General features: G+C 40.4%; 1 protein-coding gene across 2 annotated transcripts; it reads right to left on the reverse strand.

Moving 5' to 3' along the window:
- Positions 1-10,980: 10,980 nt before the first annotated feature.
- On the reverse strand, positions 10,981-88,944 carry LOC109634155 (protein shisa-6). Of its 2 annotated transcripts, XM_020094451.2 has the most exons (9): positions 88,689-88,944; positions 87,283-88,208; positions 82,144-82,301; positions 74,604-74,699; positions 74,130-74,198; positions 25,045-25,107; positions 24,066-24,086; positions 22,629-22,757; positions 10,982-17,287 (listed from the first exon to the last, which is right to left on the reverse strand). In XM_020094451.2, exons 2-9 carry the CDS (start codon positions 87,843-87,845, stop codon positions 16,656-16,658), a joined length of 1,731 nt encoding a protein of 576 aa, XP_019950010.1. In that variant the 5' UTR covers positions 87,846-88,208; positions 88,689-88,944; the 3' UTR covers positions 10,982-16,655. The 2 variants fall into 2 exon arrangements, with proteins under 2 accessions (XP_019950011.1, XP_019950010.1); XM_020094452.2 differs by lacking the exon at positions 24,066-24,086 and having other exon boundaries at positions 10,981-17,287.
- Between the last annotated feature and the right edge of the window lie 55,235 nt (positions 88,945-144,179).

Here is a 144,179-nt window from a genome sequence, read left to right on the forward strand (position 1 = left end):
TTACAGTGGCAATCAAATTAATTAAATGAACCGGTTCATTCACCTTCTCCATTCAAACAGAAAGACTAAAGAAAAAACTAATCAGTGTAAAGTATAGGTCGCACAGCTCACATAAGATGACACAACATACGAATGTCATACAAAATCCTTTAGTCTAATTACAATGTGAAACCAAAACTAACCAGATCAACTGTAAACAATGAGACTTTCAGGTGTGAAAACATCCTGAATGTGATAAGGTCCAGAGTGTTCAGGGACTTTAAAGTGCTGGAACGATGGAGGAGTCTGGTTTAGTTGGGTCCTGAGTATAAGAATTATACAATAGGTTATAATCACGTGACAGGCAGAATCCCAAAAAATCCCAGAGTCAAACAAGTCTGTGTTGCTACCGCAAAAGTCGTATGAAGATCTGGCAGAGAAGTGGAAGATGAGCTGGTCTTGCAGAGATTTGAGATGTAGAATGACTGATTCACCGCTGGCGTGGAGAGAAGTTGGAGTTGCAGGGAGCCAGGACGCCAGCAACACACCCATTCAAGCAGAGCACTCATAAAGGGGACAGAAAAGAACGCACACAAGCTGGCAATAACCAAAACGAGAATGATTTAAAATCATGTGGGTAAACAAAAATTATGTGGCTGCTTATACTGAAGTAAAATGAAAAAAAGGGAGCATATTTTCACATCAGTGCATTTGTGCTGCTATCAGGGGATTGTTGTAAAATTGTCTTCATTGGAGAATTCTTGATTCAGAGTGAGAGACCTGGGGTTTGACTGCTGTCTGAACAAACCAGTCAAGTTCTTCCACACCAAGCTGGAAAAGACATTTCTTTATGAATTCGTCTTTTGAGTGTGTATAGGCTTCAATAAAAACACAGCAGCAATTTGATCACAAATAAATTGCACACTTTTTCTCAGCTTCAGGTAGTTTCTGCGGTGCTGGGGGAAATTAACACTCTGTTTCGGCAAATCACAGGAGGGAAGCAAGGTAACTGGGGTAGCTGTTAGCCTGGTTTCCACATCCCTAGATTCAAATGCTGAACTTTTCATTTCGCAATTAATTGAGCCTGGTTGTGCTCTGAAATGATTTAAAGAGCCAGTGTGTAGGATTAACAAGGATCTATTGGCAGAATTGGAAAATAATGGTAATGTGCGTTTTCATCAATGTATATGTAACTGGTGGCTTCTAGCAATGTCTGCGTTGTGTAAGAAAAAGTGGAAACTCTGCAAAAGAGAGTTACGGTGGAAGGACACAGCAGCTGGCCCAGTGGTGGATGATTTTATTGAGTTGTACCTGGGTATTATCGATATTTTCATGTATTCATGTATTTTAATGTTTTTCTTTCTTGTGCCAGTGTCAGAGTGAGGTGTGCAGGTGAACCCAAAATGCAGAAGCAAAGTTCAAGTATTTTAACTAAACAAAGGTACTTACAGAAAGCAGGGTACAAAAAATGACTAAATACATTTTAATACCAGGTTGTCATGTTCTTTGCAGAGCTAGACCCAAATACAGGTATAACAGAACAAAACAGCAAGTGCTAGATGTTATTTAATCAAAAATCAACAGGCTTATCCATAGTATGTGATAGATTGATAGATAGTAGGTTGGCATGTAAAAGGCCTCGGATGATACAAAACTCAAGCTGAAAACAGAACGGGAAAAGGAGCAACTCAAACAAACCAGGAAGAAAAATGGCTGCGAGATGAGAGAAGAGACAGAGCACGTCTGAGCCTTCTCCCTCTGGCAATTCTACTCTATCAAAAATAGCTGAATTATTACTGTTTTTAAGTTTTTTAGTGTACGTCCTTAATATTACGGATGGCGTAGTTTGTTTCTTTTGGTCGACACAAGACAAATCTGTGAGTTGCGTCAGTAAAATCTAGAATAATAAGAGCAGAGCAGAGCATGACAACACAAACTGAGGCAAACAAGTTTATTTAAACATTTACACATCAGCCGATGTACTTGTACGCCATTATCCTGCAACGATGACGTAAGTACCCGCAGAGGAACCATAGGAAATGCAATTGATGGTGTTGTCCCAGTTTCAGAATCACACTTGTTTACTGTTGTCAGTATCAATAACTGTCCTCTGCTCCTCCCTCACCAGCCTCCACAGTAAAGTAGGCTGTTCCAGGTCACTCTGCTCACACACATGCTGCAGCTTTTCCTTTAGGCTCAGGGAAATAAATCAGAGCTCTGTAGGTTTCTCTCCTGTAGAAATCAAGGTCACACAGTGTCTTTGGAATCCAGGACAGTTCGTCTCATGTGACAAGCTGTTCATCGGCCTCATATTACCAGGGTGGCTCTCAGTGGAAGTTGGCGCTGCGCATTTGTGCACGTTTACTAAAACTGCCACCCCTCCAAAATATAAAATACATATATTTAAAATAATACGGTAAATTCAGATGTCTTTGTGATCCAGTGAAGGATCACAGGCTTCATGTTGAGACCCATCTCTGCTGTTGATTGGCGAGTTTGCGATGTGAACTTTTGACACAGCTGATCTGCCGGAGAGCTGTTTACTGCAGAGGAGCTGATGGACCATGGTGAGCATTTCTTTTCTTCTGTGCTTACTTTGTGCCCCTCCAGTAAACTCCTCTGAGAGACTTCAGCCTACTTGCCTAGATTGAGTATCCTCACCCTGCACACGGTCGGTTGGAGTTGTCATGCAACTTTTAGCGAAGCAGAGTGAGTTTCCCGAACTGCAAATAATTCCAAAAAACCTTCAGGCATTATATAAGTTTTTTTAAAACCACTCACTTACACAGTCTCACATCCAGGTCTCGAACATCAGGAAATAGTGTCTTAAATATCCCTGACACACTTTAAGAGACAAACGAGTGCAGGCGAACACGTGCGAGGGAAACTTCTGTGTAAACAAGTGCTGCTCTCTGCTGGGGGCTCTCTCTGTCAGATAGTCCTCAGCAGGATACAGTCAGCTCAGCAGCATCTTGTTGATGGCTTGTGAACATCCTCGTTTCATCGTGTACAAACAGTAGGAAGCCTCACACCTCACCTCAGCACTCCCCTCACACGAAGAGGAAACAGGAGGTCCCACATCAGGTTCCTGTGTCGCCGCCAGAAAACCAGACCAGCACGTGTATCACTGACGTCATGTATATGGCCTTAATAATGGCACCATCATACCTTAATGAGCACATAGTTCCATATCACCCCACTAGAGCACTGCGCTCCCAGAACTCAGGCTAACTTGTTGTCCCTAAAGTCTCTAAAAGTAGAGTAGGAGCCACAGCTGTCCACTATCAAGCTCCTCTCCTGTGGAATCGTCCCTCGTTTCAGTTTGGGAGGCAGACACCCTCTCCACATTTGAGACTTGGCTTAAAACCTTTTTTGTTACAGCTTAAAGAGTTGGTTCAGGTTTGTCCTGGACAGCTTGGTCTAGAATGTCTGTACTTCCCGGAGTCCTTGTGCATTATCGTTGGCAGCTGATCACGGAATATTAATAGAACCAGATTGCTCCCATCATCTCTGTCGGACATTTTCTGATGTATTAACACTGTTAATATCAATGTTGTAAATTGTATTGTTATTGTATTGATGTGCTGTGCGACTCATGACATCTAGTTTACTTCTGTCTGTCCTGGGAGAGTGATCACTCACCTGTTAATAGTTTTTTGGGGTAGAGGATGTCTCACCTTGTTAAGCCCTTTGAGACAAACTGGGATTTGTGATTATAAGTTATACAAATAAAGTTTGATAGATTGATTGTCACTGTGCTGTCTTAATTACCACAGAATTTCCATCAAAAAATAGTTTTCTGTTTTTATCTCATGAGGATTTCGTCTCAAAAAAGAGATGCCATAAGAACGAGACCTCCTGAAGTGCTGCAACATTAATCAAACCCGTCTTGAACTTCTGGCAATTGAAAGGTCGCCTGTGCCAGGGTGGTTGAACAAATATATGTCACTGCTCAACGGAGGAGGCCCCAAAGGCGTGGCCAATGACATTAGCGTTCAGCTGGCATTACCCTTACATCTGACTCCCTTGCCCCATCTGTGGGTGAGGGTGTGGCTCTCGCATCAGTCGCCACAGCCACATGAAGTGGCACCAGTGTCAACAGCGCTGACACTTTCTCTCCCCCAGAACGAGTGCCATCATTGTACACAATCAAGACATATGCATATGTGGCAACAGATGATGCCAACAAGGTCTCCCAACAACAGCCAGAGACAAACCAGTTGCTTCTCAGCATCTTTATTATCAAACCCACGAACAAACATACACTTCAAACGGTCCAACAGTTTCTGCTGGCGTGACAGCTCAGCTCAGCTCAGTCTCTTTCTTCGCATGTGTCTGTCAGTGTCTCTCCTCGTGTTCCTCGTGGTGTCTCTCCTTCTCCCTCTCTTCCTGTGGCAGTTCTGCTGCAGTCTGATGAATCCAGGGAGAGTTAATTGGCCAACTAATCTCTGCTGTGCTGATCAGCTCTCCCTGGTTCACATGGAGCTGCTCAGTGAGCCACCTCCACAGTATAGGTTACTGTCTCAGTGAGTTCACACAACTATTAACTAAAAATGCAATCGAGTGGTTTAAGATGTAATTAATAAGCTGTTAAAAGGAGGTAAATTGGATATAAAGTTTGTAAAGTGTATGCCCTTGAACTGGTGTTTGATTTAATTTCCAATTTCATTTTTATTTCAGTTGTCAAAACCTAAAACGTTTCCCAGTTATAGTCATAAAACATTAATCTTGTCATAACTACCTTTTTAAATAATTGTTGATAATATTTAAGAACAATTTGGAAGAAATCAATTTGATGATTTATATATAAAAGAATTTGCCCATTGAAAATGTTTTTCTTCCTTTTTTTCCATTTCTTTATTTTTGTGTGTGTTTTTTTTACACAGCATTAAAACAAGGGTCCAATATTTCTCATACACTGTCCCCAAACCTGTCATGTGCTGTCAACAAAACTATAGAGTAGTAAATTTAAATAACACTCCTCCTCAGTGGATACATTTAACAAGAAATATTTGTCATCTTAATATCATTAAATGTAAGCAAACAATTCACAGAAAAATACGGGGTCATTACTTATCAAGTAATTTTATTGTTCTAGTTTTAGCCACGTTTTGTTCAAAATAAGAAAATTGAACAAGTTAAGTGTCTGGTGCCAGTTTAAGAGACTCAACCAACAAGTCTGTTCAGCATGCAACGATAGAGCCCATGCTCTTTTAATTTTGAAGAAAATCCTCTCCATTTCGTCACAAGATGGTTTCTCATACATTATTCTTTTATGTTGGCATTTGATCAAAGTGACACATGAGCCAGCCTTAGATTCTGGAGAGCGAGTCTGATCTCCAGCTCCAGTGAGCTGTACACCTGAACCGTCTGAAGTCTCTGCTCGGCTTCATCCCTGAAGTTCACGTCTGGGGAAAAAGTGACTTTGACCAGAAGAGGAAACTAAATCTCAAGGTGATGAGAGGAAGAGAATGAAAAGAAAGAGTGAGAAATGAGTGTGTGGACACAAAGCCTTGTTATCCTGGTAGCAGATGGAGACTGAACTGTGTGTATGTTTTGTGATTAATGAAGGTGCTTGTCAATAAGACAATGCAGGTGGGATATTAATTCGTCAATCTGGCAGGAGGCTCTGACTATAATTGAAAAATGTTCTCTCTGAATGTGGAGCACATAGAAAATGGACTTTCTTGTTTTGCTCAATGTCATAAAGCCAAATGTTGATGTTCGGTATGCATTGATGTTGACACGTTTTTGATTTCTGATCACTACATCAAGCATCAACACGTCTATCTGTAGCTTGATTCCCCAGTAAAACTTGAAGGCCAATATGTTTTGTTGTCATGTCCAGATTGCAGCATGCTACAAAGCTAAAGTAAGATGGTAAACGTTGAATTTAATAAACCAGTTAATCGTCAGCATATCAACTTTCAGTGAGTTAGAATGGTGATGTTAGCATTTCTTCCAAAGCACTGATGCAGTCCCTAGTAAACTAGAATCATCACAATAGGGTTATGTGCCTCCACCAACCAGTGCAGTCTCTGTGGCCATACTTCTACATACTTTTTCTCCAGATTCATATAAAGGTCAGTGTGACCTCAATCTTTGACAACTGAAACATAATCACTTTTTCTTCCAAGTGACCACTGATCAAAGGTTGAAGAAATTCCCTTGACACTAAAAAGGATTTAGTGAATTTCCCTACGGGCAGTCCTTATCCCAGTAACATGATGTCACTGTGACCTTGACCTTTGACCTCTAGGCACCAAAATCGAATCGGTTCATCTCGAGTCCAAGTGAAAGTTTGTACCAAACCTGAAGGCATTCCCTCAAGCTGATCTCAATACACCATGTTCAAGAAAAACATAACCATACTTTGTGAGGCCACCGTGACCTTGCTGCACTGAGCTCACTGAGCTGGTGCATTGACCCAGGGACCCCAGAGAGCTCCACTGCCAGGGCAAGAACAGCTCGGCCACAAGGCCAACAAGCTGACACCCAGGACACTATGCACAGCTCCACTTAGTCTGCCTACAGTGTGATTAATTTCTTTTTATAAATGTTTGAACAGTAAAAAGCAAATTTAATTTTTTTTTTTTTTACCAGCTCTGTCAGTAGACAATACAAAGAGAAAAAGAAGAAGAAGAATTTAAAAAATCAAAGCATCACAAACTGACACGACCAAATATGCCAATTGTTTAAAACAAACAAAATTGCGGCTGCTCGAAGTTATGGGACAAATCGATGGTGAAGGAACCGGTCTGCAAGTTAAAGCTTTAACACTAAGATCTGAAGTCTGTGCCTGCCTCTTGAAAAAAAGTCAAACAAATGAGGACACTTCTTATAATGGCTTTGTTAATTATGAGATGCTCTGAATTATGTCATTATAATGGCTTAGTATTTCATAATAATGAGAAAATTACTTTCATTATGACTTAAGTTAAATAATCATTTAATAATGATTGAATATTGTAATAGTTACTGTTTTAAAACTGGATTTAATGTCAGAGTCAGTGCCATGACCAAGTAATTTGCCCAGGAGGAATGTCCAGACTCTGGAAGGCACTGGTGAGCTGTTGTACCACTATTTATACCCCCATATAACTAGTGACTAATCATGCATAACCAATGTGAGGTTGCATATATATACTGTATGTATGTGTTTATGTATGTATAATAGTGGGAGATATAATACTGAGGCATGAAACTCCCGGGCTAAAGAATTGTCCCACTCTGGCCCTGGCTCCCTGGGTGTCTGCCCAGGGGTTGCTGGCGCTGTGTTTGTGTTGTTCTCACTCTGACCCGGGCAGTCAAGCTGTCCAGGGGTCCTTGGCTGGATCTCTGGGTCCCTGGGTCCATTCTGATGGCTCGGTAGTGTTGAGGAATTTTCGTATATCCTCACACATTACTGTATATGCCACTATATACCGTATTATATGTATATAACATTAGATCTTTACACCATTAAGAGACGAGTGCCTGACTAATTCCACAGATATTCTCTTCTCTCTCTAAGCAGTACCCAAGGTCAAGTTATAGATAAAGGATCAACCAACAGAACATTGTAGTGTCTACACTTAGAGACTTTCATATCTAACTCAGAGGCTCCAGACAGAGAGGCACCAACTTCAACTGTCACCAACTTAAACTCTTTTGCGTATTACACCAGTATCCAATAAGATGCAAACACCTACATGTTGCATAGAGAGTGACAGCATTTCTAGCCATTCATTGATGTGCTGTTAGAATGGGTGACGCAAGTAGAGGAAGATACACGGGGATGTGGGGGAGACATCTTGGGACTTGGGGGTGACAATTGCTCATGTTACTTTGTTGGCGTTAGTATATTGTTGCACCGTCTGGTCTCTTTGATGCATCAAGTCTACATTAATATCTTCTGCTTCAGCTGCTGCCTGAGTTCTCCTTTCACCAGAAAACTTCCATAACAAGTAGCACCCCCACCTAATTTTCGGCTTGGAAAATCCCTGGATACAGAGTGAGAGTGAGGTGAATGTAATGTGATTATTTAATATTTTATTTATTTATCTTTTCATAAATGATTGTGTCGACCCATTTTACCGGCCCTTCAGGCCGAAATAAAGGTGCAAGTGCAATGTCTGAATTATTCAGACAAATCTTGTGTTTTCCCTTTGCCTTCGACAGAGAACAAAGACTTCAAATAACTTTTGTGGCCATAAATACACCCATAATGTTTGTGGATTTTCCTCTTTAAGCTGAAATCACACCATTTTCCCTCAATTTTGGAAAAAACAAAACAATCTTTTCTTTCCTTCTCACACTATCCATTCCACTGCAGAAACACTTGGGGCCATCTCAGAGGCAGCTCTGCTATTGACTGTTCTCTTTTAAGCAGTGGTGAAGCAGTATGTCAGGGAAGGATCGATATCAGCCGCCTACGAGAACTACATGTGTTTGTGTTTGCCTGTGTCTTTGTGTGTGTGTGTGTGTGTGTGTGTGTATGTGTATGTGTGTGTGTGCTTGTGTGTGTGTTGAGAAATGCCTCAGCCTATTAGTTGCATTCATCATTACAATCCCATGGTGGTATGGTCACCGGTAGATGGCTTGGTGTTTACACACTCAGGCTCCTTAAGCACCCTGCTCTATTAACTCCCTGCATTTACATGATGCCCACATCCATTCGTGTTTCCCTTGAGGTGAAGGAGCTGTGGCTGTGAACCATAAATAACACAAATTGTCCAATTTCTGCTCAGGTTGGATGTTGTTGGCATAATTGCAGTTCAGATAATGACTCCTATTTCTGCTTGGGTGGTTGGTCAGCACTGGAGAGTAACTAAGAATATGATGTGAGTTTTTCCTCTTCAGAGGGATTCCAAAGGGAAATAAATATTCCACTTTTCAGATCACTGTAAACAAACACATCATTTATATTATTGTTATAAGTACTAAGCAGGCATGGTATTTGAGAAGTAATTAATGGGAAAAATTGATAAAAATCTTCAAATATATCTTGCAAAATTTCCTAAAGACATGCGGAAACTGAATATAAATGTGAGATAATTGAAAAAAATCAGAACAGGAGGTACTACTGTGAAAATATATACAACAATATATAGTGTGAGTAACACAATTTAATTCATAAGAATACTGAATAAAATGTGAGAAAATTAAAGACATATCCATTATAAAATCATATCATTCATATTTTAAAATACAAAGTCTGTGAAAAGTGAATCAAAGTTTGAGATGAAATTCTTAAATTCAACATGAATTACATTTTGAGTACATTAAGTGGAACCCCACCGTATGGATTGAAACCAAGATGTTTAATTAGACAGTGATATGTCTTTGTCCAATATTAACTCACTTTTATCTCTGTATTTGGTCTCCACCCACTCCTAAGAGTAATATCTGTCTCTTCAGCTGCTGTGTTTGCGAGCTAGTTGCTAACTTTGACTTTCCATCACGTTGGTGCCACTAACAGAGAGCTTGTAAAGCGGGTTTGAGAGTGAACATAAACCAAAAAGTTTGCAAAACCAAAACTGTTTTCTGAAACATTTGCAGTGCTACATAAAGGTAATTGGAAGCTCCATCGTCGGGTGATGGATCTGGCACAACAAAATCACATGACAGCTTTAAACAATTTCCCTAGCCGGCCTCCTCTTGTCCTTCTCTTCTTTGTTTGAGACATCAGTCATTCAAAGCAAAACTTGTCCCTCACGGTGCTGTGGCTTCTGATCGCATCTTGTCGGCAGTGATACATAAGGTCAACTGTAGACTTCTGAAAACCTTCACTCTACTCAAAATCTCAAGTATAATAAAAGGCGTAAAGTTCAGGCTTGTTCCCAGAGGTCTTCATGTATTTTTCTTAAAGGTCATCCCAATGGAAAAACACATCTCGGAGCTTGACAGCAAGAATGCACAATAGGTGAATAGAAAGATTTATGGAAAAACGTGGATATTTTAGCACACCGTCGGCAGGTGATTTAGGTTTGAATAAAGAAAGTTTCTTTTCCTGGAGACACAGATGGACCCCTCTGATGGTTAGATCACTAATGAGAGTGCTTCTAACAATACATACAATATCACATTTAAAGATGGGGAATCGATGCCCATTAAATGATCAGGATCATTCAAGCAACACTAAATTCACCTGATAAGATGAATTGTTTGATGGTCAAACATTTGACCATTGTTCCTCCATTGGGCCACAGTTTTCTAAATAACCTTGTTCCCTTTTCCATCTAAATGCAAATGGACAAATGCTGAAGGAAGTGGAAACCACAGCCATTTGCATTTGTGTGTGCACTATTGTAACCACAAGGTTTTGTTTAGGTATTGTATGAAATACGTTGCCCTCTCACTCTATGAATTTCAAGAGGGTTTCAGATGGCCCGGGATGTGATGGAACAGCAGATATTAATACATGTGTAGCTAAAGTAATCGGAGTCTCTATGTGTTTTTTGTTTATGGTGTCAGTGACCAGAAATGCAAAGCTTTAGCATGTGCGGCAAAAGGAGGTTGGCGGTTCATAAACAACCCACAAATGTATTGATTTGTATTTTTACGAGAGGTGGGAAGTAACAAAGTCCAAATACTTTGTTACAGTACTTAAGTGTTTTTTTCAGGTGTCTGTACTTCAATTGAGTATTTATTTTTCTGACAACCTTTTTCTTTTACTCCCTACATTTAAACACAAATATATTTACTATTTACTCGTTACATTTTTCAAAAAAGGCTTGCTACGTTTGTTTGAATGCATGAATTATAATGTAACGGTAATTATCTGTTATTTTTTTATAAAAAGGCGCCGCCTTTCTAATATCAAGATTTCAACCTAAATGGACAATTACAGAAGATACTATCATCTTGTTCTGTATTTATCAGATACTCGAGCACAGAGAAGAGTCACTGTGCATATGTTCGTGACAAGAAGAAGCTACATGGAAGAAAGAAGAAATGGACATCATCACTAATAACGATGAGAAGAACATTTATTATTCAAATTAAGAATACTTCATTCAATGCATTGTACACATTTCATCCTGGACAGTTTTTCATGCTCACAAACATGTTTTTGCTTTAACCATCTTTCAGTAAATTCTTTTTTATTTTATTTGAAGTACGACGAGTTTAACAGTACTATATTAATGTGACCTAGGTCTCAGTTTCTTCACACAGATACAGCTGGAAGAAAACAATTTACTTTAATACTTTGAGTGCATTTCAGAAGCTGTACTTTTCAGAAGCTGTAATTTTTTATTTGAGTGAAGACCAAATGGTTTACAAAAATAGAGTTGTCCTCTAACTGCATCTTCACCTATGAAAAGATGAACTGGATTAGTATTGAAACATTATTGTAGCAAAACTATTGACAAATGTGCGTCGCAATCTGTCCGTGTATAATGAGATTTGTGAATGTGTACATGGATGCAAACAATCTTCAAATCCGTATTTCAAATCTGTGTATATGTGTGTAATTGGATTTGCAAATATGTACATAAAGAATCAGCAAATACATTTCAGAATTTGTGTGTAATTGGATTTGAAAATGTGTAAAGAAAATATCTTCAAATATTCAAAGGTCAAGGTGACGGTGGCCCCAAAACACATGTTTCTGGTCTCTTGAAAGTGATATTTCACAATCTTGAGGGGACTTCTTCAACTTTGAATCAGTTGTCACTTGGAATCAAAGATGAAGTAATGTGTTTTCTGTGGTCAAAGGTCACAGTGACGTGGATCTTTGAGTGTTGGGCAACATTTGACTTGGTTTCAGACTACAGCTTTGAATTGACCTCATCATCATCGAAGTTTTATCAAGTTCGACTGTAAAATCAGCAGAATCTCCCATTTTTGGACAGTTCCATTTGGAGGTCAGCAATGAAACCTCTCCCACTTGTCAGTGAATTCAAGAGCTCCACATTTTCATTTTCCAGATTCTCTTTCTTGTTAAATTCTATTTCCTGCTCAATTGCCATCAGAGCTACAGCATCAGCCATCTGTCTATTTTCTCTCTCTTTTTCCAGTTCCTCCTCTCTCACTATTTGTATTAATTAGCTTCTTGTATTAGTGTGATAGCTTTTGAGTTCTGTGTTGCCAACTTGCACCACTCTTCTGTCAGTTTTTGTTTCATCCTCTCCAGTTCTTCACTTAGCTCCTGATGTTTATTTTCCAGATTCCTGATCTGTTTGAGTTCTGCCACTGAGGCTTTAGTATTAAACTGTGTGCACTGCTCTTCTGTCAGTTTGAACTTTTCTTTTATTGTCCCCAGTTCTACACACCACACTCATTCACCCTCAGTTTTGTTTTGGCGTTTGAGTCTCTTTCTTTCCTCTCTCTGTCCTTCAGCAGCTTAGTGTGTTGAAGGCTTGTCTGTGGTTTAGTTGTTCAGGTGGTTGCACTGAATAGGTTAAGCTGAGCAAATAATTTCTTTAATTTCACAGTGTCAGTGGAATGAATCAAACAAGTATTCACATTTTAGAAGTACTTTTATATCTGTCAATGTGTAGACACATCTGTAAATGCATACAAGGTGACTAATGGCTTTTGCTACACCGTGGCAGAACCCTCATTGTGGTATGAAGGCTGCAGCTCCTGAAAACACAGATAAATCTCTACACATATCAGCAGATCGCTGCATTCATTTGCGGATCTGCCACGACAGAAGTGTAGCAAAAGTCCCATGTAGAAAAACAGCCAATTGAGAGGCCACCTGACCAGTATTTTCAGCTCTTGAAGCAAAATACTTTTCATCCATTAATCTCCATGTGTGGTTTACAGATTTGTGTTAGCGAACATAAGGAGTAAAAGCTCCAGCTCTACATACATTTACTAAGTTTACAAAGTCTGTTGATTTTTACTCAGACTGAGTTTATACACGTGTCCGATCACACTGTGTATATGTGTGTGTGAGAGAGAGAGAGGAAGAGAGAGAGAGAGGAAAAGAGCGAGTCTGACGGCTGATGAATGCTCGCGCTGCTCAGAATAAAGATTTAACTCATTAATAAAAGTATTGACCATTATGTGATGATCAGTGTTGATATTGTGGTGACAAACAAATCTACTTGTAAACTGCAGCGAGTCATGATACTTCAGCTGAGAGAGGTTCTGGGATCATTAATAAGCTTCACAATTCTTTTAAATAATCAACCGCTCATAATGAAGAATTTAACTCGGGACAAACGTGATCACTAGAAGTTTCCACAGTAGAGTTTCGTTGGAGGAGGCGGAGTGAGATTTGACACTTCCATACACCAGTGTGTGTAAGTGTTTAAGTGCCAGTTCTAGAACTACACTTTTGTACAGCGTGGCTGTGGCTGACAACAGTCAAAAAGAAATAATTTTCTCACAAGGAATAAACCTTCCTCTTCCGTGAAATGTCTGTTGCTAAATAGGTTAGGCCTTCATAATAGTAGTACTTGGTGATGTATTTTCTAATGTGGTACATGGTGTAAAAAGTTTGAGAACCACTGATGTATACAATACATTCATGATGTGCTTCAGTAGTTTGAAAACAAACAGAAAACTGCACAAGAAGTCACAATTGGTTGTTTCGAAGCCTTTAAATTAGTATTCAGTTATTTGTGCAATTACACTGACACCCGTTTTCATTCATACCACATTTAGCTGTATTATAAAAAAAAATATGAAGGACAATACAGTCCTAAACAACAATGACAACAAAGCCTTTATGACAGCAAATGGACCTCACAACATTTTAAAAAGTGGCTATAGAGTTATACTGCATAAACAGGAAATATTGCACATCGAGAAAAAGGCTCTTGGGATGACATCATTATTAATGAAGTGAAAAGAAAGAGCAGAAAGTGTGATCAGCTGAGCCAAGTGAATTGGCACAGACAGTTGTATTTGTAGTCTACTAAACCATTAACACCCTTCTTTTACCAAAAGCTATCGAATGCAATTCATTACCTAACAAGCACTCTCCAAGAAAATAAACTATGTACAATGACAACAATTTTGGGGAAAAGATTATCGCTAATTGACATCATTTAATATGAATTAAAGCAGAACATTGAGAAAGGATTTTTTTTAATTCAAGATCAGTTTGGCCGACTTTTCAGATTCTTCACTGTCAAAAAATGACAATTAATAAACAAAAACATGCGTACAGGAGCGTATTTCAACAAAACCATAGAATGATGTGTTATGAGACACAGCTTGGCTGCCATTGTAATAAAACAGTCCTGATCACAGATAAACGTTTGTATTCAGCTTTTTATGTACAGTATCCATCTAATTAAATATCTGAACAAATAGCAATGTTCAATTGTTTACAATCAATGATACTTGAACCACATTGACTATCATTGGGAGATTTGGAATGGACAGTTCGAGTCCACAGACTTTACGAACTAGAGTTGTTCTCAGGTCCAAAACCTTGGAAACAATTGAAGCTCCATACCTTGTTTGTCGTCTTGATTTAGTATTTTACCCAGGACGAAAGGTGTTTTGACTTGAGTCTTGACTTGAGACTTGGTTGGCTTGACTAATAAATTGACTCAGATTAATTTATCTTAACTTGAGACTTCATATGGGACTTAATTATCTTGACTTGGGACTGAATTAATTTGACTCAAGATTTGACTAGGGACTGAAGTATTTTCACTTGGAATTTGGAACTTCGGTTTTGTTATCCTGATTGGGGACTGCACAGTTCTGAATTTCTTGACTTGGGACCTGACCTGGGATCTAATTATCTTGACTTAATTGCATTGACTTGCTAGGACCTGATTTAGATTTGACTTGGAACTACTCGGTACTGATTTGCCTTGACTTAGAACTGAAACGTCTCACCTTGGGACTGCTCAGTTCTCAATTGCCTTGAGTTTGGTCTGAATTGTCTTGATAGGTTATCTGACCAAATCGTGAGTTGGGACGTTATGAAACTTGCCTCAGATCTTCAAATAATGGGGTTGCCTTGCAGCATATCATAATAATCCATCTATAAAGGTACAGTTACTTTGTACTTTAGAGTTGACTCTGACTTTAAAAATGCATTTCTCCCTGACAATGATGATGAAATATTTTGGCCCTGTAGCTGATAGGGAATCCATCTAGACCCTCTCAGGTATTAGACATGATGACACACACCAAAGACGTGTGGCAATACAAAGAGATTCTACCCAACCTGAATACACTGACTAATATTCAGACCCTTTGGATTGGCCTTGATTTCAAGGAACTAAGCAAAACCATGAAGACATCTACTTCCCTGGTCTTCTGACTGATACAAAGAACACAAAAGCACTGAATACAAGCCAGTAAACCCCCCCTAAAAAAGCAAATTCATGTACTGAGAGTAGTTCAGCAAATTTCCAATATGTACCTATCGATTGTTTTACTTTTAAGAGTTTTAGACTTCTTCAATTTAATTTGGTCTTTTTCAGGTAAACTGTATATACCATATCATCTATCACTGAACAGGCTTTTACTGCTGGTTCTGCTGGTTAATTACAATCAGGAATATTGCACAAAAAGCTAAGACAAGGAGACTAAACAAAAGCATGATTGTAGCAATTAAGAGCATATGGGATTCATTACAATAAGGCATTGCTTTAATGAAAACATTTGGACAAACAGTTCACAGTTTTAATTAATGCTTGATTGACTAGCGGTTATGATGTCCTCTTTAGTATTGATTGTTTCAGTCAACACATCGACACAAAACTACCACTGGACCTATATGTCCCTTAGTTTCGACACACAGAGTACCTGATGTGTAGAGATGGAAGCAGCTGGCCAATCACAAAACAAGCAGGGTGGGCTGGGGAGAGTCATCACATGGATGACAAAGCAAGGAAATATAATCATGGAAATTAAGTAAATTCAACCCATCTGTGGATCAACATCTGCAGACTGAAACTGCCAAACGACAGGAGTGAGAGGTTACTTCATACACAATCGTTCTATGCTACAAGCACAGTTAGGAAAGAAAACAAAAATTCCCCATATACATATTAGAGCCACATATTTCTCTGATATTGGTGGACATAATATTTATTTGGGATCTTTGACTTATCTAGAATTAAAATAATTAATTGTGAATCCATTATAGATTCCAAGTGGGAGAAGAAAAAATTAAATAATAACGCCAAAGGACCAGCTTTTTTCTTTTAATGCTGCTAATATAGCCTATTTACAATCATCTATTGTATGCAACAGAAATAACATCTGTTTTCACTAATGAGCTGATATGTTCTGGCCATTTTTAAATCAAAGAAGAGTAAAACTAAACAAACAAAAGTGAATTCATAAATTGTGCTTTTTAACCCACAAATCCACTTCATCATTGAAATGGGATAATTTTAGAGGCACTATTTGAAGTGCTTACATGAGTCAATAAGAATCTCTAAAGCTATAACAAGGACTGAAAATACAAAGAGTAAATATATTGATATATTTATAAAGTTGATACAATTCCCTTCCAGTCCGAGGTCCAGTTTAAAAAATATTTTCTTCACACTGTCACTTGTCTGACATGAAGGATCCTTCTGTGTCAACACTCAAAGCCCTTATGATGCTCTAAGAGAGAAAAGTCTTTGCTAGGGTTGATTCTAGTTACCCAAAATATGGATGACAGGAAGCTTGTGCTAAAAAGCAGGACGTGTTTAATGCAGGAGGTTGTTATAACAAGATAACTGTCCGTTGTGTGTCACAGGAATCCTTCTGCTCAGTGGTTAAACAGTTACCTCGTTCTTACTGGCAGTGCGGTATGTGTGGTGGTGGCCGGGAATGTACTGTAGGTGGTCCACTGTGTGTGTTCGTCGGGAGGCAAACGCCTGCCTCTTAGACGTGGTCGCTTGGTGGTTGACTGTCAGCGTGTTGTAGGAGTCATTAGAGGCACTCGGTTGAGAGTGCATCTTCGCCATCTTATGGCGGTCCATGACAGGTGTGGTTGGCAGCAGCATGTCGGCGTGAGACATTGCACGTGCCATTGCCTTCTCCCGGAACTTGTCACGCCTCATTGCCGGGGACAGCAAGGGATCCTGGGAATGGAGGCGGTCGGCTGACAGTAGCTGCTCCTCTGAGAGGTGTCTGCTGCTTCCATATGCAGCTGCTGCCATGACGCCATATGAAGACAAGCCATAGTCTCCACGTCGCGGTGTCCTGGGAGGAGACAGGACGTGGTCTTGGGACATAGCCCTCTGGACTCTGCGGGGCCGCTGCCGCTGCTGGTGTTGCTGGTGCTGCTGGTGCTGCTGGTGCTGCACAGGATCGGCATTCAGCTTTACCATGTGGGTCGGACCCCGGCCGCCGAAGTCAGGATGATGATGCTTCCTTGTGTAGTACTCATCAACATCCTGATCAACTAAGGAGTGAGGAAAAGGATGTGATGAGAGAGGGCATCAAGAAAACTGGCTTGCTTTAAAGGTACAGTGTGTAGAATTTAGTGATATCTAGTGTTGAAGTGTCATGTTGCAGCTGAACACCCCTCACCTCACCCTCTCCTTCCAAACATGAAAAAGAACCTGTGGTAGCTTCAGTTGTCATAAAAACTCAAAAGGTGTTTAGTTCGTCCAGTCTGGACTAATGTAAAAAACATGGCAGCTTCTATGTTAAAATAAAGTATTTAAATATAAAGGGCCTTTTCTGTGGTAAAGAAAACTACAATTCAGACAATTTAGACTAGTGAAAACATTATGAGAATTATTCTACACTAAATTTCTGCCTTTTACCTAAATCTTACACACTGGACCTTTAAATAAATAAATAAATACATTCTTAGATTTTTTAAGAATATGAATTACAGATTGCTGTAATTCATATTCTAAAAAAATGAGGTCATCTTTTGTATTCGAGCAATACAATGATCAATTGTAAAATCTATCTGAAAGTGCATTCTTGTCTCATTCATGATTCCTATGTTTCCTAGTAAACATTCTATACCGCTCAATAACAATCAACAACACTGGTGTTTCATGTCAACAAATTTGCTACATGCAAGTTGCAATTTGCAGCATGATATCATTTCTTTTCTCATTAATTTTGAAACATTTCATTAAACAAAGCATGTAAGAGGCCTGTAGGACTTCAATATTGCCAAAGTATCTGCAATATTCAAGCACCAATCCTTTGTGAAACATGATAAATGGTAAATGGTTGTATTTATATTGTGCTTTTCTAGTCTGGATGACCACTCAAAGTACTTTAAACTATAGTTTGCCATTCACACATACATTCATACAGTGAGCAGCTATGAGCAGCAATTCTTTTGTTCTATGGGGCAATTCAGGGTTCAGCATCTTGCCCAGGGACACTTTGGTATGCAGATGGGAAGACTGGGGACTGAACTTCTGACCTTCTGGTTGGAGGATGACCGCTCTACCCCTCAGCCACAGCCACCCAAGAAACTTGAAAATCACTTTTGTGCCTTTGGACTATAAGATTGTTTTTTATGTTTTGTGCCATTTCTTCCACCATAGAGGACATAAGGCCCCAAAATATTCCCTAATTTGTAGAAATTGTCCCAAAAGTGAACAGAGGCCATTGGCCAACCTCAGGATTGAAGCCCAGCTGGGCCAAAGCCCTTCATTGGACACAGCTGATGGTTTCTCCTTGTTTTAACTAGAGCTTTGTGAATTCCCTCAGTGGAAACTCTCATTATATAGATGGTTCACTACCTGGTCGATTGGTGACACCAACCCATCACAGGGATTGTCCCTGTGGACAGAGGGTTCGGCTCAAAAGAGCTTCAGAGAACCTCTACCTGTGCTGTATATTCTCTTGTGAAATTAATAGGTGCCAAAATATTATTATTTATATAGGTGATGGTGTCCTCAACAGTTCATGTTGTTTAATTCCTCTGTGTTGTGTCTGTCCTAATGTAAAGTCATTACGGCTACACTTACCACAGGCAGAAATCACCTCTCTGCAGAGTTCTGGCTACCATTCATTTATTTATTTATTTTTGGCAACTTTGGTACTCAAGGGGATGCAACCACTGAGGATCTGTGATTGACTGCTGCGGCTGAGGGGTCATTACCTCTGCAGTCGTTAATTATTTAGGAACACAGAGGTCGGGTAGCCGTTTTATGTCCGCATCATACTTCACCAAATCGCAGAGACAATGGGAATCATTTGTCTGTATGCTCAGGGAGAGATGTTATGCCTGGATACAGAAGGTCACCTTATTGTCTCTACATTAGGGGTTTCACGTCCACTGCTCTGTGCATTCCTAATGAAGGTGGCCTGACTCCGGCCTGGGGCTGTGTGCTCCAGTTTCCCCCATAGAATTGGTTTAGATGTGACATTATGGCAGAAAATGTCAACCAAACTCAACCAGAGGCTACAAATATGCAGACAATTGACACGCCATGGGCCATAGCTCCATTAATAGGTTAAACTCAAGGATCCAGTCACTGTGACAGATCTGCAGTGATTATACACTCAAATGTTCATCCAGTCCAATTTTTAAAATAAGAGGATCCAAGCCTAAACCTCACAAAATCGTCAGGGTTGTAGCTGACATGGAGAGTGAATAGTGTTGACATTTACCCCAGGTTAGGCACAGCATTAAAAAAAAGGGGAGATTGCTTTCTTGTGTGGATGCGTCTGTTCCTTATGTCTTTTTGACTCAAACCTTCCTTTTTTTGGTGCTTGAAGAATTGTTTATTGCATTTTGGCTTCAAATTAAAAGCGTATTAATCATTTATGGCAACTTTACAGCATTTGAAAATAAATAAACTGCAACTGGGATTAAATCTAATAATTACAGAAATCTTTGTTTGTCGAAAACTGTTCATTTTATTGACTTCACACTTTACATGTATATTCTAGAGGATCCAAGGAAGTGCATTGTGAAATTTGATGCAATTTATGTTCAATAAATTAGCGACCTGCGCTTTGTAGCCGCAACTGCTGTGTATCAATGCAATTTATGTTGTTGATCATGACCACAGCTTGTTCACAACAATGGCCACGACAAGTGATTCTCCAGTTCGGGGTTGTGAGTGGAGCATCGCCAAACTTTGAATAAACAGATGAACTGCTCTTTATGCAGCAGTTGTGCAGCTTCAGGGTTCCTCAGACTCCTGCAGGGTCCCGCAGCTGGTCTTTACTGTGGTCTTTACTGCAGTTCAATTACTGCCTGTCACGTTCACAGTTTCAGGAGGAAAGCTGCAACCAGCATCACCACAGGCCAAAAAACAGCCCATTCCAAACTTAAATTAAATTTAGAGCGGGCACTGCACTAGTTTCTATTGAGGTCACATTAGCAGCAATCAGTATGAACAGCAAATCCAAAAAAAGTTTCAGTTCAGCACAAGATGAAAGGTTAATATCATTATCTTGTCCAAAATAAAATACATTTTAAAATCAGAGGAAGTTGCCTCAAAATGTGTCAGCTACAAATCCACTGTTGCCCCTTGATTTATGCGTTTTATGTATATACACACAAGTGTTACGCTGTATACGCTGAATTGAACGAAATGATTTACAAGGGCTGATGCATATTGCTTGATCTCATCTGTGGGACGCTGATAAAACGCAGCACTTTAAAATTAACATGATTGTGAGAGGCTAAAAGGTCCCGAGCGAGGATCGGTGCTGCATACACAGGAAATTGCGAACAGCGGCTAATTAAGCCCCAGCTCCCACTCTGCAAGATTAGATTCAATATAGCCAGTATATTTATGTGTCAGCCATTGATCGCAGAAGAATGTAATTGTATAATGCATTAACACTTGTGGAACTGGTGGAACATCAATTATAAAGTGATCTTTAGAGATGTTTGGAACATGAATGGAGGAAAGCAGCAATAATTCTATTTTCTTTTCTTTTTGTGAAGATTAAGACATGGCAGGTGTTCTGAAAGGTGAGGCGGGAGCTGAGCGGGATATTTTAGAGCAGTGTCCTTGATCTTTGCTTTCCTATCATCACAAAGGGATAGGTGGAATGGAAGAGGAGTCACACACACACACACACACACAATTCCTTTATCATTTAAAATTTGCAAATAAACTATACTAATTTATTAAAGTCACCATCTTCTCTGAAGATGGTTTAATTTAATTTAATTAAAACAAGCTATTAAATTACTTTAAGGCTCATTTCCGAAGACCTCAAGTCTTTTTTTCAAGGGACAATTTTGCCTGCTCATTTGACAAATTCTTCTGGTCCTCTGTTTCTAATGTGAAAAGACTCTCTGTACCTCAATGAGATTCATCTTTGAGATTTGAAATGTGTTTACAAGGCTCCAGCTATAAGAGCATAGCCTCGAGTTGATCAGAGAGAGAAAAGGCAAACGTATAAAGGAGTGTTGAATGCACTGAGAGGAGATTGCATGGATCGCAAAATTGGACCATTAGAAAGGGACTGATAGCAGATTTAAATAGCTTCCTCCCATGTGCAACTCCTGTTCAGATTCAAGGACACTGTGTGCATTCACAGGGAACTGTGCATTCACATGTGCTCAGTACAATTGCATCGCACTTTGACAAATCTGCCACACATCGAAGTTCTTCCTGCGAATGCTGCATTGTGCTTTGTCGAAATAAAAAAAAACATGACACAAAAGGTCTCAGTCAAGGCCTCTGTAATGTTTCCACTGACATCTGAAACTCAGAAAAGCTTCTGGAGGCTAAAGGAAAGAGTTTTTGAAAATAATGTTTTACCATAAAGAAATCTGTTAAATGCGATAACAACATAATACACAAGCAAACATACAGCATGTTCACACTTTAGTGCTTGATTCAGTCAGGGACATGTAGCAGCACATATTCAGTGTCTGTTTACGTGAGCGCATGAAAAGAAATATAAAGATTAAAACTTGTTAGGAAAGAATGCACCATTGTCTCCTAACTCCACAATACTCCAATGAAAAAAAAATACTGTTGTTTATGTATTAATCATCTTTTTCTTCCATGAGTTTCGTCACATTTCAAAATAAGCTAAAATGTCCATTCATTTATCCTTAGAATGCTCAAATGCTAAAATCACATAGTGCCACTAAAATTGTCTGTCCAAAGAGTCTGTTCTGAGCTGCGTCAGGAATCATTTTCATGATATACTTTGTTTTTATCCCTCACTGCTCCACGCTGGCGTCTAAAGGCTTCACGCTTAAATAAAAACTTGAACGGCAGGCATGTGCTCGTCATGAGGTTGAAATTGGCAGCATCAACATCATCGAGCTGAAAATGTCACGGTAATGATAATGAACTGTAGCATCGCTGAGACATTAAAGCTCCATCCTCACAGCGTATAGGAGCAAGTCAGCTGAGAAAAAAAATGTCTCTTAATATGTCATTAAGAGACATTAACAACATGACATGGGCCGCAGATGGAGCCAAATTACATCCCAATTAGATGTCAGTCGATGGGCCAATAAGTGAGTTTATGGGAATGAGTATGGAGGCGCCAGCAAGTTGTCAGGCATTTTAAGAAGCCATAAAAAGGTGAAAAGAGAAAACTATATGCATGATCAGGTGCGAAACATCTGGAGATACTTAACATGTTGCATGTCTCTGTAATGGACATTCAGACATTTCATCAGGCCAGACACGGTGAATGCAACGACCCTTTAATGTGCCGGGCATGAGTTTGACGTCATTCCCCGTCTTTTTCTTTTTTCAACTGCATCGGGCAAAACACGGCGATGGAGGATGAACTGACGGACCACCTACTTAATCTGTGCAGAGAGGAGGAGTATTTACTTAAGTCAGGCTTGAGGGCTAGCTCGTAGGAGGGCGGCAGATGGCTGAGGTTCTGGAAGGATCTGGAGAGAGACACGTCGTAGGGCTCTGTGGCTGAGGTCAGGATGTTGTTCATCCGCTGGGGTCTTTCTACAGACGACAGAGGAGGAAGCGGTGCAGTGCAGTCAGTAGACAGTCAGGCAGAAAGGCGGGGCAGAGTGGCAGCTTGAAGGTGACCTGAACTTTCACACCAGCTGATGAGGAACTGGAGGTCAGTTTTTATGAATCTGACTGAGAAGGCCTGGCTGCATTTCTGTAACAAAACCTCTGTAACAATGTTACAGGGGTTTTGTTTGGACCAAAATGAATATTAGTGTGCTTGGATATAAAAACTATGACAACCTGTAGGGAGCTATTTTAAATTGTCTGCATTTACTCCTAGAGGTCTGTTTAGAACAAATATGAAAAATAACTATTGCCCCCACCCCCATTAGTTTGTATCCAATAATATGGATATTTTATTTTTTATGATCATTAATTCTTCCAGACAAGCAAATCATTTCACTATGACCGTTTTTTCTCACTTTGCATAACTTGCACCAACCTTCATCGTTTGTCTTTATTTGCAACTGTATTGCTTCTTGAAGCCAAAATATTGTTTGTCACATGTTGAAACAACAGCCATCTTGTTTGTTCCCAACAGTTGGTGTATACACACTGGTCTCTCTGCGACCTGTCGCTACATTCTGGACATTTCTTTGTGCACATCCATGTGTGTGTTCACAAAGGTTAAACATGGACTGATGACTAAATCTAAAAATCCAAACGACTACGTGCTGTACTTTGCTGAACTGATGAATTCCTCAAATCATTTTGTCTGATTGAAACTGTAGCAACACTACAGGGAAGGTCTTTATGGGTTTATTTTGAGATGTCACTAATATGTGTGGCACCATTGAGGCTCCCTGCACTGCGTGGTGCTCCCATGGCTTCAGTATTTGGGACGCCCAGTCATGGGTCGTGAGGCACAGCAGGTGGGGAGGGCTGGGATACGGGCAGGGACTCTGGGTTTAAAAATAGGTCTGGGCGACTACCGCAGCAAGGAGGGCAGGGACACACAACACCAAGGAACATAAGGTGCAGAGGGGAAACGTCTAATGTCTGAAGAAGTGTGGGGTGGAGGGGGGGGTTGAGGAGAAGATAAAGCCGGTAAGAAGAGCGAAGGAGGTAAAAAAAAAATGAATGTGCAAAGAAAAGATTTTGAGATCAGAGTAAAGGTCATGGATTATAATGCAGAGGCGTGAAGTTTTTAGACTGCAAAAAATACACAAGGAGAAAGGAGAATAAAAAATGACCTCCAGTGTGCAGGTAAAGAATTTGGATCTCTACATGATATGTGCGGTAGAAAAGATGAGGAAGAAAATACACATAAACACCATGTGCATGTGTATCACTTACCGTATCTCATTTGTCTGTGGGCTAACGAATCCAAGTGAGAAAAAAAGGATCAATCACAATCAATTTGCACAGTATGTTTCAAACAAGCCTCTCATAGTGGAGGTCGGCCTTATTCAAAGCCAATGTTGCAAACAGAATGCTGTCAAGGGTTGATGCAAAGTCCAAACCAGCAACTCTTCAATTATACATCCCAGCTACGATCCTCGTCAGAGGCTAAATAGACTTCAAAAGCAAAAGCCTGAAGAGTTTTATTTGCCACTGAAAGCACTTTGTGAAACCCATTTTCACAGAGCAAAGACGCAGCGTTCCATTAATGGTGGGAAACTTCGTACAATGACTCAGTGAGGGTCTCTCAGCTTTAACCTGAGAGACACTGACACCAAACATCTGCTGCTGCAGATTTTAAAGAGCACAGAGGGGATTTTTTTTAACAAATAATGCCCGATTCCCTCTTTAATTACACTCTGTTTCATCTCATTGCCGTGTAGTTGCAGCACCATTCAGTTATTCCACAGTGAACGCTGCTCCCCTTTCACGGAAAATCACATTCAGAGAAATACATTGGACGCCGTAGCAGTAATTTGGTTTTCAATAACTTCAGCAAACTGCTCAGATGATCCTTTGATTACCTTGCACTTTTTGCTTTTCATTTTCTCTCCAGACTCCTTTATCGTTCTCTCAGATTTTAATTTCCCTGAGAGAGATATACCTTTGTCCTTGAAAATGGAAATAGTCTGCTGCAAGATCTGTTTGGCTTTCTTTCATTTAGAGACAGATAACAATGCATATCATTTTAAAAAGTCAAGTCAGGTCGATCGCCACCATCAGGTCTTTCCTAAACGGGCACAGAACTTGAAGAGATGGAAAGATTTGTCTGGCTACTTTGCTTCCAAGCTTGAAAAATGCATTGTGAAGTTTTGCTGCACATGTAATGTCACATCCTAAGTTTAGGACAATGCAACCTGACGGTGATTCTTACCTAGTTTAGGTGTGAGCGCTGTCAGATCCAGGTGGCTGTGCTGATAGTCGTGGTGGTGGTTTCCTATTGTGAGAAGAACAGAGAGTTACCACTAGATTTCAACACAGTGTGTCAACACACAGGAAGAACATCATATGGTAAGTTCCTCTCCTTAAAGGGTCACTTCAATCAAACCTTTTTAAAAAGATAGATTTTCCCTTTTGACCTTTTTGTTATCAAGTGGTCAGTTTAAATTGTATTTGAGATATTTCTCCACAAACCCCAAAACAATCAGTTTTGAGTTTAAGATAGCATAGCATAACGCAATCTACTTTTCAGGTGCAGAAGGTTTCATCCGATTACTTTTCCTGCAAAAACTGGAAGTTCATAGTCAAGCGGCAATTCCCAGATTGAGCATCAAGTGCAGTAGTTTGCCTGAAAGTTGCAACTGAATACCCAACACAAATGACTCAGACCACGGCTGCAGAAATGGCTGCATGCGAGTCAGACTTTAGAGAAGACATATTCTGTTCATATTCAGTTTGATCATTTTAATTTGTGTTATTACTTAAAAATATTTACTTGCTCTAATGTTCAGGAAACACATCGCTTTCCTCATATTGTCCATTGCTGCAGCTCCTCTTTTCAGCCTGTGTCTGAAACTCCTGTCTCCTTTTTAGCTCCTGTCTCTAAAGGCCCCCTTCCAGATGAAGCCCAGTTTGCTCTGATTGGTCAGCTGGCCCACTGTGTTATGAGTGGTCAACTGCTTCTAGCACATAGGAAATATCGGCTAACCTGGGTTTGCTAGCGGGTGTGTCAAACTAGCCGCTGGGTGGGCCCTATGCAAATATATGGAATCTTGTGAGACACAAAAATCTGTATAACTCCCAATTGTGTTATATAAATACTCTTTGCCTTGCCTTGCCTTAAAAATAGTAAAAAACTCTGTGAGGTCAGCACAATAAGCTCTGCAGCAAAATGTCTCTATCATTGATCAGGTGGCGTTTCCATCAACAGCAGTCAGTGTTGGCTGCATCGCCAGATATGAAGCTTTGATTTGTTCTGTGTGTCTCCAGTGAACAGTAAACTGTCACTGCTCAGTTCAGGCTCCGTGAGAGCTTCTTCAATCTGACGGAATCTAGTGAAACTCTGCTTTGCCAAAATGATTGATTACAGCCTCTTTATGAAGAAAAGATCAGGGAACATGGCTCCACCTCATGGTGATCCATCTTCGCTGTAAGTGACTCATTTGATGTTGCACTAACATCGTTGTGTGTTGTTTGAACGGTCAAAGAACAAACCAGATTCCATCACTGAGCAGCAACAGGAGTTCAAATAATTTCAGAGAGGGAAAATATTGCATTTATACAATTAGATCTGCTTTTTCTGAACAGCAGAGCCCAGAAAGCTTGGATATATGATGGTTGCACCTTATTTGCATTTAAATATGTTCATCTATCATCCTGTTAGAGCGCTAAAGACAATAAAAACCAAGCTCTCATAGCTTCAAACAATGTGTATGAGCTATTTAGCTTTGGACTGACAACAAGGGGGGTTGTGCTCTGCTTTTGATAAAGATCAGTGATTGTATTTCAATGATGTTGCTTCCTCAGTGGATGGATCTGACATCTCTGCCTTTTGCTACATTACTCTGCTATGAAGTTGAAATAAAAGTGGTTTGGCACTTAATAAATAACCTTTCACTATCAGTGAATTTTAATGCATTTCATACATTAAAATATAGCAGATGGTTCAAAAGTTCATCGCCAAGCAAGGACAGTTTTTCTTTTGCTGCCCATTCTGGCCTTACATGTTTGCGATGCAATTTTATGATACATTTCAATGTTATTGCTCTTGTGCGGCATCTCAGGAAGGAAAAAAAAAAAGTAATAATATGTAATTTGTTTACGAGGAGTGTGCATTTCAAAGAAAAGTCTGGTCCCGGCACACAATGATGCAGCCAGGCACGATTCAGCCCCGGGACAGTGAGCAATCACACAGCACAAAGCCGTCAGAGGAAAACATTCACAACACAAATACACTTATTTCTGAGGCTGGAGTGTTTACTCGAGTGGAAACGAAATGCTGCAGCGAGAAGCCTGAAAATGTGACGTTCCCTCGTTGAGCAAACTGCAGCAATCTGACAACAACTTAAGGACGCGCACAACACGGCCTCGAGGAGTGTTTGGTCAGAAAGCAATCTGACGCACATTCACTGCTCTGTCTTCTCATACACATCAAGGAAGGAACACTACACCAATGAACAGAGACTGGATCAACATGCAAAGCTGAAATCGCAGATCTTTTGTTTGACATATTTTACTATTACTACCAAAACAACAAGAGCAGGAAGAGAAGTGCTGTTGCAATATAACGCCATCTTTGCAAAAACCATTGATAGATGGTGTTCTTTTGATTTCTGGCACTCGTCTTTTGTTTTTGCTATTTCACCTGCTCAAAAATCTGCTAAGTGCAGAACATGTAACATTATATGCTCAACACATAAATGTATGAGGACACCTGAACATGCGCTTTTGCATTATACCGTTCACTTTGATTATTCTGCTGCTATAACAGCCTCCATTCCCGTGATCTTAGTATTTCAAGATGTTGGAAATTGGTTGCAAGGATTTGTTCCTAATCAGCCACAAGAGCATTAGTGATGTTCAACCAATGACTAAACATAAAGATGGATGAAGCATCTCCACCTCCCCCCACTGCACAATGATGAAATATCATGGATGCTGCCATTTTGTCCTGGTGACATCATTTGGAGCCTTTGGAGTCTTTGCAGTTGTGATTGTGGGGTGGAGCTGTTGTTTTGAGCTCCTGCCAATACACACACATCTGACCAATAATGAGACAGGCTCAGCTGTCAATCATGCCTCTTCCAAATGTTTTTATATCATCAAATAACTAATCCTTACCAAACTGATGAGAAAAATGAACACTTCAATATTAAATCAGTGTTAAAAGAACTACTACTATTATTTTGATTTTTTAAGTTTGTGCCATGTCCCATCTGCTAACATGGGGGAGGCATGGTTTACACCACCAGATGTTGTCGAGCTTTACAAACAGTCATGAGGTCCAAATAAGAGCAAAAGTCACAGTTTGTGACACAGTTAATCACAAAGGTTTTTGGATGGGGTTGGGATCAAGGAAGTGGGAAAACCACTTCTTTACTTGGCACGATGATGGAACAAAGGATGGAGGCTGTTATTACGAGGGATGGAAGACAGAAAACTAGAATACAGTGTCATAACAAAGGTGTTCAAGGGTTTTCACCAACATCTGGACACATGGTGTCTTCACATAACATTACAAACTTTCAAAACATTGTTCTAATAACTAACAGCAAAAAATACTTAAGCTCAAATGAAAGAATAAATGAAACAAAATAAATATACAAAAGGTTTACATTAAAGTTCTGATTAAAATGTTAATTACTGAGTCGTTGCAGTATACTGCAGTATATTTTTTATCTGACATTTTACTTTTAGTGTCTGTTTCTCGTAAATCCGACTTAGTGTGCAAGTAAATATTGAAACCATTGACCAAAGCATCACGATCAGTCAATCACTGAATGTAAATACACATGGATGTGTCTCCACTTCTTTCCACTGTTGTGAAATGAAACCAAAATATTCTGGATACGAACACTGCCATCTTGCACGAAGTCTGAGTGACATTGATGAGCGACAGAGCCGTGGCAACTTGTCAGAAACATGAACACTTGGAAGGACATCAATGTGATAAGAGCTACTTAAATGACATAAACCATCTTTGAGAAAAACTATTTAATGGATTTTGGCACCTTGACGTTTTAGTTTGGTCCATGTCCCATCTGCTAACATGGATGAGGTGGAGTTTATGACTTGATGACTTGGCTTCAACTTTTGGTGTCATGTCATCCATCTTTATTTACAGTCTATGGTAAAAACTTGATTGTAGAAGTGGACACAGGTTTGTACATCACAGGGGCTGACATGAGAGGGCATTAGGGGATTTCCTCCTCTTCGTCTATAAATCAGTTTCATCTTTCACACACTGAAGCGATGACATCCTGAATCCCTCTGACACGGAGCTCACACCATGTGAAGTATGTGGAGGAGAACATACCTGCTAAGTGTTAATACATAATGCAGCAGCTCTCGCTGACAGCAAAGCGTGTCTTGCCGACTGGTGACTCTGTCACAAATAAATCAAATGCTTCCAGGTTCCAGTGGGTGGACAGAGGGGATCCCACTGTGACCCAGATCCATTTAAAATGCCTCGCTCCAGGGAAGCTGATGCACGGACGCCGGCTATGGAGAGAGCCCGTGCTATGTCATTAGCCTGGCAGAGTGTGAAGTACCTGGTGGGAGGGATCACCCTCTTTTGTCCTTGTGCATATGAAAGTGTGATGAGAGTGACACAGAAAGAGGGAGCATGCAGCCATTTTGCTTCAACACCTTCGAGTTTAATCTGTAATGGATCTGTAACAAGCAGGAAACCTGAGTGGAGAAATGTACAACTGGAATGTTTGTAGAATAAGAGACATTTCCAAAGGGATTATCAGAAGAAATCCCATCGATATCCATCCAAATATCCTGAGCAGCTGGCAACAGCTGCAATTCATCGTCATACATACTGTAGAAGTGTGGCTTCACCCAAATCCTTTTTCAATCAGTATCAAATAGGCCTATTTGAACAAATAGTCTCTAAAATGGTTTGTGCTCCAGGGACTAAAAGATCATTATGTGCTCAGGGAATTAAAGTTGCTTTGAAGAATTTATTTTTGAACTCCCATGGTTCTCCAGTACAGTGAGGATAACACACATTAGACATTAGGTTATGTAGATCTGAAGATGTAACTCCCATAGTCCCATATGTTTCAATTGCAGCAATTATAATAGGTTGATATAAAGAAATCCATGAGGATGTCAGCTCCTTGTACATCAAACCTCATGTTCTGATTCCTGAACTTTTATATCAGTCTTTCTTTCATATATGTTCACCTCTTTTTTTTTTTAACTTTGAATAACTTTCAAGAACAAAAAGTCTATCTAACTTCAGCTCCTGCTCAGCAACAGCAATAAGGGTGTAATGAGCTGGGGACTTCCATCACTGAAAACCTCAGTAGATCAAACCGTCTCATTTCGGTTTGGCCCTCACTGTCTACGCAGCCCACGAAGGAGACGGTCATCGTGGGCCACGTAGACTGTTTCCTCCAAAGTATGCAGCTCCTGAATTGAGACACAGCTTCAGGATACATTGTGGAAATGTGTGGTGATACAATATAATACAACTTTATTAATCCGAACACATGATTGATTGGTTGATTTAGGGCAAGAAAAAGAAGACAAAAAAGATACAGACACACAACCACAAAAATAGTAACACAACAAAATACAATAAAAGAGCTGTTAAGCTCGTGTTGAGCTAAAAGTGGGATTTCTTTAGAATAATTAATACATATGAATACATTATGTTGTCACATGACAACACAATGATACAGAAATATCGGTCCGATGTCTGATGAGGTGTCTCGGGAACTTCGGTATTTTCTGTGGGGAAGAGGAGCTCTCTTTACCGCAGACTTTATGCTTTTTAACTTTGCAGAACTGTTACATTATTTCTCCTCAAGTGTGATGTACCGGATTTTGAACTCTGAAAATGCATCATTTGTCTCCTTTATTATCGGCTGGTTTATCTTTGATGACTTGTGTTTTGTCTCAGAGTTCTCTCCTGTCCTCTCTTCAATGAAACACAGCCGAGCCTTTTCAGTCTTCCTACCCTGGAATTAAAAAATAAAACTGCACATCCCCTGTAGCATTTTCCACTTTGTGCACTCAAGTCAATTATAGTGTTTGTCTCTGCACATGAATAAATCTTAATTCTGTTAACAAGTGAACCACATCCTGTAAATCAGTTCATTTCCCATTTCAAAAGCAGCAGCTGTGAAACAAACAGTCTATCCTGCTTATTTCATTGCTGTTGGAAAAAAAGTTTCATCAGCACAGTGTCAGGTGTGTACAGCAGAGAGCACTCATCCACTCTTTCAGCCGTACCCATGCGGTGTCATGAGTCTGACCGACAGCGTCTCGGGGAGCGCAGCTTCTCGGAGTCTGTGAATTACTAACAAGGATAAGCACAGATTTATCTGATGTCTTCCTCGACATGTCAGAAGTAACATCACACAAAGCTGCCGTTATCCTTGCTGTGGAATAAAGGACTCCATGAATCAAGAGGATGAAAACCGATGCAGGGGCTGGGTCTTCAGAGTAAACTGCTGCTGCAACACAATGTTTTACAACAGCCTTGGATGGTTGATACGACTTTTTTGCTTCTGCTGTAAAGATCCTGAATTAGCCAATATGTAGGAACATAAACTAAATACTGCACATAAATGTATAAGGACACTGCTCCCATGTGTAATACTTAACATGTCATTCATAGGGATTAATGGTAAACATGGCATTTATATAGCACTTTTCTGGTTTTAATGACCACTCAAAGCAAAGAGTTTACATAAGGGGGCAATTTAGGATTCAGAGTCTTGCCCAAGGACACATGTGGATTGGACGTGCCAGGAATCAAACTCCGACCCTCCAATTAATAGATAACCCGCTCTACCTCCTGAGCCCGATTTTCTCATATTACAGCCTCAGCATTGGTGAGATCCAGGACTGTTGTAGGATCCGTGTGAAAGGATGAAATACGTCCTGAAACCTGCACCGATTTAAAAACATTACACAAAGTGACACAAACAGTACCGCTCCATTAAGAAGAATCATAATGCTACATGTACTGTGCCATTGTGTTTGTCCCCGTATTATCCCAACAATATTGCCATGCAAAAAACCGGTTTGATGAATAATAGTTTTCTTAGTGAGAATGTGACAGCACAGAACTCCGACCTCAGCCTCAGACAGAAGGATGGACTGGGAAAATAAGACAAAACCACAGCTTAGCACACATTTTGACTGAAAACTGCACTGCATGAAAAACATCTGCAAGAGACTACATTAACGTGGATGTGGTGAGTTAAGTACCTGTGCAGTAAAACAATGCACTCCTTTGTATTTTGTAGGCTGCCAAAACCCATAAGAGCGATTTACAATATTAGGTTGAAAGATAATATTTATCTTATTTATTATCACAATGACAACAGTTTCATTCTCACTCTCTAAAACTCACAAGTAAACAGAATCAGGCAGCCAGTGATCGTGGATCAGGTTAAATGTGAGTACAGAGACCGAGCAGCATAGTTTCTGACCTTGTCACTTCTCATGAGTGAACACCAACCTCATGACAGCTCACCTCCCCAGGGGAAGGTATAGACTCAGAGGTGGATGCTGGGATGGAGGTGGCACGAAAAAAAAAATAAAGTGACAGGTGATGTTTGCAGAGAGGAGCGGGGCAGCAGACTCGCGTTGACTTCCTGAACTCGCAGATTTCACCTCATTAATGCAACAAGAAATATCTGCATGCACGTATATCCAGATGTCGTGCCGACAGTTTCAATGTCAACTTTTTGTTTTGACAGAGCTTTGCATTGATGCACCTGCTTCATCGAGAACAATATCGTTCTTATGCCTGGGCCACACTGGGTGCATGTGCATGAAGGCTGCGTCTCACGGGAGTGTGCTACGTGAGGTTTCTGGTATGACTATTGTATGTCCTTGAATAAAAGTAACCTATGTATCAGATGCCGGGACTACACCGTATGAAGCAGTGCATCTTCTGGTCCGACAAATACTTTACAATAAAAGCCTTGTTAATACAAATTAATGGATTCATTCAATAGAAATGCTGCAGTTTATTTTGCTGTGAACTGCAGAGATGTAGAGAAAGGAGACAAGACCCAGACTCTCTCTAAGATCAACGAGGCTCACACAGACTGTGGCCACTCTAACCAAAGCAAGATGTTCCACGTTCCAAGATGCACCACCAACGCATCCAATGAGGATCACATTCAAGGCGGCTTTCATGTCGAGTGGACCAGTGAGAAAAACCGTTGATGTCAGCCTCCAACTCACAAACATTGTCACTTTCTGACAGTGATATCTAAAAAACTACACATGCCAACAAACAGTTTGACAAATGGCTGCAAATGCACCACCACTGATACTTTTTACAAAAACATAAAACCCAATATTTACATTAATACAAACAATTCGGCTGTCAGAGTTTGCCTCTGCTTCATGATGTACTACGAATACCTTTATCTGTGACTGCAAGCTTAGCACTAGAACTAACCCCTTTGGGATGGATGGATGGGTTGGACTAATCCTTGAGAGGAAATATATTAGTTTTTTATAAAACACAAAACAAAACAGAAGACAAAGCAAAAAAAACTGTGCATTTAATATTTCTTTGACTCCCTAAAACAAAGCACATAAAATATTATCAACCATATTTATCCTTCTAAAGAAATTAATGACTACATTGATAATGTTGACTTCGGGAAAACGAAGTTGAAACTGCAGAACATAATATTTCTTAGGAGTCTGTATTTAGTCCGGTAAATACCTTCATGTCCAGCTATCTTTAAGCACAATATAATATTTGGGATTATGTTGCAAAACCAGGTAGGGGTTCGGAACCTGTTTAATACCCCTTGTCCATGAAATAATATCTAATAACAAGCTGGTGAAGACTTATCAATAACAAGAAATAATGATTAAGAAAGTGTAAACACATGAGCTATATCAGCTGACACTGACAGCAGATCCCTGCAGCCACGTTCCACAATGTGGTGGAAAGCCAAGAGCAGCAGCCATGGAGGCTGTTACAGCAGCAGCTTCATGCTCCGTGGTTCTGAAATTACACGAGTGCCCAAATACTTACAGACATATAGCGAGCTAATTAAAGAAAACTTTTCTTTTATTGTTGAACTTTTTTGGCAACCAAAGAGTGTCAGTGTCTCCCTGTTTGCACTTAGATAACATCTATAGAAAAGAGGTCTGTACTGGAAGTAGTTTAATGATGAAACTTTGATGGTTCAAAGCTTAAGCAGCCTTTATCACTCACTGCTCAAAAAAAACAAAACAATATGTGGTGGAAGTAACACACAGCATTTTAAGACCATCTTTGGTGTGAAGGGAAGAAGACTATTCCAAAAGTAAATTATCCAGTGAGTTATTTTCCATAATTGTGCTCCATGTTTTCCTGTAATTACGTTGGTAGTTTGGCACAAAGCAACTGTTGATAAGCAGGCTGATGAAATGATTAAAGGAAGGAGAGGAGGCAGGCTTTGTGAAGATGGCACAAACTGGAAAATTACAACCGAAATCGTTTAATGACTTTGCAATTATGAAGCGAGCTTGGCTGCTACCTAGCATTTAATGACGAGCGCGTGCAGAATGCTAAATCTGTTTAGTGTTCAAATCCTTTCGTTTCAGTTTTGAGGAAGCGTCTCCGGGTGAGACTCGGCTAATTTGGGTTCACACTTTGATCAGACACAACTATGGGCTCGTGTAGAATTCATAGCGGACTGGAAATTCAGCTCTTTGTTAAGCTTCTGTCCTGCAGAGACACCTCAGAGACGGAGGAATGAAGTGGCTATGTACAGACCAGGTCATCCCTGCATTGTGTATTCGTAACTCTCTCTTCCCTTATTTTAGTCCCATCTATATTTCTGTGTGGTTCAGACACCGTTCCCTCTCTCCTCCCTCCAGAGACAAAACAGGGACGGGAGAACCGAGGTGACCGGCTCAGCATGACACATGACGACTTCCCATGAGGGGCCCCTGAAGCCGAGGATCTTTGTTTCTCCAGTATTGATTAGGGATTGTGTGTCACAGCTCCTGGGCGCGTCATGCACTACCGGCACACTTTTTCCAGTCAAGAGAAGGCACCGCCTGTTGTCTTCCCCGCTCCCTCAGGCTGACCTTGTGACTTCTTGACAGAAATAAGAAATATCAGACAAAGTCCAGAGCTCTCCGGAGCGTGCAGAGTGATGGATGATCATTGAGGGACAAGGAATGAAAACAAAGATGGGCTTTTGAAATACACTCTGTGTCAAGTCTCCCTCTCATCCAGGGCTATAGTTATCATTGAAGACGTCAAGGTCACGTCGTCAACCTGGAGGGAGTTTAGGACGTCCAATTAAAAACCTAGTGAACATTTCGGGTTATATGAGGTGATTCTAGTGTTTTCTTTTCACTGAGTAATGATATAATCATATAATATTGTATAGAATGAATCTTTTTACTCCTGGCTGTTCGGAGAAGAGATATTTCCCTACTATATACTGTGTTTTTGAATATAGAAAAACATGAAGTATACATAGTGGACAGAAATTCAATTAACACAAGCATTAGTAAGGGTATTAGTATTATTATGTCACTGCTTCAAACACAAAGCTTTTCATAAAAGATTGTTGTTTGGCCAAAAGTTTGTGATAACTACAAGAACAATGTTGTACTATTATCTGTGAAAGTAATATGATCAGTGTGTAAGTAAACAGTTGTACTTTAATAATGATCACATGGAGTTTACTGTCTGTGTGTCCATCTGGTGAATGTAAGGGCAACAATCACTTTTGGTCTCCACTAACTTTTTGTTAAAGTCAGTTTTGTTTGGGGCGGAGTAGGCCGTGAACAGTGGGTCTATTAAAGCTGAAAACAGGTTAGTAGAGCAGTGAAGGTGTGCACTAAAAACAGAAACGATACAGCTTATAAAACTAAAAAACTGCAAGACTCAGTGAAGCTGAAGAGGTGAGACGGGCTGCAGAACTTTATCTCCATGAGCAACACTTAACACAGTGAATGGATTTATTGTTTAAATAAAACAAACGACTGATTAGTTCAGTTCAGCTGTTTCATCTTCAGCAGTTCCATCTCCCTAGTCTATATCACAGACTTTAAATAAAGATGGACGGCGTGTCGCCACTTCCTCGCACTATCCTGAAAAGAAACCAGGGTATGTAGGATATGAAAGCTGCCATTTTGTGCTGATGTTATTTGGAGCCAGTCTGGGTAGTAGTGATTGCAGAGGGAAGCCACGGTGTCAAGGTCCCCCCATTACATGCGTTCAACCAAGTCAGTCTTAGCTGTCAATCATGATGTTACAGCTTGTTTATAAATCATCAAACAGTAAAGCCAAACTTATCAGAAACATGAATACTTGGACACACATCAGTGTGATAAGAACTAGCTAAAATGCCAACAATCTTTTAGAATAAATGATTACTTTTTTTTTTTTCCCCATTCAAGAAATGTAAATGTATGCTCAATATTAGATGCTCATGCAGAAACGGAGGGAGCCTTCTGTCGCTACTCTGTTCATTTCATCCCTACCTCCTCTGAAAGCTTAGAGATAAGGACGAAATAGATGGAATGGAGCAGTACCACTGAAAATCAAGGAGGGGGGGCAGTGTAGCCACTTGATCAAGACTTTGCGAGTCGTTAAATTACAGAAATCTCTACATGTTTCTTTGCACGATCACTAGTATACTACTTGTGCTGTTGTCCGAAACTCTGTGCTGATGTCTAATGGGTGTATTGCTTAACATCCATGCCAACATAAATGACTCATGGAAGTATGTGGGTGGTGACGGTTACATCATTCAAAATGGACGTATCTCTTTTCATACATAAACGCAGCATAAATTGCCACCAGGGGGCAATCAAAACATTTTGGTTTTATGTTTGGGGAGCCCATCTTCATATACAGTCTACGAGATGGTCAACAGTAAACGCTGTGGACTTTTTATTTGAATATATTAAGTAATTAAAGATATAATGTCTGGATAAGTGAAAAAGTGTAAATTACTGACAAAGACTTTATTTACAAAGAGAAAACTTCTAAATCCAAGATTTTGTTTCAGTAATGGTGACGTACTCACACCTATCATCATGAAGTGCTTCGAGCGACTGGTCCTGGCGCACCTGAAGGACTCCCTCCCTCCCACACTGGATCCACATCAGTTTGCTTACCGTAGCAACAGGAGCATAGACGATGCAGTCTCCACAGCACTGCACTCTGTGCTCTCACATCTGGACAATAACCACACCTATGCACGTTTGCTGTTCATTGACTTCAGCTCAGCATTCAACACGGTCATCCCCTCCAAGTTAATCACCAAACTTGGAGCCCTGGGCACCAACACCGCCCTCTGCAACTGGATCATGGACTTTCTGACCAACAGACCACAACACGTGAGGTCAGGCCACATCTGCTCCACCACTGTCACACTCAACACCGGTGTGCCACAAGGCTGTGTGCTGAGCCCCTTCCTGTACTCCCTCTTCACCCACGACTGCAGACCTGTGCATGGATCCAACTCCATCATCAAGTTTGCAGACGACACCACCGTGATTGGTCTCATCACTAACAACGACGAGACAGCCTACAGAGAGGAGGTACAGCACCTGACCACATGGTGCGCCGACAATAACCTGCTCCTTAACACCAGCAAGACCAAGGAGCTCATTGTGGACTTCAGGAAGGAGAGAAGAAGCACGCATGACTCCATTCACATGAACGGAATGGCCGTCGAACGCGTCTCCAGCTTCAAGTTCCTGGGGACCCACATCTCAGAGGACCTGTCCTGGACCACCAACACCTCCAGCCTGGTCAAGAAAGCTCACCAGCGCCTCTTCTTCTTGAGGACTCTGAAGAAGAACCATCTGTCTTCAGCCATCCTGGTGAACTTCTACCACTGCGTGATCGAGAGCATCCTAACAAACTGTGTCACAGTCTGGTACGGAAGCTGCTCTGCTGCGGAGCGCAAACACCTGCAGCGCGTAGTGAAAACTGCCCAGCGCATCACAGGAACTCCACTCCCTGCCATTGAGGACGTCCAGAAGAAGCGCTGTCTGCGTCGTGCCCGAAGCATTCTGAAGGACCCCTCCCACCCGGCACATGGACTATTTTCCCTCCTGCCCTCTGGCAGGCGTTTCAGAAGCCTCCGGACAAGGACCAGCAGACTGAGGAACAGCTTTTTCCCCAGAGCTGTGACCTTACTGAACTCTGACCCCCGCTGACACACCAATTCACAGTCACTCAGTCACTGACCAAAGACTTTTACACCATCACACTGCACTATTGGACTACTCTGCACATGCTCACTTTCACTTATACAATCTGTTTGCACAGTACTATGTACCGAACATTGCACTAGTCTAGTAACTTAGCCACTGCTATTATTTATTTTTGCACTATAAGTTGCTCATGTCATCTGTCTTTGTATCGCCTAATTTATCATCTGCCATCTCCTCTATTGTAAATTATGTTATGCTAGTTCCTGTTTATAGTCTTCTCCCACTTAACGAACAATCCATCTGTATAATATGTTCATAGTACCTCCCTCAATCATTATGTATATCTTGCTCACTTTAACCTGTATATATGGTCTCACCTGTACATAGCTTCTGATCTGTAAATATTGTCCATACACTGTAAAAACAACATGTAACATACTTTTTATATACCACAATATTTATGCCACATGCACTTTACTGCCTATTGCACTTCTGGTTGGATGCTAAACTGCATTTCGTTGCCCTGTACATGTACATGTGTAATGACAATAAAGTTGAATCGAATCGAATCGAATCGTATTAAAAGCTAACTGTCGATAGCAGAAGTATATTTTTTTCCCCTCTGCAGATGATTAGCTCCCTGTCCTTTCCTGCAGCAGCTGACCTGAGTCGGTACTCCAGGAGGAAAAACAAAAGGAACGGCATCAGTGTCTCGCCGTTTACCGAGTCCTCTGAGAAACTTCTATCAGGAAGCGTTTCAGTAAGTGGGTGTTATTTTACAGCCGCTTCCATCAGAGGAGCAATTCTTGGCTTGTTGCTGCGTGTCTTTGAGTGGCTTTGTCTCCTTCACACTTCTGCCACTTTCACAGTATTCGAGCAGCAAACGCCCCTTTTCTCCCCTCCCTGTTCTCAAGAGTGTGATGATTAGAACAGATAATTACATCTATTTACATATAAATGTGATTGATACTTGCTTATGCTCCTTCCTTAAGCCGCTGCAGGAGCCATCTGCTGCTGGTCTTGTTATGATCAATCCACAATATTTGGATCCTCCATCTGAAGTTACCTAATTAAATGATCATTCTCGACTAGTAAACAATTGTGGATGATGATGCTAATTAACGATGGCTGAACACTGAGGCGGTTCGCATTGAGAGACGCCACGGTTGCATTCGTCTAATGGTGTTTATTAAGAGACTTAATGATTAATGCGGCTTCATAAAGAGTCGGAGAAAGATCCGTTTTTTTTCCTACGGAAGCAGAGACAAAGCGACTGCAGCGCTGCAAACCCTCAGACAGATCTAATTGATGAGGTGCTGTCATCCCAGTATTGAACGCCCTCATAACAATCTCAAATGAACACTTGAGTGATAATGCCACAACTCGTTAACATTTCAGCGCGGTGGTACTTTTTAAAATGTCAAGATGAACCCAAATGGTTTTAAAACAGCAGGACCTTTATTTAAATAGATGCCACAAATCCCATTTTCATAACAACTAGCAGCAATTTCTTGATAGTGTGTTCATAAAGTGATCCTTCTCCCTGCTGAGCCGTGTGAAATCGACCCTGCCTGAGGCCCATGCACGAAGGTATTCAGAACATTTTCTCACCCTGTGCAGCCTTGTGTCAAACATGCCCTCTAGTCAGGCTGCGCTTCAACAGGTGCACAGTCAGACTCCTTATTAAAACTTTGGCTTCAAGCCCCATGAGCCTCAGGGTTCTTCTGCTCTGCCAACATGCCTCCAGCTTGACAATGAGCTGCAGGTGTAGTGTTTGCCAAAGGTGTGTGGCTGCAGGTTTGACCCCCGTATCAGAATGGTCCTGTAATATTCCTGGAATTGAGGGGACCGTTACTCATACTGCATGTTGGTGAGTATCCTGGCTCAGCATGGCCGATATAACTTTATATATTTACCTGTTATTGATCGAAAATCTGAGGACAAATGTGCATTACAGGATAATCAGCACATGGGGAATTTTGCTTTTGTTGACGGCGAAAATTATATCACTGAAAATTTCATTGTATAAACTTTCAAAAGCACAACAGTTTTTCAGTGGGTATCTAATCTTTCTATTAAGGATGTGACATGTGAGTATACAGAGTCTGTAGGTGAGGGACAAGGTTTTGAGGAAGAACCCTTCTGGTGTCCGTTTGACCAAAGGGAAACAGGTGAGCAAAGGAGGTGGAATACATTGACAGAAATGCATCGGCTATCAGCTTTTAAATGTATCTGCATGCACAGAGCTGTTACTAGAGATTAGCCACAAGTCATATGAACTAGTGGCTTCAACAGAAGTCTATCTTGGATGGTTACAATATCATGGCTGATAATCAAAATACCTAGATCAGAAAATAAGTGGGATTTGTATTACCAGAACCACACTGTTGAGCTCTATTTCCACTGTATAATGTCTCTCCACATGTTCGGTGTTTGTGCACCAGCAGCACTGTGCTGGTAAATGACCATACAGCCATAACGACAGGAAACCACGCTGCAGTACTTTTAGGAAGCGAGATAATTGACTTGTTTCTCAGGGAGGTCTTTTTGTACTCGCTATGTGTCCACAGTTGTTCTTAGTCAACCTGCTGCTCAAAGCACCCCCCCACGGTCCTGACTGCAGGAGTGACTGCTAATTATACAACAGCAGGGAAGCTCGCTGCAGAAAAATAACATACTTGTGTATAACTTGGAGAATGGTTTCTTTCTGTTGCCTTATTTTGTACATGGTCTCCTGCTCGAAATACGATATGCAGTGTTATTTCATGTAGTTCACGAGGAAGAGAACTGAGGTGAAACCTGATCATCACAAGAGAAGTGATTTATTTTAATGGGTACGAGATGAAAGCGAGGACTGAAAGAGAATGAATGTGTGTAAAAACAGAGGAGTGATTTTAAGGCTTTGCATCAGGGCTTTTGAAGAGGTTTCTGGTCGGTACAAAAGGAGAGGTCAGCAAGCATATGGGGGCACTCTGTTATACGTACAGGTGAAGAAATCCAACACTGCCAATCAAAGAGAATGAGAAACACAGTTGGGAGCGGAGGGTGGAGGCAAACCTCCGAGGGATGCGAGACATTTTCTGACCTAGGCAGCATCAAAGAGAGGGATGGTGAAGTGCAGAGACTGAAACATGCTCTCCTGTAAGAGTAGGGTCGACGCATCTACTGCACTGACATGAAGATATTTCATCTAAAGCACTGTCTTACTGACTGGATGTCTTACCTACTGGATGTCTTACCTACTGGATGAGGCTACGTTGACACTGTAAAGGATAATTCATGCATTTAACATTTAACATTAGCATATAGAGAAACTGACAAAGCCTTCTGTCCGCACTCTGTGTTAATCTCATACAAATGTTTCTGAGAGCTTACAGACGAAATGGAACCATACCACCAGCAATCGTAGGGGGCAGTGTAGGCAGTAGTTCAAGTGCCACGACCATCACACACAAGTAGGAAATGTCAACAATGGCTAAACCTTTTAACATTATCCCCCCCCCTCAACTATTGTCATGTTTGTTGCTGTCAGAAACTCAACTCTGTGCTGCGAGGTGGTTTCATATTCCAGCAGAATTAAAGCTCTTATACACTGAGTGACTATTGTCTCAGGTGGCATTTGGTCACAATAAGAGGAGGGGAGGGAGTATGGATTTCTCATACCTGTATACATTTATTCAGTACTCAATAGTTATGTTAAATCAGTTCTAATATTGTTAGAATAATGTCTTTATTGATGATTGGGTTCATGAGTCGCTCTCTCATTTTGCATTTGGAGCAGAGAAAGACGGAGGTCTGAGAAGAGGATGTAAACTGATGCAGTCCTTGTTCATGTTAAATTAGCAGTAAAAACAATCCAAAGAGAGCCGCATCTGTATACCAGTGTTTTCTTGGTGTGTGTCCTGAACTCGCTACATGTCTCTTTTTTTTTTTTACCACCGAGCCAAAATTCTAATAATGTACAATACAAACTTGGATCCATGTGTTTTACATCTATAGAAGACAACTATTGTTTGTGTTGTTGTTGATTTCTTTGAGATGACTCACATATGATGATTTTCCCCAAATAGGATAATTTTAATAATAATTTTTTTGTTCCATCAATTGAATCAAGAATTGACATTTTGCTCTTTGGTTATTCTGCAGCATAGTTGAGTAAATGGTTTATACAGATAAGGTTAATAAATCATGAATCAAAACTAGTATCCACAATATTTCCAGTGCTTTCAACTCAGTCCCAGTCTTCATTAGCAAGTGAAGCTGCTGAGACACAGGAGGAGGTTGATTGAGTGATCCAAAGCTGCAGATAAAACTAATATATGCAGAGTTTTCATCAAACTGCTATTTCAAGGATCTAGAATTATAAAACATTCTGATTAATACATTATATGGATTTGTTTGAAAATAATGGACAACAATCAATAATTTCTAATAATTTTTAAATTGTCATATAAAATGGCAGAAATATGAAGAAATATCTGCAACACATTTTTCCTATCATCAGTTCAAAAGCTACAAATAAATAATATACACTTATAACATCATATGTAAAATAAAATTGTGAGTATGTGTATTTATCCTCGATAAATTTAAAAATAGTGTTGCATTGCTCGGTAACTTGGGAAGCCCATGTGTTTAACCTTAACCTCAGATAGATGCATTACTTCACACTTCTTTGTGTACTTTGTTTACCAAAGAAATACAACACAAATTTAAATGGATCCTTTTAACCTTTTTATAGCTGCGGTGTCACTGTGCAATCGATCAAACACCAAATCTGTCGGAAGGCTTGTTTTCACAGAGCAGTGGTGGAATCAAAAGCATTTACGCCTCCTGCTGTAATGACATTTGTCACAGGGAGTCCTGCTACAAAAACAGCTACTCTCTATCTTTAATTTAAATAAATGCAGTTCAGAGTCAATGGTGGATTGAAACTGATCTCAAAACACTGTGCCACTGCTGCACAGGCTCAGACATCCTGCAGGAGTCATAGAGTCACAAAAAATCCTTTTTAATGAAAGATGCAGAAAGAAAATACTGAATCGAATCGGCTCCATGTGATTTGCATTCCTGTGTTGGTGGAGGATGTACTCTCATTTACAGTAAGAAATGAAGAGGATGACTCAGTTTGTGAGTCTGATTTGTTTGGAGCTGCACGTTCCAAGTGTCTCACATGGCAGAGTAAACGAAGTACCTGCTTCCGCTCATCTTCCATCTGAAGCCTCCCGCTGTCAGCAAGCCTCCGACACTCACATTTTGATCTTTGCTTTCATGTCTCTCACTCTCAATCGAACCAAACACATGAGGCCTATTAATTAGACCCAGGAAGAGGCTGCTTCATTTTTTATATTTATGTTTTTTTCCCCTTCTTTTTCTTTCACTTGAACCTAAAATACATTGTTCGGTCTGGAAGAGAGATTGCATTAACTGAGCGATGAATTCTCTGTGTTTACTGCAAATATGGGCGTCAGGCTAACACACTGTGACAATCACACAGACAGCACTTTATATACAAAAAAAAGAGAAAAAAGAAAATTGCACTTCGAGGACCTGATAGATGAAAGCTAAATACAAACTGAACCTAGCCTAAAGTGACAGATGAAAAGGCAGAAAGAATCGGGGTGCAGCGGACTTAAAAAACACACCTCTGCTACTATGGGGAAAGGTTGTGTGGGGCGGGCGGGGGGGGGGGGGCAGCATCCAGGCTCTTCTCACAAGACAAAGTGATGCCCTAACAAGCCCTCAGAGTGGCTCGTTTTTCCACCTCTCGCTTTTTCTGTTCATTCCAGGTGCCAGACACATTTATCTGTGGGGTTGCTGGGGTTATGACTGCTTGGAGATGGAATCCTAGTGGGCACCGCATGGCTGGAGTCCACAAAATGATTCAGGCTGCTCTCTGTCAGCGGTTTGCTCCTGACAAGGAAAACAGACGCTTTCAGGGACTAACAAGAGGAGCTAGTTTTTGCTTTATTTCTTGGGAATAAAACAACCTGCTGTAGTACAGAATACTGTTTATAGACCACAAATCTGAGGTTAGATGGGATTAATTGGTTTATGCTGATGCATCCCTGCAAACATTCTCCTCTTTCAAAGCGTGTTTCCACATATTTGTGTGCACTTCTAGTCTGGGGCTCTTTCATGTCATATAACCTATATCACCTCGGCAGATTTAAAGCACAAACATTTCAAATGCATTAGACATTTCCAGTGTGTGAGAGGTTGACGAATGACATGATCGTGTGACCGAAGCCTGTCTGCGGAGGGAGCCAACATCATCACATCAGGTCATAGAGAGAAGCACAAAATAACACATCCCAGCGGGATGAAGATGATTTGAAATAATATCCAGCTAATTAAATTCATCCAGAAGTCAAGAGAAAGCCATTAAAATGATTTCACTGCTGTTTAAATGGAGCGTTATTGAAATTACATTCATCTGAAGCACATCCAAAGATTAGAATGGTGATAAGTGAAAAAAACATTAACTGAGCAACTGCTGGGTCACATCATTTAATCAGTGTTGCACTGCTCTGCACCACACAACCGAATGTATTATATCATTTATACACAGTGTGCTTTAAAAGCTGTTGTGTAAATAGGTGAATTCTAATTATAGTATTCAAACTTAATAATGTGTTTAACCACAACTTACAAACTTTTTGGTCAATGATAACGATCAAACCAGACATGTAAGTGTGGTTACGATCAACTGTCATGAGTGTTGCACAAGTTATTCCACTATAATACAAATGAACATATTTTGTATTATGTGTAAACCCTCCATGACGTCAGCCATTGGTTTGTGAGCTGTGGTTTTGAAGCCTCAGGTTTGGCATTTTGTCCAACGCCATCTTGGTTTTTTTGAAACATGAAGTAACCATATTTGCTCAGGGGTGGAGCCTGACTTGAGACGCTGAGGACACCACACGACCACCTTTTCCTGCGACCTGCACCCGTTGAATGGCACTAGCCTTCAATGCACGAAAAAGAGATCTGTCGATTTCAGCCGATGTTACTGTCAGTGCCTATACGTTTCCGTGCGTTGTTGTTTAACAATGCATCCACTAGAGGGCAGCGCAGGGTGGAGAGTTTCTGATAGCAGCACACATGTCGAGAGTGGAGGAGGTGGCAAAAGTGGTTTTCTTATAGACTTCTACACAAACTGACTTCTTTTAAAACTAGTGTCCCTCTGTTGGTCAGTCAAGAGAATACAAGTTCCAGGCACCTCCTTGTTGGCTTCACTTTCTGTACATTCATTTTAAGTGCAGTCACATTACATTACATCCTAAGCTATGGAACAAGCGACCTGTAGATATGGGGCAGGGCAGCTCGCTAGATATTTTAAAGTAAATATTTGCCCTGACTTTCCTGAACCAGACTTTTAATGTGATGTATTGAAATTTTATTCAGTCTATGCATTATACATTTTTATTTCTATTTAATTTAATTAGAATCCTTATTATTATTTAATTTTAATAAGGATGCAGGAATGCAGTTTGATGCTGAGCTCAATACGTTTTTGCTGATTGGAAAGTTGAAAAGTGGTTATGCTAATGTTGGCTGTGTAGGAATATCACAAATGTACTGTACATCTAGAACCCTCAACAATGTCGTAGTTTCTTAAACTCAAGATAGTGGAGGCAGATCACAAAGTTTTCAGATGGATCTTTATGAATTTTGCGGTTGCAGATTGCAGATTGGGATCAGGTTGATCCGAGAGTCGAAATTGAAGATGTGAATGTGAGGGTGAATGATTGTCTGCTCTGTATGTTGGCCCTGTGACTCACTGACAACCTGTAAAGGGTGTACACCCCTTCTCGCCCAATCGCCCTTCCCATCCCTCAAAGTATATATAAGCTATAGCTATAGATGGGTGGATGGATGTAATGAGACAATGAACCAAACACGTGCAGTCTTTGGTCTGACACTAAGATGCTTCAGAAGGAAAAAAGACTGAACTTGAGAAGGAGACGAGGGCAAATGAAGCCGTGTGGGAAGTCTTAAAATACACCTTTAACTAGGACAGCACACGCAGCTCAGGGTGTAGCACGCTGCATGGCAAACCTGTCCACGCTGGCGGGACATGACTTACATAAACCAACACAGGATACTGCAGGATCCATTTGACTGCAGGTTTGTTTAATAAACCAGGCGTGATGAGGCCGTGCAAGTTATCAGGAGCGAAATGTCATCATCTCTCCTGCTGCACAGCGACCCAGCTGAATGAGCAGGGAGCGAACACAGCTGAGGATTAACTCCAGAGCTTCTACCTTGAATTTTAGAAGCGCCAGCAAAGCAACTTCTCCCAACTGGGGTGTTTTAAAACAAGCGAACGGAGCGGTGGTGGTTAAAGATTCATGGGCTTCATATTCACAGCCGTCCGTTTCACTGATGAGGTCTATAGCGAGGGATTAGGGGAGCCTTGCATATTGTTAAAAGTAAATTGGGGCCTTTCAATTCTCGCAGCATTACCCAGTCTGTCCTGCACATATAATGAATTCCAGTAATGAACTGGGCTTATACAGGAGAGCACAATAAAACCTGCAAAGTTTTGTACAATGCAGGCCACATTTGTCACCATTATGGTCAATATTTGGTGACTGGCATAAGATGAATGTGCCCCTGGGGAACAATGAAGGAACCCTGGTCTAATATAATGTGAGTCATGATCGTCTCTGTGGCTCCTGCTCGCTCTGGTAATGGTTTGCATTATACCACGAAACACCAGCAATTCTCTGTTCACTTTACCTTGATCCTCTACTGGATGAATCACAGTGAAAAAAAAAATCATTAATTAGTTTGAGAAGAATAACATTTGCGAGGATTAAAGCAATAATCCAACGTAAAGATGCTTTTATGTTGAGTTCAAACGAACAAATGCTGGAGCGGAACAGATACTGTGGGTTTATTTTCTGAGCAGAGGCAGGACTGCCCCAAATATGAGAGACGAATCACCTCCTTTTCTAATTTGTGCTGGTTGTCTCTGGTGACTGAGCTTAACATGGAATCAATTCCCCTAATTTAAGACTTTAAATGGAATTGCTCTCAGCCAGTTGAATTGTTGCCAAAACCGCGGCCTTCATGAGACAATGGAACACAAATGATAGTTTAATGTCTATTAGCTCAGTCTTCAATTATGTTCTTAACACTAAAATACAATAAATTGACTTTTTGAAGAGGGAAACATTCAGTTGCACTGTCACCTCAGTTTTAAGTGGAGAAAACCATCCCTCCTGCTCTGCTGCAATCAAACCACTGAAAACCCTGTGGCCATGCAGACTGAAATGTCTTACAGCAACACTAGACAACTTTTTTTACCTTACGATAGCAGTTTCAAAAAAAGTTGGACTGTGCACTGACAATAGGGAGAATGTTTCCTCTTTCCTTCCCACTGACCCTGATCGTCTGTTCTTGCTCTGTGTAACCTGGTGATTTGGAACAATCTCCTGGGAGAAGAGTGGACCTGACCGATAGTTGCAGCTTCAATTGTTAAAATGAGGTCCAGCAAGTTCAAGAGTAATGCTTGACTGTGGATCCGTTAAAAACCAGCGTTTATCTGCAAAATTCAGAGAGGAAACTGAAACTATGAATTCTAAACAGACTTTGGTGTATTGGTTACAGCTGCAGCTCTCCTGGTTCAGGAAGTTGGGGATCATGGGTAATATCCCACGTTCGGTGAGTGGGACTGTGCAGTCAGAGCTCCACTCAACACATTAATAGACTTTTTTTTCTCTGCATAAAAAACGCTTTATCGCTTGGACTCAGAGCCCAACAGCATTAATCACCATGTGTGGCTGCAGGGGGCGCTGTTGCTCAGTAAAAGTTGCATAGTCACAAATATTTTCGCTATGTCTCCTGCTTCTATTAAAACTGCAGGAAGGAATTCAAGGATTAATTGAATGCATGTCCTGTGGTCTTTCCTTTTCGTATTAAATTAAAATCAGCTTATTAAAAAACAAATGTCATAAATGTTTTCAGAGTTTATGTTTATATTTGAACCAAACAGGAAAGAGCACCAGAGTAGGAAGGTGAAATCTACAGTTCTGATATGACAGAGCAGAGATGGTGATTAAGATGCTTTAAAACCCTTATCACCTGATTGCTGCAATTTGCTGCTGCAGATGATGGACACACGACTTCCTCAGTGATATCTGTACATGCATTCATTGATACACCGCAGACAGGAACTGCTGATAGCTAATCCAGTTTACTCTAAATGATGCTGATTTGCCTGAGTGCAGCCCACTGTTGCTGCCCAACGTGTAACTCGCTGAATCCATGGCAATGAGGGTTGTCATTGGAGGCTACGGTTGTCTCAGTTTTGTCACAGACTGTTCGAACTGTTACGACATTAGATGATATTTACACTCAATGTCCTCAAGGGCCGCACCATTCCATCAGATAGAAACATTCTAGATGCCTCATGCATCACTTTGAAAACCGTTTCCCTGATATTCACTCTGACATATCTGAAGCCTGATGAAAACCCCGAGAGCTCCAGTTGACATCTAAAGAAAGTTTGTTGAGTTTGAAAAATGACCAAGGGGGTCTACTTGAGTTTCATAAGTTCCATAAGTACAACTTTGTGTTCATTGCTTTAGCAAGTATTGAAACTTGTGCCTTCTGAAATGGACGCTCAAGTCTGATATTTTAGTTTTGCTGACAGATCATTTTCGTGTTTAGGCAGTCAGTTAAGTTAGCCCAATTACGGCATGTAAGGACCAATTGTCATCTATGCCACACGTAGCTTTATCACTGGGGGTCCCAGACATTTTCTTTTCTTTGCTCCAATTAGCAGCAGCTGGACTTTTTGGTCATTTATCACAAGTGTGGAGATAAAGTGCTGGAGTTTGGATTGTATTGGATCAAATGTACTTGGAGACTTCAAAAGTCAAGACCTTTTTATTTCCCTTTAACACAGAGGTAATGAGAATGTTTTTCACAAACTAAATCCTTTCAGCCGGCCAGACTCCCCTCAGAGGAGAGCTTGCTCAGCGATTCACACTATACGCTTTGACCCCCCCCCTCCCATGACCAAATAAATCCAGCCACTAACAACCTAAATCTATCTGACTGTAAAGCATTTATTTTTCCTAGCAGTGTTAAAGATGGTGTCCTCACCTCTCCACCTTATTTATTTATTTACTCTTGAACCTTTCAGCCTCATCGGGATCTGACAGCCACTCCTGACAACAGGCAGCGGCAGAGTGCCGCAGGGCGGCTCAGCATCAGCACGCGCACAGTGTACGAGGCTCACGTCCATATCCCACCATGCAGGTTCATCATCCCCTCGGCTCTTTACATGGGAGACATAAAGGTGCGTTGCCGTGGTTACAACATACAGACCAGCAAGGCAACAATTCACATGAACTGAAAAGCATTTAAATCCTTTTGTGGGCTTAAATTATGATGTTGCATGTATGCATGCAAAAACACACAAACAGACTCACACAGAAGATACTCTAAAGATACAGTAGATGAAATGAATATGTGTAATGGGCATAGGGCGGCTCATGTCTTCAACCCTGAGATTTACCACCCAACTCTGCAGCCTCCCTCGGCTCTATTGAACTTTTTTTTGTCTTTGAGTTCATTATTTTGGTTTTCAGCCTTTCCACTCTTCACTGTATTAACTAATGAGCAAACAAAAGAAGCATATAGTGAAAACTGGGGAGTAGCTAGAGAGCTCAATGACACCTTCAGCAGATCTGTTTTGTACGGAACTTTCAGTTTAGTCGACTTTCAGGTGTGAAAACAACCTTAGACATAATATGTCATACACTGTACGTGCCTAAGGATTTAGTGAGGAACAAAACAGAGCTAAAGGGAGAGTAAATGTTTGTGAACAATTCTGGTTTTCTGAAAAACCTTAATTAATGGTGTTTTAAACTGAAAACTTCACACCACTCAGTTTTATTTACTGGCTCATGTACAGATAATTCTATCAGAGATTCACACTTGTAGCTTATCTTTTAACAAACACAGCAAACATTTGATTAACATTCAAAGCTGTAGAAGCAGAGGAATCAGTGTGTTGAATCTCAACAAGGCCAAGGCTCAATTAGACACTGAGGAAAGCAGGGAAGAATCCCCGGGGCCCCAGGTGTCACTGGGTTTTCATAGATTTTACTGTTTATTTCACCACTGATGTACAACATCAACATAGGCTGGTCCTGCATTAGTAACTATTCATGCTGCCAATATCTTGATTTACTGATGTCTATGGAATAACAAGTCCCTGGAGTTGTTACTACCTTTGGAAATAATCCTAAAAAATTATATAATTCTGAGAAAATATTATCTGAGTGTCAGGGAATAGTGATTTAAAGATGTTATTAATTCCAGGTCTGATCTTGACAGTGTGGATATCGCAGCAGAAAGTCATGAATACCAAAAGGTCATTCTGAAATGAACAGCAGAGACACACCTCTCTGCTCACTCTTCATAAGGGGGTCAAGTGGTGAAGACGCCGCCTCTCAGAGTGAATTTCATTTCCTCTCGCTTTCTGTCTGATTTGCATCGCACCGCCTTCTTCTCTGTGACATTTTAATTGGCAAAATGGCTGCAGAGTAAAACATATTGCCGGCGTAACATGGTTTAGCAGTTCATCACAAGTCAATTTAATCACGACACTATACAAAGCCACAGATAAACAAATTATGAGTGATAACATGATGATAGACAGTGGAGTGAAATAGAGAGGAAAATTAAAAGATACACGCAGGATGATTTTGCTTCAGACAACGGCACACGAGTGAGTCCTGAATGCAAAACAAAGTGGTTGACTGATCCTGTAAAATCCTGCAGGAGCATCTGTTAACCTTCTCTAATCCCTCTTCAAATATATTTTACTCGCTCTGTGCCAGTTTTGTTTTGTTAAGCTGCATGTACATCTCTTGTTTGCCAAAGGGGTTCCTCCGCAGTCGCACCGTGCTCCTTTGAAATCTAATGAACTCATCAAAAGAACGAAAAAAGAAAAGGAAGGAACATGAGTTTTCATTTGAGATCCCTGCTGACTGCTTGGCTAATTGCATTTCCCTCCATGAAGAAAACATCTCTTACAAAAGGACGGGTGTAAATGTTTTGGAGAGTAGGTGTTGAATAAATCTCTGGCAAATCCTGTTTCTTTTTCAAGAATGACTCAAACCCTGTACAGTTTAAATAAAACCTTGTTGAGATAAATTTACACAGATATTATTCAGAGAGGCCGGAGCGAAGCAGTGAGAATAACATCTGCTCTCACTCTTTAACGATTTAATTTTTACAGTGTACAAATCGACATTTTCTACCATTGTTGATTAGCAATGATGACAAACAATATAGCAATTAAGAGAGCATGTCGCCTGAACTTTGCCTTTCCACCACAGAAGTTAATAAGGATCCATAGAGTTCACTCACATCCAGTCAGTCCGGCTGCAGCAGGACAGAGCAGATGGAACTTGTATTTTTCACCACCACACAAACAAACCTGTTTTTCAAGCCAACAAGGATCCCTGATGGTGTCACAGAGAGGAAACACCATCTGTGCACAGCAGTGGAGCCGGTCAGGTCTGCTGCAGTGATCATCAGACCAGGATCACGTTCACATTATTTCACTGCACGGTGGAGGAACAATCTGATTATCATTCCAATGAGAATGGTCCAGCAGTGTGGAGGACACTGACGTGACTGCAGGATAAGACTTCACTTTCAAAGAGATGTTTAAAACACCCCTCTGTTTGCTGGCAGGGTGCACTTGAACAATTTCCCCCATGATTTAGCAATATTTTTTCAAGTGGTAAATCTGCAGTATTTTGCTCATGCTGATGACATGTTTATCGTTGTTGCAGGAAGTCACCAAAGGATCCTGCAGCAGATTTCTCATAGAGCTTTAGTTGCGGCATTTAAAAGAAAAGCATGAAATAGCTTCCAACTCAGTTTAGGTATTACCAAATGCAGTTTATGTTATGGATTAAATCCTAAAACTTCTTCAGGTTTGAAGATTTATCAAATATTATTGACCAAATCTGTCAATAATAACGATCATTGTATTTTTTGTTATTACTTTGTTTTTCATTTTCTCTAAAACAGTTTCCACAGTTTAATGACTCTTCCACTCCGGACGTTTACTAATTTTGAGTCCAATGATAATACCTCCTTGAATTTTTAACTCCCTCAACATGACTACAGATTCTTCCACTAGGGAGCGACAAGTGACGAAACCGATGCCCTCCCACTTATCGTCTGAAACGAGTTGGTAACCCAGACAACAGAAAGCATGTTGAGCTGCTTGTTTCTATGAACTCTGGAACAAGTGCATGATGAAAAGTCAGTGCTCCTGGCAGCTGCTAACACCAAACAATATTTGCATCAATTCCCTCCACAGTTTCTTATTTTTATCAACTCATATAAATATACTGAATCGAGTAACAAATGCCCAGATCTGGAACCAGGATGAAGTGACTGAGGGGGCTGTGAACATCAGGGGGCGGCCGCTTGCAGCTGTCAATTAAACAGACGGGGCGAAACTTAAGTCCCTTTTCAACTGGTCAAAAAATCCCCAACAACAATCTGGCTTTTGTCTGTAATGGGAATGGGAATACAATTCCCTCCCGTAGACACAGGTTTTAATCAGCTCCGGCTTCCGATCAGCACTAATGGAAACCTGACACCTTCAATTGTCATTTAGCTGTAAAAAAGAAAAACAGAAAGGCACCTCCTCTTCATTGACTTTTTTTGTGAGTTCCCTGGCATTTAGAAAAACCTGCATAAACCTACTCATTTTGGTAGAAAAAAGGTTTAAGAGCCCTCATGAGGCTGAGTTCAGCTCTGACATCCATTCTTCGGTTCTTTAACATGAGTTTTGACTTGATTGTTGGGGATGAAAATATTAAAAACATTACGCTACCGCTCCAGGTAAAAAAAAAATTATTAGCTTCAACTAAAAGTTTGAAGTCAGACTTTCTTTTGAGTGAGCCTCTGTGGCCGGCTCAACAAAATTAAATTCCGTGACCGCCGAGCACGCTGTCCCCTCACGTCCCAGCACCAGCATTTAATAGAGTTGTCAAACCCAGTAAACAAAGATGACTGTGGTTAAAAGTGTCCTGTCAGAATTTGGGCCAAACTTCTGCTGGAGTCAATGTCCTGTTAATGACGGAGCAGAGGTGAAGAACCTCTGAGGAAGAATTGTTGCTGCTGTGTGGAGTGGCAGCTCGCTAATGTTCTCAGTGGGAAAACATGACCATCTTTTAAAAGAAAGCCGTTAACGTGTCAACTGCTGTGACCTGCGGAAAAAATACTTCCTGATTATTGAGAGTCGCTGGTTCTTGAAATAAATGCGGTTGTTCTCTGCAGACCAAATGAACGAAGGAGTTTCTGACGTCATGACGAGGTTCATTCAATCGGTCACATCAAGGTGGTAACAGCCCTTTAACTCTCATTCCACTGCCTCGCAACTTAAAACACAGACACAAAGGAGGCACCAAATCAATACGTTTATTATTATCCTGTCTGCGTCGTGACTGTACAAACAGTCCACAGGGACGTGTCACTCACAATCATCGCAGTGCATAAAGACTGTTAACTTCAATGTTCAGTTTCAGCTTTTCAGAAAACTCCTTTTCCACAGTTTTAAGTTGGTAAAGTTGCTTGTTGCTCTGATCTTGCACATTAATCCCATATTTTCAAAATTGCAGTTTTTTTAAAATGCAGAAAAACATTACACTCAGCATAATTGTTGTTACTTGTGTTCTTTGATACATTTACAGCACCCTGTACTTCTTTGCTGTGTATTTCTGTTTTGCTGCATTGTAGTTCTCCCTCTTGTTCCTGTTTTTACTCTGCTCACCCTCCAGTCTTGGGAGGTGGATCTCTCCCATGTTGCCCTAACTCTAATTAACCTCATAGTTTTTTTTTGTTCTGGTAACATTTGAGAGACGTTTGACCCGAGAGTCAAAGGACAGCGGGTGTTATTTGTCACGCAGATGGCGAAACCCTCTGGGAGCTGAGAGCTTTGGGTCGTATAAATACACTCGCTCCCCGACCGAGGCGTTCACAGATTTATCTCAAACACCTGTGTTGGTCCTCATTAGAGCGAGTAGCTGCACACGGTGCTGCTCGGGGAAACTGTAGCAGATCACATCAGTTGTTGGAATCAATGCAAAACCCAAAATATTAAGTGATGGACCAATGTAATCAGCACGTTATATTAACTAGCAAACCTAAGGAGAAAAAAAGATTCAGCACATTTACACCCTGTGAATTTAAGTGAAAAGCTTAAGGTCGAAGAATCCCATTTTAATCTCTTGCTTCAATAATCTTGCTTCATCATGTAAAAACTGATTAGAGTGAATATGTTGCAGTTGTTTAATGTGAATTATTTTTCACATGCGATCAGTACTAACATTTTGTCTGATATCATCCAACATCAAACTGAAAAGAATCCACTTGACATCATTGTCCTGTCAAAATACACAGTATGAAAAATCTGAACTCCAGTTCATGTGGTGTGTGTGTTTAATTTTTCCAAAGTAAGTAGTAGCCACCACACCACCTTCTCTCACTGTATGAAAATGAAGCCAAGAAGTCTATCTAATGATAATGTATGATGCAGGTGCCCCCATCTTGTGGATTTGATGTCATTGACATTCACTCTTCTGTAAGATATTATTCATTTATTCATTTATGAGAATTAGATACAATTTATGGTGAAAACAGCTTTGTGGGTGTTGTACATTGTTCTTCAATAATAATCCACACGTGTCCACTGTCAGGCAGCATTCATCTGAATTAATTAATGCTCCTTTAGGAAATCAGAACATTCAACATGATTGTTAAATCTCTGATTTTTTAAAACACAAATGTCTTCCTCTGGTTTTAGGGGACATAAATAGAGAACTAAATCTTCTCTCAAATATTAGGACATGGGACAGGATGGAAGAAAAACAAGGGTGTGAAAAGCAGTGAGAACACAGTGGACAGAGGAGAAACAGCATGAAAACAAAAAGCACGGATTTGATTATCTGCAAGTGATCTTTGAGGCATTCTATTAAATGATACACTGAGCTAGTTATTCATTTCATACACACATTTGTCTAAATTATTGTGCATAATTCTGAATATATTTTTCTAAAAAAGAGTCTAAAGAAACAAGTTGAAAAGGAACAAGTCCAAGGCCTGTTCTCTTTTGAAGAGGTAATTTTTTCTCTTTCCTTTTGGCAGCTGGCTTTGTCAAAAGCCTTCAGATGACATGTTTTATATGTAGAGGGAGGACGTGTCATTGAAAAAGGGACTTTTCTTTTATACACCCTGCTGTCGACCAGGAGCCAATAACACAGATGCCATATATGGATGGATGTGTGTTCATGCCTTGAATGACTCAGACCGGTTTCAATTTCGTGTCTGGTTTTTCTGTCGCAGCCTCCCAGCCGCCTCTCACCATTTGTTTCTGTTCCTGCTCTGCCTTCCGGAGGATAATTTACAGATGATAAAAGTGTATTTTGCATCCAATCTCCCTGACACAATGCAGACGCCTCCAGTGATGAGGTCATTATTATGCATATCACAGATATCAAAAGGAATGAGCTTAAAAGCTTACACGTTTAATTGATTAAGGCGAGCAGGCAGCCATGGCGCTTGGTAACAAAGGTGAGTGTTTCCTTGAAGGTCGTGACATTTGAACGACATATTCAAAGAGTTCTAATTAAATATCACCATACTCTGGCTTCTATAAATAAGTGACTGTCATGCTGAGGCTTTTTTTTTTTTTGCTATCAGAGTTGAGAAGAAATTAAATCACAGCTTTTTGTTAAATAGTCAAAACAATTTCTGGACACTTGGTGTTCAATAAATGCAGCAGCTGTATTTGGATTTCCAATCACTTTCATATTATTTCTGCTGGAGACTTTGCGTTTTCACATAATCGCCCAATAACTTAAAGAACGATTCATCTCCTTATTCTTTATGCCATAAAGATTATGTTCTTTACTATGAATACTAAACATTTTCCACCTTTTGTTGGTTACATGAGACTTGATTTCCTAAAGCCTGGAGACTGTCAAGTGTTAACCAGTTGAAACAACAATACATAACAAACATAAGACAAAAACAACAGATCGTCCGAGTCCCAGAAATGCATGTTCAAATATTAAGTCTTATGCATTAAAGGGACTTAGTTGCAGATGAAAAGAATATGAGGACAGAAAGATGACATGTTTGCTTGATTCATGATTTAACTATAGACATATGACTCAACTGTCTTATGGAGGTGAGGTGACTTGGAATTCACACTTGACTAGCACTTGGTTGGACAGGGCTCTGGACTCGCCCTAAATGACTTGAGACATGATCGATTTTAGAACTTTACTCACTGAAACTCCTTTCAGATAAACAAACAGTGTGAACACACGTCACCACCACAGTGCCGTAAATCCAGAAACACAGTAGCCACACCTTCTTTTTACATAGTCTGTGGGAAACACACAGGATGGAACGTCTATGCTAACAATGCTAAATAGCCAAAGCATACATTTACCAACCCAAAGCTTCTCACTCAGATGCTCAGGCTCTGACAGAGCATCAACCCCACGGATGAGACACAACAGATCCATGATACCAGTCTGGACAGCAGCTAGCTGGACTGGTTTGTTGTGTGCTCTCCTAATCGCAGGGTAACTTTACTCAGTCATGCTATAGGGGCCACTTTGATTGGGCTTTGCGACACACACAGGCTGTGAAGACAACAATTTCCTTAGAACAGGAAGACAGGGGGAGGTGTAACCGATGTGGCATTTGTTTTGGTCTGAGATGCAGGTGCTAGTGTCACGAGATCTGGTGGCACTGAATATTTGTCTTTAAAGTCAACATGTTTACCAGTATTTAAGACTATAATTAGACAAGCTGCCTTTAACCTGAGACTTGGTTGGATGAAGTTTGGCTCACACTTGGTCTTATGTCTTGACTGGAGTTACCCTGGTTGGGCAAAAGCTAAGACATTATTGAAAACGGACTTCATCTTGGTTGGACGTGACTCAATTTGGACCTTTTGGTATTTCCCCTGCATTACTGAGGATGGGACTTCATCATATCAGAGGTGAACATCATGACAGACTTGTATCTCATTTTTAACAATCTATTTGGATCCGTCGTACAATTTGATTGACCTGGATCAGTCTGACAAACAGACTCTTTGTCACGTACGCAGTGTTTCCTCCACCTGAGCAGCTGCTGCAGAGTCTTGGAAGCCCTGCTGGACTCTGCGGTGCAATGTGACCTGGATGGGAGCTGGAGGATACTTATCTAATGTGGGGCAGCGCAGATTGCATTGTATCCACGGGGTCGGGGACCGCAGAGCCAGGAAACTTCAGGGACACAAAGTGCTTAAAGCAGAACGCTGATAGAGATGGCCTACTCTCTTCACTTCAGCTCTATCTCTGGTGCGAGGCCAAAAGGAAAAATTAGGGAAATGCATGACAGCTTCATTTACCGCACACTGATTCAATTTCATCAGGCTCATAGACGACACCAGTTTGAAACATGATGGCAGATGTTACCCTGAATCTGCATGTCTTTCATGTTCCTATTGATTTTCATGTTTCCCTCCAGGGACGATCGCTTTTGGGAGCAAATTAAATCAAACTTTAATGGTTGAACCAGACTTAAAGGTGTCTGTTACTGTTAATTTTAAGAGTGGCTCATGGAAAAAAAAAAACATCATACATTTATATTTACCACTTTTTGACTCTAGTGTCTTGAACTAAGTGAAACAAGATTAATTTTAAGCACCAGTTGGTCGTAGCAGAACAAATCACAGTAAGCCTCTCATATGGTAGAACTAGAGGAGGAATAAGAAAAAATAAATCTCATTATAAATAGCACTTAGACAAAAGAGGCAAACATATTGCAAGACTGAGCTCCTGTGAAGAAATGAACTCATATGAAGATGCTTCCTCTGCCAGTAAACTTGTCTTACTGCTGCTCTTCATTTAACAGTCCAAAGCTGACACTGACGGCATTAATCCCAAATCTGCTTTCTCGGAGCAGGTGGACTATACCTGGTGTGTCTTTGATAGAACCGACACGCGTTGAATCATAGAATTATAAGAGGGAGCTTGTGAAGGAGGATCAAACTCAACCTCCTTTCACACCTCAGCACACCTGGACACTTGCAGTGGCCATAATGGACAGATTTGTCTGTTTTGGATAGTTAAATAAAATAAACATTTTAAAAAACATTTCCCCAGAGCTACATCGAAATTCTTTTTCTTCTTTCCACCTGCAGTTAAAAGATCCAGTAGAACTCGCAGATTTAGGAATAAACCAAAGTGTGAGTATAGTCTACAACGATTTCAATGTTTCACCTGAATCACATCTTGAGTCAGAGTTTTTCCAGATGATCTAAAACACGATTTTGCAGGTAAAAATGTAGGGAAGCATGCCTGCATTTCCTAGATAATTAAAGAGAGATTAATATTTACAACACATTTGGGTCATGGTTTCCCTTTAACCTTTCTTTTTAATGTTAGTTTGTATAATCTCAGGCTTTGCTTACAACCTGTCAGATACCTCCTGTCTCTCACATTTCTTTTCATTGATGTCACAACGCTCCTTGATTCTTTAATTAGGTTTCGAGGAGCCATCTTATCATTAGAGTTGGATATTATGTTCAAAACAGAAAAATAGGGATTAAACAGTAATTAGGTAGATTATCCTAAGGATTTTGGATTTTAACTGGACATAATCTCCAGCAAGGAAACGTGTCCTGCGAACAGAACTATGATCTGCAGACTCGTCATCAGGTTGACCCTATGGATCAGTGAATAAATCTGATTCCCCACTAAAATAATGCCTCTAAACAAGAGCCAACAGCACGTCTCACACACTCCGCTCCAATGTCACACAAGTCAAGTGAAGCTCAGGCATGTCCGCAGACATCTTGTCGAGTAAACTGACCAAGGATCCGGTCACTGCCTCTGGGCTTGGCTGTTCCCTTGTCACGGGCTAATGTAAGCGTGGATGCACACTCGTCTCCTCGGGCCGGATGCTGGTCTCAACCCTCGGATCACAAGTTCAATTAATTTCACAGTTGGCGGCACCCACAGTCATTTCACCGGGGCCTGTTGTCTGGAACTGGAGAGAAATGGGAAGAATATGATGCACCCCGAGCCGCAGCCGCTCAGCCCCTCCTCCCCCTCGCCTATATCCCTTCCACCCATGAAGGCGCCACTCGCCCGGAGCCACATCTGATCTGATAGGGCCACGGCTCTGCAGCATATTAAAGCTCACATCACGGCGATAAGCGGTGATGAGACAGCCACATGCATCATTACGGCTCCATAAAGACATCTCCTTTCCATCTCATTTCGACAGAAAAGTCTTAGATTTATCGGAAAATGCAGCTCATTAGAGAATTTAAGCCTATTGGCAGTCGTCAGATCAATTTCCGCAGCTGAATGTGGCTTCAAATGCAAATAAAGAGCTTTTCAGACATGACCTTCACACCATGTTTGTCTTCCTGCCTTCAACTTCAGAATGACTTTGATTTTCAAGTGTGACCTGGAACCTGGACCTGTTTTACAAACCATTAGTGTTGGTTAAAAAACTAAAACACTTCCCAGAGTTCCTTCATCTGTTTTCTACACTTGAAGTCTTAGCATTAAGAGACTCAGACTCATTAGCACTGTTGGTGGAACTGGATCAACGCAGTCCAGAACCATTCTACTGTGAGGTAACAGAGCTGCTGTGGGCTGCATATCAAACTGAGAGGCACGCACTCACAATAATTCTGACAGTGCTGCGGAAACCACATTATCTTGGATGATGAATGAGAGCAAAATGGGTAAATATTATAATGAGCCATCATGTATTCCTGCAGGCACTCAGCTTGTGTCGACTCCAAATGTGCGCTGAGGAGAAGTGGCCGCACAGCTTGTTGACACATCTCTGATACATGTGTCACATCAGGTGCAAAAAAGGCCCCTCTTACAATAACCAAACCTCAGATGTGTCCCGTTTTCTTTCCTTCCTTATTCTGTCTTTGCTACTTTGTCATGCAGGGCACCGTGTTCTGCTGGATTTTTCCAGGACAACACACGAGGGATGGTTGTTAATCACAGGCCAAACACTTCTACTCACTCTCAGCTCTTAACACCACTGTCTTACTCCACAGATTTGCTCAGTAGTACGCCAGCAATCCCTGATCTTAGCGTCACAGCATGCTGTTGTACGGGCATTGAATTTTTCATTTTTGCTTTTAAAGTACCAGATTTATGAATGAAACCTGGTGTGTAGGATGTATTAAAATGCAGGCCTGCCCTGAAGGGTCCTGAAACTGGTGGGCGGCTCTTCTTCTCCCATTCACACAAACATTCAGAGGAAGCAATAAAAGGCGGACCGCGGCGGTCTTGGAAAAAACCTGCAGACGAGTTCCAATTGTTATTTCTGATGCCATTTTGCATATAACTACCAGCCGTTTGTGTGCCGGGAGTGATAGCTCGCTGCCGCCTGTAATTTGACACTTGAGCAGTTGCGCCAGCGCCGTGTGGAGAGGAGTGGGAGAGAGTGGGAGGTTTGATGTGGATCAAAAATCATCCAACTCGGCTCTGATTTGTTTGTACAGTGGTTTTCTCTGTCTCTGATGAGCTCATTGTGCCCTCACCAAGTCTTTTATTTGCTGTGTATGATTGAGCTCTCATTGTCGACGAGTGAAGACTCCAGATTAGATCATTGTGCTTGTAAATAGATGTCAAATAAAGCAGGATTTTGCTACTGTAAAAGACATTTATCTGAAAAATGCATCTTTTCACGCATAATGCACCCCGACCATAATGCACACCTCACTTTTCCCTCCCTGTTCTCAGCGAGGTGTTGCGATGCCCAGTGACAACGACTCCTAAACCCCCAACAAGAAGCACAAGTGAATAAAGTTGCCCTTTACTGCACTGCCAATCTCTGAGCCCTTTCACTGTCATGCAATGATGAATTAGCCTTTGGGAGTAACAGCCAATATTTTGGTGCCTCCTTTGTACACAGCGGTTATCTGGGCCAAGACTCTGTCTTCCTGTCCCTGTTAACTGTTTGCAGTCCAAAACAAACAATGTCGGCTAATCAGAAGTTACCTAACCTGTAACCCGAGCCCAAAATCCTGTCCCTCCCTGACATATTCAGCATATTCACATAGCAATCTGTTTTAAAGGGATTACTACAGTGCTGACGGTAAACCAACTAGTGCCGGACCAGCTGCCAGAACAAAGAAGGTCAGGTAATGACAAACAGCAGGAGTGTTACGTCATTCTCTTCTCAGGACATCACTTTTGCACTCTATCCTTATAAATCAAAAACCTGTTGCTTCTATATTAATGTTCAAAATGTTGAATGTTGTTTAAAAAGTAACTCTAATGCAAATTTGTGAACCTGTAACCCAACATCAAATCTTCTGAAAACAGCTCCAAATATTTTATAACCTGCACTTTTTATGTTTTATCTTTTAATGTTTAGCCTAAAATCAGTAAAATGTTAAATGTGTATTGGGATCGTTTGTTTGTGCATTTAAGCGAGTGCGAGTATTCTTAAAATGAGTTCTATTCATTTTCCAAATAAGGACATTGTGCTTCATGACTCTCTTTAACTCTCTCACCCTCTTTCACCTTTTTAAATCCTCGATCATCTACTTTTTTTTCCTTAATTATTCTATTTCTTTAATATTTCTTTTATTCTGCAGCTTTCCGGTGTGAATGCAACCCCTTCTCAGCGTAAAGGAAGATTACTTCCAGCATGATAAAAATGACGCCGCCTGGGGCTGGCCTTCCTTCTGTATCATAACTAATTCTTTGCATACCAATACAAGCTGTCCTCTTTTTAGTATTGGTGCTGGGTTGCGGCCACTGTGCTGACAGAAGCATTTCCATGTCCAGCTCTGCCCCGTCCTTGCCCTCCACTCATAATAGATATTGACAGGTGCAGCGGAGATAACGCTAATCTGCATCCTAACAGGATTTCACGTGTCATATTGTGCTTTCTCACCGCTGCCGCTTTAATTCGCAACTTTGTTATGCCGCTAATAGTATTTCACGGTGGCACAGCCAGTGGCCTTCAGAGGGAAGGTGGAAAGTGGAGACTCGTTCAGGTTTAAATGTCTGAGCAGGTGAACTAACATTGTCCTATTAATATGTGATCCTAAAAATATGCAACAGTGATAGATTTATTCATTGAAATGTCTTTAACAGGCACGCTGCAGATTTTAAAACAAGATGCTTTTATAAGCCACAACGAAATACAAAAATACATCTAAAAATGAGTTATGACAATATATATGATAATTATTATTTCAAATTTTTATCTTTCAGAAGAGGTGCATTCCTTAGTCAGCAAAGACAATATTGTATTGAATTGTATTTTTGCACATCGTATTTTGGAGCTTTACCCATACAAATGGACAAAACATTTCTAGTTAACCTCGCAAACTGCCTTTTACCTCCTGTCCACTGTCCCCATCATTGACTTTATGTAAAGATGGACAACATGACAGCCCCAAACCATGAAATCAAAGCATCTTGATCGTCCCCTGGTCCCCATAAATCCCACCTCCTCCATGTTAGTGGTTGAGACATGGAGCAAAACAAAAAGTCAAATAAGTTTTTCTTGAAGATGATTTCTGTCATTTTAGACAGTTCTGCTGTATGGTTAGGTGAAACGTTTGTTTAATTAGATGATATATAAATGGGGTGAAATGTCTTGACTGACAGCTGAGACTGACTCACGATTGGTCAGGTGTATCCGCGGAGCCTCGCTACTGTGACTCCATCCTCCAATCTCTACTTTGCAGACTCCAACTCCAAATGACATTATCATACCCAGGATATTTTAGCTTCGTTTCTGGATAGCGGGAGGAGGTGGAGACGCATCGTCCATCTTTATTTTGAGTCTATGATCCCAAACCTCCCATGTGACCTGACATTTACATCCACATATTCAACATAAAGATGCTGTAGATTTGGGTAATTTATGCTATACTTCACACAAACGCCTACATTGAACCAATATACTCCTACATAACAAATCAGTGGGATAACTTTTACATAGAGATAAAAAAAAAAGACTGACACAAAAATATACCAACCAATATGAGAGTCATGATGTGAAAAAGGAAAACGGACATTTATATATTTTCCAATTTGAGATAAAGAACACTTGGAAAAGGTGAGTTGGGCTCTAATGTGTTATAGTGCAGGTTGACCTTCCACTTCCAGTTAGCTCTTCAGATGTGATTTCAGTGTACAAACACACACTACATAATGCATGAGGAGCATGGGTAATAGGCTGTGTCGTGTGTGTCTGTGTGTGTGTGTGACAGGGTTGTATGAATCACAGTATTCACTCTTGGCCGTCTTGAGGGATTGTGAGTGAGTTTCATCTCACCGACCAAAGCAGCTTCATTAGCCTCCTATTTAATGGACAGACGAGATAAGGAGAAGAATGGGAGTTTGATGGTTGTAGAACTGTGCACGGAAAGAAAACCGCCTCCTTGCTGCTCTGAATCACGCTCATTGAGAAAGAAGCAGAATTCACCACTTTGAAGAACGCTGCATTGACTTAATATGACCTCATGAAAGACCAATCACAGCCTCAATGGTGCCTGACATCTGCCCAGCGACAGAATGGGGGTCTGAAGTTTACAAAGATGAAACCAGGTTGTGTCTGGAGGATGTAGAGCCTCTGATTTATGTGAATATAAATATTCTTCAGGTTCAATATCAATATAATCCTGCACAAAAATTACATTCCTCAAACTATTGAGTTCAGGAAAAAAGAAGTATTTCCATTTCATTTCCTGTTCAAACCCATTAGAGTGTGTTTAGTGTTTAATGTCTTGTCTCTTGATCTCACGTCTGTCTCCTCCAAGCATTTTCTTTTTCTCTCAGTGTAGAACACAACAGGAGAAAACAGAGACGGATGAATCAGGATCAACTTTCAACACAGCGGTGAAATATCCGTATCCTTTTCTCATTTTACAAGATTTTGTTTTACAAATTTATGATTTACAGTCAATAGTCTCCAAATAGAGGCCTTAAATCTTGCAAACTTTTACTCAGGTGTATTATACGGTTTCTCACATTGATTTTTTTTGGTTTTCACTTCGGATATCAACACCAAAAGCAGCCTCGAACGTCGGAGCTCACTTTTGTTCAGCTTTGATCGTGCAGATGCACACGATGAGCTGCTGGAAATAATATGAGGCAGCATCACCCTGTTACCTACAATAACACACGATTAGACTTCAAACTGCAGCATTTCTGTTTAAATGTCCCTGCACAATGTTTATTTACCACCCATGGTCTCGCATCCCTTGTTGCTTTGCGCCTGTCAGAGCTGTAGAGCGTGAACATTTATCATTCTTATTTGTTTAAAGTGTTGGATGACCACCTCCAGAAATACCTGCAATGCTTGTGTGCATGGCATATTTAAGCAGAGTAATTTTTTTTATTGCAATGTTGTTTTCAGCAATATCACGAAACCCCACATCGATGTGACCCTCTGAATCTTTTATTGTTCTTGATACAGATTTGTTCTCTGCAACAACACTATTTAATCTTCTGTACCCAACTCCTGAAAGTAGCAGATAAATGCATTTATTCATTAAGTTTGGGTTGTTGTTTTTTAAACAAAATTCACAATATAAAGCTGTTTGTAGTAAAATGAAAGTGATGCAGATTTAGACAAATGCTTTTTAATAGTGGATGATTTATTTTAAAACTGGATTTAAATGTTAGTTGCTTGGGGAACTTTATGCAAATACACCAATTACTGTTGTATACACACACAAATCTGCTAATTTAACCTCGTTATCACCTGCTTCTCTCATCTCAAACAAACCTCACTAATACCTCCTCTGCTGCACGACCCCGATCAGTAGATATATATTTCAGTCTCAGAAAAAATAACTTGTCCTTACACCAAAAGACGTGCGATGTTTGGTTAAACTGTTCAACTTTCTGGGTTCATATCTGACCCTGCAAGTTTCCACTGTCACACAAATCACCGGGATGTGAAGTTCACAGCTCTGTGACAGGAAGCTGTCGGCGCAGCCTCACTCTATATCTGATGTCTCGTCTTTGAGTCCCAGCCCTCTGAACACTCTGATCAGCACAAGACTTGAAGCTGAAATTTCGTCTCGGGGTCCACGTCTCGATGCGGAGAGGAGAGTCCGGCTGAGTTATCGGTTGGCAGATAAAAATGAGCCTTTCACAGGCAGATATGAAAACTTATTTCACAGAACAAACATTGCAGAGAGGATGAACATTTATACATTTCTATTTGTGACCTCTCTTCACCCCTGTTAATTGATTTCTCAGAGAATATTTCTTGGATCTTGATGAAAATCAGATAAGCATAATTTTCCATCAATGATTTTACTTTACAAAGCACAACCATTTATCTAATTTAATTTAAAATCAGTGATTTTTTTGTGTGTAAGAAAGATTACACAAAAACATCTGAATAGATTACCATTAAACTTAATAAACTTGATGGAGGGATATTTAATTTTTGTCACATTCTTTATTATAGCAAGAGTAATATTTTGGGTGTGTGCAGATCCAAATGAAACTCTGGATCTAGTGAATTAAATCTGGTTTCATAAGAGGACAGCTGGGCATTGGCAGAGGTATGAACTCTACTGACACGTTCTAGTTCCTTTCTAAAAGGTTTTCTGAAATATTCATTAATTTCATAAATTCTCTTCAAGGACCGCAACACAATATCTGAACAATTAATGCAATCAGCACCAAAGAGCTGCGTAAACTCAGATTAAACTTCACAAGCTTAAATCACAAACAGGGGCTGCAAAAGAGATTAGCCTCCAGTTGAGTGAGCATCCGATCCAGGAAGAGCTTGACTCACAGTTCGATCTCTATAAATCAATATTGAGCATCATGGGCAAGTTGGTAAACATGAGTGTGCAGTGTGCTGATGATGTCACGGCACAGGATTTATCGATCGATGATCCTCAAGTTCAAGGTTTTCAGTTACCGTCTACTTGAATTCAGAGCCACCAACACCAGCTCTGAAGAGAGAGACGCATAAGGACTCGGTAATGGAGGCGAACTGGGCAAGTGATACCTACTTGGCACACTTTAACTCCCCTCCATTTGCACTCAGGCTCAGCCACAAAGCCCGTACTCATGCCCATGCACAGATACTGCAGGTCTGGAGGGATTAGAGCGCAGGGAGGTGGGGGTACTGCAACAGTGCGTCCCAATAAGACAAGGTCACCTTAAGTGGATTGGGGATGAGGAGGGAAAAGCTATTCCCTCCGGACGAAAACAGGGAGCAATTCATGAAAAAGTAATTAACCAGGATGCACATCAGTGGATGCCACTGGCGGAGAAGACAAGGAGAGGAATGAAAAAGCCCTGAGGACGAGGGGAATATTTGTACACAACATATCTGGGAGAGGCTAGAGATTGCTAAATGTGATTGTTTAACCTTGTTCAATTTAGGGGTGCGATCGGTTGGTTTTGTGAAATGCTGCAAATAATGAGTCTAAGTTCTTTTATATATCATATATGATGAAATCAAAGTCATATTTCAAGCCAAAAAGTTTCACGTTCTTAGACGTTCTTCTTCTTAAAAAAACGTTTGCTGTTTTTCCCAGTTGTTTCATTGTAAATCAATAATAACAGCAGATTATGAAGCTAGCTTATGTAGCTAACAGGTGGGTTGTATGCCTTGTCTACACTACTGCTGATTTTTTTTTCTTCTTTTGAACATGAACAACTTTGTTCTACAAAAAATCTCCATCCTGAAAAGAGCACAAAACTAAAAATACAATCCCTCAAACAAGCATGCTGCACCAGTAGGTGGCGATCTGTCAAATATCAGAGAAGAAAGCTGTGGTCCAAGTAATATTGGGCGAGAGAAATGTCCGTAATGTGGTGCAGCGATGTTCAACATAGCTGCAAACCTGTAATGAGACACATTAGTGCTAACCACTCTCAGTTTTCAGACTGGTGCATGGGATGGAGAACAGACCAATGTCCGAGGAACGTAGGGTCTGGGAGGAGATGTAGGGGTGGAGGAGGTCAGACATGTGCGGGTGGGTCAGGGTATGGAGCAGTTTATATTAAAGGATGCAGGACCAGAGCCAGTAAAGATGCAAAAGAGTGGAGAGCGATGTGCAGCTTGGGCTCAGTAGTTTTTAATCCTATGAACACACTCATTTAAATTCAGGCTGTTTACATGAAGTTGCAATTCCATCAAAGTTAGGCAAGTTCTTACTCAGTGAAGCATTTCAAAATAAACTGTTTTGTATTGTTTAATTATGATTTGATGACAATGTCACATTGGGCTTCATTTGGCTGAACAGCAAACAGGATAACGTGTCAAAGTGACCAAAATACTCCTTCTAAAACCATTATTATTAAGGGGTTTTGTTCAGTTTTGTAACTTTTAAATACTTGGAGTGACATTTACTGTAACCACCAACCCGACCTACTCAGTGAAGCACAAACTCATCTGCACAAGATGATTCAGCCTTGACAGAAAACCACCCTGATCTTCTTTACCATTCCTTCTTCGTATCTGACAGTCACACAAAAGTCTCTTCGCGATGTCTGCTTCAGATAATGTTTTTAATAAGTGACATATTTTTTGCCATTTGACAGAAAAAGTTGGTTATTGATGGATTTAGAACATAAATGATCGAAAGAGGAAGCAAACCACACGGATCAGTTTGGCTGTAGATTCAGAAATCAAAGTTTAGAGAGAATACTACAGTAATTTGCTTGCTTACTAGTTTCAAATGAACATGGGCACTGTTTATGTCTGGGTCAGTGAAAATATTCCACAGTCTGAATCTTATTACACACTAAATGTTATTCCACTACTGAAAAACAGCCTCATATCAAACCACTATTTGCTCCTGTTTGACTGTAATCATATTAACGAATATAAATATAACTACAGTTCACATTTGTGTTGAAAATTCCTGTATACGAAGGCAAATGTTAACAAGCTGTTTCAAATGATTTAAGTTTTTAGAACGAACCAGCGGAGCGGCAGCAGAGTGCCAAAAATAGGAAAGAGAAGTCAGACAGCATTGTTGTTGTTGGTTTCAGTATTAGAGGATTTGTTGATGCAAAGAAAAAAACTGTTATAACAGCAGCCCGATCCTGCAGAAGACCAAACTCTGTCTAACACAGATATGGATCTCTCAACTCTCTCAGCTTCTCATTCAGGTTTAGGAATCTTATTCTACTCAGACATCTACCGTGGCAGCTGTTTGGCTTCCGTCAAAATAAACCCGCTCGGGTCTGGGGATTTTAAACGGCTGCTTCGCCACAGACAATCCATCACTTTGAATAGAGACGGACAGACGGGGGCCAGCGAACACAGCCATTCTCTCCCAGCACTCACTGATATCAGACATAAATCCATCTCTCGTAGCCTCGGCGGTGGCCTCACACAGTCACTTTAGTGCGTGAGCCGAACACTGGAGCAGCGTCTCTGTGGATTCACACAAAGCTCAACAGTGCTGTGTCGTATCACGGAGGCATGAATATTAATGACAACATTACTTGGAGCTTTGTTTAGCAGCTTGTTAGCCTGTGACGTACATTCAAATTTGTACTGTTTGAACTGTTCCTTTCACTCCGACGCTCTTGCACAAACAATAAAATGTTACACACAGATACACACAGTTGAGTTTGAGGTCATGGCAGTTTGTACCCAGACGTGGTTTATCTTAGAAAACAATGGATTTACAGGGAGTGGATGTGAATGTAAATGTATTCATCTGAGGTGCACGGTGTTACAGCAAATAAAAGCAGGACGCAGTGAAAATAAATAGTTTTCAATGTACGCTAATATGAAATGACCCAAATACAATCTAATCTCATACATGGATTGTAATGAACTGTTATTATGTGCTCTTGAAATAATCAAATTTAAACATTTAATTAATAGTCTATACCATGTTTTTTTCACAATGAATGTTTCACAGATTGAAAAAAGGAAAGAGGAAAGAGAATAAGGAAGGACAGAAAGGAGGGATAAGAGGGATAGGGAGTGAAGAGAGGGAAGGATGGAAACAATGAAAAGTGGACAGAATAAAAATGGTGTAAAGAACCAAAAAAGGATGTACAAGTTGTAGAAGAGAGAAGGACAGAGGACTAAAGGTAGGTAGGGAAAGGAAGGAAGCAGAGAAAGACATGTGAAAATGGAAATACATGCGGAAGAAGGAAACCAAGAACACATTTAGGAAATGTGTAAAATATGAATCAAAGTTATTGGTGATAACATTCACCTGATACATCTATTGTGAGTGAGCAGTGCAATGTCTGAGGCATGAAGGAGTGAGATAAAAAAGGAAAAGGAAAGAAGTAGGGGAACAAGAGATATGAGGGAGGAAAGAAAATAGATTATGCAGTATTTTATGAGTTTAAAGTGACTAGAGCCAGTGAATATTTTCTTATAATAAACTGTTTTCTTGTCCTGTGTCGATGCTCCAGAGCTACTTCAGAATGATTCCTTGTCATTAGTGAGTCCTCCTCAAACAGTGCTGCAATATACTGTCACTTTGTTAGTGGTTGTGTGCAGAGCTTTTTATAAACAGTCTATGGTTCAAAGTGAGGTTAGAAAACTTTGTGCTCATCCTACTTGGTTTATCTACAATGAAGCTATTGTGCACCAATGATCAACTGGCTTCTGTTTTTTACAGTCAATGTTTTTGATAAAATAAAATAAACTTATAACTGTTCAAAATCATCTGGTGGGCCACCATATTATTGCCATTATCACCCGGACCAAAGCTGCACTTCACTATTTTTCCAGTCCTCCACTCCACTCATATAGAAGCAGAATGAGCCCAGCAGGAGGGTGAGTCAGATGACCTGTGCGGACACATTCACTGTTGATATGATCTGCTCTCTGCAGAAATAAGATGGGCGATGTTTGTACAGCAGCGCTGGAGTGAGGGTGGGACGTAGTGAGCATTGACATTCTGCACATCTGTCAGTCTGCTTCCTCCTGACAGGCGGTGAGTGAGTGTGTGTGTGTGTGTGCGTGTGCGTGTGTGTGCAGGAATCCTGCAGACAGCCAGCTGTTAAACTCAGACGTACGATGGAGCCTGACAGGACCTCCACTTTGAAGTGACAGCTAATGCCATCAGGCCGCTAAAACCTGTCACCTAATAGGTGCAGTAAGAGGGCGACAGGTACAGTTGGGAGAGAGATGCTGCCTCTGACAACATCTCAAATATCAATCTTTGTTGGAAAGGATTCATTCTGCAGTTCATGACAAACCTGTTGTTCGATACCCTTATAAGGTTTTGGAAAGTGTGTATTGGAAATTTGCCTTTTGTGTATAAATAATTGCATGAGCTGACGTGTATGTGGAGGACTGACCAAATAGTTTATCTAAAAGGGCAACTTTAGGTTTAAGATTATTGCTTAGAAAACATTATGGCCTCTTGAGGCCTCAGATTTATGGCATCTCTTGATATAATGTTGGGATCTCACATCTGGGGTCTCACTCTAGGGGGTCGTCCACAAACATGTAAACACGTAAAGACAGGACATCTCCTCCATTGACTGAGATTGCAGAAAGGTAATAAACACCTTTGCACACCCAATGGGAGGAGGCTGTGAGGTATAAGTACACAGATTCTCCTCTGTTCTTGAATCATTTGTGATTGTACTGTGAGTCCGTCTCCAGATGCTGAATTAAACTTACAGAAAGAAGTGTTTGACTTTCTGCTTGTTTCATTGCCACCACAAGTGTCACCAAGAATAAATGTGTCATTTCTTTATAGTAGGTGAGTTAAAGGTTCAGTGTGTAAGATTTAGGTGAAAAGGATCTATTGGCAGAAATTGAATATAAAATAATCTTAGTGATGTTTTCACTAGTGTGTTTTATCTGCATCAAACAAATTGTTGTTTTCTTTACCCTAGAATGGACCCTTTATATTTAAATACTTTACATCGAAGTACTCTCTACGGAGGCCGCCATGTTTTTTTTTTACAGTAGTCCAGACTGGACAATACCTTTTGAGTTTTTATGACGACTGAAGGCTACCACAGGTTCTCTGCCATGTTTGGAAGGAGAGGGAGAGGTGAGGGGTATTCAGCTGCAACTTCACCATGTAACTAAATTCTACACACTGAACCTTTAAATGTCTATAATAGTTAGTAAGTAGAACCACGCTATAAAATTATATTATTTTTTACATTTAAATGAGAAGCCTACATGTATTTTGGCCTGCAGATAAAAAAAATGAATATTTTCTTAATTTCCCTATTACTTCTGCCAAAGAGGTTGTGTTTTCATCAGAAACTGTTTGTTTGTTCGTTGGCAGCATTCCAAAAAGACAACAGGATGGATAACCACCTGGTGGAAGGATGCAGAAGATGGATGCAAAACAGTGTTGGTGTGAATCTTGTTCAGGGGGGCAGATGCAAGAAATTCCTTTAAAATTGTGCAATAGGGTGTTTTTCAACATTTGTATTGATTTCTCAGAGAATAATGTATGGTTCTTGATGAGAATTCAGGCATGTTCAGATGACTGATGTCTATAGATGTGTACGATTCGACTGAATTTAAAGGCACCATTGCGCCTTGGCAGAGGTATGGAGATAGCACATGAGCTGTAACTGGTCAGGTCTTGCTTTTTCTACTCAACGTTTTCAGTAACATTGTATTTTGTGTGATCAAGAGTTTTCATTGCAAAACCTGTGCTGACTGAGATCCATACCTCATATCACACAGACTGTAAATAAAATAAACTATTCAGGCTCTGCTGAATAGTGTTTTTGTGGCCATGAAGTTTCAGTGAGAATTTCCAGTGAATATTAAGGCACAAGTTTCCTTTGTGAAAACTGTTATCAACTCTTTTTGTGTGGGTGCTTGCCAGTATCAAAACTATAGACTGTAAATAAAGATGACAACGTCTCACAAAAGTGAAGCGTCCTGATTGTCTCCTGGTGGCTGGCTGCAGTCAAATCAAAATACATGTCAAATAAATATTTTTCAAAGAAAGTTTCTGTCATTTTAGTTTGTTCTTATCACACTGATGCTTGTTCAAGTCGTCAACTTTCTCAACAGTTTTCTTTTTGCAGGGATGGATCATCCATTTTTATATACAGCTATAGTTGTAAGATTGTCGTGTCTTCCCGTGGCACTGTCCCTCTGTCGCTGGTGTTAGATGAGACACATGACACAAAAAATCACCACGATTCGAAATGTCCAGAAATGAAATCAAGCTTTGAGACTTTTGAGTCAACCTTACAGGGTGAAAGAGAGGAAGTAAGGAAGGAATAAAAATGGGAAAAGGAGAAAAGAGTATGTACAATTTACAGATGTAGAACGGAGAGTAACAAATAAAGAGAAGTAAGAAAAGGAGGAAATCAGAGATAATGGAAGTAAGAATGGAAGGAAGGAAGCAAGGAAATGTGGTAAAGAAGGGCCAGAAGCAAGTGGAAGGGTATCTTCCCATTCTCTGAAGTTAAGTAAATCAATTTAGTAAAATATACCTCATGCCAAAACAGTTTCCTAAAGAGAAACATCTTTTTTGGCTCCAGGCACTTTTCCTGTCACCTGAAGCAGAACCTGATGTGAATCCAAAGCTACAGCAGGAAAGAAAAAAAAGTGCTCATCTTCTCCCAGATGGTGCACTGCTTAGACAAGCTGGAGCACAACCTCATCAACAAGAGAGACCTTTGTGAACTGATAGCTGAGAGCGTGGGAACTTACGACAGGCTTCCATCGATCGCTTTAGCAAGCTGGATAAACTCCCAGATACTAACACGTATAATTAAATTTTCCGAAAATGGAACCCAGGGGAAGTTGAAACAAGTCAGAAAAACTATTTGAATATTTCTATCTTCAGTCACAAGTAAATGTGACAGTTTATTTGATTTGTAGTCTAGCAAGGCCTGCATGGAAATTAATATTCTGCAAATACTATTGATGCATCTGTTATAAACTTCCAGTTAAATATTCATTTATTCAAGAATTTAAGACAATCAGTGTAATAGTTTAGGAAGAGGACATCTCTTATTTGGCAGTCGTGGGATGTAACAAAGTACATTTACTCTATTACTCTACTTATATTTCATATCTGTACTAGTAGATTTATTTTAGATACTACATATTCAATAATAATTATCTCCACAGTTTTTTTTCAATGCATTATATTTCAAGCTCACTTTGTTTATATAAAGGTCATCGGTAACCAGAGAGGAATTGGTTCATTTTTACAATCTGGATGGGGACATAACATTAGACCCCGCCTCCTGCAAGCAATTACTTTACTAAAAATAGTTTTACTTTAATAACAATTTACTCAATTTATTTGTACTCTTACATGGGTAAAGTGTATTCTCCCTCCACCACTGGTGTATGGATGAGGAGTATATGTGGACACAATAAGGGATTCAAAAGAATCAGGATTTACAGAGTGGATTAAAACATTTGATTCAGATTTGATGAAACACATTTAAACCTCAGCCATGCTGGAGACTTCGACAACAAATAGATGCACTGGGTAGTCAGTGTGAGCAGCTCTGTCACCGGAGCGGAACAGAAAGCCAAACATCATTAAGGAGGAAGCTGTCACCATCAAACTCAAACTGTGACGGATATCTGCAAACTGCAGCGCAAAGCCACAATAACTGAATAAACAAATACAATTATACCAGATTTTCGCTCTCATTCAGAACAGACGCTATGAAGTTGAGAGTCTGAAACTTACTACTTACCTTGCAAACTTAAAATGTGTTTATCACTTTCCTAGACTCAAACTGTTAATCATCATGGCAGCCCTGTTGTGTATCTGACGCCCTCGCGTCCGCAGAAGTCATCTAAATAAAACTTAACTGCAGGCTGCCTGCATTCATTCAAACCTGCTGTCGGGCAAGCACCAGTGGAAATATGTTGGCTCACAAAACCACCTATTGTAAGAAATAAATAAAATATTATGACTCTGGCACCCTGCAACCAATGACTGTGCTGCCATTATTGGCCAAGGGCACTCAAATTGGTTTGTGTGTGTGTGTGTGTGTGTGGTGTGGGAGACTTTTCTTATCAGGTGCGAGCAGAAAGCAGGTTGTGGGGCTTTTCTCTCCGGCAGGAAAGCGGAACATTTGAATAACATAACAAACGTACCGTAGGAGATGGGGATGTCCAGATCGCCCTGCCAGGACATCTGCCCCGATTCGTCTATGGAGTGCTGCGCTGTAAAAACACAACAACAAGCCTCTTGTTTACCGCTCATTCTCACTCCAGCACTGCTTCTGATTTATTACATCCCCAAAGGAAGGCAATAGGATGGAAATCAACGGCTGTGCCCGGCTGACTTCACACTGGCTGCTTATCAAGTACAGAAGTGTGACTTTGTCATTGGAAGTGTGGATTTAACCATAGATGATAAATGCGTGCGTGGACTTTGCAAGATGTCACTTCAAGCCATGATGTATCATAATGTTCAACTTCCACTGAGTTGAAACAAAAGTCACATTATTTGATTATTAGAGTGCACACTCATTTTGCAGAAACAGGATGACACAGAAGCTTTGACAGTAAAGTTGTTATCATTCTCTTGGCACTATGAAGTACAGATAATGAAGATAAGCCCCGTACCTTTTAAGTGGCCGCGTCCAAGCGTCACAAACCCAGAGGAGATGAAGTTGTGCATGTCTTGGCCTCCACTGCGAAGATTCTCTTTCCCATAGTGGCCTGGTAAGACAAAAACAAAATGGTGGAGAATTTCAGCAAAATATTCAAAAGCTAGAAATGCACGGTGGTCACAAGAGTCACACGAGAAAATGATTCACAAGATGAACATTCAAAACTCCACAGCACTGTGTCATCTCTGGAAAATGGTCCGGCCCAATCCTTTATCATCATCATCATATCAGGGGAAAGAATGATTTCTTAAACCCAGCATGAAATGACACAACCCCTGCAGAATATTGTTGGGCTAAGACAAGGTTAAACATTTGCAGATGAAACATTTTAAATTGGTGACTCCTTGCAAAGAAAAGGAAAGAAAAAAAAAACGGTAAAAGTAGTTCTTCGTTGATCTGGGTGCTCGCAAAAACATCAAATCTGCCGTCGGTTCACTTCCTGTCAACACTAGACTAACGTTGCTTTTGCTTCCAACCTGATCACCACCAGTGCTCAAATAATGTCTTCACTTTCACAGTTACCTTTGTATATAATGTTAATCATATTGTCAGGTTGTTTTTCGTTGGACATGTAGAGTTGGTTTCTAGGAACTTGATGATTTTTGTAATCATAGCAGAGTCTTACATCGTTTCTCTGCCACTTCATGTACGACTGAGCTGGCTAGCTTGGTTTTCAAGATTTGACACCCCATGCTTGGAAGAGTCGCCAAAATCAAGGTGACTGATGTACAGCGACTTGTGTAACCTACCACTAAGGTGCCAACCTCAATGCTGGACAAAGGGTTGAAACTGGGTTTTAGCAAAAATGCTCAAAAAGAAATCTGTTACTGTGTAAATAACTATTAACAATGTATGCAACGAAAAGAACCATAGTGCAGAAAGCAGAAGTGCCACCAACACAGATTCAATTTAACCTGATTTAGTTTGTTCCACCATTTTAAAAGCTGGTGTGACTGTGCTTTATACTGAGAAGTATCTTTACTCATTCTTTACTTTATTCATTTTGTAAAAAAAAGAGCAGCCACGAATGACAAGAATACTAAACAGAGCTATAATGGTATGACTGACTAAAGTGACTCTCAGGCGGGATCATCAGCTCATCAATATATTGCTTAAGGATGCAAGAGATGCATCCGCAGGTTTCAGCTCCTGTTTATCAAACATTCCTCTTTCATCATAGTAAAGCAGATTCAGATTAATTAGAAGGTGAAATTGCGGTGCTTTCAGCCCACCAAGGGGAAAGATAATTGGCTTTGTTACACTTGATTTCAGAATCGATTTAACCCCCTTTAAAGTCTTTGGGGAGTTACGTGTAAGAACGCAATGCAGTATATCTCAGGTATACACACTTTTGGATTTCCTTGGTGTTGATGCAATTTGTACCACATCACTGTTAATTCTCCCCCGTTCACTGCTGTAATTGAGAGTAAAGCATGAACACAAGGAGCAAGACAAGGTGCCTGACAACATTCAATTGTCCTGCCAATCACAGACAAGTCTTCAAAGAAATTAAAGAACATAGTGTTGATGAACGGAGGAACAAAAAGATCCAGAATCTGTTGAGCCGCTTCATCAGACCACATCTCCTCCTTTCATTCGACATTTATGCAAACAGTTAAATGCCTCTTTCTCCAAGGAACCACTTCAAAGTCAATAACATCAGTCAGACCTCTGGGCCTCAAGGAGCCAAGATCGAACAGCATTTCAAATTATCATAATGAGAAGAACCATGTGGGACCACTGGGCCTTGTCTTCATCACAACAAAGTTTGGCACTAAAGGCTCAGCTCCACAGCTTTTTTTCTTATTATCAAACCCTGAGGATGACTATAACCTGATTACTGACACACCCTGACCACTTAATCATTTGGGACCATCGAAGAAATCAATAAATACCCAAAGAAAATAATGAATATGTTTTCCTGTGTCCAGCGATGGTTTTAACAGCACAGTGTTGTATCTATGAGGATAATACAGTATATATCGGTGTGATGTCTCCAAGAGTGAAATGCTGATAATTCATAACCTCTGCATTGCTCCAAGGACGCCACTTTGAAGCTGAAGTCAGGAGATGCTGACTGTGATATCAATTGCTCCCATGTGCCAGTGTAGACCTAAAGCCCCTTATCTCGAGAAATGTTCATCAAAATTGCTTTATCTACACTCGCGATGAAAAAAAATCAAACCCTCCTTTTAAAGAATAACCACTTTTCATCTAACTTTCATGAATGACGGGAAAAACGTTTTGTTTCCGAGATCATAACTCAAATATCATGATTTAAAGTCAAGTAGGGTAGTTAATCATTACCTCAACCACATCACATGGTACTTTCATAGTACTGCCATACAAGCCAGTAGCCAGTCAGGTTATATAGCCTCAGCGTACCCTCAGGTTCGGCTTGCAATGTTTTATTGACAGTAGATTATTATTTTCATTCAACCAGTCTGATAAGTCTCTTCTCTCCCCTCTTTTTCATTTTTCTCTGCTCACCTGAACCGGGTGAGGCACATGGGTCTAGTTCTGCCAGGTTTCTTTCTTAATATGTTATGACTTGGTGCTTCAAATGGAATTGAAATGTTTTTTTTAATTGTTTTTATTGCACTTTGTAACCTTGTTCAGATAAGTGCTATACAAATAGTTATCTTTTAATCTTAAGAGGGGAAGGTTGTATAAAACTGTACATGTGTATTTTTATGTACATTGATGTGGCTGTTTTTCTATATAAGATGTTTATTAATTCCAGTGAAGGGAAGTCCTGAATAAATACTTTAAAAGGACGATGTCACTCTCTGTACGGTAAATATGAACAAAAAGACATTAGGGGGAAGTACAGAAGCTGGCTCGGTCCAACAGAACACAAAATTGACCTGCCAGTACCTGTAAGGGTTTGTTTATGGTCTCCCAGAACTAGTTCTGACGTACTGTCGGATCAGGTTGTAACTCAAATGTGTTTAAAGTCATACTGAACGGCCCTCACTGGAAGGTGGAGTGAAAACCTGGTCGTGAAAGAGTAGGGGTTTGTAGGACACATTTAAAATGTTGCCACAAAGCTGGGGAGAGACGTAAAATATCTGTCTCCTGTCCCACTTTCACAAAGCGGAGTAATCATGGCATGCGGTGCTGGAAAATTACAGAAATGGTCGAGCTCAGACATTACCTGTTTGGCGTCAGAAAGGTGTTGGGTACGTGGGTTCCTAAAACTATGCATCCATCCATCATGTTGTTTAAAAGTATAGATGATTTAGAAGTGGTTCTTTTAACTACTGTCACAGTTTTCTTTGTCTTTCAGGGTAAATTAATCAAACCAACAGAGCCCAGGATACTGGACAAATACTGCTCATTACTTCAGCAACATCTGAATTGTTAATCCATGAAACCCAAATGTACAGAGGAAAATGTATGGTTTTACAGGGGTTATGTGTGGGATTATTTCTTGGACAGAAGCAGCAATATTCTCATCTGGTCGTCTGGCAACTACTCATGATGGGCCAGGCGCCGAGATGTGACTGGCACAAGAATCCAGGAAACAATCTCACACATCTGAGCAGAGGAAACAAATGAGATGCAACATTTTGTTAACACTGGACAGAGCCAGACGTTTTCTCTTGTTTCTCATCTTTATGTTACAATAATCATCATATCTACCACATAGATATAAAAAGGCTAAAAAAAAACTACTACTCTGTCCAGTACACGTTCCTGTGCAGAGTCCTGAACTGAACCACATCTGTCACCTGTGGTATGATCGGGGACATCTGAGAGTCTGATCTGCCATCTGAAAACCCAAAAACCAGAAGACTGGCAGCAGATTAACACCTATGCTTTCTGAAAGAAATCCACACCTTTGGCCATTTGTTATAGATACAAAATGTCTCTAATTGCTACTATACAAATAGATCGAAACCTCCAGACTCATCTCTATAACATGACGCCACCTCTAAAAACTTTATCCCAAAGTTGGTCTCATATAACTTCATTGTCGACTTCTGAAGGCTTTTAAAAGTCAAAATGAATCCAGGTGCTGTGAGAGTCCAACAGAGATAATTGCTCTCTCTGCCTGCAAAGTGTGGAGGACATTTGTCACCCATTTTCACAGCGACAGAAAAACTTTAGAGCACAAAATGAGAGAACAGAACAGAGCACTGGGATATTGAAGAGATCATGCTCACTTGGACAGTTCAGGAGCCATCCACACCACAAGACGCACACTATCAGTGCTTCATCTTGGTATAATATCTCTTCGGGACAGCAAGTGGGATGAGTTCTCATCACACACTGCTGCACCGAAAAATCGAGAAACCAACCATTCCCATTACTGCGTTTCTTAAAAAGAGAAGTGATCAGCAGGTTGTGGCCTCAGATAGCACCTGTGTCTTTCATATTCTTTGATGCTCAGTATCCTTAATTCATCTATTATAATCTATCATTGTAAGTAATTACTGAAAGTTTGAAACCTTTAAAAACCTAAAAAAAATTGTATTTTAATTGCTAAATTTTCTAGCTTTGATGTATGAAAATAAATTCAATTTTTTTTCGATGAACTGTAATATGGTAGAAGAGCATCCTTAAAATAAGTTCCTGAATGTGCACATATAAACAGCATACAGCTTTGACCTTTAACGTATATCCAGTCAAGTGCCCTGTCACATTCACAGTAACGTCATCTACATATATTTTAAATTTCTACATCAGTTCTTCATGTAGGAGGGTGCATCAATCCTTTAGCACTGAGTAAACCTTTTCCTTTGTTTCAAACTAACCTTAATGTGAATCATATAAATATTCCAAACTTATAAACAAAGTTGTAACCTTCTGAAGAAGCAAAGATAATGCAAGCTGTTCAAAATGTCCTCATTTTCATTGTGTAAAACTCAATGTATGTGTAGCATACATGGCCAATAAAGCTGATAATGAATACTACACATTAATACAGAGGTAATACTGAAAACAACACTCAAATCTATAGTTATAGAAGCTCAACAACAGCCTCAGACAAGTGGAATTCAGGATTTGCCATATAAAATTGTTTAGCCTCACGAGTGCTTGTTGCTGAGCGGTCGTCCCTCAACCAGAAAGTTGGTGGTACGATCCCTGTACCCTAAACGGCCTGTCATAGAAAAAAGTGCTGCCCATAGATTCACTGTATGATTGGTGTGTGTGAATGGGTGAATGGCAAACTGTAAAGTACTGTATAGACCATTTATAAAAAAAATGTAAATGTTCAGAAATTTGCCATAAAATCTGAGTCATGTCTTCCCTGGAGTGCCTCCATCCCTGCTTGGACACCCCCCTCTCTAATGACTTTTCCACTAAAAGTCCTTGCTACTGTTCACACATCAAACAATAGCGGGCTGATATGACACAGGCTGGACAATTCAGACATCTTTTCTGTGGGTGTTTCACATTATGAGCAAAACACTGCTGCATGGCTTTGTGATTCACACAAAAGGATTAAACCTTATTCCATGTTGAGTCTTAAGAAAAAGGAACTGTAGGGTAACATAAGCACAACATCGACTTTAAAAAAAACGAGCACACAGCAAATTACAGCACTTCAGCAAAATTGTTATAAATCATTTGTCAGGAGGGAATCTTCTTCTGTGCATTAAACTGTTTTTATGCACTAAGTGAACTGGGTTTCATAAAAGCTTTTCATTTGAGTGGTTTTGAGAGATGGATTTTAAAACATGCTGCAATTTATTTGGTTTTGTTGCTGTGCGGTCTTCGCCTTGCTGATCCTGCAGCTTTTTCAAGAGATAAGATGTTGGACCGCTGGGCCATTATGGGGCCATTTTCTTTCTTGTGTTTTCCATGGATGAAGTGTAAGTCCCTTTAGGTTTCGGGTCAGTTTAATACAGTGGACATCAGGTTGTGCGATTCCATTAAGTCCATATTTCTCCAGCAAGTAATGTGGGATTTTTCAGTAAACTGTTCACATTTCATAGATGCAAAATAAGGTATTTGTATTCTGGACCCGTCTTGTCCTTAATAACAAGTAATAATGCAAGTGCTGCTGATCAGCCACTGCTGATCATTTTAATTAATAATGTTTGTAGTGCACACAGAATCAAACAAATTTGAGGTAAATTAAATTACAGCTAGCTTATACTGTAGCGCCAGGGGGCCTAAGTTGATTATTCAGTCTTAGTGGCACTAATATCTCATATAGTTTGCTCAGACTTTCTGGTTTTCACCTTCTCTGTATTCTGCATCTGCTTATTGCAAACAAACATTTCTGTATTTGTTTGGAACCATCTAGGACCCTATAAGAACTGCATATGTCTGTATGTATGTGAAAACTGTTCAACTTTCCTGCTTTAAACTCGGGGAGTGTATTCTTAGTGGTCCTGGAAAGTATGTGGTCAAATCTGGTGCAATTTGGACACGCAATATGTTCAATATTTATAATTTAATGAAAAACAGTGACTATCACACATTGATTGCAGATAAACCAGGTGGGATGAACACAAAGTTTTCTGACCTCACTTCACTGACTCACCAATACAATGAATAATTCGGAAGAAGCTCTGGAGCATCGACACAGAAAAAGATAAGAGCCCACTGCAATCAGGCAGGTTTAGAACAGGCACTGCACTAATTGTGTTAATAGAATGGAAAATGACAAACTTGTCACCTTTAAGATACATGTGGTGATTCAGTAATATTATTTAACTGCATCCTAATAAAACTATAACAGCAAACGTAAGGCGAAGAGAATAGAATCGAAGACCATCTGGATTAGTGACCATGCATGTAGTTATATACTTTTGTTAGACTTTAAGAACACAGGCAGAAGTAGTTTCTCCTACACCAGGAAATTCAAATCATTCTGCTGTAGAGAAGTGAGAAAAGCAGCTCACATTCTGCAGTTCAGTCTATATCAGCTGTCCTCTGACACTTTCCCTCCATGATGGGTACTGGTGCTTCTGAAGAGGAGGGCGGAGGCAGGGTGACACGAGAGTGAAACATAACACTGTTGAATCTGGGACACCATACTAGGGCACTTAGCAAGCAAGCTGATCCCTGGAGCAGGAATCTGGAGACCGACGGGATAAAAGTAGGAGGAACAGCGTTTGCACGACAGAATTATCTCTGGACAAAAAGCTTGCGTCTCCCGCAGAACATGATCATTTGCATCTCAATTTTGAACCAGTGCTGAGTAGGCTTGTGGAAAAATAGCGTGAGCGAGAGCAGAACTCATCTTGGCTTTTGCATTTAATTTGCTACATATTTTCTGACATGTTTCTTCTAAGGGAAGATTGAGGGGAAAGCTTAAGATTCACAGCCCATCAATCTATTTCAGAGGATGTCAATCACAGGATGATGATGAGAGAGCAAAGAGAGTCTCCTTACAGCACACTGAAAGCTTTACACCACAGTAAAGTTGGATCTTTATAAATGCACAGAGTGAATTCTACACATAGCGTGAGTCATGTGGCTTTCAAACATACAGAGTGCGAGCTATTGATCTATATAAAAGTAATGTCACTTACCGTGGTTGGATGCCTTGGTGTGAACAGGTGTGTAATGATTCTTCAAAGTCCTGACTGGTGTTTCGTCTTTGGGTGACCCGTCAAACGCTGCAATGTTTTCATGTTCATACTGAGATATTGGAACTGGTCCTTGTTGCCTCAGAATGTCTGCCAGGGCTCTAGAAATGAAAAGAAAAACACAAATGAAAAGATTTAAACTGAGATGTTTCCCTTTTCCAATGACCAACATTTACATTTTGTACTCATGGCAACCTCCTAAAGGTCTTCTGAATCGATTTAGCCACAGTTCCATATAAATCATAGAGGTTTGGAGTAAGGCAGAGAGAAAAGCCTAATGACACCAACAGTTACAAGGGAGTTGAGGGAGTTACATTTTCAATAGCATGGCACAAAAGGTGGAGACCCATTCTGTTATTTGTGCCAGACCGGAGCTCAAGGGCCATTTATAAAAAGTTAATGTGTGTCTCTTCTTTGAAGCCACAATATAAAAGTAATATTTCACCAACACCATTTCAAACTTTCTGGAGCCACAGGGTCAGCCTGTGAGGTGGAGTGCTGGATGGCTTTGCATTTTCTCGAAACGAAATGAAAGGCCAATTTAACAATGTCAATGTCAACCTAAAGTAACCGCACAGTCTACTTCTCTATAACTCAGTGACTTTGGGAGATATATTGCATATTAATAGCATTTCCCTTCCAGGAGGAGAACACTTTAGCCGTTTCTTTTTTACAGACAGAGGCGACCTGGTTTTGAATTGTCCTAGTTGGCTCCTATGTCGTGTGCGGCAGGAGGTATAGTTTGCAAGAACAGGCCTGACATTTATAAGCCGTTATGGTAAGAGAGGAAAAATAAGCAAAATATTTATTAAGTACTTTTAAACATTCTGCATTTAAATCATAAATTCATGCGGCTATTAAAACAATGTTAAAATGTATGAAATATAAAAAGCTTATACCCAACCTAGTCTGTAAAACCTGATTGAGGAGATGCATGTCAATAGAGAGCAACATTGGGCCATAAATCGATCCTTGGGGAACGCCACAATCGATAGCAGACTCTGTTTCTGTTAATACCAGATATAAGAACATTTAGGTTTAAAGCCACATTTTGAGAAGATAAAAAAAAAAGAATAAATCCAACAATAAATGTGTATGTGTAATGTCAAGCCCTCGTTATTCAGCTGTGCCAAAGAGCTCCACTGTCCAAAAACTATGTACACATCATTGAGCCACACACGGGATACGTTCATTCATTATACAGAATACCAAGTGTAGTTTATTTTTAATACATCATACTCTGTCCTGCCCCTGAGATTATTGTCTTTTGCATCAAATGTGAATGAATATCAAGTTGATTGATGTCTTTGCTAAAAACCGCAGTGTCCAGTTATTTTATGAATATTACAGAAATTAAATTAAAATAAGGAAATGTCACAATTGTGACCCATTTAAAAAGATTAATGTCTTCAATAGGAAACAGTGTTTTTGGGTGAGACAGCTACAGAGAGGCTGGGAAAATATGTGTTTTTTTATTTTGTCATATATCCATCGGCATTAAGGAAATATAGAACGCAACCAGCATTACCCTTTAAAGGATGAAGTCTTTCTAGACTGTCCAATTAAAACTGAACTAAAAAGCAGAGCAAAACTATGACCACCATTACTATTGTTATCGCTCTCTAGTGTACAAGCTACAATGACCTTGAACATATCTTTGGTATTTTCAAACTAAGTTCTGTTATTTTTCATTGCACAGCACATTGGGACACATCAGTATATTTTTGAAAAGCTTACATTACTAAATCCCAAGAACAAAGTTTATATGTTTTACATTGAACTTTCAGTTATTGTTGATGCTTTGTTTACCCATTCACAGCTTTTACCTCAACTTCTAGGTCTCACAGTCCAAACATTATTCTCACCTAGCTGGCATAAATTGCGTCTCGGTTTGCTCTGCAGAAGGTGATCAATACAGGCTGTTCAAATCATTGGCTTTAGCTCTCACTCGGCATTTCTTGTGTTTCGGTGAAGGTCACAGACCAAACAGCAAAGGTCTGCCAACAGCTCAGTATTCTGCTCGCAGTGCTCCATCAGTCACAGGGGTAGGAGGCTAAATCACTTTCGAGAAGCACAGGAAATTAACAAAGCCTCCCACTTTTAAGGAGCACACCCTTGCCAAATATAAAGCTAATCCTATGTTCCACTACTTCTCTTTGGTCACAGCTGTCAGCATGGATGTCCGCTGCCAGCCTCTGAGGTCTATTCCAGCAGACATCATTATAACTGCTCATTGCGACAAATGGTTGGTGAGAGTAAACAAATCATAAAAAGAAGAAATGACACCATTGAGCACCCAGGAAGCCATGCCTCCTCATTTAATCGTCCTCTCCAAACTCGCATTGCCACAGCTCACACTGAAGTAAACGACATTAAGCAGATCCACTTGAAAGTGTGCCCCTTGGCAAGGATAGAGGACCCAGTAAGAAGACATAAACTTCCTCATCTCTTCATTTCCCAGAGAATAGAGATTTGATGTTCTTTTTTGTCTCAAATAAAATACTGTATTATGGAGTCTCTTAAGTCCAGAGAATTGCCAACTTTTGAGAAAAGCACTAACAGTGATAAGCAGAGCTTAAATTTAATATATAGCTGATCCAAGAGATCCTATGTGTCACAGTCGGGGCTTAAATCTGGACATTTTTTTTATCCGTCATGAACTTGTTGCTGCGTTTCTCTGTGCAAGAAAGATGAGTAATCTCCCTTCACATTATTAAAGCAGCAGGCACGGAAATGTCCGGGACATAGCAATGCTCACTTATCTTCATATCACTGAATCGACCATCAGGGCTCTGGCTGAGAAGCAAGACGTCCTCCTCTGCTCTGTCCAACTTGAACTTTGGATAATAGCAGGTGACTCAAGTGATGCTGGGATAAGAGCAATGACTAAGTGGCTAAGATTTCTTCAGTGGGTGGAAAACATGCAATTTCATTCAGACCCAACACCAAACTCAACACCCATTCATCTACACTGAAGCAGGTATTGATAGTATCCTAGCATGCATTACACAAAATGTAGCTTGGACATGTGTATGTATTTCTTAATTGAATCTTAATTGTGCAGGTTGCTAGTCAAACATATTTGTAGATTTTCTTGAGGAATGACATTGATGATAAGATAAGATTGAAACCAATGAAAGGATTCTACCTGCAAACAGACCACAGCAAAATTGCATATTTAAATTGTCTCTCCTGCCAAACTAAAAACTTAAACCTGTAATAACTATTTTTGGCCACTTGGGAGCTGTGAAAATAAGCCATGAATACTACGCATCTATAAACTATTTCTGGCAAACTTGCCAATTTACAAAAATCTAGAATTTTGGAGTAGCGTTAGAATGTATTTCTGTAGCATTCACTCTTTTTCGAAAGATATGGACTATCTTTGGATATGTCTCTTTAGCTCCACTATGTCCACTATGTTTGTCTCAAACTGTGTCTGTCTGCTGGGTTGTGTTGGCACGGGTGAAGAGAGGTGTTCTTTATTAGCGTACAATCTTCTTCACTGAAACCAAGTGGTTGAAAATGACCATATGAAAGCGGTGAGACTGAACCCAATCAGTAAATCTGTCATGCTGAAGTCTTTTTAATGCTTTGTAAAGTGAGGAATCACAGAGTTAGACGATATTCTCTGGGCGCATTCCATCAATTCCTTTCACATGAAAAAAGTCAAATATTTAAGACACTCGTATATTCCTGAAGTCAAAAATGATAGACAAGGGAAAGCATGACATTTTTACCTAAGAAGAGGAACCAAGGGGACGTTTAGAACCATTTAATGGAGAGGTAGATGATCCATCCACCTTTAAAGACCCTTATATTGTATTTTCTCAAACAGCTTCTTTCTCTGGGCCAAGGATTAGAAAATGGACACCAAATAATTAACCAAACAGTTTTGAATTACTCCACATGAAAGACTTATTTATCCATGCACCCATCCATTCAGCCAGTTAATTATGTGTGTTTTTCTTTGTGCTTATCTCACAGTTTTGAAATGGGCGGAGCTCAGTTCAGCAAAGACGAGTAACACCATCACAACTGAGCAAACATTCCCACTGAAATCTTGTGACAGTTGTCGTTCATCAGTGAAGAACTCATAACCTTTGAATTGGAATTATTGGTTTGATTGGATTAAAGGTGATTGTTTCTGGACGCAGGAGCAGGAAACAGCAGTTCCTTATATGAAATAATACGAAAAAGGAAAAACATTTGGTGTTGTGATGACAGTGGGATATATAATATCACCTGCAGCAGTTTGCAGCTGGTGACTGAATCAGCCACAGGACATGTCTTTTTATGTGGCTTTAATGCTCATTGAACAATTCAATGCCTCAAGGTAAAAAAAAAAAAGGCATTGAAGAGGAGACGGCTCCTATCAGGATGAACATGATTATGGTTTTCAGTGGCATTTGTTCCATCCCACCCCGAGGTTGAAGGTATATAATAAAATACCAACCCCTCCCCACCCACGACACAGAATGGGACGTGTACCATGAAAATGGATACGGGCTTGACATTTTTTGACAGGGAAGCTCTGGGGAGGCGTTTGTTGAAGGTCACAGGCTGGATTGAACATGTATGATATGAATTTGTGTAGGTTTCTATAAGTCAGATGAGTTGCCAGGAAAGCTGCTAAATCTTATTTTCATTTTAACGCTACTGGATGGGGGAAGAAATGTTCATTATGGTGAGTCCTTTCCCTCTATTTGAATACTGTGTCACTACAGGCTAAAGCTATAGACAGTATTTTATACTACGACAATGACGCACTGGAATAAACTTGAAACTGCATCAGGGGCATATGTGTGGATCCAGCCTCCATCCAAAAACCCTGAGTTAAGACTGAGATAAACTCTTACAGGATAAATTCATACAAAAGGGTTTACATCGCTTCCACTTCACACTATAGGTGTGAGATACCTATAGTGTTTCAGACTTACCCACAGTTGGAGAGGCAAACATCGGTTAAAGTGCTCAGACCTCCTAGTTCCAACTACAGGACCTCACACAAGATGATAAATGAACTTAAAATAAATGTTTCTACTTTTTCCATTTATCATTCCACAACATAAAACATCTTACCTGTGCACATTCATTTCCTGAGGAGGCTTGGTGGCTTTATCATAGGCAACTTTTGCAGAAATCCCAATGGCAATGATGAGCGCTATGACCCCGCAGGTGATGTACACCGTAGTGTTGGTCTGGTCCAGCTCCGGGTCGTACGTGTCACCCGTGGGCGCCGGAGACGGGGGCTGGGTTTTGATCCAGTCCGGGGTGTTGTAGTTGGTGCAGCTCCTCTGCTCCAGCCGCTTCCCCCGGTCCGCGCAGCAGAAGCGCAGGAAGCAGCTGCCGCAGCAGAAGCGGTGGTCTGTGTTGTTGCAGGCGAACTCTTTGTCGTACTGCCCGCTCACGTCGTAGTAGCCCAGGCAGGTGTCGTGCTGGACGACCGAGGGGGCCTGGAGCTGCGTGATCTTCCCCGGGACGGCAGCGGCCGCCGGGACCGCTGTGGTGCTGCCGTTGACCTCCTTCACCTTTGGGGGCCTCCTCGGCGGGGTTCTGCTCTTCTTGTTGGCGGTGGCGGCGCACAGGACATTCAGTGGGTCTAAGTAAATCAAAAGAAGCAGAAGGTGCTTTATCCCCATCATTTGAGGACGCGCTGGTGTTTGTCCGTTGGCCTCCACTCTCTTCTGTCTCTTCCCTCTCAACGTCACTCTTCCACTTCTTACCGAGTGGAGCTTCTTGCGGATGTCTTCATCGCAGGTGCTCCTTTACGCGTCGAGCTCTCACTGACGGACTTTGACTGGCAGCTTTCTCGCATCTTGTGCATGTTCGGACTTTGTTGTCATCCACCACTGAGCTCGTTTTCTTACAGAAATTCGCCGTGGCCAGACGTGTTCTTGGCGTTAGGGCTGCAGAGACGTGACAACGACCTGATGTCCTCCAGGGAAATTCGCCTTTTCTTTACCATGAGCGGTTGTTCGTGAGAATGACCGAGTCTCTTAGTTACGCTGCGTAGAAGAGATGTGTGAATACACGGGGCATTAGTCGGCAAACTGGACTTAAGGTTAGGTGAACTATCAATGACAAACTTTATCGATAGACAGACGGAACGGAAAGAATCTGGATCGATTATTGGCGATAGTTGGACCGGAGAGCACTTTCAGCACCACGGACAGAGCCCAAGTTTCCATTTGGTTTGAGCTCCTCGGTTTCAAAAACTACACAAGTTCGATCTCACTCTGTGATATTTCCACTTACAACATGAACCATATCGTTATTTGAGCAAACAAAAAACACTATCAGCTTTCATGAATTGCACATGGGTGAAAAAATACTCTTTTGTGGAGCGTTCAGTCATTTCATTTCACGCGTAAACTTTACTTTAGGCTTAAAAACGCAGCATACACTTCGGCTGTTTTTCAAACGAGAGATTGAAAAAATTAAGTGTGAGGTGAAAATAAAAAAGGAGGAAATGAACAAAGACTTACCGGGTTAGCGGTGGCCGGTATAACAGGGATGTCTCAGCCACTGCCACGGAATCAAAGCGCCCCAGCAACACAAGAGCCAAGACCTCTCTCTCCCTCCCTCTCTTCCTCCCTCTCTCCTCTCCGGCCCGCCTCTCTCTCTCTCTCCCTCCCTCTCGTCACCGATTCAGGTACCTCAGTTAATTATCAATCGCTATCTCTCCTCCTCCTCCTCCCTCTTCGGTCATATGCCTCCGGGCTTCACTCGATAACTGGCGGAGGTAGAAAAGCACAGGAAGACAACAGTGTATTATGGAAGTTGTCTGTGTGAGAGGCGATGAGGCGCCGCCGCCGGTGTCCATTCACGCTCCAGCGCGCACTCAAGCTGCATCCACTCACAAGTCACCAATCACGCCCCGCGATGCGCGCCTTGTGTATTCGCCTGGTTTACTTTGGAATTACTAATCAAACGCTGTCCCGGTGCGCAGGGAGGGAGGAGAGGAAAGAGATTTGGTTGTTTAAAAATGTCTGGCATGCACAAGGGGAACTATGAATCTGTCTTTCACCGTAAAAACCCGCTGGATGTATGGAAGCTGTTTCATTCTACACTCTGACCTTTGAATGCTTTTTAAAATCAAATTCTACCTCTGATTTCTGAGCCTCAGATTTGCTTTAATTAAAATGAGATCCCCAATTCATGTTAAGAATCCACTTTTCTGTCTTCTTTTGTCAAAATCGACTTTATTGTTAATTCTGCCATATACAGGACATAGAGTATTGAAATGCCGTTTCTCTCTGATCCCCAGTGTAAACATATAAGTAGACAGAACATATAAGTATGCAGTATATTAAGTACTCAGAGCACACAGTGGATGAGAGTAGTGCAAACCGGAATAATGCAAAAATGGATTGAGAGTGCAAAAATACTTCATGGGAAGTAATGTACATCCACAGGATGTAGTAAATAGCAGTTAAAGATAGCAGCAGTTGTAGTATGATTGAAGCATTTACAGTGAAAAAAGACTCAGAAGTCAGATTCTTCAGAATACTATTTATTTTAAAATTACTCTGAAAATTTCCGATTTATTTCCAAAACTTCAGGCTCTGTTCTCAAAAACCCAATTTACTTCCAAAGTGGAGTACCCCACATGTCCACTGTAACCCAAACATGGCAGTGGTGCACATTTTAAGCAGCTGCTCAAAGGCACTGGGGGAGGGACAGTATACTGAAGGAGGCAGACCAGTTCCTAAAGGCCGTTTCTGAAGTCGACAGTGCAGAAGTCAATCGAGCCAATTCAGCTTTATTTGTATAGGACCAAATCATAATATACATTATCTCAAGGCACTTTACATAGAAGGTCAAGACCTTAAACTCTTATTTAATAACATTTAATAACTTACTTATTTAAAGTTCCCACAATGAGCAAGCACTTTGGCAATCCTGCCTCACCAAGCAAGCGGTCAGAGCGGGGGAGCAGCAAAGACCAACTGCAAGACCCTCTTCAGGCATCCTGGCCTCTGCAAGACTGGCAGCTATTAGTGGACAACTTAACAAAACTTCCCAGATTCCACTTTTCTCTCAGAATTCTATATTCTCAGATTTACAACTTTCATTTAAAGTATTTACTTTTCCGATAGCAAAAACGTTTTTAATATTCAAACTTTATATTAAGAACCCACTTTTGTCTGTGTGGACTTTTATTCTGATAATTATAAATCATTTACTTTACTCAAGCACTGCTCCATCTCTACAAAGGCATCACAAGGACAAATATCTTGAGTGAAAAGAGTATTAATGACAAATAATGTATTCCACACTTCAATGGTGGTTTAATCGTATTCATAACTGTGTTTTAATTTGGCAAAATCTGGCTGCACCAGATGGTGAAAATCACCACGTTGAAACACCCAGGTAATTTGAGGAAGTTGTGTCAAATTGACTTTCAAATACTTTGTTGTCCTCATTCACTCAGTCATCATCCGGTGTGTCAAAGCTCATCCATCTGGTGCACAGACGAAACCTTCTGCCAAGATGTTGCTGTTTCAGGCAGCTTGAGAGTGATTTGATCAAGGTGAGCACTGTTTGAGAGATCTGTGCTGTTATCGTAGAGATGTTTGACGCAGCATCTAATGAGTCGTGTTATCGTATTTATTGGGACCTTCTGCAACATTTTACCTGAACTTATTTCAATCAAAAGAGAAACAAGAGGAATGAACTGAGGAATAAACTTTGATGTGAAAAGAGAAAACAAGAGAAACAAGAGGAATGAACAGAGGAATAAACTTTGGTCCTCAGACCCTGACAGGACTCGTTCAATAACTTCTAACTATCTTCTCTGATTCATCAGTGTGTCTCTCTTCGCCTCTCCTCTGCCTCTGATTGGCCAAATTTGGTTCAATTCCAGTCTTCCCCATCTGCATGCCGAAGTGTGCTTAGGCAAGATACTGAACCTCGCATGGCCTCTCATAGAAAAAAAGTGCCCATAGATGCATTGTGTGAATGGCAACAACCTTTACTGTAAAGCAGGTCATCAAGACTAGAAAAGCTCTATATAAATACAGACCATTTACTGATAGTTATCGGAATGTGAAGAGAATTTCAAGGGTTTCAGGAACAACTTACCAACCATGTACACTTAACAGCCACAAAACCACCACTCTTTATAAAAGCAGCCTTGATTACAAAGCCTGACTTGTTAGGAACAAAACACACTTCTTTTATGACTCACTGAACTTTTGTCTACTGGTCAGTTTGGAGAGAATTTATTACAGTTAAATTTCACATACTGTATTTTACATTAAGTTTGCCCTTTTGTCATTTTACAGCCAACTGTTACCATCTCATCCCAGTTCCTCAAACTACAAAAAGTTGATGTAAATTCAGAAACATTCAAACTGCAGACTGAATGTGTCCATGACTGCACCATTCCAGTATATACTATTTTCTTGTTCATCATTTTGGACACATTTCCCTTAAAAACTCACCCTGACAGTTTTGAGACGACTGGAAGCTCTGGAACTTAAAATAAAGTTGTTCTGTACAGTGTGAGTTCTTACCGGCTTGTCCACAAACAGGTTGCCTGTCAATGGGTTTCCTGTTGCTGTAACAAACAAAATTGACACAGATACTATGACAGCCTCTGACTCAGTCAGTGCCCCCTCTGCTGTCTTGTGATTTCTTTCTTTTTGCCGGTGGAGACAGTTTGGAATGGACAGAGTCATCTGGTGGAGACAGGTCGGGTTGGACAGGGTCACCTGGTGGAGACAGGTCGGGATGGACAAAGTCACCTGGATAGTTACAATTAAGGTTTTTTACATCAGCTCCTTAATTTCTTTCTTTCTTTCACCATCACCTGGACACACTATTTTATACATTATCAATATAACAGGAGTTATACTCTTGCTATTGGATATTGATGAGAGTTGTCAAATATATTTTCAAGAACAGTCTCATCGACTTGTAAAAAGTTTCCTGCAATGCTGGCACAACCTGGTTTTGCCCGGAGCTCTCACTCAAACACAGATGATGTGCCTGATGCCCAATCAAAGATACTTAAAATACCTCTAAATCCAAATCCTCTCACAGCCAACTTTGGCATTCAATGTGAAACAGGTCATCTACCTGAGGCAGGGTCAAATCGCTATACTTTTGTTACTCTTAGCTGAAAAATATTTGGAATCACATGCTACCCCACCCTCCCTTATTTGATAATTTGTTTTACTGTTATGTGAAAAAAGGTTTTTTAAGATATTTATTCTAAAATATCTCTATAACATACAAGAATAGTTTGCAAGGGGTCACCAGATAAATCTGAGCAGATGCTTAATAAAGAGCTTTATTTGTGTTTGTTTAGCTCCGTTCTAGTAACATACTGAATGGCTTAACCTCTAAATGTGTAGCTAGGTTGTAAAATGACCTATTTGCTGTCGGGAAGCTTTGATAAGAGGTTGTTGAGGAGTTTGCATTGTTTTTAAATGGTCAAGTTAAAAAAAGATGGAAACCAGCAGCTGTGGTTCAGGGGTTAGAGCGGGCGTCCTACCTAGTCTGCATGCCAAAGCGTCCTAGGGCAAGATACTGAACCCCAAATTGCAAAGTGCTGCACATAGATGCAGTGTATGAATGTGTGTGTGAAGGGGTGAATGTAAAGCTGTACTGTGAAGCGCTTTGTGTGTTCATCAGGACTATAAAGCACTTTATAATTACAAACTATGTTTTTACAGTTTCTAACTATTGTACACTTATGACAGTCTGTAGATTCTTCAGGTACAGGTGTCCTCTTTGCTCTCTACAGATGGATCCACATTTCTTGTTAATTCTGATTCCTGGTTGAATGCATGTAATCAGGACTTAGTTGTCCAAAGCACTTTATTCACACTGCTTAGTTCACATCTCAGACAGAAGAGGAGGAAGAAGAAGTGGACTTTAATTGCTCACCCATACTTTACACCAATCATGTGATCCCCCCCCCTGTGGGCCTTTGAAAAAAAATAAAACTCTACTGCGCCCCTGACAGCGCTGCACAGATAATATGACAAGGAGACAAGAAAAAGTGCACAGAGCTTTTGATGAATGTCTTTGCACACTGGATGCTCCGGAAGACAGCATTTGCAAATTGGCCCTCCATTCCTCTGTCAGTCAGAATGCCACATCAGATGGCATGTTGCGCACAAAGGAAAGAGGGATTGTCCATTAGTGTTAAACAGCTCGGAGTTCGCAAGCCTCAGCAAAAAGCACTGACAGGCAACGGCAGGGTCGACATTGGCTGAAGAATAATGAGACCATAATTCCACAGAAGAAAGAAATAGTGGGTGACACCAAAGAGATCTTGAGCTCGGAGTTTGCTTACCTCACCAACAGCACTAAACAATTAACTGAAGGAATCCGGCTCCTTACACCAAAGGTGGGCAGCTGTTGAAAGCAGTCGCCATGTATCTGTCACTTTGATTAGCATCACACTATCTCCAGAGGTGAGGACTGTGGTCACATGACTTGAAGTTGAGTCATGGAATTGACTTAACACTCGACACCAGACTCCTGGCTTCGTCTCCTATGTCAACAGTTTGCAAATTGTTGCTCAGCTAACATTAGCTTAGCAGCTAAGTAACTTTGTTAGCTCTTTCTCAAATCAATAAAGCTTGAAACTCATCACTGCATGGGTCTTTTCTCTAAAATATATCAATGATTTGTGTAAATCTATATCTTTGTACTTTGTTGTTATGTCATTGTCTCACTTGTGTATGACTCAAAGTTCAGGACTCAGGAGTTGACTGGAAAGACTCAAGACCTCCTGCAACACAATGACTGCAGTATCTAGCTGATCTATATTTTGTGTTCCAATCAGGGATTTTATGTGGGTAATGATTTGGCTTAGCTCAGTGCACCGACCAAAATGTCTGCCCCAGTTCTGTTGCAGAGGGGAATTTGCTCCCCTCTGACACCGGCCCTGTTCAAGGGTCCGTTCTGTCGCCTTTGTTAATGAGCCAGGATGCTTCAATGTTTCAAGAGCTCAACACTCGAGCATCTTATCACTTTTTGGTGTGACTGCATGCGCACCGTTAAAGAGGCTGTGCAGCACATATAGCCTACCGATGACCTTGAAGGTGTCTGATCCTCCATACTGTGTCTCTTAACTTAAGGGAGCACCATATTTATTTTCAGCACATAAAGGCTGGTTGCTCAACAAAATTAAGGGTACGGTAAGATCAACAGACAAAAAGGAACATACTGTTGAAGTGTTCAATAATAATTTTTATTCAACGATATGGATAAAAGGTTTCAGGTTGGCTGTGATCATTGAGATGTTTCCAACCATGAAAACTTAAGGCATCTTCCCACCTAAAAGCCTGAATCAAATCAAGCTTCATGTCTTTGTTACATTGTTTACATTTGATCTGGTTAGTTTTGGTTTCACAGGGGAAGATTACAAGCATCCTGCGAGCTGCAGGAAGGATTAGGTTTAAACCATGGCTCTGTTTGATCCAGATAATGACCACATATTCTGGTAAGGATGAATTTTGGACTGTTGGACAGAAGCTTTCACACCTGTAATTTTGGTCCTGGCCAAACAAGTATGGAATTGAACCCTTCAGACTATATTACATAAAATTGCCTTTTCCTCTCCTTCCAGTTTAATATTACAACCAGACTCAAATTGTTATTGACAGGTGATCATCAGGGGTCATCAGCCTCGATAAAGAAAAAGAACGTTTGAGACGCCCATCTGTCTTTTCAACAAACTGACTAAAGCTGAGCGACCAGAGAGACTGTGTTGATTCCTGTAATTTGTTTCTGTTCGACACACCTCACTGCTCTGTGATGCATGCTAGTGGATTGCAAACTACACTAAACCACTGAATTTGGACCTAAGTGAGGGGATGAGTCATACCTCAAAGAATAATGCATACCTAAAGAATGCAAAGTAGGGTCGAGGGAAATTAGACTTTTAGCATATTTGTTTGTTTAAATGTGTGTTTTTAAGATGCTGCGTAAAAGCAGGGTATGAACTTAAGGTGCAGAACCAGTGTGTGAGGGAGGGAGAAGACATTACTGAGATTTTCTCAGAGGAGATCGTTGATTGCAAAGACTAAAACAAAAAGAGCAGACACTGTGTGTGTGGGTGTGTGTGTGTGTGTGTGTGTGTGTATCACATCACAGGTGTTTTGTGACGAATAAACACACATTTATGAGACGACATATGGCCGTCAGAGGGAAGGCAAATAAAGGGAAGTTTTAAGGGAGAAAACTGGTCTTTAGAGGGACACTGATATATTTCTGCTCCACACATAAAACCAAATAATAATCATTTTTGTTAAAGGTTATTCTTCCAAAGAAAAGAGGAGTTGTGCTTCCTCATCGTGCTGGTTCATGTGATTCAAAGAGAAAATTGAGTGTAATGAAAGAAAGACGGCAGACGAAGGAGACGCCCGAGGAAACTGAGGCCTTACAGCTGAGAGCTGATTATTCCCTCCTTATCATCAATTGTGCACCACTAATGATCCAGAGGGAGACTAGATTAGAAGGTGTGAACTGTAGATCACAGTACATTTGTCTTGTTTAGCTAAGATTGTGGTGCTAAACTTCATTCACCTCTGCTCTATAGCCCCATGTGCCAGAGCGACGGTTTTCTGTGGGAGCTCTGGACTGCTGTAATGAACAGAGAGAAAAGCAATTGCTCTTTTTAAACTCTCTGATATGGTTTTGTTTTGTTAATCGCACCTTTCATAATAAGCGATTACCTTCACCCGTGTTAGCAGATGTTAGACGGAAAAGGCATAGTTAGGCCTGACAATGAACCCGGCTGCCAGTTGCTAGAGGTCACATTTTATGTCCAATCATTGCTTCATTTGTTCTTGTTAAGTGTGTCATAATTGTAACGGTCGACGGCTGCTGAGCTCACAAGCGCTAATCATGAATGACAACTCTGCGATTTTGTAGAGGCTTGCATGCAGTCAGTGCATGCGTTGGATGCGATGCCATTATTTCTGCTCAGCAGGCCTGACACTATCTGGGGAGGATTACTGCTGCTCACAGTCCCTCGTGTTGTTGTTGTCGTCTTTGTTGTCCGCTGGTGTCGGTGCCTCGACGTCGCAGGTAAGACGCACCAGTAAACACAGACTGCAGTGTGAGCAGAGAGTAGCGCCTGTGACAAAGTCCATTCTGTCCGTGGCATCCAATCAATAACGGCCTCAGCAGCGTCCCACAGCATGAGCCGTGCTTGTGTCGAGCCTGGAAGCAAAAACGTGCAAAAACAAAACCGCCTCCTTTTTTCAAATCTGATCTCACATCTCGAGGGGGGTGGAGGAGGAGGCAGAGAGTTGAGCTGCCTACAAAAAAAAAATAAATCTTGTCTCCCCTTTCCAGGGCTTGATCCCTCCCCCCAAGAGAAGAGTTGTTAAATTGTTGCTGCATACTAACAGGCTCCTCTGAATCAATTACCATTTGGATATAAATGTCACAGCTTTGGAAACTGTCACCAGGCAGAGACAGAGAGGAAGCTGAGGTTTATTAAGCATGGCGTAGATGCTGAGGGTTTCATAAACACACACTCTCGTTGGAAAAGGAAATAAAATGGCATTTTCCAATTAAACCTACATCTTACACTTGGATATGCAGCACAGCGGCAGAAAATAGCAAATGAAAAAATCCACATTGTTGAGTTTTTCCACGCGGTGTTTGCGTGTGTGTGCTCAGCAAAACCTCCAGCTGCATTTTACATCAGGCTGCTCTAACCTCTCCAGAGAATCTGAAGTGTGAGTTGTGTAAGTTATTGTGGAAAGCTAATTACACAGGGTTAAGGCGGCTACAAACATTCACAGACTCTCAACATGACCTTTGCTCTCGCAGCGTAAGCTTTGCACGTAACTGAAAACAGGGGTCCGAGGAACATTTCCTCAGTTACAAGCATTGGCTGTTAGTGTCTTGCAGAAAGCAATAAGGCTGAGTGATTGAAATGTCAATATAACATTTACTTTTAATAACCTGGAGGCAATAAGGACTTGACGTGTATTATGAGAAGAGGAATCTCTTGAGCCTTCCTCTTCTTCACATGGTGAGTGGACAGTGTTTGAGTAGAAGCACTGAGGCTCGGTCTAGCAAAGGCTGGAGCCGTTGATTCAGAGATATTGTGTTCAGGCTCTGGCTGCAGAACAGTGGAGCTGTGTCACTTGGTTGTGATATTGTTTCATAAACGTGTCTAGATACAGAAGTGTATGGAATTCAATTCATGTACTCATATCCTCTACACCATACGCTCCAGTGGTGCTACTTCATTTTAGTCTTTAAAGATATAATATCTAACAATTCTTCATTAAAATGTCTAAAAACGTTGAGGTAAGTGGTTGACTAGTGTGTGTACAATGTCCAACAATGCTCAAACCCAGACAATTCCTCAATTTTATACAAGGAAATCGCATCCACTCCCAAAACCCAAACCCACGGTTTCCGCTAACCACAAATGATGAAGGAAAAACACAATGTTAGCAGGTGAGCCGTTCCTTCCACTGTTTGTATTGGTTACTCATAATGGATCAACAATATTCATTGCTGGGCTGCGTAACGTGAATGAAATCCCTTAATACTTTGATTTGTGCCTGAGTCACGTCAGATACATTTTCTTTGGCGATGGTGGTGAAAACAACTTCCATGACACTACGCTGCTTCATGACATCTTCAAACTAGGTCTTCTGTTGATTGAGAGACCCCTCACAGCTGAAGTTATATATTGTGTGTTAAATACAAAAAGTTTAAAGAGGAACTGTGGAGGCAATGATAACTTTAATTAAAATGTTTCACTCCCCCAAGTTTGTGTTGAAATGCATTTTTAAAATGTATTTATATTACCAACAAATGTATCTGCCAAAAAGTAGAAAGGTGACTTGCATTAATTCCAAAAGTTTCACTTTTGAAGTGTGTCACTTTTAAAGGTTCAGTGTGTAGAATTTAGTGATATTTAAAAAACATGGTGGCCTCCACAGAGCGGACCCCCCCTCCATGTAAATATAAAGTTTTTAAATATAAAGGGCCCATTCTATGATAAAGAAAACAAATATTCAAACAATTTAAATGAAACACACCAGTAAAAACCTCACTAGGATAAATTTATATTCAATTTCTGCCAAAAATTCCATTTACCTAAATCTTACACACTGAATCTTTAAATGAATCAATCACACTTAGCCCATTGACAATAACCATTTTGTTTCCAAGGGCATACTTAACACAAACATACAAAATACTAGAATTACTGCACTGTGGTTGTATGCCTCTGCCAACCAGTGGAGTTTCCGCCTACATCTTTTCTTTCCAGGTTCCTATTAGTTCACTGTGACCTTTGACCGTTGAAATGTGATCACTTTGTCTTTGAGTCCAAGTGATCAACTGATCAAAAGATGAAGAAATTCCCTCAAGCAGTCTTGAAATATCACATACAAGAGGCCAAGAACATGTTGTGAGACCATGTGACCTTGACCTTTGACCACTGAAATCTAATCAGTGGGTGTTTGACCACCACATTCTATTCAGCTCATCCTTGAGTCTAAGTGAATGTTTGTGCCACATGTAATTCAATTCTCTCTAGGCATACGTTCTAAACAATGCATGGTCATGTGACCTTGACCTTCAACCACCAAAATCGAATCAGTTCATCCTTGAGTCCAAACTAATATTTGTGACAAATGTGAAAGGATTCTTCGACAGTGTTCCAGAGCTATCAACTTTATAAGTAAAAAGGGCTTTGTGAAGTCACCGTGACCTTTGGCCACCAAAATCTGATCTGTTTGTCCTCGATTCTCAGTTATTATTTGTACCAAATTTGAATTTCCTCATGGCATTCATGAGAATGGGACGGATGTGTGGACACTTTGGAAACAAGATCCTCCAGCTGCTCGCTTTTGTGGTATGGGTCAGGGAAAGCATTATTTTATTCCAGAGAGAATAATTCATGGATATTTGTTATGTTTCCCCCCCAAGAAAAACAAAACCTGGTACACAGGGGCCACTGTGGAAACTAACAACACACTGAACCAGGTCCTAAAAGGTAATGGTGGGAATATAGTTCCCAACTGTCACCCACTTAATATATGAAAAGGTTAGAATAACAGAAGAATTGCACCTAAACCAAAGGATAGTGAGAGTCACAGAGAAAAAGGGGGGTGTAAATAAAAATGGGCACACGACAAACTTAAAATAAGCTAAATCAACAACACAAACTCAACAACACAAACTCAGCAACACAAAACCAGCAATAAAAAAACAACAACACAAAACCAACAACACAAACTGAACAACAGCACAAAGTCAACAAAACAAAACCAACAACACAAACAGAGAAGCAACTGAAGGTGTTGACTCTCCTTATAAACCCTTCCAGCCTCAGCTGACTGCCAGCAGCTTGGGGGGGAGGGGGGGATCCCAGGTGCATCCCATTTACTATAACAACAGTGATGAACAAATGCAGTTTGGTGCAGCTTGATTGAATTTAAGGGGACTGTTGGACCTTGGTGAAGGTAAGCACTCACTAAGTGACACTCTTCTTCTGAACAAAGTTAATAGCTGGAATAATGCTGTTCATGCAATGAGTGTAATCAGTGATTCCTTATCAGTACACAAGATTGATGACAGCAACAATCTGCATGTGAGTGAATTTGTGCATGAATCAAAAATGTTTTGTCACATTATGTGTAATGTGTGTTTGCGTGTATATTCTGCGGTGATGAAAATGCATCAATACATCACGAGAGGTGGAAGAAAAGGGAAAGATAATGTTAAACACCTGCAGAGTCTCATTGGTCCTTCTCCTTTCCCCAGTTATTGTTTTTAAACTAAATTTTAACTCGTTGGTATGTCTCCGAGGAAAAATGAAAATCTGCTTAGTATATGTACACACACACACATAATGGAAATATTGAATTGGGCATATTGCAGAGAGTGCAATGAAAAAGTTTGGGTCCAGCAGCAGCAACAAAAGAATGAAATAAAAAAAGAAATATTAAATGTTGGCTGAGGAGGAAAATGTGAAACTCTAGAGGCAGAAACATCCCTGCGTCCGCCCTTGCTTTTGTTCACACTTGGAGTATGTGTCAGTCGGTGAACGGCTGCAGCAGGAAGACGCACGGAGCCGGCGCTGGTGTCAGATGATGACAGATATGGTCACATTTGAGTAAGCACAGCAGCTAAAATATAAGACAGGATCCCCCTCATTCTAGCCAAGAGTGAAGTTCACTTCATTTTGCCCACTTAACGCACCAGCACCACCTGCCAGTCGGCCTTTATCGCCTCCATCACTCCACTTAATCAGAAGTGCTGGCTTAAGACTCTCTCTAATCAGACCAATTAGACTTTAAGGCCTCGTCTCTCTGGCGGATGTCCTCTCACTTCAGGAAACTCTGGCTTCCTCCCGCCTGGTTTGCTGGCGGGGGCCCAGCCCAGCTTTTCAGAGAACGACCTTGAGATTTTTTTTATTATTTTTTTTTTATACTGCACATAACCTTTATTTAACAGGGGAGGTCAATTAAGAAGAAATTGTTTCTGCTGATGACAGTTGAGATAAATGCCTCTCTGAGTCTAAAAGGAACTCTATGTTCATTAGGATGTTCATGCCAGGAAGACAAATCACTAACAGAAAAGGGTACTGGGTAATACTTCCTCCATTTCCTGGGTTGTTTTCCTTTCAGACACTGACTCCACATCACTGATTCTGTCATCTGTCGTGGTTCTGACAGGTTTCAGTCAGTCAGACCTGTCTGACTAAACATCAGATGAGTGTATTTTCACACTTGACGACGTGACGACCGTGCTAAGAGGTTTAATCATCACCAGCGAGGCCACACATGGCTCTTAATCAAAAAGGCACATCCTGTCAGATTTCATGGAGTGGTGTTTTTCACATAACATGGCCTCAACTGTTTATAATGTGAAGAGAAATCTGTTTGAAGCAGAAAACCAAGTCGTCCGGTGACCTTGTAATAGTTTTTGACGTTTGGGATTTCTGAAACATGTTTAATCTCAGGATAATCATGGTTAATCTGACAGCACTATCCATCACAGCCAGGTGTAATTACCTGTATATAGATCACTGTCACATGAAAGGGGCCATTAAGGAGAGCTCTGTGTGTGAATAGAAAACATTCAATCAAAATGCCACAGGCAGCGGCAGTGACAGCCAAGAGCAGTGATTGAACAACAGTCCTAACCAGGACGTCTCTGCAGTGATGGCATCGCTCCCTGCTGGGCCAGACAAGTGTGACAATCCCATAAGGGTCTGTCAGCACCAGGCTTTTTTCTTTTAGCTTGTTTTCAGCCCTGTTTGTCCATTTGTTTATTGGTTTTTCAGAGAATTTCCAGGAACAATGGGATGTTTGCCGAGATCGAGTTCTTTAAATTGTGGTGCTGAACCGGGGCATGATCGTGATATGTTTTTTGACATTTTCATTGATTTGCAGCTTGATTTAATTGGTATATGGTACACATCGTATAAGCTCTACTGGGTGACATTACATTTTCCTTTTTCCTGTATTTGACAAGCTGGGTTCAGCAGAGCCAACACCACCACCAGCTAAAATAAAAAGCCTCCGACATAATAAAAATGTCCTTCCCTAACCACTGCTCCTCAACCTGCATGGAAAGATACATTTGAAAGTATAGAAATTTAATTTCAGTGGATGGGATTTACTAAACAGCATTTATGTCTAGGCCCTATATGACAAATTCAGCGTGGACTTGAAAAGCAGCTCAGCTAGTCATGCGAGGAATTTTATATATGTCCCATTGTTTCTATCTTTATCTTGATGAAACTATAAAGTGCTGCTGCAAGGAATTGTGGGACAATATTATCTCTCCCGGCAGAGATCCACGTACAGCACACCCATCTCTGGACCCTTAAAAACTCCTTAAAACCCACTTATTCACAAAAGGCTTTGGAACACTATAGTTTCATTATGTCCATTAGGATTTCTATGACAAATGAAGAAGAGGAGACAAAAATCTGTTCCTCAGTCATTTCATTTTTATCACAGCACGCAGAGCTCAAACTAAAAGCAAGGAATCAAACAATCTGAGATGTAAGTGAACAATGCTTGATTTTTTTCAGTTGAAAAACTCTTTAAAATACAGACTTTGATAAAACTTGACTTAAAGCTTCTGCTGCTCTGGTGGAATCAAAAATATTTGAAGAGTCTTCACAATTGCCAGGTAAAACTGAAAATGTGACAGCACTGATGACCAGAATCCACCCGAATATACGACCTGAACAGTATAAAAGATGATCCCTAGTAAAGGAGTGTGGTAGAGACTGAAGGTTATTGTGAAGGCTGAACAGATAGGGCTGTGAATAAAATGACTTAATAAAAAGCCATTTCACAGTTATTTCAGAGAGCAATATTGCAGACTATAAATTTGTGAAAGAAAAACCATCCATATGCCCAGAGAGAGAGCAGAGAGCAAAACATGCAGGGGAGTAAAACTAACCACGTTCAGCCACAAAACATTATATTAATGAGTTTAGTTGATGAGAAAAAACTTTAAATCCTTTTTGTTGGTCTTTGTTTCTTGGAGTGTGTTATTTTTTTCTTTCCAAACACCATTTTCAAATTTCTGTAAAGGTCACATTAGTAACAGCTTCTTCAGAAAGTATTCAGACTTCTTCGCTTTGATCACATTTTAAATTAAAATCAATGTTCAATGATCCGTGATGACAAAATGAAAACATGTTGATCAGAGGGAAAACCCCAGGAAGAGTCTTTGTGGCTCCAAACTTCTTCCATTTCAGAATCATTATACCGAGTCCACTGCGTTTGAGGAAGCACTGAAATCTTTGCTTCACAACACTTTTAATCACACACATCTACGCAGATTCTCTGCAGGTGAACACCAGTCAGGTTCGTGACACGTCTCAGGAATAATTACAGAGAAGGAGATCCAGCTGAACAAACACTGCTACGGGCACAGCGTTTACTTCAGAATATGTGGGATTGCAGTTTTTGATTTTCACTACAAACAAAAACATGTTTTCATTCTGACATTATGAGTTATTGAGTGTTGATTATGAGGCAGTAATGGCAGTTTTATTCATAAGAAGTTTAATCTACCAAAAAATGAATTCTACAAAAAGTAAGAATCTGAATTAATACCATTAATTACCTAAGGCGTTGAATAAAAATTGCACTAGAACTACAAGTTGTTTAAACATAACCCCCTAAAAGTGAAGGGCTTTCTGAAGAGCTGACAGGGTTGCCAATGTTTACGAAAACTTCCATTTCTCAGCCTCTGAGGCAAATAGAGACATGAAGTAAAGAAAGAAGATTGCTTTAAGGTTTGTATTTAATTGTAGATTATTGAGCATTTCTTTAAAAACCAATAAACCTCGCAAACTCACCAAGATCTTCTGACTGAGCGGTGGAACTTGTTTATATATAAGTATATCAGCGACTCACATGTACTCATGTCACTTAAAACAGTAAGATTGTGTATGAGAAGCACATCTGGCTCTAAAGGAAGAAGCCTGCAAATGTTGCATCTTGTCTTAAAGGTCCAGTGTGTAAGATTTAGGTGAAGGGAACTATTGGCAGAAATTTAATGTAGAATAAACCTCATGATGTTTTCACTAGTTCATTTCATCTAAATTGTCTGAATTGCAGTTTTCTTTACCCCAGAAAAGACCCTTTATATGTAAATACTTTATATTTACATCGAGGGGACCCTCTCTACGGAGGCCGCCATGTATTTTACATTAGTCCAGACTGGACAAACTAAACACCTTTGAGTTTTTACAACTGAAGTCTACCACAGGTTCTTTTTCATGTTTAGAAGGGGAGGGTGAGGTGAGGGGTGTTCAGCTGCAACATGCAAATTCACCTCTAGATGTCACTAAATTCTACACACTGTACCTTTAATCGACTGGAAGGGTGCTCGAAAAGCACATACCTCTGTTAACACCCTCGTCCTTTAGCTCGCCATGTTAAAGAAAATGAAAACAAATATTCCTGGATCATCCAGGAGTTCCTCCTCGGGACAAGATCCACCCCTCCAGAAAATGGCATAGAAATAGGTTGAGCATTTTTTGCATTATCCTGCTAATTAACAGAAAATATAATCTCCCTAGTGGAGGTAACTGAGGGACCAATTAACACCTTAAATTAGATTAAGAACCAGATTACATACGCTCATAAATGTCAATGTTAAAACTGTGAAACGTATCTGCATTTGCGCCCTGATCAGGAGCCGCACCAAAATTCAATGGGCTCCTTTGTGAGTCATGATCCATATTCCAATTCCCTTCATATATATAGTGTGATGGAAGAAATAGTAAATGGTTTACATGCATACAAATGTGAACAGATTACAGTGGAGCCTAAATGTGAAACATTTTGTTGCAGAGACCAGACAGAGATAGATTCACCATATGTGCAAGCACACCGTTTTGGTTGTATTAGCTCCTGCAGGCAAATAAGAGCTATAAACTCAAAGTGTATTGATTATGTGTTTGTTATTGCCTCAAGCAAAAATACCCAGGAGGGTGTTCTTGCCAGGGATTATGGCTATGATGCTGGTAAAGCACCAAAGCGCCCGTAATCACAAAGAACATCCTGAAGGTTATTTCAGCTTTAATACAAAGGTTGAGTCTAAGAGCTCTCAGAAAAGTTTGCTTCAAAAATAGTTAATATAGAAGATAAAGTCAGAGCACATCCCAAAGATGCACAATTCTGTAAATATCCATCCATCCATCCATTATCTATGCTGCGTCGCGTGAGGGAGTTGGAGCAAATCTTTAAGCAGTTTTTTTTTCCATTGCACATTCAAATAAATCAGCATGTTGATCATCATGGTGCTTTTTAGACTTTAAAATCCTGAATACATATTTATATAATGATGAATTTTGCTCTTCAGCATAGTGGACTCTAGCCAGTCTGTTATGGCAATTTAAATGTACATTGATGTTGATGTAGCGTTGCCTGAGGGTAAATTGAAATACAATTTTAGGTGCAAAAATAATAATAAAAAAATAAGTTTGAGCCATGAAAACAATATTTCATTAAGTGCAAAAATATTCATAGTCAAAGCTGCAACTCATTGAAAACACAAGTCGTTCAAAGAATGAGTTAAAAGTTGAGAGGCTTTGTAGAGGCTTATTTATCCTCATCGTTATACACAAATGGAAAGAGCCTTCTCTCCGTACTGTGTGTTCATTTCATCTGTTTTTGAACACGTCTTCTGAAAACTTAAGGATACAGACGAAACAGATGAAATAGAACAGTACTACTGGAAATCGTGGGGGGGCAGTGCAGTCAATGGTTTAAGCGATTTGGAAGGAGTTTCAGCAATGGCAGAACTTTCTGAGACGTTAAGAGTTGGTAAGAAACTATGTCATCCAAGCACAGGGACAAGGACTTCTTAAACTGTTCCCATGTCAAAACCTCTTGACTCTGTGTTGCCCTCTAGTGGATGTCTTGTCTGACAGCTAGATTCGATTGAGACTTGATTATGGAGATGAGTCTGGTGTGGTGACTCCTGCATGAAAGTTATGTGGACAGAAAAAAAGTGAAAGGATGAACCATAAACTATCAATAAAGATGGACGATGTCCCTCCACTTCCTGCCGAAGTACAAAAATGAAGCTGAAAAATCCTAGGTACGGGTGCCGCCATCTTGTGATTATGACATCATATGAACCTGTCAAACGCTCCCCTCTTCTTTCTATCTACACTGGACAAACGTATGTGACCTCCCTGTGTCTGATGATATTAGAAATAATTCAATTCCACAAGGACCAACAGTGATGGCATCGCAAACCTTGAACTCCGCTACACAATAAGTGAAAAGGTGTTGATTTTTTTTCCCCCTCTAGAGATAAATAAACAGCATTTATAAAGAACTCTAAGCACCTCACACACACACACACACACATTTCTACAGCACTTTGTAAACCTAGCACTTTTCCACCCACCTCTCCTCTCTTCCCTATTTCTCTCTGCTATCCCCAACTGGACGAGGCAAATGGCCGCCCACATTGAGTCTGGTTCTGACGTTTCTTCTTGTTGAAGGGGAGTTTTTTCTCTCCACAGTCACCAATGTTTGCTTGTTGTTGGAACTGTTGGGTTTCTCTATCATTTCTATGGTCTCAACTGTATTATGTAAAGTACCCTGAAATTATGTATATTGTGATTTGGCGCTCTACAGATAAAATTAATCGAATTGAATTCAATCTCCCACACATCTGTGCTACAGTATGTCTCCAATGAATGGAGCAATGTGTCGTTACAAATCAGACGAGTAATTGGCATGTGACCTAAATTACCCGACTCGCATCATCATTACAGCACTGGGATATGAAGTCACTTTTCCTGACATTCTTTTGTCTGCCTGTCATGAGCATCCGTGTGCCTGCCCATGGTGGAGATGGCAGAGGAGTAGGACTGAGGTTTTTGGAGCAGCGTGCAGAGTGAGCTGTGCCCATTGGGTTTGGTTTTCATGCTGGATTTCTCCGCTCCCTGCTGAGGCTGTTCTGGCGAGAAAGTCTCTGAACTGGGTCACAGCTGTGCAGCACGCAGTGGCACCATTGCACATTTCCCTGTGAGTGAGAACTATCAGAAGGCCGGGGGAGAATACAAGCGCGCTTGTTAAACTGCCCCCCTCCAAGTAAGATGAGAAGCCAGAGCAATAAATCATTAATCCACCATAAAGGGGATGGGGAGGAGAGGCAGGGTCTCTCTGTCTTTTAATGCAAGGCGGATGTATGGCACTGCAGCTTGTACTTCTGCCACCTCGGTATCACCCTCTGGAGATATAGCGTAACGAGAAAACAGAGACTAAAGATAGGATATTAAAAAAACTGAAATCACAACAAAAGGAGTCTGTAAAACATCTTTGATGGTTTTTCAGAAGAGGCCAAAGGCAAAACTCAGCTGGGTGTTCGCAGGTCAAAACCCTGCTTTGTCTCTTCATTCATCACTGGAGGCAGCAATCCAAGAACAGCAGTCAAAACTTCTGTAGCACAACTTTTTAACTGGGCTGTATTTGTTTAAAAATAAGTGAAAAAAACATAAAAAATACATCATGCAAACTATAAGATTAGAAAGAGAACTTAACCATTTAATAATTTATAAATGCAAAGCTATTAGATTTAATTCCTTTCCAGTCTCGACTCTAGTGAGTTAGAGGTCTAGGATTAAATGACTTTGTCTTGCCCTCAATTACCATAGGGAATAAAGATCACAGAATCAGATGCAAAGTGATGCAGGTGCCCAGGTTATAAATTTGTATAATCTATAACTCTGTCGGCCCAGATTGTCATTAAGACATGCTTTTATGCACTCATTGCATTAATGGCTAAATCGAAAGCGTGACCACATACCTGAAAAGGTTTTTTAAACAGTCATCATGATCAGCATTAATGCAGGGGTTTGAGGAGGTCTGGTCCAATGGGGTTTTAAAGTCAAATTGAAGATTTGAATAGAGAGGAATCAGTTTCCCTCCCTGCTGATAGGAAGCTGCAGCCTGCTGAGATACTTCTGAGCTGCAGCTTTGATTCACAAAAAGACAAAAATGCTTCCAGAACAGATACATCCTCATTACATTTTCTCTTTTTACCAGGTCTGCCTTTCCTCTGTTACCTTTTTTCACATATCTGCAAACCTGGTGTGATTCATGTTCCCTTTTTTAATGTTTTCTGTGGAGTGTAGATATTACTGGCCACTGGGGTTCTTAATAAGCAAATAAGCAAACACATGCAACTTCACATTAACCTAAAGACCCAGACGCAAAACAATAAGTTTCATAAGGTTTCCATCAGTGGGAGGGAATGTGAACAAGAACAAAAAAGTACATTCACAGGCCTGTTAGGAATGAGCAGTTCCAACTGTGAAACATCACATTAAACAAGACTAAAGGCAGCTTTATGCTCAAAATTAGGAACTGGATACAGATGTAGACTTCTGTTCATACCCTGCAATCATTTTGTCCATTTTTGTGCACATTTCACAAGAGCAGTGCCACTGGAAATCATTGGAAACAATAAAGAAAATAATAAAATGGCTTAATCCTTTTAAAGAAAAAATTAAATAACTTGGTCAGAGATTTTAAAGAAGGTAATCTGCTCATCATCAGCTCATAATTAAAATGTTCATCAAATTCAAAGGTTTTAATGCTTTAATGTTAAAAAAAAAACACATCACTTTCCTCATACAATGTAACATTCGAACATTTTAACAAGCATATAAGTCGATGTGGTTCTTCAACAATCAGTTATGTGAATGATCTAATTGATTCAACCTTCTGGCCATACAACAGAAGAAGGAATCTGCATTAATTGAGATGGACTTGCTGTACATTATATTTCTCATTACCAGTTTTAAAACAGAAAATCAACAGTTCCCCTTAAATGAGCCATATTCTGCTCATATTTAGCTTGATGATTTTAATCTGGGTTAATACTTGAAAAGGTTTACTTGCTCTAATGTCAAGAAAACACATCACTTTCCTCATTCTGTCCATTGCTGCAGCTCCACTTTTCAGCCTCTGTCTGAAACACTTGATTTTAGCTCCTGTCTCTTTAAGGCCCCCCTACTGATAAAGCCCAGTCTGCCCAGATTAGCCCGCTGGCCCACTCCACACTTCCAGCGAGTGTAGGAAATGTCGGCGACCGTTCTCACTCTACCTGGCTTTGTTACGCCCTGCCACACTGGATGCATTGTGCGTCATGTTTTTCATGTCAGCGCCCATGTTATTAGATTACAGCTGCCACTTGTCAACAGTACACCTGGCACCATCTGTTGGTTGGGGAATTTTGACAGACTTGTTGCAAAAAAAAGTCACGGGGCGCACAGAATGATTGTGAGGAGAAGAGCTGAAACTGGAGCGCAGGAGATCTAGGCGGAAGCGGTATATTTGAGAATGAGTACAGGTTTTTGAGTCGAGTGAACGTGAAATCAATCGGTCCTGCTTGCATACTGAAAGATCACATTCTTAAGGATTAAGATTCCTTTTTATTGGCCCACAATCATGCACACACAGCACTACATGCAACATGGGCAAATTTGACCTCTGCATTTAACCCATCTGTGTGAACACAGCACACACAGAACACAATACACACAGTGACCACACGGAACAGTGGGCAGCCATGAAGGCACCCGGGGAGCTATTGGGGGGTTCGGTGCCTTGCTCAAGGGCACCTCGGCAGTGCCCAGGAGGTTCCCAAGCTAAGTCTCTATGGACTGAGCTACTGCCTCCCCCCAGACACATGCCCAGTGTGTCTTCTTAAATGAAGATAGAAAAAAACTACACATGGGGGAGTTGATGGTTGCATTGTTTAGAATGGACACATGTATTTTCGTATGTAAAAGGAGCAAAAATAAGTCCTAAGAGTCTATACCCATGCTAGCAACTCTGTCATGCTGTCTATAGCTCCAGTGAAGGTTTGAGCTAAAGGCTCACATGTCCATATGCTGCATTTGTATGTCAAAAAATGAAAACAACCAGAAACAGAAACGTTTAGTTTAACTGAATTCCATTTTGTGCTACTTCTGAAATAACTCAAGAATAGGAATTTATTTTGCTAGACATTTCATTCTTTTTCTTTATTTATTACAGCTTGAACTTGCTGAGCTGTTGAACAAACAGCGCAGTGAGTTACAAGGACTCAGAAAACCTAAACCATTGCTTGCTATTTTTACACAGTGTTCTACTGCAAGGGCTTACATTATGTCCTTTTAAATGGAGGTCAGAGTTAGGCTCTTTGTTCAATGTATGTATTCAAATGGCTGACCTGGCTAGAATTATGTGACTTCTAGAGGGAAACTGCCTTTAGTTTATTGCTAATACGCACACAAAAGAAACCTGAGAACTCCGAGCTTTACAGTAGACTTTATTGGTTCACAGTGGGATGTCTGTATATTTAGCTTTGTCTATAATTTTGACAAATGTTAGGAATCACAGGTGTATTGGTACATTTTGTGCTTGGCTAGAGTTTTCTTACACCTAGAGGGGAAGCATTACATGTTACAGAAAAAAACAACTTAAAAATGGTTTCTCTTTAATGAACAGTCTCAATCGTTGTGTGAGGGAACCCATCGTCTTAGCTGTTGCCTGCAATCAAACACTGGTCCACCACAATCATCACTAATTGTAGAGCAACCTCGTGGCTATTAGCCCTAGGCATGCCATTAGCTGATTACTGCACGCCCACTATCTTATTAATGTAAATCCCTGAAAGAAAATATGACTGAGGCACAACATTTACTTTGCAGGCTATTCACACAGTACACAGCTTCAGTTGGCTCTGATGCTTTATAGAAATTTTTAATGAGTCTTAACCAGCCACCAAAGAGGACAATTTATTATTCCATCCTGCCGCCTGCTTAAACGAAAAATAAATAAATATATAGGGAAATAAATTAAAATGGAAAAAAAAAATGAAGCAGGAGGAGGCGACTGCTGAGGTGAATCCATTGCATTTTAATTTACTGTTCGGGAACTGAGGTAATCCATCTATGTTTGTATCTCAACAAATATAATTTAGCCCCCCGTACATATCTTGTTTCCAGCAGGTGATATAAAATACACTGTCCTTTGTTGACTCTTTTGTTATAAATTAATCAGTGAGCTTGTCCCATTTCTCATTATGTGGCCTCTGCAGTTTGACTGCGTTGCCTCCTTAGCAAAAAATATTAGAATTGATAACAGGGCAGCTCTATTGATTTATACAGGGAAAATGTCTTGTTATCATATTTGAACAGACGGCCCAGGAATATTTCTACATGACAGTTCCGGTTTATCATTTCTATTTCTACAGGGTCTGTCCCTCAAGACTTCATCTTTGTAGCCAATTAAAATGCACTCAGCATGCAGGAGCCTATTGCGACAATGCAGTGATTGCAAATTTCAGAGAGCATACATTTACTGACTTTGTGTCTTTGGCCACCGATGCTGAACTTCTTCTCCCCATTAAAAGATGTCCGCTCTCCCCTCAGAGCTCTTGGCTGCTGCCGACACAAAGCCCCTCATTCCGCCTCGCGCAGCCTGGACACCTGCCAATATATCCTCATTTAAGAAATCGCCTAGGCTGATAAATGGCTGCACTCTCTGTCACCATGACTAACAGAGTGCCAGCCGCCTGTAGGGTCAACTGAGAGGTGTTCAATCTGGTGTGACAAAAATTAAATCTCGTCGAGCAGGGGCCTGCAGACAAGAAACGAATCATTGACGTAGCAAAATCCTTCCCTACTTTATCCTAACTGTGTTGTCCTCCAGTCTTATTTTCTACACAACGTTATCTGATTTGCTGCAGTGCTCTTCCAGAAAAAAAAAAAAAACTATGCAACTAAGAGTGGAGGTCTTTCTGTCTTGAACCTTGAATCAATACCAAATCAATACACTGAGCTTTAGTGTATCCCTGTGCGGAAAGAGGCTGTTTTCTGCAGAGGTGTTTGGGCCTCATCTGCCTGAAGCAATCACACAGTCAGACCGGGGGTTATAATAGATTGATGTGTGTTTAATTAGCTTTGCATAATAAATTAATTTGACCTTTCCAAAATAGTACATGCTCAGCAATAAGCTTTATGTCTAATTTTACCCAAACATTCCTGTTGGCAGTGTCTCTTGTAGATAATTATTTTTAGATTACTTTAACCTTTAACACTGCTGAAGGATTTCTTCACTTCTTCAGAGAGACAGGGGGAGTATTTGGGCCAGGGTATTCCTTTGGAGGGGGTAGTTACGTCTCTGTCGTCAAAATGAGCTAATTCTGGGGACATGTTAATTTTGGACTCTCCCCTTGTCCACTGGATGGTTGTGATTAATGTGGCTCTATGTCACAGTGAGCTGGCAGAACCAGGACAGCAGCAAAGCTCCACGCTGCTCTTCCCTCCCCCCACTGACTTTCAGCTCTGAGTTTTTCAGTTGCTATGACAATAGTATCAACGCTTTGAATGACAACATCTGGACTGTGTGACCACAACAAAACTGAGCCTCCTGTGGTGTTGTTTCATTGGTTTCTGACCAGAGCCCAAACCTTTTTGAACAAAGAACAAAAAAAACATCACATCAGTCATCTTGATCACCCTCGGGTAGCTGGCTGCAGTGTAGGTCATTAACCACCACCTCCTCCTCCGTGTTAGCACATGGGACATGGACCAAACTAAACAGTCTGAGTACACGTCAAACACATTTTGGTTTCTGTAGTTTTAGGTAGTTCTTTTCACACTGTATGTTCAAGTGTTCATGTATCTGACTAGTTTGATTGAATTATTTGACGTTATTTGATTATATGAAAATGTCCTGATTGACTGCTGAGACTGACTCATGATTGGTCTGTCGTATATATATGGACAAGACCTCAATACTGGGGCTGTATCCCCTGATCTGTACCGCGCAGACTGGCTCCAAATGCTGTTATTGGTGCAAGATGGCCACGTTTGTATCCAGGATATTTTGGCCTTATGTCTGGATGGTGGAAGGAGGTACCTATGTTAAAAAGTGGTGTTCTCTGGGATGAACTGAGAGTCGAGCGGTCGTTTACCTTATTGGCACACCTTTCCCTCTGTTTCCTTTCTCTACTGTCGAATAAATGCCAAAGGTAAAAAATCTGGGGTCATCCCAGGTCTTCTTCCATGCAGTCCACTGTCATTCATTCATTCCCCCATGTGGTCACGTTCATGGAGGATTGGCTGCAGTCCCATGGTCCTTAAACGAGTTAATAATTTTAGCAGCAGCGGACACAAGAACATTAATCTGCTTTGACTTGGTCTTGCAGTCCTCACCTTGACCATGCTTGGCAATTATTTTCCTCCTTATCTCCTCAGATAAGTCCCTCCGTTGCCTTTTCTTGGCCACGATCAGTGTGGTTGCACACAACAACAACAACAATCAGCACAATGAGAACTTTTCTCCATTTAAATAGGCCCAATGACTGATTATAGCATCGAAGATGCCTGCGATAAGAACTGAAGATAATAGTCTGCTTGTGATGTAGAACTATAAACTACTTATTTATCTCCACTAAGCAATAATTCAGCTCTTTTAACTGCTTCTTGTGCACCTTCTCAGAGGTGTGCAGGTTTGCATTAAAAAGGAGCTTTTGGTATCAACACTTTTTGCTACTTCTGTCTACAGATGAGTAAGTGGTTATGGAAAGAGACTTGAAAGAGCGAGTGGTGTCAGGATCTAAATTTTTCTCTTGTAGTTCTTCTTCAAAAAAAAAACAGCCAACACATTTCTATTGACTCAAACAGAAAAGCAGCTCTGGGTTTTGGTATCTGTTTTCAATGTTTATTCTTTGGACTCCAGAGGCTTTGGTCCTGACCCTGCATCACTGCAGATAACACCTTGTGTTCAGAAGTGCACTGTTTTCATTGGTTATTGTGATGCTGAACTGATGCCTCATCCATATGCAATTTTTCTCTGGGTGAGAACTGAGGCAGCTCAAAGTTGAGCTGATTTTTAGGTTGTTACCTACTTTTGTTTGCTTGTTGACACAATTACACACAAAATTATTGGATGGTAATTGTCAGAGAGGAACCCATCCTCACAGAGGAAATACTGACTTCTGATTTCATTATCATGATACAATGTATGAAGCATAAACTCTCTTTGCCCCTTTTTGTACAGAACAATGGCTATAACTGTATGGAAACATCACAGTTACCTTTTCTTATCTCAAGTATTGGTCTGTAATTCTACTTGCTCCAGAGTGCCACAATGCTGCGTACACAGTGTATTATGTGAAGAGAATAAACAACGCTGGGTAGGGACGGCAGTTAGATGACTAGCACAACGCTAACAGACCGAATGCAAACACAGGCCTGTATGTGTGAACACCTGCTCATAGAGATTAATGTGGGCGCCGGGGCCAGTAAAAAAAACATTATCATTCAGTCTTATTTTGCTGGCTCTGTAATAGAAGGTCAGGCCAGATGTTCTGTGGAGGGAAAGCAGCTTATCGATTGTGTCGCGTTCTCATTATTATGCAGGAATATGTTGTATGCTCACACAGATACATGAACCATACACAACCTGTCCAACCACTCAATATTAAACTGCAGTACATGTACATTTGTTCATGACTTATCTTCTATGAAACAATTAACTCATTTTTGGCATTATTACAATATTTACAAAAAATCATCTAATTCAGTTTGGCAAACTTGATTCCTCTTAATTTCAGAGCAAACTGCTGCTCAGGTCATTGAGGATGATTGCAATTGTTAAAAACAAAGTGAGAGAAATAATTTAACACATTTGTTGATTAGTGAAATGCTACAGTCAAATAAAAAGTAATTAAGGGACCCGTTCAGGCAAGACTCATTTACTGCCACAGAGGTCGTTATCCTTTCCTCATTACCACTGCTGAGGTGCCCTTGAGCAAGGCACATGACATATTTGCTCAAGTAGAGCTGCCTACTATCCGGCGGGTTAGACTTCTGATTGTAATGTTCACTTTAGGTGTGTAGGTGAGGGTTGCTATAAAGTAGTTTAATAGTTTAAAATTATATATTTAAATAAAGGCCATATGAAATAAATGGTTATTGTTGACCATTATCAGATCAAATGTCAACTTTAGACAATTTTTAGGCTTAGTCCTTTTGAACCAGTTTCTGTGCTTTCGATTAAAACTTTTCCAGAGTCCAGTTGTTTGAAGTACTTAATAGTCAAACTGTGTAAATGTATAAATAAATATAAACTTTGTGAATTTCAATAATGTTATTTGGTAAAATAAATTAATAAAGTGTATTATTAAACTCATTTAGTCAAGAGAAATGCTGGAGTGCTTTTATTTTTAAACGGGTAAGTTACAGGAAGTGTTGCAAATATTCGATAGATAAGCATTAGAACTTTGGTGAAAGATAATTTTGTCTGTCTCTTCTGCTGTGAACCGTGTGTGGAATACAGAGAAAATCTGCGAGACCTCAAACCTCTAGAAGAGCAGCGCGGCTGAACTGCAGCTGGAACAGCATCTTTAATCTGTTAACATGGGCGCCGAAATGAAAAACAAGCCGTTCCACAGCTCCGTGTTCCCGGGCTTACCGTACATTTCTTGACCTGATCTCCTGCATCTTGAATAACTGAAAAGATTAATTTTACTTCTGTACTATACCCTCAGTGTTGTTCCTCAGTTGTAGGTTGCTTTGGATAAGAGTGTCTTTCACATAAGAAAATGTAAATGTGGGTGGTGGAAAAATGTGTCTATTTCCTTACATGCTCTTCGTATTGTGATGTCATCAGACCAGCGCACAGTGCATTTTTATTGAACACCTTTTAATACGTGACCAGAACCTATGACTCTTTCTCTCCCTCACACTAAATGGATCATGGCTGCTCACACTGATCGTAGGCAAACAAGACAAGTGTGAGCGTCACTTTCTACAATGATCTGAGCAAGTAGTGAGAAGAAAAAAAGAAAACGTAAAGCCACAGATGGCTGGAAAATACAGACAATATAATCCATCTGTTCTGCATTAAACATATGTCATGAGAACATTTTTAGCCACAGCATGTAAAAATACCACTCCAGCAAAATTGAAAAAGAACTTCACTACAGTTGGAGTATAGACAGCAACCATGTGGGGAATTGAACCAGGACGCTGCTTTTACTGCAAAACAGATGAGTTAAACTTCTGAAAAGCCACAAATTCGATCCTCTAACAGACACATCATTAATCATTTAGGAATTTAATCAGTCTCTGTGACAACATTTAAACAGGCTGATCTGGCAAAAATTCAGCCCGATTCTGAACCCAGTTTGGACACAGTTACAGATCTGCACCTCAGCGCAGAACAGTAACTTATAGTAACTTATTTAAAAATAAAAACACTCTTTATTTCAATATTACAAGAATCTTCTCTTCGCAGCTTTTGGATCTTAGTATTTTTTAAGGAAATCAGTTGTAAGAAGCAAAACAAAAACTGCATATTAATATTTTCAGCATCACTTTACTGGTTTGAGATCTAAGGGTATCTCAGACTAAGATAATGGTAATATTATTTAAGGCCCACTATGGAATAGCGTTGTCAGCAGGATTACATTGAAAAACGACTCGACAGATAATCATTTCACTTAGTGGGAGGTGCTTGGTGCTGATTCAGATCAAAGGACTCAGGGGATTTTTTTCACTTTCTTAAATAACACATTTTCATTGATTTATCAGAAAAGCATTTGTAAAAGGGAACTGGTGTTTGTGAGAGTGGCAGTTTGGTGCAGATCCAAATTAAAAATCAGTACAGAGGGAGTGTTCTTCTAGTTATACAATTACTTTCTTGTTACCCCTATTTTATTTGAATATACTTTTTTTATTTCATTTTGCTTCCATTGATTACTGATAGTTCAACATTTAAACTGTTTTAAATGCTGTGATCTTTGACCTTTTTGTTATTATTATTATTATTATTATTATTATTATTATTATTATTATGTCTCAGAAAGTAATGTGGTCATTGTCAAATGCACTAAGCAGAACATGTAGCTTATGTGAAATCACACCTCAAACTGGAGCCACTGCAGAGAATGACATCTCATCATTTAGATTCACTGTATTTGCACACATGAGCCTTTGGCAGCGACCAATATAAATGACATCATTGTACTGGTACCACTCGGTATCATGGAGTGCCACTTTACCAACACAGCCAACATTCACCTTTGAATCAAAGAGCACTGGGCTCTGTCTGTCTGGGACAGGATCCACATGGAGAACAGGGGGAGGAATCACACCTGTATGAGACCGACAGCAGTCCTATCTCTCCTAAACATAACCTCCCATCAGCGTCACGCTGACATGTGATGTGGCTGGTTGCGAGCTTGCGTGGCAACCTCATCCATCTTTATCGCTGCTCTGGGAAGCACGCGGTGATGAGCATCAGTTGACAGGCACAATAGAGCTTTATCTATTTGCATCGTCTCGGCTTCACCCTCTGAGAGCTTTGAAGGGCAGCTTCCTCCAACTGATAGCAGGGAAATGAATGCAGCGGCGATGACGAGGGCCTCCAGGCTGTTCCCATCCTCTGACACCGCTACTCTATTCCCAACTTCATTCATAGCATTCATGCCCAGGGAGGCGGCCGCCTGCCAGAACAAGGAAGAGCCTGCTCAGTGTGACTTTGTAGGTAGAAGACCAAACAAGAGTGGATCCATTTTTAACCTTTGTAAAATAAAAGCAGACGTCTCATACATCTCATATTTACAGGGGATTTGTCTCCCAGAGCAGCAGGCAGGATAACACCTTGATTTATTCAACAGCGTCTGTGTTCATCTGTCAGATGGAAGATTTTATTGCAACTCCTGTTTTGAAGGACTAAAATGATTTGTTGCGACATGCACATTCTCTTTTACTTCTTTAAATCCATCAGCCCTTTGTCTGATATTGTCTTGTGACATTTTGTTAACAGCGTATTTCTTCAGCTTCATTCAATCTACTGGACGCCAAACGCACCGATGTTGATGAAACATAAAGCGAGACCCACTCAACCTCCACCCACCCTCTATTAAACATCCACACAGTAAAGTGAGACAATACAACTGCAGCTATTAAGATATGCAGCTTAATTATGAATGAGCTATGCGTGGGCATAATAACCATGGCTAATACAATGGCTCTTTGCACAATATGTGCCTCGGTGTATAAATTATTTCCAGTTTAAAAAGAAAAAGGGAAACACACCACATTACACTTTAATTATGGAGAAATAATTACCTAATACTGCTACAGGTCACAGGGTGGTCTTTCATTAGTTTAAGCTATTAAACCTGATATGGAGTCTGGTTCATAAACACAGGTGACTGTAGCCAATGAAGGTTTAGAGATGGGAGTTAAGGTGATGATGGCCCATGCACTGTCCATCGCTGACAGTCGTCATGATGTTAAGGACAGCATCATGATGCGATCAGTATTCAGGGCAGATGAGCATGACTGCAACGCAGGAGAAATTATCTGTGAAGATGCATAAATGAGATGAAACTATAGAGTCAACAATGTTGTTATCAGAGAATGGTGGAGAATCAGTGAAGACAACCGCACGTTCACGACAACTACAACTGATTGTGTAGGTCACGGTTCTGAGTGGAGCTTCACTGAAGTTTGAATAAACAGGTGAACAGCTCTTTTTGCAGCAGGGCTGGTGCAGCTTCAGGGTTCTGTGGACTGAATTGTTACTTGCAGTTCCCTTTTACAGTTGCAAACAAACAGCCAACTCAAAACAGGCAGGTTTGGAACGGACACTTCACTAGTTTCTTAAAACGTGTCAAAAGGAGAGGAGAGCTTAAACTTTATTTTTAAAAATATTTAAATTATCAATGAGTGGAAAAGACAGGATGTTAAAATATTTGGGACAAATCGTTGAGCGGGAAAGAATGATGTCATTCATGGAGATTACAGTTAAACACAACCATGATCTGTGTTTTCTGCAGTAATTACAGTTGAAATATATATTGCAGAAATCAGGTACTTTCATGGCTTCAGATAAAGATAATAAATTAAAAGAGATTGTAACATAGAGGTACAGTATCCACTTTATAAAGTTTTATTTTTCTCCCTTTACAATGAAATTAATCACATGAAATACCAATGGGAACATGATCTGTGGAAAAACTTTACCACTACAAGAGGACACCATAATGAGATGCATAAATCATCTCTCAAAACGTGTTAGATACAAACTTATACAGTTGAAGATTCTATACCGAACATTAATAACCACACAGAAGCTGGTCAAACTGAACCCTAATATGCCAGACTTGTTGTTGGCATGGTTTTGGTAAAAAAGGATTCTGATACATATGTTAAGCCACTGCCCAGAAGTAAGGGAATTCTGGGAAAGAATTAAAAATAAGTTGAGGTCTTTAATAAATGAAGATGTATCAGTATCCCTGGAAGTTTTCTTATTAGGAAATAAAATGGATGGATTTAAATCTGCAGTAACACCACGATTAATAATGTTGGCATTCCTATCTGTGAAAAGAATCATCCTTATGAACTGGAAAGTGAAGAAACCTAGTTGTTTCTGTTGAAATAAGTGGCTGAGGGACTCAGAACTGACTATTATGGAACATGCAGCCTCAGCCCCGCAGCAGCATTACAGAGACAAAGTCCATGGACACTTATCCTCGAATATATCACCAAGAGACGTTTAGTTTAAGGCTCTGTTTTTATTTTCCGATATAAATAGAATAGATAAAAACCCTGTAGGCAGAACAAACAAGCCTTGTTATGAAGGACTGATTGATGCAGTGAGCTTTAAACAAGTAGCTTTTATTTCATCATATATTTTGTCCATAACATCTGGCGTATCGACTTTGTTTCACATAGTTGTGATGTTTGTATTACTTCTTTCTCTTGACTATTTGGGAACAAAAATGTTGATTAGAAAATAAATAAATAAAATAAATAGAGTATGTTGTAAAAGTCATGGGAAGGTTCAAGCAACCTACTATACAAAAGGCATCTGTCTGTGGAGTTCTTGGTTCTGAATGACCTGAGTGACATTGGAAAAATGCTTGTTATTTATGAGGATTGTTTTGAGGATGCTAGCTGTCTGCTATGTTGTGATAATTACTTGCAGATGATTTAGTAGAAGTTCTTCAACCGAATTTCCCAAAAATGATTTTATAGATATATATTAGATATAGATTTATAGATATATACCAGATTAATCTTGTTACCTTTGATTGTGACCCTAACAACAATTATTAAATTTAAATTTACATTAACCTGTGTAAAACATAGGTTAAATCAACCATATTCCATCTGCTTAATTCTAAAAACATTATTATTTACAAAAATGAATATTAATGTGTCACATGGGTCTTTTAAAATGAACACCTTTGTGTGTTACCCCTACAAGTACCCCTACAAAATATTTAAAAAATATTGTAGGGGTACTTTCATGAAGGGATTGAATATACTCTGTTTAATAGATTTACAGATTACATCTCTCTGTATAAACTTAAATATATAGAAGTAAGAGAAATGCCCAGTACAGGGAGAAAATAAAAATACCCCAGTATCGAAACCAAAGAATCCTTGACAGTCTCCAGGATGTTCGATGTTTGGGACAGGATTTGTCATCATTTGTCCTCCATGCCTTACTGAGACATCCATCCCTGTCAAAACAATGAACAATGAGCAAAACAGAATTTGTGGGCCATGATAAGCTGTCAGCCGTGGTCATCTAGAGGTGGTGCACTGTCTGAGCCGCCCGTTGAGAGAGAATTTATCATCCCTGTTACAAATCCAAACTAGTGTCTCAGCAGAACATTTGGGAGGCAGTTAGTCACGTAACGTTGAGGAGAATTGAATCGAGGCGGGTTTCTGTGCGAGGATCCCCGCATGGCCCAAAACCTGCTGGTTGTTACAAACAGGCTGCTGGCGGACATATGAAACTCAAATCCCAGACTTCTGCTTCTCCGTGGCAGTGCCAAACAATGACAGCTCCAGTCTGAATAGTGGCCTCAGAGTGTCTCTGTCTGGGAGCCCTGTGAAAAGTTTCTTTGACGAGTTATCCCTTTCTCACAAACATCCGGTTCAGGGGGGGGCAGAGTTGTCTCATGACTGCCCTCGATGCCCTTTATGAAATGAAAAGAGTCGGGAGAAGAATTCCTCCACTGGTTTGGTTTTCGTCTTTGCAGGCTGAATATTGCTCATTACACATTAACTGACAGGCCTAAGCTTCCTTGCATTTTGATTATTTTTCTTATTTAATTATTTATGGCTGACAGGTTAAGACAGTCTGCAGAATGCAAATACGATTGTTCCGATTGATGCGAAATGAAAAGCAGCAAAACAACAAATTAGGTAGGCTCTGAATTTGTTATTCACTGGATTCACTACATTTGGCTCATCACATTCTGGGATTACAATACGTCCCTATTTTATATAAAACACACTTAATTATTTATAAGAATATTATCACTGATAATCACTGAGGGACTCAGTTGTTAAATTAAACTTAAATCTACCTCAAGCTGTTAAATTACATTCAATCTATCATGCACCACCAAATGACCCTTTAAGCTTTTTGCACACTGGAGGATTATTGGACTGAATATCACTCATGCTTGATAACGACGATTCAAAATGGGGACAGTCGTGTAAGTATGAAAGAAACAGCGATTGGGTGGGTGAGCACAAACCTGCAAATGCCAGTGAGAGCGAGCTGACAGGGAGGCATCCCCAACCAGATGTTGTTAATTTGTATATAGATCTCAAACATGTACCAAAACAAGAAAAGAAATGTCCCTCTTACCAGGTGGACGGTGGAGAAGGATGACAAACTTAATGTGTGCTTTCATTTGTGCGAAACATGACAAACAACTTCCTGTCAACGCAGGCACTGTGCCTCCATCTCACGTTTGATCACACAACATTCTGTGAGAGTCACAAAGGCAGAATCCTAGAGTAACCAGCGACAAGGTATAAGATTAATACGTCTTTAATTGAAAAAAATCTAAAAAAGGATTATAGTGGCTGGCAGGTAGGTCAGAGCTGGGTGCTGGCTTGGGGGAACGGCTGATAGTGTTGGTCATCTGAATCCTGGAAACAGAGAGCACAATAAAGAAACACAAACAGAAACACAAGAAATAACAGGATGGATCACCTTGTGTGTATATCTGCAGGATTAAAGGATTAAGAATCAGTTACTGTATCAGTTACATAATTTGTCATCATGTCTGTGATCTGCCACATTTTTTAAAATTTGTTAAGATTTGCTGCTTGACATATTTCGACTTGTAGCTGGGAAGACTCAGGTGCAGCCAACAACCTTATCGATAGCTTTGTTCCACTTGAATATTGTGCAATTCGTTAGAACAATGTCCAAGAATACTTGGTGTCAGACAAGCAGCTTTCACAAGATTTCTTTCTTAGAGAAACAATGCTGTTGTTGTGAGCTTATAGCTAAGAAGCAGAAACCTCAGCCAGAAGGAGACTTTGTGAAGGAGATTCCTTGCAACTGCAAGAACTTTACAAGTATAAAAGCCTGAAAGACACATGGATATGCTGGAAAGTTTACAAACTCCTTTTGGGCATTTAGGAAAACACAATCCAGTACAACTCTATTCATCCTGAAGGTAATGTGGTTTAGATCAAGTAAAAAGACAAAAAAAACACAAGATAAAGACATGCACTGACAAACATCCACGAAACAACACAAAAAAAGGTCATAATTTTAAGGACATAAAAAAATACACCAAAGGAACTGATAATATTTGATTTGTTGTGTAATATGGAATCAGCTGTCCTGACAATATACGGCTCTAAATCATTGAGGCACAAAGCAACAACGGGCCTATAACAACAGCCTCTCTCCATTCAGGCTTTATAAACAGAAGTTACATCCTGAGGATTTCGTTCTTCCCAGGACCTGCCCTGAAGTATGTATCACAGCCTGATGCTGTGAGTATTTTTTTTCAAAACAGACTCCTTCAAAGAGTCAGTTCTGCTCAAAACTTGGAAAACCTGCCACAAGTCGCATTATCATCATCATCACTGTCATCTGACCTCAGACGCCTCGCTAAAGAGTTAAAGACTCTATACCAGGGCAGCAATAACATTCTATTGATCACATATTCATTTAAAGTTTTTAGACATTAGACGAGTCGAGGAAAACCTAATTCACTGTTTTGGTTTCTCTGAGACGAAGCAGCCTCATGTGGGAAGGATGCACGATTCTAACTCTCAGGTCTTTTAAGGTTCTTGGAGTAAGACACAAATATTAGACGGCCATGAATCGGACATCTGAACACGAGGACACCTATGACATAAGCTAAAGCAAAAATGTCGAATGTTGGAAGGACATTTCTAAAATTATTTGTAAGTTTGTATAGATTAGAGATTTATATGTTTGTCACCAGTGGGCAGGATGTGTCACCATGTCTGTCAGGCTTTGTGCAGTGTGCTCAGGCTTCCTGTCAGACTGTAGTCGATCCATTGCTTGCAGTCTTGGCATCTCCGCCTTTTCCCCTCAGTAACCCTGAGACACCTACGTTTGCTCTGATCATAATGTACCACAAGACTTGCTTACTGGCAAGACTTGATTATCAATAAGCCAGCTGCATTGAGAATGTACTTGCCATGGCTTGCTTGACAAGCTCTGACTTGCACCCGTCTACCAGACCAGTGAATTATGAAAACCATTGATGGATGAAATATGAACATCAATCTTTCTCAGCTCCTGTCTGCTGAATAAATTACTTTTAAAGTTCAATGCCATGTTTGCAGACATGTGCTGCAGAGAATGCTCATACCTCACCACCACCACCACCACCACACCCCCTCTGCACAAGTTATCTTCTGAGTGGAGGAAAATAAGCTCAGGGAGCAGGGAAGTGAGTTACAATGACAACATGGGGATATTGTGCAGAGACTGTCTGGATTGATGAGGGTTTGTCCTATTGAGTGCACGAGGCATGACAGCAGCAGAAAGGCAGGTTGATTGTCTAATGATTTGTCTTATTGCAAATCAATAAAATAAGATACAGTGCTTCGGATATATATCTGGTTCATTCTGATGCTGTTCATGCTCTGCAGGGTTTCCTCCGAGTAATTCTACTGTGTGGCAAGGACATTTCTCAAGTGCTACAGGTAATGAATGAAGTTATATTTTTCGTCTCTTGCCTCTGAGAGCATATTAATAATACGCTTCTGGACAGGAAAGATAAAAAAAACAACAGCATATACATTTCAGTATGGCATTTTCTAGATCAGTTTCGAAATACATTTTCTTTTTACTGTGATATTATCTCCTCTGAGTCCACTGCCTTCAATTTGGGTCTCAGCACTTGTTAGAAGAAAAAAGATAAAATGACGTAGCACGACGTGGACACTGTCTGAGTCTGAATAGTGTGAACAGTCTGGACTCATGAATTTTTATGGAATAAGCACAACTTAAAATGCAAATACATGCTCAGTCCACCGAAAGAGAGAGAGAGACCACAGTCAGAGGAAGTGAGAGTGAGAAAGTGAGTGCTGAGGTCTTGGGTATGGGCAGTGTGTGGCATGTACACAGGAATCATGTCATTTACTGTGTAGCAAATTGTCTTCAAATTAAAGCCACATCATTAATTTTATTACTGCAATGCTTTTTATCAAGGTAATTGCAGAGCTTTTATCTAGAAAAGTTGTAAACTTGGGTCTGAAGATTGTGTCAATCACTGGGATAACGGACATGCATGAGAAAAGCAACACCAATTCAGTTAATCAGTTAAACTTACATATAAACCACACATGAACAGTTATTAAGCAAATTCAGGTCAATTTAATGAAAAACATTGACTGTTGAATGATTTGAGATAAACCAGGTAGGATGAAATAACTTCAGTATAGACCTAATTAAAAGCTCTGCACACGTCCAGCACATAAACGTGACAGTATATTGTAGAACTGTGGGAGGAGTCACTAATGACAAGGGTAATTCTAAAGTAGCTCTGGACAACACAGCACAAGAACATTATAAACAGACAGGTTTACAACAGGCACAGGAAGAGCTATTAGAATTTAGTTTAGTTTTGAATGTTACATCAATTAAACATGTGAAAAATACAGTCTGTAACTGAATAAAAGAGCATTTCAGCATCTTGGGTATTTTAATCCCATGCTGTGACCTTGACCTTTGATGGATTTGGAAATGAATCGACAGTGCAGGTCCTGACTCTACCCCCGACCAAGATGAATGCAAATTGGATAAAAACTGTTGGAGTTAACGCTGTGACTGAATGACTGAAACCATTAAAAACCACCACTGGTGATTCGAAATGGTTGTTAAGGTTACATTAATTAGTCACATTTCCCATGGACAATGATTCCTCTCACATTTCTTGCCAGATTGGATATTTCACAACAATGAGCCAAAATATTTCTAAATTCTCTCATTTGTGTCTGAAGTCACGAGGATCACACAGCAGGTGGTGGGTTCATGTTATTGCTGCAGCTTATTAAAATAAGCTAATTATTATCTGAGGGCCACTACACACACACACACGACTGGCCGCAGAATAGGTCATTAACCACACCTCCTCAATGTTAGTGGATGGGACATGGACCAAATAAGAATTCAATAGGTTGTTCAAGTGTTCTTGTACGTATATGGCATTTTAATAATTCAGTGATATAAAAATGGAGTGAAACATCAATGACAGCATCAAGAGTTGGGATTGTGCAGTAGCTATCGGGGTGGAGTTTGAACAGTCTCTGGAGGATGGTGGCATTTGTGTCTCGGATATTTTGGTTTTATTTCTGGATCTTTATCAACAGCCTGGTGGAGACCCTGGTGTTGATTCTGTTTGGGCAGAAATTTGACCTTTTGTTTTCACGATCCATTGTTCACCAGGGGTCAGTTCTTTTCCACTTGACAATGGCGTTTTTTAGTGTAAGAAAACTCCACGCAATGACGATAAGGTCAGTGGTAATGTTAAACTTCAGGATGTGTTGAAGGTCCTCCAGTTTTCACAAACACCATTAGGGGTCTGTTGTGGGAAGCTTTTTAAAAAACAGCTCACTGAGGCAGTTTTTCCTGCAACAATTAAAAAGTGACCTGCTGAAAAGCACCAAATATGTCCACTTTGAAAAATAGCTCGAAGAACAAAGTGACTCTGTGACAAACACACTGCATTTGAAATACCTGGTTCACTACAGAGGACTCCAGCTGGTTCGCCAGCAGAAACTTTCTTTGCTTTATAACGTAAACACATTTTTATAATCATTTGATTAAGATTCAGGAATGAGAGTGGTCACAATTTAAAATCTTGAGAGCTTGACCTCTCCCATCACTCTATGACAGAAAAGAATATCAGGTCAAGGGACAACCTGCATCCTGCAGACATGAGGGTTTAAGGGGAAGTGAGGGCAAAAGCTCTGACACTATCGACATCTTGCAAATCGTAAAGGCATATTTCACGGCACTTTTATCTAATTCACAGGCAAATTATTAACCTGTTTTGGTTTGTTTTATATCCAATTAGGTGACTATGTCGTAAATAGACTATTACTGCTACCAGATTCACTTAAAAAAAATACTTTCCATCACCTCCTACACCATCGCACATAATATCAAAATAAGGAAAATTAACAAAGAGACAAAATTGATCGACAGCAAAAGACAAAGCAAATATTTGATTAACCAAACAAACAAAAAAACAGGGCATGGCAGGGGAACCTTTATTGCATGTACTAAATTCAGGTAAATTGCTGTCCTATCGTAGGGTAAGTTTTATTACATTTTGTGATGTGGCCTCTCTAATTAATTTCTCCATGTCCAAATCTGTCTCATGCATTCTGGTGTTTGGAGAATTATCCAAAATAAGAGAAAAGCACAAACAAACAAATAGTGTACGACTGTTGTCTCCTGATTCTAAAAGCATTGCTCCATAATGCTCTCTCTCCCCGGGCTCTCAGCTTGATCAATAATTCCTTCAGCCCCAGATTCGACACCGATACGGTTCTTTGATGTGGACCGTAGTGCAGGAGAGGGAGGCCATGGGGGAGAAAATGTGAGGAAAAGAGGCTTCATTATTTCAGACAGCTGTCAGCGGGTCATATTCAATTAGCTCTAATATGTTTGTCATCTTGGGGAAACAAAGCAACGGCATGGAAAAAGGCTTGGATAGATGGATGGAGAAATAAATAAATAAAAGCTCCTGTAATTTTCAGGATCCTCTCTCAGTGATACCATTTCAGTGCAGGATGCACAGCGGGCGGCCTGAGGAACATCACAGTCGAAGCATGTTGTGCAACCCAAAAAACAGAAATGCAATCATCAGCTGAAAGGCGGCAAAACCCCAATATCTCTGATGCTGACCACTTTTCAGCTGTACTGAAACCTGCTTCTGTGGCTTTGTTTTGTGACATGAATCATAATCCTGCTGTAGCCCGTGTACAAAGGTTTGAGTATGTTGTTTACTTAGCCTGAAAATACATGAGTGCAAAAACACAATCATGCACAACTGAGGTTCCACAAGCACGAGTCTGACACATTCGCGAAGTCGCCCTTCAGTACGTGCTCATAACTGCTCAACACCCCCCAGCAGTTGTTTGCTTGTCTAGTTGAATTTTGATACGAGGACAGTGGCTGATGCTCCCCTCCTTCCATTGGTTATTTTCATCACCCCTATCCCCTTTATTTTTCTGCTGCAATTGCAAAGTCTGTGTAGCTGTTAACTTTGTGAATCATATTTACCACTCTGAGGTTTCTACGTTCTTTTACCCCTGAGGTTTTTTTTTAGTACTCTTTCTTTACTCTTGTTGAGGGTTAAGGGCAGAGGATGTCACGCCTTGTTAAAGTCCTGTGAGACAATTTGTGATTTGTGAATATGGGCTATACAAAATACAATTTGATATATTGATTAATACTGTTGTGTGTGTGCAGAGTAGAAATGCTCCCACGTAAGTTTTTTTTGCACTCACGTGGGTTTGCATTAATAAACACAATACTTGAACCTCTCCTGCAGTTTTGTTTCTGACCAAACAATAAAGATGGATGACATATCGCCACCTCCTACCACTATCTAAACACTAAGCTAAAATATCCTGTATATAAACGCTACTAATCTTGCGCATTTTGAGCCAGAGTCTCTGCAGGAGCGATCTGGAGATGGAGATACTTTAACAAGGTTCCGTCGATATATGGACTCGACCAATTAGTCTCAGCTGTCAATCATGACACTTCACTACACTTTTTTTGGGCATTAACTTTGGCAATAAAAACCTAAGCACTGATAAAAAAAAATGCTTATGAATGATAAAAAAAAAATCATCTCTGAAGAAAACTTTGGACTTTTTAGTTTGATCCATGTTCCCCTCCCAGGATTTATGATCTATACTGCAACCATCCACCAGGGGGAAATCAAGAAGGTTTGGCTTCACTTTTGGGGAGCTGCCATGATGTCCATCTTTATTTACAATGGTTAACGTTATCTCACTCTCTCTCCATCCATTTCATTCTTCTGCTGCCCTGTCAATAAGGGCAAAGTGTTGGACAACATATCTTATATAAAGTGAAAAAAATTCCAAAAACATTGAAAAGTTAAAAGAACATTTTGGATTAAGATACTTATGTCTAATGTCTAATCCCTGTGGCAGAGCATGAGCCTCTTTTCAAATCCCTGCAACTAATTTCACTGGATCATTTGATAATAAATAGTTGACCAACTGCTCTCTGCACAGTGTAAGCGGATGTAGTGTTTGCTAATTAACTCTGAGATGAAGGACTATTCCAAAAAGCCTAATTTATTTTTTTAGAGGTTTTGTTTAATCACGTTATTTCAACAGGGTTGTTCATTTATCGTAAACCTGGAGCAGTTCAGCTGGAGTTACATCAGGTTAATTTCCCTCTTTCTTATTCGAATTGGGTCATCAGCGTTTACTGACACTTTCTCTACAAACAGCTGTTTCAGTCACAGCATGTGTAAACAAACACCTTCTTCTTCTACCTGCAGCTAAATTAAATATGTGGCTCCTGTCGCCAAAAAGTTGCAGGAAAAACATTAAGTAAACTGTGATGAGGACTGAACGTGCAATGAAAAGATCAGAGAAAAATAATTAAGCAATTTGTTAGAGAAAAAAATATACACATTCATCATTGGCCACATGCAGCAGCACTACTGTTAAGTAGTGTTTGTTTCTAATGCATGTCAAAGGAGCCTATTAGAGCCAGTGAGGCACTCCACCGTGTTGGAGCAGTCATTACTCCTCGGACCTCGCAGAGCAATTAGCGCTGCAGGATTTAGTAACTCTTCTGTGTTCTTCTGGAATATAAAAACAGTGCACTTCATCGTCTCCACTGTTGTTGTGGAAGTCAATGATGTGATGGATAAGATAAAAGCCGTTTGGGAAGTGCACTTAACAAACTTTATGGATATAACAACAGTGTTTTTTTTGGGTTTTTTTTCTAAGTGGAGCCACATTTCTGCTCCAAGCCTGAAATGAGATAACCAGCTCTGGTATATTATTTAATAAAGAGGGAATTAATAGTAGATACATTTAAAAACCAACATCTAGTCAATTAAAGCCAAAACAGACGATAACTCCTCAAACAAAAGCCATTTAAAATGAGCATGACCAAAAAAAATATACTGGTTATATTGCTTTTGGGAGGTTGTACATGTAAAATGTGAGAAATGTACAATCATTACATTTTTTGAGGAACTAGAGAATAGAACACTGGACTAGAACACATGGACACCAATGTTCTAATATAAACCCGATCATTAGTCTGAATGAGACACAACTGATTCACACATTGCATACAAGTGAACTGTAATACTTATACTACTACAACTTATATACTTGCTGCTAAGTTTGGTTATAATTTATTAGAAAGAAAATGAGGTACATTTACAAGGCAAATACATTTTACCCAAAGGTCTGCGTGTTAGTCCTTGAAAATGTTGCTGAAAAATGTCCTTTGATGCAATGTTGCAGACGGGGAAACGATTCCGGATCTGCACCTCAATCTGCATCTTCACCCAAATTGAATGGGTTCTTTCTTGTCCCATGAGGATTGATTCAAATGCACAACTTTGAGGGTGATCAGTTAGACCAAAGTCCTTTCAATACAAAAACAGTCTCAACACAAAACCAGCAAACAATCAATCAGGACAAGGCAGAAACAGAGTCAAAAGGCAGGCTGGTGTTGAAACAGAAAATGCTGCAACACTAGACACGGGGGAACTAAGACGAACGGCCGACGGACAGAGATGAAGTAGCAGATTATAGGTGTCTGAAACAAGAGGAGATGTCAATAACGTGAAACAAAAACAGGAACTGAACCAAAATACACGACAAACACAAAAACTTGACTGTGTAATCATCTCCCATTCTTCCACAAAATTTGGTAGAAATCAGTAGTAGTTTTTGCATAATCCTGCAGAAAAACAAACACATACATAGAATAGTGTATCAGTCAAAAACGTATTTACACACATGGATGAGTTTAGTATGGTCATGTGGAATGAGGTCACTATGTGGATGACACGACAGCTGCTCCAGAAAAAGGAGATGTATAATTTTCTGGAGATTCCCAATCTTCAGCAGGGGATGTCCATTACAAAAACAAGAACTCTGCACTAAACAACCTGTACAACAGAATAAAAAAAAAGAGTGAAGACATCAGAACCTATTTGGGATCTCCTATCTCCCAATCAATTGCTCTGACGGCTTCCTCTGCCTGATTGGAATTCAGCAGCCATGCAGTGGGTAGCTTCCATTTCATGTAAGTTCTGCACTGCACCCCTGATTCAAATGACTTTCAATCTCTTTGTTCTGGGCAGTGGTCCAGGCCGGGGGGGGGGGGGCAGAGAATGATGCATTGAGGTGGTTTATTAATATGATATGCTGCACAACCACCGACGACGACATTCATATTTTTGCCCTGCCGCCTCTGAGCCGATCTGCCAGAAGCACGAGTTCACCCTAAGGTACCGCTTCTGTCAAACCATGCTGGTTCCTCCATAAAAGCTGTGCTCACCGCCACCAAATCATCCAACTACCACATCCAGCTCCCGGTTCTTCCCATATTTCTCACAGGCAGTCACTAATTGAAAAGTAAAAATTTTTACTTTGATTTCTCACACAGATGTTGAAGACAGGAAGCTTGTTAGCAGGATAAATTACATGATTGAAATCCACCTCCCATTTTAAAATTTCAAATAATCAACAAAAATGTCCAACGAGCATCGCGTTAAAGACAGTTATAATAATCCTGACCAAGCCAGAGAGAACATTTCTCAAACCTGATCCATATTGGCAGAGATTCTGTTTTATGTGTCCAAACCAAACAGCACAATGTTTTCTTGGATTTCAGGCATACGCAGTGTAAAGATAGCAAGTAGATCAACCAACGTGCCTGGACCCAAATATCCTTTGAAACTGTTTGTTCAAAACCGACCTTGTTGGGTCCTGACAAGCTTGAGTCCAGTATCCACACTGAATTCTGGATATATCAAGGCTCCACACTAATACCTTAAAGACAAGTCAAGTCAGTACAACATACCATACACCCTGTATTCTTTGATATAGATAAGGAAAAACTCATTAAAAGCAACAAAGGAGCTAGGGACCCCTGTTCAAGGACAGAAATAAAAATATTACTTTATGGAGAAACTGAAGTGAAACAGCTGGTCGTATAAATTGGACAAAGGATGTTAAGCAGCTTCCATGTGCTGCCGAGCAAGGCTGCGACAATAAAAGCCTCCTCTACACTGAATACAAGCACACACAAGGAAAACCTCAAAGTGAAGAACAGAGAGGATGAAGTTGTTAGCTGCAGACAACACATTATGGCCCAGACATGAGAGATGTGGGAACAATTGGTTCTGAACTTTTTGGCTAATGAACTTTTTATAGCCAATCAAAACTGTGACTCATCACAGACTCACATCATTAGATCGTAGTTCAAACTTTGTGTCTTGTTTGAAACAAGACTGGTCCATGCTTAAGGTCAGAATATTTTGTGGATCATTAATGTATGCAACTCAGGATGTAGTTAGGCAGTTAACTTTCATCATAAACTGCTGCCAACATATAAACCCAATATAACCTCACCCACTCATTTGTGAACTGTTGTTTTGAAGCCTCGAGTTTGGCATTTTGGTCGTCACCGGAGCGTAGCGGTCAATCACACAGTATCAACACCCCAGTGCATATAGTGCTTTATTGTTTATTTCAAATCAATCAAATTTGTATAGCACATTCACAAATAACAATTTGTCTAATAGGTTTTTTCTCACAAGGTGCAACATCCTCTGCCCTTAACCCTAAGCAAGAGTAAGGAAAGGACGAATAAAAGGGAAATGATGTAGAAACCTCAGAGAGAGTCACATGTGAGGGATCTCTCTCCCAGGATGGACAGAAGTGCAGTAGATGCAGCAAACAGTAGAGTGCATCAATAAAATAACAATATTTAACATTGATGAGAAAAGAAAAGACAATGTGTCACATAAATGAGGGTGTATCAATGTTTTAAGTAAGAAAATGTCTGTCAGAGAAGAAGGGAGCAATCCAGGTCACAATCCACCACCACGATCAGCTGCCACCACGATTATGATCCGCAGTCATGGTCTTTGATTCTAAATGGGACCATGGTTTACTAAATGAACATCATGCTGTATTGAAGAAGCCTTGACATTTTCTCGTAGACTTTTATAGAAACTGACTTCTTTCAACAACCAGTGGAGCTGCCCCCTGCTGGTAATTCGAGAGAATACAGATTTCAGGCACTTCCACATTGGCTTCTTATCTTCTTTTGTCTGTAGTTTTAATAAAGCTCCCAGAGAAGCTGTTCTCATTTACATATTATACTGTTTTGTACTGTCAGGATCAAAAAGTGACTGAAATGGGGATAGTTTAGACTGGGTTAAATGTTTTCATGGTCTTCAGTGCATAGCAAAGTGCTTTTTAAGCCCAGATCCACTTCTGCTAGTTTGACAGTAGAAGTCGCATGAGTAACTCCATGTTTACTTTTAAAACCATCTTGTGTGATTGGAGCGAGATGGTATAGAGCTTGTCCCGATGAAAGAACAGGTAATGCATCCAAGATGCATTGGGGACTGATTGGGGATTGGACCTTTTTTGTTGTTTTGGAATAGCACCAATGAAAGAAGGATGTGATGTGAGCTGGACAGAACAAACACATCTCAATCAAACGTCAATGTGGAGACAGAGACAAATATTATAACCAGATGTGGATGTACTATGGTTAAAATATAATCTGGATACAAAATGTACATCAATGGCAAATGTCAATGAAGTTAAAGACTCCTTTATGATTTAGGTTGGAGTTTTCTTGCACAACTTGTTCCCTTCTCCTTTTGGCATACAACAAAACACTTTTCTGAGAAAGATTTGAGAATATTCAGGGTGAACAGAGTTAAAAACACACTTTTTGGAAGAAAAAAAAAATACGTTTCTCTTCTTCCTTCCCAACTTTAATTATTTTGTGACCCTGCATGTTTATGTACTGAGCCCCAAGATGGAGACTCCAGCTCACAAGTACTGAGGCAGGCAGATAAATGGCATCACTGTTTGTTTAGTGTAATAAGGAGTTCTGCCATCAGACTGCGAAAACATGAACAACTTCTTGTCCTGGAAAGGTTCCACAGATGAGTCATCTCTGCTGGTCCGTGCTTGTTTGACACGAGGAGGTGCTTAACAGCGGCAGTGGAGGCCATTAGTGGGCTGTAGATGTTCAATTAGCAGTGAGAATCACACAGGTGGCGTTGATGGCCATGTCCAAGGTGGAACAAGGTCCAGGGCATCTGTCGACTCCAGCAACCAATGCCAGGGAAGCTGCGCGTGGACATCTGTTCGTCACCAAGCTCCAAATGAACAAATTCTTCTTCCCACTTAACACGAACGGCAAGAACCGAGAATGCCCCTGACACTGCCTCTAATCACTGTGGTTTAATATTTTATAAAGTGCCATGTTTCTCCTCTGTAGCTTCACATCTGCACACACACACACACACACACACATATACCACGAGCACTAGAATGTCCGCACTAAAGGCATTGCAACCCCCTGATAGAACTGGGCTGGAGTACTGCATGTGGATGTGAGTGTGATCCTCAGTGGAGGAAACCTAGATACACCAGTGATAACCTGTATATCAAGCTCTCAATCTGCCACACGTTGAAGAGGGAAAATAAATAGCCTTCATCTTGGTGAACGTGTGCTCGCCTCTTCTGCAAAGTGGTAAATCTTGCCCACTGTGAAAGTGGGACATGCTGAAGCACAGAGGGAAAAGGAGACGACGACAAGGGCACTGGAGCAGGACGTCGAAGAGGGGGTGGAGAGGGAGAGACGGGCGAGAGAAAGCAGCAGGTCCCCTCCCTCCCTTCATCACCATCGTTACGTTTCACTTATATTAACTGAGAATTCAGATTCACCTCCCGGGGGCCGTCCCCGCTTGGACGACCTTCCCCTCCCGGTGCCATGCGGAGATTACATGTTGACACAGCAATCAATGGAAACTGGCCCAAGTCTGCAAATGTCGTTTTTGTCCTCATCTCTCCGAGTTGGTGGTTTTCTCCTTCGTGCCCTCATCCTGAAAGGAGTCGGTCATCCAGACCAATTCAGAAGTGTCCCATAATTACAGACTTGTCAGTACTGATATTCATCAACAACTGAGCATGTGATGATCCGGCAGGAATGTTAATGAGTCCTCAATTGGAGTTAATCAGCTGCAGGCGCCGCAGTGGCCGCCTCAGCATTCCCCCTTGGTCCTCTGCATGGCTGTCAAACATACACTCCAGCACAGAGCATTTTGTGATGAGGCCAGTGGACGATAAGACGTTACACAAGATGACTTTCCTGTTCTCCTCCACCCCTGGGGTTCATAAAAGAAAAGTGCTTCCCCAGCAAAATCTTTTATTTTTTAGTCAACGTTTATGTCCACTCGCTCCGCTACTCTTGAGTCGGTGGTACAATCCCTTCACTTAATTAGGAGAGCTACTTCTTCCTCAGACAGGCTTCCCAGAGGGTCACGGATTCCAAGAAATTCTTCAGTTAATGGGAGTTGGTGAGCACTTTGTTCGTTTTAATGTACCTCGGTTGGGAAATCTTCTGACACTTTGTGAAGGGGGGTTTTCTAACAGAAAGGTCTGAGTCCACAGCGTGGCAAAGTAACCGAGACAGTCAACCTTAAAAGTCAGTCTTCTCTGTTCGACATCGTTACCGTAATTAACTATACGTCTTTGTGCCGGTGAAGAAGCTCTGCTGTAAATGTCATGGGATTTTTGCATCGAAGATGTTCGAACGATCAGCGCAGAGGTGAGCAGATTAGGTCTCTCTGAGGTCACTGCCAGAAGAACGTTTTCGTACATGACTTGGATCTCTTACTTTATTTCGACGGTTCATTAAGCTCTAAAAAACTGAAACACAGTTTTAAAAAGTAACTTTCAATTGTAATTTTCCCCACTCCCAAGAAATACAACCTGGTACACAGGGGCCTTTGTTGGGAAAACTAACTAAACACTGCAACACAACTATCAAAATGGATCATTGGGCCCTAAAGTGTAACGGTTGGAATAAAGTTCCCAACAGTCACTTACTTAATCTTTAAAAAGGACAGAATAACAGAAAAGAGGGAGTCACAGAGGAGGGTGGGGAGGGTAAATAACAATGGGCAAACAACTAATTCTTAGGATAAGCTCAGAGAAGCAACTGTAGGTGTTGACTCTGACAGCAAACAACCAACTGAACCAGGAAACCAAACCTCCTTACAAACCCTCCGAGCCTCAGCTGACTGCCACCAGCTGGGGGGGATCCCAGGTGCATCCCATTGCTCCGGATGAGCTGGGGAACCTATGACCGAGATTCTGATCTCCACATGATCTCTATGGCCACAACACCTCCCCCGTTAAAAGACAACAAATATTATATAATAGGTTTTTTGGCATTTCACAAAACAAACTTAAATATATTATAAACAAGGGTAAATTTTGCTCACAGCACATTTTTCATTGTTTAATTTTAAAGTGAAATCACTCAGTCACAAAGTGAATTAAGTTTAACTAATGACCACTCGTGAAAGACAATCTACTACTAAATTGTCCTTCCTTTTGACATGCATTTCAAGCGGTAGTTCTTGCAGGGCTAAACTCCAGCGGAGCAAGGCGATCGCTGCAGGAACAACAAAGAATTGTGGTCAGTGTAAACGACCAGAGGATAGAAGGTCGAGACATTTCAAAGTGCCCTAAAGCTAGAACCAAAGCTTCTCTCGATAGTCGAGTAATGCAAATGACTAGAATTCTTTTCTTTTTTTTTTCGAGAAAAATAAATGTGTGAACAAAATATTGTTTATCATAATATTTTTGCTGAACCATTGTATTTATGTGAATGATTGTGAATGTGTAAAGCACGTCATTGTTATACAGTAAACTCAGCTGCACAATTGCATAAAAAGTGATGAGTTCCCTTGTAAGTCAACTAGCTACAATATTGTAATGTAAGAGTGCTTAGAGTCACTAATTAAATCTATTAGATTTAGTCACATTGAATAACAGTGGCTGTACTATTGACAAACTGAGTGATTAATTAAAGTTTGCTGTGTAAATCCACTTAAGGCTGTTCTGATTTTTTGGGGGGGCACTTGGGGTCACAAGAACAAATTATTACATTACAGCTGACTGACGGGTCGTCACCTCGAGCTTTTATCTGAACTTGCAAACACATCCTGTAGTTAAGGGACATTTTTATTCTCTTGGAGCCATGTCTGTGTCACCTAATGATTGAAGTTCAACTTTTTTTTGGTCTTCACCACCTCCCGAGGGAAATGGTCACCAGCTGCTCTCTAACTGTGTCCGTCTGCTGTTTAGTGTTATAGTTTCAGTGAGTTTTTACTTTGCTGGAAAACGTCTGCCTGCTGCCAAAAACAATACTGAGGTGAGGACCAAACCTAAACAGTAAAGCTGCTGCGCTGCGGCAATGAGCTGAAAATCACTCAAACACAGAGTTGAGAGGAACTGTAGTGAGTCACGCGCATTATAACTATATACAGCACCTTGTCGCATTGTTAAAATAAATATATAAATAAAAATGTAAATTTTAAATCTTATATGCAGTTTTTTTGACTATTGGCCTTTCCACCATTGCTGTGCTTAATTTAATTACACAACAACAAATCTGCTTTTTGTCTGTCAAACCCAGATCAACAAGTTCTTCAAATCACGATGCAATGTAATGAATAAAATGAATATTGATCTGCTCACAAATTTTATTCAAATGATTTTATATCAATTCTGAAAATCCCAAAAGTTAAAATGTACATCTGTACTAAATATTACATGCAGACAGTTTAAGGCTGCGTGATGTTTGTGTAATATGATCAAAATGTTATTTTAAGTTTACTGGACAAATACTGAGAAGTGCTTTCTGTGATGTACCCAAATCTCCAGCAGTCACCACATCAAGCTGAATTCAGTAAACTTTAAGAAACTCTGTGAACCGAAAAGAAACTGATGTCCAGCCCTGTATAAAACACCTGCTCAGTTTAATCAGGACTTCTCACAGAGGCTGAGCTGCATGTTCATTACATTCATCACAGACATAAACAGGTTTGTGACATTTAAAAACACATCTCACAGAGTGAAATCATCTCCCTGTGTTTGACATTAATCAGTGAAGCAGTTTAATTACCTTTTCGATATCTAAAGACTCAAACTGAGTTTGCTCCTTATCTAATCATAAAGCTGAAAAACTGTTTCTCTGCTCACTTGGTTAAAGAAATTCCTTTGAAAACTGAACTCAGCCTCATCATCGGGCTCAGCCATTGTTCCACTAATGACCTGCACAGTGTGAGTTTGACACACCGGCACCAGCTGACTGCACACGGCGCCATGCCAGCAGCCAATTTCAAAGTAGGACACCAGGGCTAAAAGAACAAGCTCCTATAATCTCATGTTTTTCTTTTAACTTCTATCGGCTCAAAACTGCTGAGATGAAGTCAGGACGAACGATGAATCAAAATCCACACTTTGTCCTTCACCTGATTTCCCACTGCCACAGTGACGCAGGTGATTTCAACTGTTTGACACACACACATCCTCCAATCTGTGAGGACAATAGTTTTCTCTCAATTTTGTCTTGAAGTGACCATTATTGAAGATACAGCAGCTTCAAACAAGTCATCGATAATTCTGCTTTCAAAACACTGGAGCAGTGTCTGTTCTAAACCGGCCTGTTTGGAGTGGGCTGCTTGTTTGGCTTGTGGAGATGGTGGTTGCAGCTTTCTTTCTGAAAACTGTAAAACTGACCTGCAGTAATTGAGCTGCACTAAAGTGAAGTCTGGCTGCAGAACACAGTCCTCAGAACTCTGAAGCCACCGCTGCTGCCCAAAGAGCTCTTCACCTGTTAATCCAGTGAAGCAGAGGTTAACTATTTATTCTGAATGTGCAGAAACTGAGATGTTTGGAAATGAGGATGCAGCTTCCTCATTGGTTCGTATTATTCCCAACTCGACATTCCAGCGGTGAATGCAAAGTGTTGCACACGGTTACTGTCAGTAACAGTTTCCCCTTGTCGTCACTCCAAGAAAAGAAATCTCTACTCTTACTTTTCACAATTGCTTTTCCTCATTTATAGTATTTTCTGCTAATAGGCAATCAACTATAGAGTAGACAATCTGCTTCCTGTACATCAAACGACCAGTGTATGCAAATGGTCATGTGATATGTGTTCTCAAGCATTGGTTTCTGACTCCAAGCTAAAATGCTTGTCTAGACAGAGATTGTTTTTATTTTAAAACAGTTTCAAAATGATATGATACACATCTGGGATTATCTCAGGGCAACGTGTGAGAGCTCAAACTCATTTTCCCATGTGCAACAACAGAATATATACAACAGCAATGATGTTTGGTCCATAAAGAAAAACTTTCAACACACAAGAACAGATGTAATATAAACCCAACATTAATATGTTACATGTTTTTAAATCAATAGAGATTAAAATATGTATCTGATACTAACAACATCTGGGTGTTCTTTGTTGTAAACACAAATATCAGTGGGTTGGTTCGAACATTTCTGGGTTTTAGGATGACAGACTTTGTGCCTTTAAGGATATTGGAAGCAATTATTGAATATTGAATATAAAGAAGGAATATTTTAATATTGCACAGCCAGACATCTCAGGCGATGAGGCAATCCCCAAATCACTGGTACTAATCAACAACCCTACCTGCTACATATGGATGTTGGAATAGGTTTATCAAATGAGGTGAAAAATTACTTTTTCCCTAAAAGACAAGGCTTTTGTCTGGCATCTGTGAGAGCAGTTATATGTTACCGAACGCATGGGCAGGTCTAGCAAATGAATGTAAGTGCTGTGCGTGGACGTATAAAAGAAAGCAGCTTTATCGTCCCTTCCCACATTTGCTCTTTCTGCGGCTGAAAGCTCCGTCAGTTGGCAGCTGTCCCTCTCTGCCTCAGACATAATCATCCCCGAGCAGAATTTGAGGCCTCAATCAGGGAGCCACACGCGCAACATGCACCGTCAGAGGAGCACTATACGAGGCAGATCTACATGAAACACCTGGGGACAGACATTACAGCCCTGCAGCTCATCAAACCCCAAATCCAAGAAGTACCCCCAGAGGAGCGAGTGGCTGTGCTCAAGGCTCCGCTGAGGCTGCATATTGCTGGAAGAAGGGAGACAGAAATGACTGATTCCCTCTTGATGGTTGCTGTTGTCAGATTTTATTCTGGAAGAGAGTCCACTTTGTTTTCTGCAGATGTATATGTTTTTTGTCAAGTTGATTTTGTCTTTCAACAGGATTACTCAAACATTGCAAGACTGATTTCCATGAAATTATGTGGAGCACTGGGGCATGTACAAATCAATATCAATATAAATTTTGACGTGGCTTCAGATAAACAAATAGATCCAAGAATCTTTTTACCCAAATTTCTTTCACAATGGTGAGATATGGCATTAGCCTTGGTGGAGGAATGGGCTCTACAGACGCCCGTCTAGTTCTTGTGAGCAGAAAAAGATCTGTCACTGTAGGAAGGGCATTTCCACAACATAAATCATTTTGTGACCTTAATTTCAAAGACATGAATTTCAAAAACACAAGTTTCTTTCTTGTGAAACAACAAAAAATGAGTCAGTTCTCTGCAGTAAACTCAGATCAGATTTAATTTAGCATTTACACACAGAAATTATAGTCATGTAGAAATAAACTGTGACTGTAGTAGTGTAGTCACTAGGTTATGTTTTTTTTTAATAAATGAATGAGGAGTCAGGATAGTGTACGGTGATTTTCATCTCACATCACATTCATTTTTATCTGACATGTTAAATTACATCCTATTGTATCCATTAGACATAAGTTTTTAAATATTATAGAGCTTCTGTGTAATATGTAGAGGACTGTCAGTCTGTGTACTCTGTGAGGAGAGAGGGTTTTTTTGCCTGTTGACTGTCACCGGTGCGATCTCAACACCCCCAGTGTGAACAGTGTAAACAGAATATTCATGATACACCCAGGTCAGGAAAACACACTCACAACAACAGTGGTACTGTTATGACTAGTTCACTGTGATGAAAACCCTCCAGTCCTGTTGATTTCAAACAGGTTGAAATCATCTCCCTGCCAACTCTTCCTGATTTTTAACTTATAAAGTATTTACAGATTCTGATGCCTCAATTATTCTGTAATATTTATTATTTGAAAATCTTCATCTCACCTCAGAAGTGAGACAAGAGATGATTTTAGTGACTAAATAAAAAGCATGGGATGAAATATATCTCTAAGCCTATTGGTAACAAAAGTGAATGAATTGCGACGTCATTATGACATCACTCCTACTTTATGTTCATGAATTATTTTTCTGATCCATTTAAGCCTTGGAAAATTGCCCCTTTGAGCATGACATCATTTTATTACTTCACTGATTGTGTCTTATGATGGGAAATCATTTTCTGATCAATATGAGCTTTAGATTGTCTCTCTATTATTTGTGGAGATATCCTGAAGATATCTTTATCAGTGAAAGCATTTTTGTTAACCTTTCACCAAGTTAATCACCTGGAGGTACCCAAATTTGTGGAACATCCACCGATGTTTTGCAGAGGCCGAACTTTAAAACTGACCACACTTCCAGACCAGACTCTTGGAGCAGTAAAATCGGGGTTACCCAGTGGAGAGTGGTGGTTTTTTGCACTCAATGGTCGCCTGATGAAGACTGAGGATTCGCTGAGTGAGGGTTGTCAAGTTGAACAATAAGACGATGGCTCCTTCTTGTCTTAAATCATTGCAGGAGTCTGATATTCAGTTCAACATCCTTGTGACCCACCCCATCACTCCACATTTGCATCCTGGGTCTCACCTCACCAGAGATGGCCTCATTCACAATCTTGTTTACGAGGTGGGAAATTGGAAACTGGAGTGTGACTTGACTTTGGGGAGGACATCCTGTTCGGAAAATGATCAACCTACCGCATCAGCCATCGCTCCGAAAAACATCCCTCCTCCCTAACCAGGCCCAGGGCATGGCAGATGTCGCAGCTCGCAGAGGGAGAGAGAGAGATCACTCCAGGGTTAAGATTATTATAAGGACTCAGAGCTGGGGAACAGTTATGTTAACGGCAGAAAACATTGTGAATCAACATTAATTTGAGTTTTTATTACGGGACGTTAAAATGACAGGAATTGGTCAAATATCATCCCTGTATAATCAATATATAACTAGATTAATTATACATCTGCTATCGTTAGATGTTTGGCAGTTGTGAGGTTAAAAATTACACTTGGTAATGGTGTTATTTAGAAAAAACAATCATGAAAGTATGAAATTTCACCAAACACAAATAAAATAATGACATTTCGCTTTCCAAAATCAAACATTTGTAATGTGATGAAAGGGTAAATCATATACAATTACAGTATGGAGAGGGTTCTTCTTCGAGACAACTTGAACATTTTAATGTTATGATAGCGGATTCTGGTGACATTGTCTTGGGCTGCCCCTCATACAATTTCTCATTGAAATGATACAGTAGGTGGTATAGCTTATGGGTAGAAGGAGCTGTATTGGTGGACAACCCGCTCCTCCTCCTGAGCCTATAGCAATGCTTTACACAGGATTGACTTGTTTAGATGCACATCATTGAAATGAAAAAGCATCACAATTCTTAGCTGCTGTAACATTTTCATGACAATACTGAACTGTTAACATTAGCTGGAAATAGCACGTGACAAGTAAAGGAACGAATTTGAATGCTGCAACATTCCAACATCCGAGTCGGATGAGTAAGTAAACAGCCAATATTGCAAACATTGACATTTTTAACTGTAGTTAAGGTGGCTGGCTGCAGTTTAGGTCATAAACATCGATCATTTATGGGTCATAAACCATCTGTCCCATAGGGATTCACTATCAATGCAGTGTTGGATGAAGCTCTTGACAAGCAACCATCGCCACCAGAGACAAACCACGTTAGAAGAGAATAAAACATAGGACCTTTTAGGTGTCAGCAACCCTGATTAAAAGTTATCCACCAGAGAGACGAGGGGGGGATTTGGTTTCAGATCTTAGTTAGGAATCGAAAGAAACGTCCGTGTTGATGCAAAGTTAAAAAAAATGTCTTGGCGTTTCATTTTGTGCCCGCAGAGATGCAGATAATTCCCAGAAGTCCTTTGTCTAAGCCCTGCAAGGCATTAAAAGTAGTAATTACCAAACTGAGCGAAAACAACTGGATAACCTGATTGTCTATTGATTCTCTGTATGTTCTGCTGTGAAAAGATTCAGCATGGCCGGGGGCAGAATGTGGAGTAGGACCAGCTACCAGTGTGTGGTAACGTTCAGTAAACACAACTGCGAGAATATTATATTTGGTGTGTGTCTCAGTTGCACTAAAGCCCAATAAATTCCCTTTATAAAACAAAAAAAACATGAAATGGTTTTGCCGGCCTGGCCTTCACATAATGAGCTGTGGTCCTTCTCCAAAAGCACGGGCAACTAATTCCAGTATCAGCAGGACTTTGATGTTATGGTTAGGTCATAATTTCAAAAGAATATTCTCCCTTTTTTTTTAGTTTTCAGGAGATGAAACATAAGCCCAGCTATTTAGGCTCCATTATTCATCAGTGCATGAGACGAGTCCAGAAGAAACAACATTTGTCTTGGCTGCAACAGTCTCTTGGTATCTGCTATTGATCTAAATCCTCATCCCAGCCTTTGGAGAAGAGCCGTGCCCCGGTATACTTACCAAACAACGAGCTGGCTTTGTTTAAGAATCAGATTGATCACTTGGATTTTTTTATCCCGCCACGAACAGAAGGGAGCCTGTGAATTTTAAATACTGAGGGAAGCCACGGACCTCAGCAATATTTTCCCCTGACGTAAACAGGAGCCTGTGATGCAGATTGATTTTGTTTTGTTGTGAGGCTGCGTGAAAAGCAAAGGGAAAATAATGAGCATTGTCTCATTAATGAATAGAAAACGCATTATGGGTCAAACGTTCCAAATGAATTATGCATAAAGGATAAACAGAGTCCTTGGCAGCTGGTTACATATCAGAGACACCAAATCATTTGGAAGTAAATGTTTCATCGAGTAGACTGCACCCGATTGATACTTGGTGACACTTCATTGATAGCATTGCTAGGGGGAATGCATCACAGCGAAGTGGGAGGGTGGGGCTGGCTTGTGTGGGTGTGTGAAAAGCCTCCTCACTTTTTGTCTCTACACCTGTTTCCATAAGAGAAAGCAGCTGGAGATGACTTCAGTCCATCACCCAACTATTTTCTCACGATTATTTCTCTCATAAAAACTTTATATTGTCATTCACACCAGAGTCTTGCTTAATATGTCTTAGTGATTCGAGGTATCGTCTTTGTGGCATCCCGCGCATTGTCCTCTGCACATGTGTGCACGGCCGTGATTTGCCATTGATTTTCGGCACTTTAGTCGCTGCCGTGCTCAAACCTCCAGCACGTGCACACACAGGACGGCTGCTGTGCGTCGTTTTTGTTTGGTATTACCGGGCGCCTGGAGGGTATGTGTATTACGTCTGTGAATCCAAATGTGTTAAATTGAAAAAAAAAGCACATACTTACAGTTTTAAGCTTCACAGTTGGGGCTAAAATGTTAATGTAATATTTGTCTTGAAAGAAAAACACGGGGTGGTTCGGATCAAATCCCCTCATTTGGTGAGTGTGAATATGAATTAATGTGTAGATAATGATATATAAAACATATTGGCAGATGAGAAATAATACAACTATTAAAAGGTTACCCTCTGGGTTGCGAGTATTCTCAATGGAATGGAGCAATTTAAGCATTTAAGCTTTTTTTTAACATAGGACACTTTAGCCTGATGTAACTAGAGGACAGCTCAACAGACTGCTGAGGATGAACTCCTTATATTGACCAGTTCAGGCAGCTGAAAGACTCCTGAGCAAGAATCAGAGCCATGGAGAAGTTATGACCATAAGGTTGCAGGACAAAATATCAACATGTTACTAAAGTTCTAGAAATCCTCCTCTGCCGGCCATTAAGATTCACACCTATCAAAGCAGGATGACCTGTAGTTGTTGGAATA

The sequence above is a fragment of the Paralichthys olivaceus genome, chromosome 5 (assembly GCF_024713975.1).
Source record: "Paralichthys olivaceus isolate ysfri-2021 chromosome 5, ASM2471397v2, whole genome shotgun sequence".
NCBI lineage: Eukaryota > Metazoa > Chordata > Actinopteri > Pleuronectiformes > Paralichthyidae > Paralichthys > Paralichthys olivaceus.

Excerpts from the sequence above, each read along its gene's own strand:
- LOC109634155 (XM_020094451.2), bottom strand. The coding sequence starts at position 87,845 with ATGATGGGGATAAAGCACCTTCTGCTTCTTTTGATTTACTTAGACCCA. Across the intron at positions 82,302-87,282 it reads CAGGAAATGAATGTGCACAG|AGCCCTGGCAGACATTCTGA; the intron begins GTAAGATGTTTT and ends TTTCATTTCTAG. Across the intron at positions 17,288-22,628 it reads AGCCCTCAAGCCTGACTTAA|TTGATCAGGATGTTGATGAG; the intron begins GTAAATACTCCT and ends CTCACTCCTTAG.